This window comes from Cucurbita pepo, chromosome 4, assembly GCF_057944985.1.
Source record: "Cucurbita pepo subsp. pepo isolate OVF chromosome 4, ASM5794498v1, whole genome shotgun sequence".
NCBI lineage: Eukaryota > Viridiplantae > Streptophyta > Magnoliopsida > Cucurbitales > Cucurbitaceae > Cucurbita > Cucurbita pepo.
The window spans coordinates 7,980,219-8,107,831 of NC_141801.1; the positions used below are offsets into that span (position 1 = coordinate 7,980,219).

The following is a 127,613-nucleotide window of genomic DNA, read 5'->3' on the forward strand; positions in this document are numbered from 1 at the left end:
AAACTTGGAATTTTTAGATTAGAATTTTTCAATTTTTTTTTTATTATGTTGGTTAAATGGCTACCATATTTACAATATAATTAATTCAAATTACAAATAAATCCTCCCCTTATAGAAAATTAAAATTTTAAATGGCAAAAGACTTATTATACCCTCCCAACACAATTAGGCACAATTAATTTACCCTTTGTTGACAAAGTTAGGTTAATTTATTTATGAGACAAATATTGCAAGTTTTAGCTTTTATTAGGTTTTTGTTTGGATTTTTTTAGTTGAAATTGATGTGTACGTGGATTGAGTTGAGTCGGGTTAGGTTTAAACAACCGATTCCAATCGAACAGTCAAACCCAACTATAAAATTTTTAGATTGGGTTAAATTTTTGTTGAAATTAATGACTTTTGAATAGAGTAATTGTGGGTTAGGTTGGCTCGAGTAAGATTGAGATATTTTTTAAACCCACATCAATTGGGCGACCGAACCCACCATAAATTTTTTAGATTGGGTTGGTTCGAGTTGTTTATGAAATTTATTTAAATTTAGTGGTTAAACTTAAATTGGAATTTTAAGATTCGAACCTACCCTCCTTAAGTCAATAATATATACCTAAATGAATTAAGCGCGTGTATATATATATATATATATATATATTTATTTATTTATTAATTAGAACATTATATATTTGTTAAAATAAGAAGATAAGTATAACTAAAACCTAACAAAACATAGACACTACAAATATTTAAATTACCAGGGGTAAAAAATAATTTACCTCAGTAAAAACTAAAACAATTTCCATATTTTTAATAACAAATATCAATTAATTCTTTTTCGAAATAATGAATTTTCCAGTTTTGTTATTTCTTTTATTTTTGTATGCTTATAAATGGAAATTCCACTGTGGAAAAGAAAAAAAAACCATTATTTTTACTATTTGAAAAAAATAAATTGTAAATTCCAAGTTACCTTATCGGACATGTAATAAAAAAAAATAAATAAATAAATAAAAGAGAGAGAGAGAAAAAAAGAAAGACAAATGAGGTCGGAATGAAATTGAAATGAAGGGGAAATGCAAATTTGGATGAAAGGCAGATTCTTATTAAATACACGCGTCCGCGTTATGAAAATCGGCTTAGCAGGGGAGTGGTCGTCGTCATTAGAGAAAAATATAGAAAAATTTTAGAGAGAGAAATCGCCGGCGTGTTCTTGGGATTCCCGTCGGGGAATTAGTTTAAAGCTCTGCCGCTGTTTTTGACCGGAAATGCTTCTTCTTCTAGAAATGGTGGAGAATTAGAACTGAAGCCTTGCTGTTAGGTTGAACGTGGCTGGCTTTCGTAGACGCCATGGTTGAGTTTCTTACTACTGGCTAGGAGGTATTTCTTACAGCCACAAAATGTCCATTATTGTCAATGAAGAATCATTGCTTTAATTTTTAACGTTTTGTAGCTGTTTAAATTGTTTCAGTGATTGTTTAGGTTCAGTTTGTGAAATTTTCTTTGTTTTAATGTGTTGCAGATTGAATGGGCGATTGTTTGTGTTTATGATTGGAATTCAATTTGCGTAGTTTTTTGAAGTGGTGATTTAGGTTTTTTCTTACTCGAGCATTATCATTCGGAGTTACGTTCGTGTTTTAGGCGAAATGAGTGATACTGCAGATGCTCATACTGATAACGCACGAAATCTTCAATGTTCGTTTGGAACATCTTCCTCTGCTACTGTAAATCATCATTTCTCTATGGATCAACTTAAAATTTCTCAAATGAACTGCTCACAAGGCCGTCCACAGCATTTTAAGTCGAATTTTCTTGGAGATAATAATAGAAGAATCGGGATACCGCCTTCTCCCAACTCATCGCAGATCCCTCCAATTTCACCGTACTCTCAGATCCCGATGTCGCGTCCGATGAACCAGCAAAGTTATCATCCAGTTCCTACTCATTCCCGATCGTTATCTCAGCCTGCTTTTTTCTCTCTCGATTCTTTGCCTCCTTTAAGCCCGTCCCCGTTTCGTGATTCTCCATCTACATCGAATTCAGATCAGGTTTCTGCAGACACATCAATGGAGGACAGGGATGCCAGTTCACATTCTTTGTTGCCTCCCTCACCTTATATGAGGGCCAACTCTTCTAAGATGGGAGATGCTTTACCCCCTCGTAAGGCCCATAGGCGGTCTAATAGTGATATACCATTTGGATTTTCTTCTATGATTCAGTCATCTCCTCTTCTTCCTTTTAGTGGCTCAGGCGGATTGGAGCGATCAACAACTAGTAAAGAGAATGCCGGCGTGTTTAAGCCGGCGAGCCAGTTTGTTAAAAGAGAACTTAGTTTGGAGAAAAGCACTGATAACAATTTGGAAGGAATGGGTGAAAGGAAGTCCGAAGGGGACACTGTGGATGATTTGTTCTCTGCTTATATGAATTTGGATAATATTGATTTGTTCAATTCCACAGGGACCAATGACAAGAATGGTCATGAGAATCGAGAGGATTTGGATAGTAGAGGTAGCGGAACGAAGACGGGGGGTGACAGCAGTGACAATGAAGCAGAAAGTAGTGTAAATGAAAGTGGGGATAACAATCAAATGCCTGGCTTGTATTCCTCTGCTGAGAAGAGGGAAGGGGTCAAACGGACTGCAGGGGTAGATATTGCTCCAACTACCCGACATTACCGGAGTGTCTCCATGGATAGTTTTATGGACAAGTTGCAGTTTAGTGACGAGTCGCCCAAAATGCCTCCTACACCGCCTGGCGTTCGTCCAGGGCAACTTTCTTCAAACAACCTAGCTGATGGTAATTCAACTCCATTCAGCTTGGAGTTTGGTAATGGTGAGTTCAGTGGGGCTGAACTGAAGAAGATTATGGCAAATGACAAACTTGCTGAGATTGCATTAGCTGACCCCAAGCGTGCAAAGAGGTATATGTATAAATTATGTCATCAACTAGTTTACTGAAACAATTTAATCCATTAGTTATTAATCTTGAGGTACTGATTTACTTCAGGATCTTGGCGAACCGTCAATCTGCTGCTCGATCGAAAGAACGAAAGATGCGGTATATATCTGAGTTGGAGCACAAGGTTCAGACTCTTCAGACAGAAGCTACCACGCTGTCTGCTCAACTCACGCTTCTACAGGTAGAGGTTTTGAGTGATGAAAATTATTTTCTATTTCCATTTTCCTGTGCCTAAGTTTCGAGGTTTTACCGTGACTATTTTATATTCAGCGAGACTCTGTTGGACTTACAAACCAGAACAATGAGTTGAAGTTTCGTCTCCAGGCCATGGAACAGCAAGCACAACTACGGGATGGTATTGACACTTTTTCTCTTAATTTCTTTGCTTCCATGCCTAGTTGAAAGGTTTTACATCTCTGCTTCATTGCTTTCTGTATATATTTAGCATTTGTTAAATTAGTTCTCTGAAACCCTTCTTTTAGTCTTGTACTTTCACTATTGAACCATGCATCCGTCTTGCTGGCATGGCTGCAGTTTTCAAACATTATAATTATCCAATAATCGGGAAATGTTACTCATTGTTTTACCCACTATCGTAGAGCCCACTAACAAATATTGTCTGTTTTGGTCCGTTTCCACACCCTTATAAGAAATGTTTTATTTTCCTCTCCGACCAATATGGGATCTCACGATCCAATCCACTTGGGGGCCAGCATCCTCGCTGGCATACTGTTCGGTGTCTGGGTATGATACCATTTGTAACAGTCCAATCCCACCGCTAGCAAATATTGTCTGCTTTGACCCGTTATGTAACGCCGTCAGCCTCATGGTTTGAAAATCCGTATGCTAGGGAGAGGTTTCCACACCCTTAAATGTTTCGTTTTCTTTCCCAGTGGGAAGTCACGTGCTCCGACACTTTCCATGCAAGTTGATACAACTCCCGTAGCAATTTACCCTCGACCTTTTTAATGCCAAGGAAGGGGATAGAGTTTCTTCTCAGTACTTCCTCCCCCCTAATTTTGTGGGCATCTCTATCATTTATCTTCAAGTTGGAGCTCCCTCCTTACAATTGTAGAAAAGGATACTCGATGTGACTCCCGTAGATTCCATCGTAATAGAGATCTGGCTATGGTACCCGTCCCTTCCAAGTAGACGAACACGAAAGGGGCGGGAAGAAAACGTGCAACCATTAGAGAGCTCCTGAATTTTCAAATTGTAGTCTGCTACTCTTGGGGTTGATATGACTTTCCTAAAACTATTCTCATTCGGAATATTAGGAAGAACCAGAGGCGTTGCCAACTTGGTGATCCCTTAAACCTTTACCCTTCTTTGGTTATTCTTCAGAAACAGAACTTTCTTCTATTAATTTATAAAATCCACTCGGAGTTCTAAAGATGGTTGGGCTTCGCTGGATGATTTCTTATTCCTTAGAAGGAATCTTTCTCTGTCAGAGAAGAGCAAGTTTTTCTTTGTGGAATCTCTCTTTAGGCAAAATCAATACTCAAAGATGGACCCCAAAGAAAGCTACTCCCACGACTTTTATCTCTGCCCAACCAGTGCTACTTTGCTTAGCAGTCCCGGTAACTTAACAAGAACTACAATCCAATAGAACAAAACCAATGCCATAATTACAACAAAGCCTATTTTCCTTCATTTTGTCTAATTGAAAAACGTTTCCGAACTTGCTAACTGTCACAATCGTGCTCTAGCAGTAAAGGAAAGCAATAAAGTGATATAACACATAAGGGTTTTGGCATGCAACGGACATGCGGCCATGTGCAACACGCCTTGGACAAGCATGACCGTGACACTAAATACTAACCTCTTTCTTAGTACATTTTGTTCATCAATAAAATTGTTTCGTAAGGTATAAAAACGTCGGTGAGACGTTTCACAATCATGGAAAGCCTTGAAACAATGCTGTCACTCCTCCGTTAAGCATATAAATTATGGTTTAGAGCTGAGTTTCTGGAATTAATTTCTTATCAAATGTGACAGCTCTAAACGAAGCATTAACCGCGGAGGTTCAGCGATTGAAGCTCGCTACGACTGAGATAAACTCGCAATCTCATCCCTCAAACAGGGTAATGGCTCAACCTTCAATGAATCAACATGGACTCCAGCTTCAGCAGCAGCAGCAGCAGCAGCAGCAACAACAACAGCATCATGTGCAGCAGAATGGCAATGGAACCACAAAACCAGAGTCCAACCAATAATTTTTTTGTTTGGAAAATGGTTGATCTTCATCGTCTCTTTGATCATCTTTTTCATTTATAGAAAATATATTCATTAATTTAAGCTAGCTTATTATTTTGCATTTGTCAAATATCCACCCCAACAGCCTTTCTTCATTTTATGCTTTATTCTCAATTGTTTAGTGAGTTTAGGCAATCAAAAGGAGAATACTTGATGATAATTACTTTATTTATATATGATACTGGTTCAATTGTGAATTTGGTTGAATTGATTCGATGTCTATATAGTTTGTGTTTGAGTCTCGGTAAGTAGTTCAACTACTGGAGTGCAATCATGGTTGGACCTATTATTTCATAAAATTTTCCTTGGGCTCTAATTTCCAGTTCGAGAAAGTTTGAATGTGCAGTACTTAAAACACAGGACCCATGCAAGCACACATGGACCTACTAGGCGGGCTCATATTGTTAAGAGATCATCACTAAATCAATAAGGTCATACTCAATAATTCCGTTCTCTCCAACATTTTAAGAAAAAAATCTAGATATTTTAGAAAAAAAGATTTAGATATTAGAATAAAGATATCAAGTTATTTTAGAAATAAACAATTACATAATTTAAGAATAAACCTGGTGTAGATTGTCTGTCCTCGTGTATTGTAATCTCTTTTTTATTATTCTTATTAAAGAATGTGAGTGTTTCGCACAATAGAGTTGTGTTCAACATGTCTATGTACCTCCTGGGCCTGACTACAGGCTAACGCATGCTCGGGCAGTCATACGCCACAGAAGGAAAGAATCATGTAAAATATTATGATGTATGCATACATACTAATTATAATGGGGAAATATTCCAACTCTCGTGACATACAAATTGCTTGAGGTCCCATATTTTCAAATCATATTTTCATTCCTTTCATGACATAACGTTCCTATGAGACATGCATACGTACACTTATGGTTAACAGACATGACTTATTAATGTAGTGTGAACATGATATCATAATACATGCGACGTGATATATGGAAAGTCCAAGCATCATTAACATTCATATCATAACATATGATAATAAAATACGAAATGTACAGGGGCCCCAAGGTATGTGTCGTTCATACAGATAGAGATGTCCACGAGTGCATATAGGGAAACTTTTCACATCCCATCCCCGCCCCTTTTTTCATTCCCTATCCCCGTGAAATTGTCTATTTATTTTTACAAGAATTGGAGCAGAAATTACTAATGGAGAATGCACGGCAAATCATCCAACCAATCCTATCAGCGTACAACTGTAAAACGACTTAAACTAAAGAAGATAATCAACCAATCCCACTCTACTTTTGAACTGGGATTTTCCACCCCATATGATGGTTCGGGTTGAGTTTATTGGATTTTTTGGATATCGGTTTTTGAATACCCGGACCGACCGTTTACTTATTATTCCTTAGTTATTTTTAAAAAAATTACAATTTTATCAATAAAAAAAAAACAAATAAAAATGAAAGAAAATTTATAAAATTTCTAAGTTTGTGTAATATATAGATAAATCTTCCATTTATGGTGAATTACAACATTTTATAAGTTGTCGTTGACTTTTATTATTATTTGAGAGGGCATATTTGGTAAAAATGAAAACAAAAACATTATATATATGTCTAAATTTGATGGACCAATATTTATAATGAATATATTTATTTATTTATTTATCGACTTTGTTACTTACCAAACTTATGTCCCGAATTCATATTAAGATTTAAATTTTGGATTCGATGGCTTTGGCATCCTTACGAGGGTGTATACAAATTGAGTTGGAGAAATCTTTTAGACCGATCATAAATTTTAAGTTTGTTAGTTTTAAAATCGTGAGGCTGACGATGATACATAACAAACCAGACATCTACTAACGGTGGGCTTAAGCCGTTATAAATCGTATCAATGTCAGTCACCGGATGATGTATCAACGAGAACGCTAACCCCCAAAAGGGTGGATTGTGAGATTCCACATCGGTTGAAGACGAACAAAACATTCTTATAGAAACTAAGCATTCGTGTGGAAACCTCTATCTAAAAAACGTGTTTTAAAAACAATGAGGCTGAAGGCGATACGTAATAGGCTAAAGCAAACAATATCTGGTAGCGGTGAGATTTGGTTGTTATAATGAGGTTGGTGAACGTGAGTAACCTTAACAACCCAACCCAACCTTTGTTTTCGTGATTGATTGTTAGATTTAATGCGTAATTGATAAATGATAAAAAGTAAAAATAAATTGATAAATGTTACTAAATTTAGTGGTAAAATTTGACAATTTTTTTAAAATGAAAAGGTAAGAGTATGGAGTGTCACAACCGCACTCTTGATAGCAGTTGACTTGTGATTGTGCGGCACTCACTTTCCAACGACAAGTGAGCTAAGCAAATTCGTTCTTACGTCGCCTATGGCCAAGCGACGTATGTTTGAGCCTCTGGCCTCGGTTTAAGAAGAAGGTTTTAGAAAACGAGGCAGAGAGAGATTTTTGGAAGAGAAATTTTGAAAGAGACCGTTATATATGCAAGCAAGAGAGTAACAACAACGGCTCACAGTATATAACTATTGGTAGAGAGAAGTTGACAACTAGTCATATCTCCTATAGTACATTTTGAGGCATTTCATGTCGGGTAGACCTAAACATGATTTTTTCGAAACGTCATACTCCCTAGACATACAAAAGTAAAACACTATAATATGGAAAGATATGGAGGGGTTGACTTGTGCATGTGGCCATGGACAACACGACTTGGACGAGCATGACCGAGAGCATATTAGAATTTAATGCACTAATATTAGAGATTAATTGTTAAATTAATTCATGGGAAAATTTGGGGGCGATAAGAAATTCGGTCGGAATGAAATTGAAATGTAGGTTAAATTCAAATTCGTCCGAAATGCAAATTCTTATTAAATTCACGCGTACGTGTCATGAAAATCGGTGTCCCAGTAGTCGTTGTCGTCGTCCTCCTCCTCCTCTGTCAGAGAAAAACTGCCGAAGCGATTTTTAGAGAGAGAGGAATCGCCGGCGTCCTCGCGATTCCCGCCGGCGAATTTCTATATGAAGCTTGCTGTTCGTTCTGAGCGGAAATGTTTCTCTCAATGGCGGAGAATTAAGGTTTTTTTCTTTTAGACTCTGCCGTTTTGGAGACGGAGGTGGCTAACTTTCCGGCGAGGGCATTGTCGAGAATCTGGCCGGATTAGAGTGGTTACTGCCTTGGAGGTATTTCTAACAGATGCGGAATGACTATTTTTGTCAATGAAGATTCATTGCTTTACTTTTGAATGTCTGTAGCTCTTTCATGTTGTTTCAGTGATCGATTAGGTTTGTTCTGTGAGGTTTGACTTGTTTTAATCTATTACGGATTGTTTGTGTTTATGATCGGGATTTTGGAACTCAACCGGGGTATATCTGTGGTGGAGTTGCGTAGGTTTTTGAAGTGGTGATTTTCTTGGGCATTATCATTCACTGAGACGTCGTTGTTTGAGGCGAAATGGGTGATACTGGAGAGGCTAACACTGATAACATGCGAAATCTTCGATGTTCATATGGAGCATCTTCTTGTTCAACTGGAAATCTTCCTTTCTCGATGGATCAACTCAAAATTTCCCAAATGAACTGTTCACAAAGCCGTCCGCCGCACTTTCAGACGAATTTTCTTGGCGATGATAGTAGAAGAGTTGGCTTACCTCCTAGTCCCAACTCACCGCAGATCCCACCAATTTCACCGTATTCTCAGATCCCGATCGCGCGTCCGATGAACCAGCAACGTTATAACCTAGTGCCTACTCATTCCCGATCGTTGTCTCAGCCTTCCTTTTTCTCTTTCGATTCTTTGCCTCCTTTAAGCCCGTCTTCATTTCGTGAGTCCCCAACTACATCGAATTCAGATCAGGTTTCTGCAGACACATCAATGGAGGATAGGGATAACAGTTCAAATTCTTTGTTGCCTCCCTCACCTTATATGATAGCAAATTCTTCTAAGATGGGAGATTCTTTACCTCCTCGTAAAGCACATAGGCGGTCTAGTAGTGATATCCCATTTGGATTATCTTCAATGATTCAGCCATCTCCTCCTCCTCCTCTCCCATTCAGTAGCTCTAGTGGATTGGAGCGATCAACAAGTAGTAAAGGGAATGCTGGCATGTTAAAGCCGGCCAGCCAGTTTCTTAAAAGAGAACCTAGTTTGGAGAAAAGCGTTGACAACAATTTAGAAGGAAAGGGTGAGAAGAAATCCGATGGGGACAGTGTGGATGACTTATTTTCTGCTTACATGAATTTGGATAATATTGATTTGTTCCACTCTTCTGGGACCAACGGTAAGAATGTTCATGAAAATCAGGAGGATTTGGATAGCAGGGGTAGTGGAACAAAGACAAATGGGGGTGACAGCAGCGATAATGAAGCAGAAAGCAGTGTAAATGAAAGTGGGGATAACGCTCAAATGCCTGGATTGAATTCGTCCGGTGAGAAGAGGGAAGGGATCAAACGGACTGCGGGGGGAGATATTGCTCGAACTACCAGACATTACCGTAGTGTCTCCATGGATAGTTTTATGGACAAGTTGCAGTTTGGTGACGAGTCGCCGAAAATGCCTCCTACACCACCTGCTGTTCGTCCCGGACAACTTTCTTCAAACAACCTAGCTAACGGTAATTCAACTCCGTTCAGCTTGGAGCTTGTTAATAGTGAGTTCAGTGGGGCTGAACTGAAGAAAATTATGGCAAATGACAAACTTGCTGAGATTGCACTAGCCGACCCCAAGCGCGTAAAGAGGTATATGTATAAATTATGTCATCAACTAGTTTACTGAAACAATTTCATCCATTGATTGTTGATCTTGAGCGATGAATTTACTTCAGGATCTTGGCAAACCGTCAATCTGCTGCTCGATCAAAAGAACGAAAGATGCGGTATATATCTGAGTTGGAACACAAGGTTCAGACTCTTCAGACAGAAGCTACCACACTGTCTGCCCAGCTCACACTTCTACAGGTAGAAATCTTGAGTGTTAACAATTATTTTCTATTTCCATTTTCCTGCTGCTAAATTCTCTGTTTTCCTTAATTGCTCTGCATTCAGAGAGATTCAGTTGGACTTACAAACCAGAATAATGAACTGAAGTTTCGTCTCCAAGCCATGGAACAACAAGCACAACTACGGGATGGTATTGACACTTCTCTTTACTCTTTTCCGATTGTCCATGAGTTGATGCTGTTTGAAACTCTGTTAGCCATTTATTTCTTGAAAATGACCTTCTATATACTTATCCCATTGATTAGCTTAGTTCTTTGAAGAACCCACCTTGGAGCCTTCTATTTGAGGCTTTGAACCTGTGTTCTTTTCACTTCCTAGGCCTTAGTTATGAGATGGTATAATTGTAATGTCAATCCGAGTTCATACCACTCTCCAGTACATTGATCCCGAATGTTACCTGTTGTTTTACTATTTTCGTGCAGTTAAGAACTTATATTAAGAGGTGCTGGTAGGTAGTAATGGGCCCTAGGTGTTACAATCGCATTTTTCTTCGCAGCGGATTTGGTGATTGTGCAACACTCACTCTCAGCATTGAGTGAGTCAAGCCAACTTAGGATCGCATTGCCTACGGTTGGGCAACGTATGCTCAAGCCTTTGGCCTTGGAGAATGTTTTAGAAAACGGGGGCAGTGAGATTTTGAAAGAGAGTTTGAAAGCAAGATGGAGAGAAAGATTGAATATATGACTTCTAGCAAAAGGCCATATATAATGGCTTAAATAGAATATAACTTCCGGGGTAGAGAGAATTTGATAACTAGTCGCATCTCCCTATTGTACATTTTGAGGCGATTCAAGTTTGGTAGGCCTAGATGTGATTTCTCCGAACGGTCATATAAAATCTAGGTGGGAGGAGTTGACGACTAGTCGCATCTCCCTCCAGTACATTCTGAGGCATTTCATGTCTACTAGGTGTAGACATGATTTTGCAGAAACGTCATACACTTATAAAAGACAGGAAGGAAATTATACTTCATGAAAGCAGTAAAGGAAAACGATAAAGTGATCTAAGGCAAAGGTTTTGGCATATAACAGGTATGCAGCCATGAGCAACATGCCTTGGACAAACATGACCGTGACACTAAACATCCTAGAATTCACGGCTAACTCCTATGACACTAGCTTCCTTCATTGTACATTTTAACTTGACGCTGTTGTCAGCATCTTACTCCCCTTCTTTCTAGCTTGTAGACTGTCGACTCGAGTTTTAAAAGTTAGGACTCCAATTGTGGAATTCAGTTATGCTTCTGATGAAATATTCATCGTTCTTTATCGAATGTGACAGCTCTAAACGAAGCCTTAACCGCGGAGGTTCAGAGATTGAAACTCGCTACAACAGAGCTAAACGCACAGCCGCATCCCTCTAATGGAGTAATACGCCAACCTTCGAACAGTCACCATAGCAACCAGCTTCAGCTTCAGCAGCAGCACCATCACCAACAACAGCAAGAGATGCAGAAGCAGAATGGGAGTACAGCCACAAAACCAGAGTCCAACCAATAATAGTTCGTTGAAAGATGGATGAGGAGCTTCAGTGTCTTTTTGATCACCTTGTTCATCAGCATAACTGTAAGCTATCTCCTTCTTAAACAAGAAAATGAGTGTAAGCTAGCTCATTATTATTTTTCAAATGGTAGTCTTTTCAAAGTTATGTACATCACACACTTAACTTTATGCTCTTTTTTAAGTACTTGGTTGATTAATTACTGGCTCATGCTTCCTGATCTCACATTACAATCTTGTTTACTTTAGTGGGTTTGTTGAACACGACTCTCTACCATGGTATGATATTGTCCACTTTGAGTATAACTGATGTGGAACTTTCATCCATCCAACACCTCCCCTCGATTCCTTTTTTCTGTTGGAGTCTTTTGTTTCACATTTGAGAATTCTATTGACAGAGTTAAGTTTAGGGCATGACTCTGATATCATGTTAGATGAATTCGACTCTCCACAATGGTATGTTAGATGAATACGACTCTCCACAATGGTATGTTAGATGAATACGACTCTCCACAATGGTATGTTATTGTCCACTTTGAGCATAAGCTCTCATGGTTTTGCTTTGGACTTCTCCAAAAGGCTTCATACTAATGAAGAGAGTATTCCTTGGTTATAAACCCATGATCATTCCCTCAATTAACCGATGTGAGACTTTCATCCAACATAGTGAACGCGTTCTTATTTAGGGTGCACTCGGTTGGTGATTTGAAGACGAAAGTTTGGTTTGTGATATCATCAAGTTTTAAATGGTATTTAGTTGAAGTTTAACATTATCCATTATATGAAATATTTAAGATTATTAATGTAATCTTAAATAGTATATGGTTGATATACGAGAAGATTATATTCAGAAATAGCCCAGAGGGTTCCAATGAGACCACAAGTACTTTATCATGATAACACTATTGAAACGATTTATTTTATAATTGTTATAAATGATTTGATTCGAACCGTTTATGAGTACAGACATGTGAGTAGAAATATTTTATAATGAATTTGTATAAGACTATATCACGAAATTTAAATGATGTAATATTTAAGTTTAGAGATGTCCATTTAACTCGCGGGACCAGCTCCAAATGAGACGAGAAATCCCTTTTTAAATAGAGAATGAGGGAGGGAGAAGAGATTTTTCTTCATTTGCCAAACGTGATCCCCATGTCCAACCCACTCACTCCTTGAATATATACGTGTACTACGTCGTAATATAGAAATTTGAGTTTTTAAAAATTATGCTAATCGTTATATTGTAATTTTATTTACGAAAATATATTAAATTTATTAGGATATAAATTATAATTAAAATAAGAAAAAGATTGAAATAGAAGTTATTTATAATTAGTTTTTCTATTTTAAAATTAATAAAAATTTAATTGAGATAGATTTAATATTTAAATTTATAAATACATATGATCCATAATTAGTGTATTAATTTGTATTTATTATATTTCTACAAAAAGAGGGGGCCAGCCGATATTTGCCAAATTAATTAAAACACTACATTATACTACACCTCCACTTTTTTAATAATTTACCCACCCATTTCCATATTTTCCTGCTACCATTAAAATCTCCAACTCCTAAAATTCCATTTTTATCCTTTGCGCTCAAGGATAATCTTGTCATTCATCTTTATCTACAACATTTTTAAATATTTTTAAGATTAAATTAATAAAAATACCCTAATTTTGTATTTATTTTTTTAAAAAATAACTTAAAAAAATTGAACTAAAACCCATATTTATTTTTAAAAAAAAATAACTTTACAAAATTTGAATTAAAACCGTTTTTTAGAAGTTAAATTTTTTTTTACGGGTTAGTACTACGTCTAAAATATGATTATAAAATTTTAAAAGTAGCATTATCACCGTAAAAACAAAAGTTTAAAATTTTTTACTTGAATGAAAATCGTATATCGACGGCTTATATATTATCTCTAATTTATTAATATAAAAATATTTTAAAAGTTTTTATTTTTATTTTATTTTATTATTATTATTTATTTTATTTTTGAAGTTTTAAGGGTATTTTTGATAATTTTGTTATATTTTTGAGTTTTCACGTTACTTATGGGAGTGGGTCCCACCGGTCCGTGAAAAGCGGTCCAGACTAAAGCGCGTGGATTTAGGTTGCGACGTCGTTTTGCTCGTCTTCTTCCCTTCTCTAAAGTCTCTCTTCTGCTTCTTCTGAAAGGTAAGACAGAGATAGCAATGGAGATTCTGAAGGTTTGCTTCATTCTTCTCTCGACGGCGTCGTTTTTGTGGCTATCGGAATCAGTTTCTCTCACGTCGGATTACTACCAGAAATCATGCCCGGAATTCCGCCAGATTATCCAACAAACAGTCACCAACAAGCAGATCACAAGCCCTTCCACCGCCGCTGGAACTCTCCGACTCCTCCTCCACGACTGTCTCCCCAACGGCTGCGACGGCTCTGTCCTCATCACCTCCACTCCATTCAACAAAGCTGAGCGTGACGCCGACATCAACCTCTCTCTCCCTGGCGATGCCTTCGATGTTGTCGTTCGGGCTAAGACCGCACTTGAGCTTGCATGTCCCGACACTGTCTCCTGTGCTGACATTCTTGCGGTTGCCACTCGTGACCTCGTCACCATGGTCGGTGGACCTTACTACAACGTTCTTCTCGGTCGCCGAGATGGCCGTGTCTCGGAAGCTTCGACGATTCCTAATGCTCTGCCGCTGGCTACATCGCCGATGTCTGAGATCATTGATATTTTCACATCTCGCGGGTTTACTGTGCAGGAAATGGTAGCGTTGTCTGGTGCTCATACGATTGGCTTCTCGCATTGTAAGGAATTCAGCGCTCAGATCTATAATTATAGCAAGTCGCCTCCGTATGATAGTCAGTATAACCCTAGATTTGCGCAAGGGTTGCAGAAGGCTTGTTCTGGTTTCGAAAATAATCCTACATTATCCGTTTTCAACGACATTATGACTCCCAACAAGTTTGATAACTCTTACTTCCAGAATCTACCTAAGGGATTGGGGATCTTGAAGTCCGATCATGGATTGTATGACGATTGGAGGACAAGGCCGTTCGTGGAGGCGTATGCGGCGGATGAGAACAAATTCTTCAGTGATTTTGCTCGGGCGATGGAGAAGTTGAGTAATTATAAAGTTATAACAGGGAACCAAGGGGAGATTCGGCATCGATGCGATGCGATTAATTGAACTCGGAGGATTCTGTTAGTCATAATCCAATTTGGAGACAACTGCATCAGGTTGAATTCAAGATCATTTAGGTTTGGTTCTTTCTGATTATGAGCATATGAAAAATCCGTATACTTCCTTCATCAATTGTGATATTTGTGCCAATATATACATGGTTAATTGTTTGGTTTGGGTTCTGGGTTGTAATCTTTGTATTCTTCTAGTGCGATTTTATACTTGTGTTGTTGATGATCAGCTTCTGTATGATGTAGCCTTGTAGAAGAAGAGTGTAAGAGTTCACAGTTTACTTACTTCAAAAAGAATGTCATTCTCTTGCTTCTTTGTTTTCCAACTCTTGTCCTGTGATTTGAGACTTGATCATGGTGCTAGTTCATAACATTTGATTTGAGCTGATTGCATTGTTTGTGATACTTAATATTCAATCTTGGAAGCTCTCTGTTGGTTTCATTTCTCAGAAAGAAATAGAATCAAAGACCCTTTTTCTTCTTCTGTTCTTAATATTCTTGATAATGCTGAAGAATATGCTTGAATCAATCTATTCTACCTAACAGCCATTTGGGTTTATATTCACTTGGAAATTCAAACTTGATGATATGATCAAAACCCTTTTAGATTTGGGTACTGTTCTTGGCTGTGTTCTTAACTATTCCAGGCTTTCTTCAAGCTTTTGGAATGGCAATGCCCTCATGGAAGATGCTGCTACACAATGATTGAACAGGTAAGTGAGTTTTATCTATTGCATATGATCTTTTTGCCCAATTTTTGCTTGGAATCTTATCTTTTTTACACCTTTTATACTGCCTCAATTTTGGTGCAAGAAAGAACAGTTTAGAATTTTGAATTCTGGTAGAAAACTTTTGCTTGAAGCAAAAGGGGTTTCAGAATACTTGTTTAGCATATTGTTGAAATTCTTTTGATTACTTGTTAGACTTGTCTTCTGCTTGGTTGTCTCTTGGTGTTATCCTCTGGCTATAAAACCTGCTTCCAGCTCTGTTTCCATATGCATCATTTTGAGCTGGAATTCTCTGTCCTAGAAAATCATAGGTTTGGCAAGTTCATGGAGTCTCTAAATATATCATATATTTTTATTTTTTATTTGCCAGAAATGGTTTAAGGTCAAGAAGTATTGATTAGCCAGATGGGTTTTATATTAAAAATAGATATGGGGGTGGGTTTTTGTTTTTGTACCTCAGACTATTGGTAGAGACAATTCTTTTTTAATATTAAATTATAGGTAGATGACCCTCACGACTTGAACTCGGTTTTTTTAAGTTCTTTAGTATTTACATGTTCCTTATTGACTTGAACTCGACATCAGTTGGAGAGGAAAACGAAACATTTCTTATAAGGGTGTGTGGAAACCTTTCTTTAGTAGATGCGTTTTAAAACTGTGAGGTTGATGGTGATACGTAATAGACCAAAGTGAACAATATCTGCTCACGCTGTGACTGAGCTGTTACAATATGTATTATTATTTTCGTGTTTTGTTGTTTACTCACTAATTTTAAACTGAGTTTAACAGAAAAATCCACACAGTGAAAGGGAAAGTTTGGCTGAAAGGCAATGGTTTGACATTCTCCTCGGTTTTAAAATAATGTCAAACCAAGCTTTTAGGCTTACTTGTCCCCCATCAACATTTTGATTTGAATTGAATGAACTTTATGTCATTGTTGAGAATAAAAGATTTGTTTTTGTTTTTTTTTTTTTTTCTTTTCTATGAGTTTGATAATTAAAGATTTTCTTGGTGCTGACTTTTGAGTGATAATCATATTTAATGGGTGATTTATTTATATGAATTCTATGAAAAATCTTTGTTTTAAAAATAATTTTGATCATGATGGAGGTCCATATAGGAATAATCGATTCACTAATTTCAGGTTAATAAGGGTTTGTTTAGAACTACTTTCTAAGTGTCTTAATTTTTCTAAAATGTTCATTTTGGTATGATTTTTAAACTATATGAAAATGTAGATTCAAAGATTTGACTTGCTTAAACTGAAATTGAAAGAAGACAAACTGATGATACAAATCAGTGAGTTCAAATGTTATATATATATATATATATATATATATATATATATATATGTATATGTATATATATATGTATATGTATATATATATGTATATGTATATATACAAAGTGATGATACAAATCAGAGAGTTCTATATATATATTGTGATGTCCCGGGAGGAGAAGAAAGGAAAACAATCCACCATTTATAAGGGTGTGGAAACCTTCCCCTAGTAGACACGTTTTAAAACCTTGAAGAAAAACCCGAAAGGAAAAGTTCAAAGAAGACAATATCTACTAGCGGTAGATTTGAGACGTTACAAACAAATATAAATAAATATATTATGGTCTTTGATCATAAGATTTGATTTGATGAATTCAATGATTTAAATTTTTTTACAATGAGGTTATTTTTTCATTTCTTTACTAATTCCAATTAATGCTCTTGATGCACTTTCTAGCAGTGAGTTCAGGAAGCCCGAAAGATATGTCCTGAGCCATTTTCATAAGAGTGTCTCCAAACATTAGCATACCATATTTGACCTAACCTAATAGAGAAGCCTCAATTCATTGGGAGTGTCAAACACACAGCTAGCACCTCAACTATTATCACTAAACTGTCTAAATGACTCTACTACATCTAGTTGTTAAAGTAACTCATAGACCAAGAGACATAAGAAGCTTTACTATAAATTTGAACCCAAACTTACCAATAGGCATTAGGAAGTTAAACTATGACCAAGAGGAATCTAATCTAGCTGTCAAAGTAACTCGTAAGATATCAAATCTTAAGTAGGAAGTTTCAAAGAAGAGAGATCTCGATTCATGGAGAAATTTTGACGATGGTTTTCATATTTGGCTAATAGGTTTTGTTTACGCAGCCAAATTGGGTCAATCAGTACACCCCAAATATCCCTTGTCACAAGGAGATACAAGTTTGAATCATTGGCTCCATTTGTATGGTTGCAAATTAAAGAAAAAAAAAAATCTAAACCATACTTGATATGTGAACTTACTGATCCTCGGAGTATGAACTAACTCATTCTATGACTTCATATATTCAAACTTTTAAATCCTATCTAACAAAAATGTAGATTACTTGAATCCAATAATCATAATCCAAACACCAAGAAAGATGGGAAACAAGTTATTCATTTCAATCAAAGAAAGGAATCATGATCTGATAACCCTTCTCGTCCATCCATCAGAACGAATTGTGTAACTCAAATACGACCACTAAGACCGAGGTTAGATACATCTCCACAACTCTTCAATGAGTATAGAGTCATCCAATGCAGAACAAAAAAGTATGAAAGAAAATAGATCGTGACCATCTACCATGTATTATTCGCTTTCAAATTCAACCGGTTCCTAAGTTTTCACGCTGACCAGAATCAGCCCATACCTCAGTGATGAGCCTTGGCTTCTGCTTTCTTGTGAGATTTAGCCTTCGCCTGCAGTGATTAAGTAGGAATTGAAGTAAAAATTTAAGAACAGACAGGTGAATTTAGAATGACTTCAAAAGAGAGCCACAAATAACATGAAATTTTGAAATCATAATATGATTATAAGTTGAACTGAAATTGAATAGGAATGTCATGGACTATAGATCCTCTTCCCCTTAAAACTCAAGGTTACAGATGGACAAACCTAAGAAGCACGGAAATGGGACATGAATACCGACGTGATAGGACACAACAATACATCAGTTTCTAAGAGACTAGGACACGAACATGTTAGAGGTACGTTCTTTTATTATTATTATTTTAAGATATATGTAAAATTAACGTGAAATACTAAATATACTACACTAAATGGCATAAAAAACATATTCTAAATGGTGAACTTACTGTGAGAAAGAGAACTGACAGCTACCAACAAGTAGTCAATGGTGTTACTTGTTAGGGGTTCAAATTTCACGATTAAATCTTGGGCCTTTTTTTAAAATTCAAAATTTTCCAAGCCATGTTCGAAATTAACAAAAAAAAAAAAAAAAAAAAAAAAAGTCTTGTAAAATAGCATGTTGGACACATGTCCAAAGCATGTTTGAACGTATCCGTGTACAACATGTGTCTGACACGGACACTCGGTCTAAAACAAAGTATCTATGCTTCATAATAGGCGACCTATTGACTAATCCTGTTAGTAAATAAGACAACAGCAACAGATACAAAAGATGCTACACCAATTTTATCGAAAACAAAATCCATATAGAAACTTATAAGCCCTATATGAATAGAATATAAAATGGTAAATCATCAAACAATTAATTTCCGCTCCCTTTTCAAATGTGCACAAGTTATGACTTGTGACTAACAATCCCACAGTCAAGTTGAAGGTTATCTACATTTAAACTTTTAAGATAGCATATAACATGTTGGGTTCTATCAAACCTCAAGTTGAAATAAACTATAAATTGGATCTTCAGTTGAATAAAAATAAGAGAATAAATCATTGGTCGTCATTAAGTACATTAATGGAAATTAATAAATATAGTCCAAGACCACGCATAGTTTATTTCAAGCATTCTTACTAAGGTTCAAAAACCAAACTTGAAGTTTCAATTTCAAAAAATAGTTTCCTTCTAATATCATTTTCAATCCAACCCAACTGAACCATCAAGTTCAAAGAAATTCAACAGACCAATAAGAACAATTAATACTTTCATGGCATTAGACCAATCCATCTAGTTTAATAGGTTTATGAATTATGTTGTAAAATATAGATAGTTGCTTCAAGAAAAACGTTTAAAATTTAAATTTCAATATGATAAAATTAATGGTAACCTGTTGTGAAATAATCAGTAAACAACAAAACAAAAATATTGAAACAAAAAACACAACAATTACATCATGCATAATGTGATAGGAGAATAAATCCTAAATTCTAAGGCCCATTTTAATATATATATTTTTATTTTTATTTTTATTTTAAAATTGAGCTTGTTTTCCATCATTTCTCTACAATGAGTTTCATATTTCTTTAAAAAAAACATTTGAATATTTAGAAAAATTCTAAAAATAAAAACAAGTTATTGAAAACAGTTTTTTTTAGTTTCCATAACGTGGTCTGGTTTTTTTAGAGCATTTGTAAAAAGTAGATAACAAAACAAGGAAAAAAAAACCCAAAAGTAGTAATGTTGTGTATTCTTAGTTCTCAAAAACCAAAAACCAAAAACCAAATGGTTAACAATCGGGGCCTAAGAAATCAATATTCTAGTTTTTTTTTAAAAAAAAAAAAACTAAATTTCACTCCATGATGACTAAATCTTGAGATACAGACACTTGAATGGAAGTGGAGGATCCACAGAAACTTAGATGCTCTTTTCTTTTTTTCGGTACTCTCCTTAGATAGTAAGGCACAGACTTGGGGATAAAATACAAGAAAAATATCCAAACTCATCTTTATCATCTTCATAGTGACTTCTTCCTCACTAAGAGATTGAGACATTAAATCACCTTTTTACATCATGCGCTTTTGTTTCTACTTTATGGAACTTCTGCTTTCAAGGTATGAGTTTCTTCAACAAGAATAAGTGGTGCTTTTGGGCATCTTGAAGGAGGGGGAAGTATTCGACAAATTGTTGAAAAGATCTTATCAAACCTACTAGAGAAGGTTCTAGGGCAGTTTATTCTTTCTAGAAAGTATTCCTCTTTTGATATTCATGCCAACTAGATGGTTCTTTTTCTAACTCCCTTCACTTGATAGGAGATTTTTTCCTCCCTACACTTTCTTACTCTACTTTCCTAATTGAAAAAAGGCTAAATTATTCAAAATGCCCCTAAACTTAGAAGTTTGTTTCATTTAAAAAGTTTCGCTTCCATCCATCCTCACCTTTAACATTGATTTCGAAACTCCCTGAACAATTTTACCACTGAGATGGAATCGACATGACAGGCACTGTCAAACTGGCCTTTCGATATCCTGACAATTCACTTTTCAAGCTACATTACCGCTCATTTCTTAACTCACAAGCACATCAGTGATTATACCTAGTGGTTAGTACCACGTTTTCTGTGCAGTTTTTAAAAGTCAATTTCCAAAATTCGTTTCAAAGATAAAATTATTCAAGTGCATATGTGAATCAATTTAAAGGACAAAGGTAGAGGTGATACTTTTTCTTCGACCACTACAATAGAAGTGAACCTCTTAAAAGTACAAGGATGTACTTTAACCTAACCTCAAAGTTTAGAAGCATTTTGAACAACTTAGCCTTGAAAAAACATTAAGATTAAAAACGAACAAGTTTTTGACGTATGACTGCGTACTTTCCCAGAAATTAAGACCCAAATAATGCATATACACTAAAAATTTATTCTATATCTTGAATGCGACAATAATTTGCAGATAGCACTCGACACTCTTGGCAGGGAAGAGCAATCAGAAATGATAATATAGACCCTACAAACATTCAAACCAGAAAGGCAATCCGACTTCGATGAGCCTAAGTTTTGAAGCGGAAAAACAAACAATATGAAAAGAAGGAAACGGAATCAACAAACCTGAAGGTACTTGAGCTTGAGGCTTCCGTAGACAAGTCCAACAGAGAAAGCCGAAGCACGAGCAACCTGCCAAGGATCAAAACCGTTGAATTTATCATTTTTTCCATTATAAAATCTCAAATCACATTCCACATATAGCATTTCAAAATGCGAAATTCAACCTAATCTCTAGTCGAAAATTTTCAAGGAAACCGATCGGAAACAAAAACTGAACATACGTACCAAAGCGAGGGTGCTGGTTCCTGAATAAGGCCCAGGAGGAAGCGCCATGGAAAGGACTTTCCGAAGGTAAATGGAGAAGAAGAAGAAAGAGATGCGCTAGCAGTAGAACCAGAAGCCGATTTTGAGAATAGAGGAGCCCTAGGAATCAAAAGATTAAACAACTCTCCAATTCCCTCACTGACCGTCAAGGATTTAATCCACTGCGGCGTGGTACATGTGAAATCGCTTCTTTTAATAAAAAAAACATAAAATTGCACCAACTAGTCCTCAACTAAATATTTATTGCACTCATACCCTTAAATTAAAAATATTTATCAATCAATCCTTTTACATTTTGTAATTATTATAATCATGTTTATGAAATTTTAATTTGATCTCCTTATTGCGCAACTAAATTATTAAGAAAAAAAAAAAAAAAAAAAAAAAAAACTCAAAGCAAGGTAATGAGAGGTTATGTTCAAAGTGTACAATATCATATCATTGTGGAGAGTCGTGTTCATTTAACTTGTAAATGTAGACATGATTTTAGTACAATAACACTCTTTTGGGACATTTATTCTAATCTAATGAATAAGTCAAACATAAACGGATTCTTCTATATTTGGAATTTAAAAAGAGTTCCGAAATTAGGATAGGTATATCTCGATATATCCTACTAGTAAGTTCTATCATTGGCTTTCACTTGTCTTAGGGGTGCACTCTAGCACTGAGCTAGCCCATCGTGCAACGTCGATCTATCATTGGCTTTCACTGGTCTTAGGGGTGCACTTTAGCACTGAGCTAGCCCATCGTGCGGCTCTCACACTAAGGCCCGTACATAATTAAAGGAGCCATCCTACTGGTAAGTTTTATTATTGGCTTTCACTGGTCCTAGGGGTACACTTTAGCACTGAGCTAGCCCATGTGCGGTCCTCACACTAAGGTCCGTATATAATTAAAGGAGCCATTAAAAGGTGACCCACAGATGGGAGCACAAAAAAATGGTAAAATGTAAAAGCTTTTGTCAAAACTGGACGATCTCTCCCATTTGGTCCTATTGTTGACAAGAATCCAGAGTCAATGCTCAAACCGATTGGAAGGAAGAAAGAACAAAAAAGCCGTCAAGAACTTCACACATTTCAACAAAAAAGAGGGAATCGAAAGCGATCAAGAAATTCACATCCACAGCAAAACTAAAGGCCGGCGAGATCCAGCAATGGAGTTCGTCACCCTGTCCGTTGCCGGCGGGGGTTTCTGTCTGATCGGCGCATGGGAGGCACTCTCTCCTTTGAAGTCCATTTCCGATTCCGATTCAAATCCATCTTCCTCTCTCAACACTGCCCGACCTCCATCTCAATCTCCGCCGTCGACCGTCAAAATCGCTTCATCTTCATCATTTCCGTCGTTCATTTTCATCTTCGTTCTCTCATTGCTCGTCATCTTAAACTCCCTCGTTTCATTTTTCGATGCGATTAATTCGAGCGACCGAGTCGGTTCGACCCTCCAGTTACCAGTTCTAGCCGTTGCTTCTCTTTTCTTTCTCTATTCGATTCTCGGTATTTTGGTTAACATCAATGAATCGGTTCATCTTCCTTCAACAATTCTCAGTTTAATCGCGTTATTCGCTTTTGTGGAAGAGTTTTTGTTGTTCTACCTGCAAAGGAAAGACACCAGTGGAATCGAGAATCGGTACTTCGATCTCTTGCTTGTCCCTATTACAACTTGTGTTTTCGCTACAATTTTCGAATTGAACTCCCCCAAATTGAATTCCCCCAAAATTGTTCGTGGGGTTGGGTTGATTCTGCAGGGGACATGGTTTTTACAAATGGGGTTGTCTTTTTTCACCAATTTGATAACTGATGGGTGCTCTTTGCACCTAAAGAGCAGAGGAAATTACACTATAAAATGCAAGGGACACCCTGAATATCACAGAGCCAGAGCAATTGCTACACTTCAGTTCAATTGCCATCTTGCTCTTCTAGTGACATTGGTGGTTGGTGTATATTCAATCATCAATTACAGAAATGGAGGCACCGGAAATTTTTCACAGTACCGGCCGATCGGGGTGGAGATGCTGCCATTTGAGTTTCAGGGCCAGTTCACTTTGGATTCTGATGATGATCCAAGTGAAGAAAGCAATTTGGGGAAGAGGAAACAAGCAGTGGTCGATCTGGGCGTGAATGGTCATGATGTTCATCAATGAGGTAAATTCCATTGGACATTTTGGTTTATAATTGTTCGAGCATGATTAGTTTAGACTGCAAATGTTGTGATTAACTTGTATCAAATGGTTGAGATACCTCTCTGTGGTGCTGATTTAGTTTTTGTTTTATCATGATCAAGAAATAGAAACAAGTTTTGCTAATCTTGTGTTCATTTCTTTAGAACTAAATGCATACTGAAAGTCAAGCTTTGTGCCATTTCTTGTTCCATTCAATGCTTTAAAAGGCTTAGACTCGAGATTTTTCGCATCGAAGTTTATGTGCCCTTATGAGAATATGTTGAGTTTTGAAGTCTTTATGCCTCATGAAATGTTAGAGAATCATATTAATTTGTTGTTTGTTCTTATTGAATATCAAAGTTCATGTTTGTAATGTTAATAGTATGATCAATGATCGTTAGGTATAGTAATACCTGATTATATATTCTTATTTGGATTGAGGCTCATGCATCGTAGTCATACTATCTCGAAGATTATGTCTTGGATCGTGAGGAAAAAGAACGTCATGGTTGCTTTTAGCCTTTTATTTCGGATTGCTTTTGGGTTCATTTTGATAATTCGAGTGCTTTCTTTTAGTTCCGGAAACGGTGGATTATAGGACTCTTCTACCTGCAAAACGTAGGACTAGGAGATGAGAACATGGTTATTGGAATCCTCTATGTGAGATCCCACGTCAGTTGAAGAGGAGAACGAAGTATTGTTTTATAAGGGTGTGGAAACCTCTGCCTACCAGACACATTTTAAAACCTTGTGAGACACGTTTTAAAACCTTGTGGGAAAGTCTGGAAGGGAAAGCATAAAGAGGACAATATCTGCTAGCGGTAGGCTTGGTCTGTTCCAAATGGTATCAGAGCCAAGCATCGGGCGGTGGGCTAGCGAGGACGCTGGCCTCCAAGGGGGGTGGGGATTGTGACCACATTGGTTGGAGAGGAGAACGAAAGGGCAATATCTGCTAGCGGTGGACTTGGGCTGTTATAAATAGTGGTTAGCTATCTTATAAGTTCTCTGTAGTGATCGAAAGCTTCTTTCAACTGTTGAAATGCCTACCCCACATTAGTATCACAACTACCAGTTAAGTAGCAAGTTAACCAACCCGAGCATAACTCTGTTGGTTAAAACATTATACTCTTTATCAAAAGGTGAGCTAGGTTCGAAGTTCGAAACCGTGAACAGTGAACAGAAAAACTAGTTAGAACCTCACTCCACAATTCCATTCAAACTCATGAAGTTTGATTCAAATTCAATATTGTGTTTCTTCTTCACTGATCCTTTTTCTGCAACATTTACACCAAATCACATACAATACAAAGCTCAACCCACTGCAAAATGCTAACAACCAATAATACTTGTCCAACCTAGCTTTGCTCATGTCATCCGAAAACCAGTTCGGCCTCCCATCCGAACTTGTCAATAACTCCACGATTGATATCATTATCGCACTGCAAAAGCTCCCGACACCGAACACGCTGTTGTACAGCGCAAATGCTGTCGTTCTCATGCTCACGGGAACCTCTGAGTAGAAGAACTCTTGCATCCCTACCACTGTAAAGATGTCTGAAACTCCTAATATTATGTACTGAGGCAACAGCCAGAAGATACTAAGTGGCGCATACGATAATGACGATGTGGTTTTAGTCATCGTCAACCTCTTGGCTTCGACGAGGGCAGCGAGGATCATGGCAATGGTAGAGAGGAACATGCCAATGCCCATCCTCTGCATGACAGTGATGCCCTTTTCAGTGCGGGTGAAGAGGCGGGTTATCGGGATCAAAACGTTGTCGTACAACGGCATGAGGAGGATTATGGAGATGGTGATGGAGCTCTGGAGGGTGGCGGGCGGGATCTTGAAGTTGGCGCCGATGTTCCGCTCCATTGTCATGCCTTGCTTGGTGAAGAAGGTAGCTGGTTGTTGGAATATTACAGCGAACATTAGAAGCAATGTCCAAATTGGTAGCAGCCGCAAAATCAGCTTCACCTTGTCGGCCACACATAATCTTTCTTTTGGAATCATGTTGCTGTTTTCTTCCATGGATTTCATGGCTCCTGAGCTTTCATGGCAGAGTGGCTTGCTCTCTTGCAGCCTGCAAAATGTCATATAATCAGCTTCATATTCATCCTTTAGCTCACTCATCAAGTTCTTCCCGGGTTCATTTTCAAAGATTTTTTACACAAAATTAAGGACGGGTTAAACCGAAAGAAAAAATAGACAAAAATGTATAGGTAAGTTGAGGAGTTTTTTTTTTTGGTCGATCTACTCGCCCTTTTTGATCCCGGTCATCTTTTCTAATGCTATGTCAAATCATCACCTGTTGATTAGTCAACACGTATCACGTCAACAATTAAGAAACTGTTTGTGAGATCCAACATCGGTTGTGGAGGAGGGCGAAACATTCTTTATAAGGGTGTGGAAACCTTTCCTTAGAAGTGATGCGTTTTAAAAATCTTAAAGGAAAGCTCGAAAGGGAAATCTCAAAGAGAACAATATCTGTTAGCAGTGAGTTTGAACTGTTACAGTTGGTATCAGAGCTCTAGGTTATAGATTCTGTAGACTAGCCTAGGCTTGACATGTTCCAATGACTCACATCGATTGGGAAATGAGTGCCAGCGAGGACACTGGGTCCCGAAAAGGGTAGATTGTAAGATCTCACATCGGTTTGGGAGAAGAACGAAACATTCTTTATAAGAGTGTAGAAATCTCTCTCTAGAAGATGTGTTTTAAAAACCTTAAAGGGAAGCCCGATAGGAAAAACCCAAAGAAGACAATATCTACTAGCAGTATGCTCAGTTACACGGTTGCTAACGCCACAAAAACTAAGAGTTAAAAACTCATTTGATAATTTGCTCACAGTTTTTCAAACAAGTTTTTCACCTTCCTTACAAACACATTTGAATTTCACACGAGTTCTAAAAACGAAATCAAAATTTTAAAAAGATGGGCAATAAAATTTAAGAAAAATAACAAAGAGAGATATAGAGATGTTCTTACTCAAACTCAACATCATCACGAGGCTTGTTCTTAGACAAGGCAACAACATTTGTAGCACAAACGAGCCTAGAAGCTGAGGCTTTGACAAGCTCCACCACCATGATCACAAGCCCTCTCTTCACAACCCCATCCTCTTCCTCCTCTATCTTATACTGATAAATCTTAGTGCCACAAGCAAAAACCGCCACAGAACAAACCATGGCGCCCATGGGGATGGCGAACCCTATCACCCAACCAAATGTGTCTTGAATGTAGGACATGACCGTCACACCAAGGAGGCAGCCACTACACACTCCAAAGTACCACCATTGGAAGAACAAGCTCTTCTTCTTCTTCTTCTTCTTCGGCTTCTGCTCGGAGGAGGACGGTGTTTTGGCCGTGTCAGTCGGAAGTTCGACAACGTCGTGGTCGAGCTGGTCCGCGCCAAAGGCTTGGAGAGATGGGTTGTATCCGCCTTGGCCAAGCGAGATGAGGTAGAGAGACGAGAATAGGAAGGAGGAGGTTGTGTTTGCTGGTGACCATGATCGTGCTAATGCTGTTGATGTTAGAGCAACTAACCCCTGCATAAAATTTGATCCATCATATTATACGATAAATCTAATCACTTAAAAAAGTTACCCACCTCAACATTACCAATTAAGGGTTTAAATTATACAAAACATGTTACCCGATCAAGAAGGTTTATAGGTTCAAATCTCCACCCGACATAATATTAAACTCAAAACAATAATAATAATAATAAATCTTTATGGCCAAAATTAAAGGTGGGGGAAAAAGGCAAAGCACTTATTGTTATGAAAAGAGAGTTAATATCATTGGACAAAATTGGCTAAAGATTGCATCCCCTATTCTTAGCCATCACAATAATAACAAAAGCAGAACCTGATTATTATTTATTTATTTATTTATTTATTTATTATTATTATTATTTAATTTTAGAAGTTAAAACTAGAAGCAAAATTGTGGAAGGTCCCAATAAAGTTTTTATGTATCATATTTAACGTTTTATTTCTTAAAACTTAATTATTATTATTTTTTTTTAATTTTCAACCAAATTTAAAGAAAAATAGCGATTTTTGAAGTATATTGATCATTAAGTAATATCAATGGTAAAACTCGAACAAATCCGACCCATTTTGAATTTTAACCGCTCACCTTGTATTTAAAAATTTTAATTTCAGTCGAATTAGTTAACATATTAATAATTTCTCTTGAGAGAGCTAATGAGTCATCTTGAGTGTTCGAAAACTCGATGTCTCAATAAGGGTTATTATTAATGTTTTAATCCGACACAATTCAATCCACAAACACCCCTAAACCAACTCAACTCCCACATCGATGGGGAAGAAAGGTAAACCTCTCCCTAGCAGGCAGAGACAGTTTAAATAAGATAATATTAATTAGCAGTGAACTTAGCAATTTTTAAAAGGTAAGTGATGGTACCATGACGTAAAGAAAAGCAGAGGCTAAAATGGTGGAATAACGATCCCAATAAGAATCAGCGAGCGGCGCCACCAGCAGCGGCAGCATGGAAGTGAAGCCACACCAGGTGTTCACGGTCTTAGCCGCCGCCGAGTTCCCCATCTTCATCACCTCTGTTAGATACGTCACCATGTTCGACGCCACCCCTTTGAACACGAATCTCTCCATCCCCGACACCACTGCGCCGCCAACCACCGTCATAACCTCAATAACACTTCAAAATAAATAAATAACTTTTAAAATACCTATGAGAAGAATACACGCTCCACTCAGCCTTGGTCTCCGCCGCAGCCCTCCTCCTCCTCCTCCTCCTCCTCCTCCCGACATGGCGGCGCACAGCTTGAGCTCGAGCTCGGAAGTTGCAAGAGAATTGGCGGTGGAAAAAAACAGAGACAGAGATAGCAAAGAAGGCTACGAAAACACTCACAACTCCAACCTATAAATCCCCATCTTTTTTTACCCAAAAATAAATCCTTTTTTTTTTTTTTTAATGGTTAAAAACTTTATTAACTGTTTAAATTTCTTATTTATGTTTATAAATTTTAAAACATTTAAAAATTAATTTATTTAAAAAGATTAATTAATAACAAAATTTTATTTTTAAAAAGATATAATATAAATTTATTATTTAACAAAATATTTTTTATTCGAACGAAAAAAACAATATGCAAAAATAAATAAATAAATAAAAATGGAAATATTGTTCTAATAAGATAAAGATAAGATCATATCATTCTTTTTCTTTGTTTCATGCATATATATATATATACACGTCATATTCAAATTTCTTGACTTTGATTATTAGGATGCATCACCACGTGCCATGTCACCTGCCACGTGGACCCTTTGAGGTGGGTTGTTCCTTGCTTTGTCACCAACTCTTGATGAATCTACACTTCCAATGCCTATTTTGATCATTTATTAGTAGAAAGTTTAGGTACGAATTAATATGAATTAGAGAGAATTTTTTTTTATTAATTTAAGTGATTTTTTTTTTTTTTTTTTTATCTTAATTAGGTGATAATTTTTCCTACTAGGAATTAAGAATAATTTTATTCCAATGATTTGGAATTAATTTTAACCTAAATTAATAAAAATATTCTTAAGATGTTCTCTATAAAATATTTTTAAAATTTTTAAAATCTATAAAATAAAATAAAAATTACTCAATAGAAAATACTTTTAAACTTTTTATCAGTGTTTCAAAAATATTCTTCAATTTTTTTTAAAGTTTGATTAATATAGTTTTCTTAAAAAGTTAAAAATTACATTTATCGTTAGTATTATATTTAAAAGAAATATTTTCGAAGTTTTAAAATTAATATTAACGCTATTTACTTTTCAAATTTTTTTTATGATCAATAATATAGACGAAAATCGTAAAGTTTTATAGATTATTTTCAAACTTTTTAATATTATTCTTAAAAATATAATTCATAAATATTTTTTAAACGTGTACTACCCCTAAAAGTATTTTTAAATTTCTTTTTTAATAAGTTTAAAATGTGTTTTGTAGGTTATTTTAAAATAAAATACTTATATCAATAATAAAACTTTTTAAAACTCACAAATATTTTTAAACAAATGATTTTTTTTTAATTATAACAAAATATTTTAAATTACACATGTTAATATAGTCTTATTGAATATATTTTTTGTTATGGTATACAGTTGCTGAATGAAAATTAAGCGAATAGTCAGGTGAGTTCGAGATATTAAATGATTTTTTTTTTCTAATACACAAAAGTTTTAGCAAATGGGTATATGGGTTTGGGATATTGTTCTAAACAAACAAATTTTTTCACCACAATTACCATAAAACGCGTCGTTTCGGACCAAACCCTCCAATTTTTACCTAAAAAATGATGTTAAAAAAACGGATGGATTAGAAATGAAGATTACTTGTAATGTTTTTGGGCACACGAGAAACTCAGGCAGGCACACACATTGCACACATAAAAAACACAAGGCTTTTTTAATGCAAAAAACAATAGATTTAAAGAGAGAGGTGGTTTAATGAGATGGAATTCACTTTCATTTTTGTGATGGGTGCTTCCACCAATCAAACCTCTAATGGAAAATCTTTATGAGAAAAAGGATTAAAGATAAAAAAAAATTAATAATCCGACACGTGTATATTTTGTTCGTGGAAAAGTTTAGATTAAAAATTATCTAATAAGTCTATGAAATTTGAACTTTGAGTCTTAACACATCGATAATTAAAATAAAGTCTTTTTCATAATCGCACTGATAGTGTCAGCACTCACTTCCCAACGAGCCTATTTATTCTTGTTGTGTCGCCTACGAAGCAATAGTCCTAGTCTTAGGTCCTAACGAGCCTATTTATTCTTGTTGTGTCGCCTACGAAGCAATAGTCCTAGTCTTAGGTCCTACGAAGCAATAGTCCTAGTCTTAGGTCTCTAGAAAAGTTTTAGAAAATGGACGTTGGATACTTTTAATTAATTAATTTATTAATGAACACAGGTAAAAGTGAATGTAACCGTAATTGCAAGAAATATTATTAAAACATTGAAATTATAAATATAATTATAAAGCAACGAAAATGAAATTCGCCTAATCTTCTTGCAAGGAATTGTTCGGTTAATTTGGGACAAATAAAGAATTGAAACATATTAAACTATAAATTGGGGCAGGGCCGCGCGAACGCAGGCCCCCACTGACACAAATTATGACGTAGGCTCTGCTACTGTGAGCAGACCTTGTGCGGGCGCCCCTCCCCAATGTGCAATGGAGGTCACCGACCCAGGTTATGAGCCCTCTTGATCGCTCATGTACCCCGTCCAGGTAAGTAAACAAAACGAAACTCCTCCAATTCTATTTATACACGGTCCCAGCATCTCATCTTTCCATCCTCTTCGATGTGGGACAAAATTTGAAATAATTTGTTTTACACCCTTTTGGAAAGGTATTCAAGTAGGATGTTCGTGGGTTGAGTTATGCCTCGACATATTTTTTAAACTCAACTCAATTATTTGGATTATATACTCTTATTTAATTCAACCAATCTTATTAAATAATGAACTCAATCTAATTAATCATAAATTTTTTAGTTAAGTTGGTTCGAGTTATTTATATTGTTTATTCGAATTTTTTTTAAATGAAAGTGAAATGTTAGTCCGTAAAACATCTATTTATTTATTTATTTACACACGTTTAATTAAAATTTATATTCTAATTTATAATAAGAATAGTCTGAAATTATTTTAAAGAGTTTTTGAATAGATAATAAAAATTGTACAAGTAACTACAACTGTATTTTTAAAAATAACTATAAATTTGAGTTTGTTCGATTCAACACAGTCTAGTTTTAAGAAAAACATGAACCGACTCAATTTACAAAATTGTACTTGGTTCAACCTAAATAAGTTTATAACTCAACGCAAATAATATTAATATTAGACCGTTAACTTAAATAATATACTAAAGATAGTTATTAGTTGAACCTTTGTGTCTGGTTAAAATGCACTAATGACTTTATATAATACTAAATTATAAATAAAATAATTAAAATTATTATAAAAAATTAAACAATTAATTACGAGACTTTATAACATAAATCTTAATAATCTTCCCTTTACTCTAAATCTAGTGAGACATATATCTTAGAGTATAATCTAAACCGAACATGCTCTCTTATTTATTCTACAGAAGTGCAAACATGTCTCGTAATAACAGACATTCTAGAAGACCCTCAAACATTTAGCTAAATAATATTTTTATATAGATTAAAAAATTGATCCATTTTGGTCGCTACCACAATATTTTTATTTTTTTTATGATTTTATATACCTTGATGTTTTCTGATTTTCTTAATATTTTCACTATTATCGTAATAATAATAAAAAGGGGCTAAAATGGATGTTTTTTTAATTAATTTGAGTTAAGGAATAAAAATGGATTAATTAAATTAAAATTTTAGTTTTAATTAATATCTAATATATGTGAATATATTAAAGGTAAAAAGAGAAAATATATTTGATTTTAAGAGTTGAAATTAATATTTAAGTGAATAATTATATTAAATATTAATATATAATTATATTAAAATAAAAATATATATTCGATTGAAATTAATTTAATATATGTTATATAGTCAAAGGAGGAAAAAATCTTTTTAGCTTTGTTGATTTGACTTGACCTGACCGTTTGGAGAAACATTTTGGACACGGAAGAAAAGGTTAATACAACTACCGATTTGGACAATTTATAACATTTAAGGTTGGTTTTAAGATAAGTAACTGACATTGGCTCACCGGCTCTAATCTCAATTTTCTAAATGGATTAAATATCGTAGGTGAGACTAGATCGCGTGAACCTAAATTTTGAAACATCTAGCCAATGCAAACTTAGGAGCACCAAGTTGAGTCAACTATAAGTGAGCTTACTGTTAGAACTCGTGCAAGTTTGGTTGGATGAATTGATTGATGCACGAATAACACGTAACTTGTAACTTACCTATAGTTAGGTCTAGAGGTATGTATATGAGTCGTTGTATGTGTAGATAAATACTATACATCCAATCCTACCCGAAGGAAAAAAAGTAAAACTCGCTAAACTGTTATAAAATATCATGTGGTTGTATTTTTTCGGCCCTGAAGAGTGATTTAAATAAAATATTTATTAAAATACATTATATTTTATTATAGTTTAAATTAAAAATATATTTTACTTTTAAAATACATTATTTTAAATTTGGCTAAAAATGTCGGAGTCCTTAGAAATAATACAGTCTCCGGAGAAGAGCCTCCGTTTATGAGAAAGAAGACTTTTCTTCCAAGTTTCACCTCCGAATCGGCCGGCGTCATTATAGGGATCTGAAGATTGCTTGGAGGTCGGAATCCATGGCCGATCACCATCACGACCATCAGAGGCCTCACCGTCTCTCGATTCCGCCGCGCGACGGTGAAGTATCTACTGCGTCCTCTCGTCCTTCTTTCCCTCTCTTCCCCTATTCTTCTTTAACCCCTACGCCCACTCCCTCCAAGAGCCGCCTCTATCCGAAATCCTCCAGCAAAAGCTCAATTTCATTTCTGTTTTTGCTTCTCTTTTCGCTTCGATCACTCTATTCTCTCCTCCCATTCCTCCGCTCTTCCCCTTCTTTCTCTCTCTTCCCCTTTTCTTTCTTGGTTTCTCTCTTGTCCTTACTTCTTACTCTCTTTTTCTCTCTTTTTACCAGTTCTTCTTCCTCTTCCAACTTCCAATTTCAAAATTCCAAGCAGAATCGAGGAATTTTCTCTCTGTCTTCGATTTCGCACTCGCAGCTGAAAACTCTGGTTGCTAAGTCAATTCTGCTTGCCGTCGTCTTTCTTCTTCGATTTCAAGCGCTGTTGTACTGTGGAACAGCGGCGATGATTCTTGCTGAACTGACCGGGAACGTGGCGGCTCGATTCATGGTCGAAGGACGGAATCAGATTACTATGAATGATCGGTCTCGAAGTCGATCCTCTGAGGTTCGTGGATTTCTGTCCTTGTTTTTTGGCTTGTTTCTGTTGTCGATCAGTTGGGACCGAATTGATTGCTTCCCTTTTGCAATTTCGTTCATTGATAAATATGGATTTTCTGTTGTTCCAAGAGAGAATTGCATGACAATTTGGCCTATGTTGCTTCCATTTCTTTCTGGATTTTTGGGTTATTATGAGCGGATTTCGATGAAGTGGGGAACTATCAGGCAATTAGGTCAGAAACGAGTTAGATTGATTTCACTGTTCTTCACGACGGTTATCCTTTTTGTGCCTGCTGTAATTAGTATGTTCATGTTTGAAGCGGAGGGGAAGAGTGTTTCCTTTGGAAATCTGGCATGGCCTCTTGCAAACACTGTTGTTTTTGGGGTGCTTTTGAATGAAAATTATAGTGATGATAAACTAGTCAGTTCAAAAGATTTTAGGACTGAATTTCTAGTCACTTTTGTTTGTACTGTTATACTGGAATTGCTGTATTTTCCTGAGCTCTCCCTCTGGGGATTGTTGTTCTGTGGATTACTACTGTATGTGGCGGTACGAGATTTGGATCCTGTTTACCTGAACTATCTCGAGCTTGGGGTTGAGTCGTCTGCTTCGATTACGACAATGGTTATGAAACCTATTCATCACATTCTTAGCGAGCGGAAGTCTCGTAAAATTGCTCTTTTCCTCTTGATCAACACTGGCTATATGGTTGTTGAATTTGTTGCTGGTTTTATGAGCAATAGTCTTGGGCTGATATCAGATGCTTGCCATATGTTGTTTGATTGTGCTGCTTTGGCTATTGGACTGTATGCTTCGTATATTTCACGTTTGCCTGCGAACAATCGATTCAACTATGGTCGAGGGAGATTTGAGATTCTTTCTGGTTATGCTAATGCTGTTTTCCTGGTTTTGGTCGGGGCGCTCATTGTATTGGAGTCGTTCGAGCGAATTTTGGACCCACAGGAGATATCTACTAACAGCTTATTGACTGTTTCCATTGGAGGACTGGTTGTGAATATAGTAGGTTTGGTATTCTTTCATGAAGAGCATCATCATGCCCATGGTGGATTAGGATCATGCTCGCATTCACATTCTCATATGAACTCGCACTCGTGCGCAGACTCTCACCGTCATGACAAGCATGAACATGATAGCTGTAGGAAGCATGAGAATCAGATCTCTGTTACCGAGGAATGTCGTGAAAGTTCAGTTACTGTCCATCGTGAACACAGTCATGTCGAAGTTTGTAGTGAGAGTCACCTCAGTAACCATCATGATTGTCATCAAGATCACAACCATACGAACCATCATGATCTTGATCATGTTCATCACCACGAACATTCTCACCATCATTATGAACATGACCAACACAGCCATCTTTCTCAGGTCGAAACCAATATGCCGAAGATCGTTTCTCATGGTGTTTCAGAAAGTTCACATAGACAGCCTGCTGAGATGAAGGTGCATCAGAAGAAGCACCACCATCACCACATTGACCACAACATGGAAGGGATATTTTTACATGTATTGGCCGACACCATGGGAAGCGTCGGCGTCGTTATATCAACCCTTTTGATCGAATACAAGGGATGGGTAGTTGCCGATCCAGCTTGTTCCATATTTATTTCTATAATGATCATTGCTTCAGTTATTCCATTACTCAGAAACTCTGCTGAAATCTTGCTTCAACGAGTTCCTAGGGCGCACGAGCAGGATCTAAAAGAGGCTGTGAATGAAATTATGAAGATACAAGGAGTCCAATATGTTCAGAACCTGCACGTTTGGAGTTTCACTAACACCGACGTTGTGGGAACGCTCCAGCTTCATGTTTCAACCGAAACTGACAAGATTTCTACAAAGGCAAAGGTCGAACAGATACTGCATGATGCTGGAATCAATGACTTGACATTGCAACTGGAGTATGATCCGCAAGTATCTTGACAAGCTTCCTTTCGACATTGTTTTCGTCATCTCGTGTGATTATTGGACGATCTGGTTGCTCGTGATACTCATAATTACAATGCCAGCTGATGGACTTATACCGACACGGACAGAGTCGAGTAAATTATCCATCCCTCTTCTAGCTCTGAAAATGAATGTGAAGATCCTGAATTGGTTCATCTTGTCAAGCTCAAGGAGGAGATATAGTTCATGTTAGGCAGAACCAGAGAGTGATGGCTCTTTGTTGGATCCCTGTTCTACACTATTATACTGACTCAAATGGTAGATTGTATTTTGCAGGATGTACAGGAAGAACACGAAATACTCATAATTATCTTTCGGTCAATCGAGTCAACAAGAGCGTAGCTCAAAGGTTCGAATCTGCATACTTGTTAATCGGTTTAGGATCTCAAGTTAAATTTGTATTTTAAATGATAATCTTTTTAACTCTAAATTTCTTCAGAGTTTTGAAACTTGTTCCATATTATCTAGCCTCTAATAATTATGAAAATATTTGATTTTTTAATTAGATTTGATAAGAAATCATTATAAAGGGAAAGTAGATGTAGATCATCATCTAAACTCATTTTTTAATTCTCTTTTACAAATATAACATTTTTTTACTCATAATCTTCCACAACATTTTAAGAGTATTTACGTATTAAAGAGTTGACCAACTCTTCATACATTTATTACATCGTGCTAAATCAACCAAAGTCTATTGAATACGCTAAACTCAAATTAAAATATGCTACAATTTAATCAACAATTTCAACCCGGGAGACTAAAATATTTATTATGTTTAATATCTCACCCCATAATTATTGAACTAAAAAAATTAAGAAAAAAAATAAATATGATAATATCTCGACGATTTAATGTATTATACAACTGTCTTGAAGTTCAAAAGTTTAAATTTATATTATACATTGTCGAACAAATTTTTTTTTTTTTTTTGAGACTTCTGAGGCATAAAAGTTTTTATTTTTTTGAATAACTTAAAGTTTTAAGTTCAATTCTTAAATTTTAAAGCCATTTAAACTAAAAAAGAAAATAATAATAATACTTAAAAAATTAAGTTTCTAATAACCTTAGCTGGGATTTTGTCACCCAAAATACCTTTTAATCGTTCAATTTTGCAAGTTTCTAATAATATCTTTAAACTAAAATTTTTTTTAAAAAAGGTTAAAAAAATAGTTTTATTATTTTGGATGGAAAATGTTAATACTTTATCTCAGCTTAAACTTTTAAAATGGTTCAGAAAATATCATTTTATTTTAAAAATACCCTTAAATTTTAAAATACTTTCCAACATTTTTAGAAACTTCAAAAATACATTTTAATTTTAAAAAAATAAAAAAATTTATTACTATGAATACCCTATTTCAAAAGTAACTTTCAAAAATAACGTTAAAAATTTGGAGTAATCTATGAGGATAGTATAGTATTAGTGCTACTTTACATTTTCAGCAGTATTTTTTAAATATAATACCCTTTTAAAATAAAACTTTAAGAGGTTTTTGAAACACGGTTAAAAGTTGGTATTTTTTTAAAAGTAATATACAAAATTTAGAGTTAGAGGTAATTATATTATTTAACTTTTAAAATATTTAAGAAGTATTTGGATTCCAATAATTTTAAAAAATTTATGTTTAGATATATTAATAAAATCTTAAAAAAAAAAATAGTTAAAGAAAAAAAATAAATGAGTTAATTTTGATTTTTAATGATTAAAATGTAATATTAAAATTTGAATTTTTTAAATTAGGTTAGTAGAACATGGTGTTTATATTAATCTAATATGATTTTTTTTATTTATAAATTATTAATGAATATTATATTAAAAAATGAAAAATTTAAATTAACTATTTTTCTAAAACAATAATAAACATGAAAAAAAAAAAAAAATGGAGATCCCATCAAATTCTCGTATAATGAATGAAATAGATATTATCAATTACGTAACGTACGGCAGCGTTGCTTTGATTTCAGATCTGTTCTTCTACGAACTAAAATTTAAAAAAAGTGAAGAAGATTGGGATTTGGAACGTCACTTCACTTTTCTTCTTCCTTACTCAACCAAGATCAAATCCACCAATTCTGAGCGCTTTTTTCAATCGATTTGCAGTCAAATGCGGAGCTTCAATCGTTAACCTAAAACCTGCAGATTTGAAGCACAGGATCTAGGTTTTTTTTTTTTTTTTTTTTTTTTTTTTCTCTCTCTCTCACTATGGAGAGCTCGGAGAAGGTGGTTGCTGTTATCATGGTCGGCGGTCCAACTAAAGGTACGAACGGAATTTCGCTTTTCCGATTTGTTTTCTTGTGATTCGAAAAAGTTCTCTTCTGTTTGACTACTTGATTTTATTGTTTGTGTGTTTTTCTGCAGGTACTAGATTTCGGCCTCTTTCATTCAATACTCCGAAGCCTCTCTTCCCTCTGGCTGGTCAACCGATGGTTCATCATCCTATTTCTGCTTGCAAACGGGTTAGATTTTCGCCTGATTGAAAGTGAAACAGTTGTGGTGTTAGTTTTCTGCTGAATCTTGATTCTTGCTTAGTCCGGATGTGAACTTACATGATGAACATTGAATTGTGGAGTGTTTGTAGATACCGAATTTAGCTCAAATTTTTCTTATTGGATTTTATGAGGAGAGGGAATTTGCTCTTTACGTTTCTTCATTGTCCAATGAGTTGAGACTGCCAGTGAGGTGACTGCTGCTAATCCAATGAACTTGAGTTAGTTATCGCTCGTAATTGTATCGTTCTGAGGTGGTAGAGCTTGTTTGATTGTGTTTGGCCTTAGGTACTTGAAGGAGGATAAACCACATGGCTCGGCAGGAGGAATTTATTACTTCAGAGATATTATCTTGGAAGACAGCCCGGTTTGTAATCTTTGCTCTGTCTGTTACTCATGTCCTGTCCTGTCCTGTCCTGTTGTATGGAGTTGTATGGAGCTGTAGGACCGTCTTAGCGCTTCTCAGTCTGCGAGGAATGAACTTCTTTGTGTATAATTCTTAGCTAAAATACTAAGTTTGATCTTTAAGATCTTAGATTATGTAATTAGTTCATGTAATTTTTCTAAAATCTAACATGTAACTTTAAATTTTGTGTCTAACAAGTTCCTACTATTAGTTTATGATCGTGTGGTGATATGTCAAACATAATCTTTATAATGAGAATATGTTAGATACAAAGTTAGAACATTTAGGAAATCGTAGCCATCATGGGTTCGCCAAATGGTCATAAGGGCCTTAGAAAAAGAAGAGGGAATGAGTTGAGTTTATGGTGGCCTTCTATCTATGATTTAATATCCTACACAAATCAACTAAATATTTAGAAACTTATTAGAAAATTTCTAAATAACATAAACTAAATAGACACAACCAATTTCACGGTATAGACGCATTTGACCTCCCCTCTATGCTCTATGTTAATGATTATGATTCCTCTGGCATTATGACATTTTCTACTGCGATTTAAGTTCTCACGTGTTTGGTTATGTTTTGCAGTCTTACATTTTTCTATTAAATTGTGATGTTTGCTGCAATTTTCCGCTTCCAGACATGCTTGGTGAGTTTCATAACTTGTAATCTTTTGTAGGAACCGATTTTTTCTCCTCTGCTGTTTACTTGAATATTCATAGTAAAGTGGTGTTCTTATTTTCTACCCTACAGAGGCACATAAGAGATACGGTGGGATGGGAACTATATTAGTAAACAAGGTCGGTACATGATTTATGGCCTTCAAAAGAACATGTTATGAAGCTAAAAAGTAACACATGCTGTAACATTATATTTATTTTAGTGCAGTATGTTGGATTTATGCTCGTATTTGACTCCCCGTACAGGTTTCTGCCGAATCTGCTAATCAGTTTGGTGCACTGGTTGCTGATCCGGTCACGAATGAGCTGTTGCATTACACAGAGAAACCTGAGACTTTTGTACGACGTGCTGCGTTTTTTTTTTATTTTTTTAAAGTTTATCAAACCTAATCAGTTGTCCAAGTTCTTCAATACCTATGTTCTTAAAGACTGATTTTTCATTAATTGCAGGTGAGTGATTTAATAAACTGTGGTGTATATGTATTTACCTCGGAAATTTTTGGTGTCATTCAAGATGTCTCGATTCATCGGGAAGGCAGAGGTTGTAGCAGTGTAAACTGATGCCATACTTTTTTAACTTTATTTTAACTCTTGTATTTACAAAATTTTGCAGAATACATATAGTTTCCCCAATATTTTTTAGAATGCTAAATATCGAGTATCAATTATTTTTATTCATTGCAGCAAATCTACGACGTGTCTCCAGCTTTGAAGCTCTACAATCTGCGACAAGGTTAGCTACTCACCACATCGTCTGTTTTTGCCTACAAATTTTGAAAATCTCTCAATGTTATACAAAAATGTAATACCCAATATGCACATTGTTAGATGTTTTAAAAAAAATTGTTTGATTTGGGTGTCGATGATCAGTTTCATGTTTATAAACTCTTACTAGTTAGATTTTGAGTACATGAGTTAGCTTTTTAATTATAATTCTCTACGATAGTTTCTTAACAGATCTTGCTTTTGTAACCTTTTCTTTTCCATTATATTTCTTTCAACAGGAACCTGCCAACAGACTTTGTGAGATTAGATCAAGATATTTTATCCCCCCTTGCTGGAAAGAAACGCTTATATACATATGAGACCATGGAATTTTGGGAACAAATCAAGACTCCAGGGTAGAGCAACCACTTTGGCATTCATCGTCTCCCGACCTTTCGGGCCTTTTCTCTGTTGTAGTTATTTGTAACTTATTATATTATTCCAAGCCTTCTGAATCTTTATTAACATTGCAGGATGTCTTTGAAGTGTTCGGGCCTTTATCTTGCTCAGTTTCAATTAACCTCTCCCCATCTTTTGGCTGGTGGAAATGGTACCAGGACTGCTACTATTATTGGCGATGTCTACATACATCCATCAGCAAAAGTACATCCCACTGCAAAGGTAATTTCTTCTCAATCAATAAGCTTATCCATATATATATATATATATATATATATATATTTATTTTCATTTTACTTTGCTAGTTCAATATTAGTTCCAAAGTTCATTATTACACTTATCTTCTGTTTACTTGGTCTTCTCATCTCATCCTTATTCAGTTTTTCTTACAACTCTTGTTTCCGAAACCGGTGCGCTTCTCCAAAAAACCAAATTAGAGTGCCACCCTACAGAAGCAAGACATTTTAACTAAGGCGCACATGCCTTAGTGCATTTTGGCTGAATTTAAAGAAGTTGTAGAGAAATTAAAATTATCTTTTTAAAACCTTGTTTTCTCTAAAGAATCTTTCAAAAGACCTCTAATTCTTTTTTAAAAAAACTTTTTCATTAACTCTTGTATGTAATAAAAAAATCATCTCAATTTTTCTATTGTATGCCTTGGGAATTTTCTTTCGTTGCCTCAGCCTTAAGCCGCCGAGGACTACTTTAATTTAAACAACACTGCTTGTATCTAATAAATGAAATTTGATTTCTTATTGGTGTATTTTCACATCAATGCCTAGTAAGAAAATTATCATAATTATAACTAATTTATTGGCAATACTATTGCATTATAATTAACTTCGTACTTTCATGGAACTTCACACTCTATTTCTCAGTTCTTCTATTAAAGAAGTTATTTAACATGGCTGAATGTTGCCGCACTTTTACACTATTAAATGTTCGCAAGGAAGTTAAATATATATATCTTTTCTACATCTTTAGGTAACTATATTGTGGTGGCTACCATGAATAAGTCTTGTTTATAATGGTAGTTTCTCGGTCTTCTTTTGACCCACTCTGAACTGCCCTTCTGAACAGATTGGTCCCAATGTCTCTATTTCTGCTAATGTTCGCGTGGCTGCTGGTGTGAGGCTTATAAATTGCATCATCTTGGATGATGTTGAAATTATGGTAATGAAACAATTTAGCTATCATGGATAACAATAATACGACATTTCTTTCACATTAAAATTAGAAAATCATGCCATTCTCTTTGACAGGAAAATGCTGTTGTCATAAATTCTATTGTTGGATGGAAGTCATCAATCGGGAAATGGTCACGTGTCCAGGCAAGTACAGTAAACTTAATACTATCCTGTTCTTATGTTTTCAGTCTACTTTGCGTTCTTTAGATGGTTAATCTAAACATTAAACATTGAAAGTAGTGTCTTTGAGTCGATGAACAGTTCCTTTTCTCAGTAGCTTGTCTTCATTTATTTATTTTCCAGATCTTGTTGGCTTCATTTGGACCCTGCAACTTTTTAATCCATTTGGTGAATCTTTTTATGTTTCTTTTAGCCTCATTAAGAGGATCTGAACTTCATTTTCCTAAAAACTAGATCATTTATAAGAACATGACAAGAAAAATGATGTTCCTCTTTTCAAGGCTTCTTGATCAAAAGGTTAGAGGTTTGAATCCTTCCACTAAAAAGAAAAAACGAATTTAGTGCTTTTAAACTCGAAGGCTGAGTTGTGTACTGAACTTATTTGGTTCAGGCAAACGGGGACTACAATGATAAGCTTGGAATTACAATCCTCGGTACGTATCCTCGACTTGTTGTACTATTTTCTTACTAATTTTTCTCACTAAGAGCTCGGTTTATGGACGAAAAAAATCGGTATCCAACTGAGGCTTGTGGATTTGAAATCAAAGTGGGCAATATGGAAATTTTGGTGTGTTTTACAGGTGAAGCTGTGATTGTTGAAGACGAAGTTGTGGTTACAAACAGCATAGTCCTCCCAAATAAAACCCTCAACCTTAGCGTACTTGAGGAGATTATTTTATAACCCATTCACCGTTCTCTTCTCTTTCTCTGTACTAAAATTACAAACAATTTTTCCACTCCATGGGTCTGACTTCAGGCCACTGGTTCATTAGTTTCTTAACCTCCAGAATTTCAATTTGCCATATATATTGAGTTCTATCCTATATATTATTATTGCAACATGTTTTGATATCAATATCAGTGACTGCCAATTTCCCTCTTTTTTCATATGATTTTAAGCCTTCTCTCTTTCTCTCTCTCCCTATTTTTGTATGCAAGTAGTTTCTTTCCAGATCATTCTCCATACACCACCTCGACTTCATTTTTTATTTTAATCATGTCGTTGTTAAATATATACATATATATATATATAATTGGTCATTATACGTTGTTTGTATATATATATTCGTGGTCCCATGTACATTATATATATTCTAACGGTTTAAGCACGCTATTAATATATATTGTCATATTTGAACTCTTTTTTGAACTTTTCTTCAAAATTTCATAGTTAAAATAAAAAAAAAAAAAACTATCTAGAAACTTCTTAAAGTTCCTAATTATCTTTGTAAATAGATATTTAAAAGAGAATATATTAGTACTTAACATTTAACATTTTTTTTAAGTCAAAATAAATGCTGAGATTTGTTTGGGCTTCAAAGATCTCTATGTGTATAAGTAGGAAGTGTGTCTTATGAAGGGAGCAAGTTAGAAAAAGTGAGTGAAGTCAAAAAGTAGTAGTGTGAGAAAATATTCTCTCTATACTCTCTATCTTTGTACTTACTCAAACTCTCTCTTTCAAATATCGGGACACGAATTTTTTTTTTTTTTTTTTAATTCTAACGAAGAACCATTAAAGTTATAAGATGGCTTATCCATTCAGTTAGGCTCGAATACATAGATTTAGAGTAGATTTACGATGCAAATTTATGGTACCACAATACATAGATAATCCGAAAACAGATTCCAAGGCTGTCTTGAGGTGGTGGAGGGGAACTAAAAAGGTTAAAAACTTAATCCAATCCCCATGAACTATGTGGATTGAAATCAAAACCATGTGCGAAACTGACTCAAAACAATTAGATAATACACGTGTGTGTGTGTGAAACTAGTGGCATTTTTATCTCAATTCCATCTTCACCAAGTAAATCAGACCTGAAAAATAATTCTCTTTAGTTTTCCTCCGAAATTACAAGAAAAAATAAGAATCCATTGGGTCAAAGTTAAACAGTTGAATCAACTTCGACTTAATCCCATGGAGATTTTAGAAGAATCCAAAAATTGTAACTCACGAAACCATGTAGTAGTTCCGATCATTACTTTCAAACTAATCTGCTGCTATCTATTGCTAAACATCATCATCATCCAAATGTGCAGTTTTGAAAAGAGGGTAAACCAAAAATATGTAGTTCAATGATTCCAATCAACTTACCTTCCAGAGAATGAAACCAGACAGTTCAATAAGATCGAAGAAGAAACCGTCATCGTCACCCGTCTGCAGAAATAGTCTGGCAAGCCAAGCCCCTGATTCTGGTATGTTTTACATGGCATTAGATAAGATATCACAGCTTGATCGATGATCTCGGACTCGGGAATCTGTTCTTAATGGATGGATGCTCATTTGGAGGCGAGGCTATCAGCATTGTTAAAACTACAAAAACTGGCATTTCTGCGTTTGATTAACGTGGCGTCAGTTCCAACTTGTAAGCTCTTACTTCCATGGGAGGGATATGCAGCTGCCCTTCATGAGCATCATCCCCCCCAGGCTGTTGTTCATCATTATATCCAAGCATTTCTGTGTCTTCGTGCAGCAGATTTAATGAAGTTGGCCGTGCGTTCGATACCACAAGCCCCTTGAACGTGTTGAATATATTGAAAGGCTCATCAGCAAACCTTGTACAATTTGATCTGGCTGTCTTGCAGTATGATGAATCCCAGTGTCTCCTATGAAACATTAAGAGAAATGGTGGATCTTTCGGCGATTGCTGCGAGTATTTCAGAGGACGAGGAACCTTAAAGCTGACAATATGTAAGTCACATGGCAAAGGAGCTGCTAAAGGAGAGAAAGATCTTGGGGGTGGATGCACGGATGAAGACTGTGGTTTCTTGGAAATAAATGCGTGCAAGGGATAGTTCAAGCGAGCACCAATGCAGTGGGAAAGAAGAGAAGGGCTCAAAGGAGAGTAATTGGGAATAGGATTTACTATGGATGAAACATTAGACTCAACAAGGATATGGAAAACGACATTCATTGCACGATTATCTGTTATTCCTTGTCCTAAGCCACGTCCATCGTCCCTGAGCACACGACGGTCGAGCATTATCTCTAACCATCCATCTCCAAGGCTTGCCACACCTAGAGACTGCCTAGAATGGACAGAGAACCTTTGACCATTGGATCCTTGCATGAATGCTAGAGAAGGCATTGGATAATAGTTTCCCTGCAGCGGGATTTTATCGTACGACTCTCTTCGACTCATTTGAAAGCCATTCAAATCAGAATAAAATACCCTGTTGTTGTCAATATCTGTCTTGTATCTGACTATCAGCTCCCTGTCATCAAATTCCTTGCCAATTAGCTCTACATGATATTCCATCTCAACGAGGTGCTCCTGATTTATATTGCCCCCACTGTATAAACGGGTGCTATGAGAGATGGGGGATTTCTTCCATCCTGTTTTTGGATGAGAGTAAACTTCCTGCATCAGAGGACCCTCGATGATCACGGTCAATCCACCTGCTTCAATGATAGATTTAGCAGCACCAGTTGGTTTGAATAGGTAAGCCCCACTACCCCAGCTCGAGTACACTGCAATTTCTTCATTTACTACACTTCGTGAACCATCTTTACTTATCTTATGCAACAAACCATGCTTGATATCGAATACGAGTGAATGGTGCTGGTTCTGGATTTCAACCACGTCGCCTTCAGCCATAGAGCATACATAAGGAGTAGGGCAAGGCAATGAGGTAGAAGTTGAGGAGAATTTCAGTTTGGCTGGTTTTGGCTTTTCACAATCAAATAATCCATTTGCTATATAATATGTTTGCAATCCCAAGGCAGGAACTGAAATTTTCCAGTGGATTCGATGACTGCCAGTAAAAGGCTTAGCCTTATCATGTTGAAACTCGGGAGAAATCTGGCTTTGAAGACATGTCCAGTTCGAGTCCAATACAGTAATGTCTGTCCTGTTGACAATAATAATTGCAACCTCTTCCCTTGTCTGCTCTAGAGGATTAAAAAACACCACAGATTGATAAGTTCCTTCTTGAAGATTGATTGATTTATGTATAGGTTGGGAATCATATTTAGATCTCATCTGTTCCGGTTCAAACTGTGAAGGATTCTGATCGGATTTGTCGTGGCGAATTCCAAGTAGTACTTCCATTCCTTTAGACATGAAAATGTGCAGGTCTTGTAAAGAAGTATGCATCCGAACGCCATAATCGCGTACTACGTGATCTTTCGCAGTACCGGTGACACCATCATGATGCTGAAAAAGAGCCAAGTTTCTTCTTGCAGCTGTTAACTTGTAAGAAAATCCAATAGGCAACTTCTCACATTGAGATCTCTGGCAAGGACCAAGCAATAAAGCTAATATCATTTCTGCAGCACGAAGTGTTCGCTCGAGTACACGATCAACCGCCTTAAAGAAAGGCCTAGATACATAATAGCCACTCCAATAGTCCTGCTGTCTATCAGCATAAGTGAAGAAATCACCTGACAAAGAGGGAAAACCACCAACCAGACTGGAGCCAATTTCACCAGGAAGAGAATAATTTATTTTTTCAGACTCGTCACGAAGAGTTCGAAAGTAGTCTTCCAAGGTACCGAACTTTACCTCAGCATTTAAACTTGGATTGGAATTAATATAATCAAATAACAACTGATAGTTCTTAAACTGAACCTCGGCTTCAGCAGTGCTAACGTATCGAAAATCATCACCAAGAGGAATGAGAAGGGTATTTGTCCTAAATAGCACTGATTTCTTTCTATACTGATCAAGTAACATCATTGCCCTCTCTTGAACATTTTCCTTGTTGATCTCAACAGGATCTTGTCTCCAGGGACATAGTTCATAAAAAGAACCACGTGATCGGGCAAAATCAAATTGACAACAAATGGCCGGCTCTGGTCCACAAGTATGTGGAATATCGTAAGAATAAAAAGGCATCATGTGCACAAAAATGTCAGTAGTTTCTTCAGCATCCCAGCTCTGTCTCCAAGCGAATTCTAGATTTTTGTGCAGAGCAAGTTCCTTCTTCAGCTCATAATGGGTCCTCTGTATTAGCATGTTCTCAAAGCCCATGCGACGAAGAAGATATGCCATTGTGGGTGAATAACCAAATGGATCGATTGCCCAAGAGTTCTTCGGAACAACGCCAATGGTCTCATTCAACCACATATTCCCCTCTGCCATCTGGTTTCAATGAAGGTAATTTCAGTAAAAGTAATGGAAATAGCAAGCATACTAGTTGGAATATAAGCGCCCCTTTTTTATGATAAAAGAAGACAAAAGCTTGTTGTTCCTCAATGTAAATGCTACCTCAATTAGCAAGAATATGTGAACATTCAAAGATTCATAAGCTGTAAGATTTAAGAACTCTCACTCTCCCCACACCCCACAAAGAAAAAGATAAATTCCCATTCATTGACATTCTGTCCTCTTTCTGAGAAAAGTAACATCTACTTCTTGAATGAAAAAGATAATACGTCTTGATTAGAGGATTCTATGTTCTATCCTTGTCAGTTTGATTTACAGCAAGTAAACCAGAGTTTGGTGCTTAAAAATAAAGCATGACAACTTGAATATGGTGTTCACTACTTCGTAGATAAATCGTAATTCATCATGATAAAAAAAAAAACAGAGAATTATTTCATACATAATAGTATTCAAGATAAATTGCACATATAATGGTGATTATATTATATATAATAAACAAGTTATGTCGATTATGTCGATTAATCGCACAATTAGAACAGAATTCTGATTAGAAGTCAAATAATATAAGAACAATGTACAGTTGTATAATCTAAGAAGAAAATTTTACTTTACCTGCTCAATTATAGAAAAATAATGTGAATTGGCCTGCAAAGGAAAGGGATTGGCATGTCAATTTTCCAAACAATAAACCAGATGGTAATTTCTATATATATAAAATAGATTGTAACTTAGCAGATTCCTAATCTAAGAAGTTTATATAAGTATGGTAAAGCAGAAGATAAAAATGAATAATGGCGCACCAAAAAGCAGTAAAATCTTTCCAAGGAATGGCATGAAACATGTAGCACAAACCTGTTTAGATTATAACTTCTCTATTATAAAATGCAATCCAGAGGCGTTTAGTAATTATAAGCTTAATGAAAACTTAAACATCTAGAGCAACGTCTGAAGGCATTCAATTTAACTTCAATCCTACAACAAAAATTTCATCCTGATTGACTACTCCTTACACATTTGTGTTTTGGTGTTCAGATATTGATCCGCTTGCTCCGAGATGACCTAGCCCAATAGGAAAATCTCAATTCATTGGGCCTTTTGATACAATCAAATAGAAAGCCCCAAGGGCGCCATATTCTAGGAGCCCAAACTATGTGATTGAATAAATCCTCCTCTACTTGTTACAGGTCGAGGAGCCCTTCTCCTTCCCCTTCTTCAAACTCTGATTCGTATTGTTCATAGAGAAATCGCTGATCAACGATAGAACAAGATCCATTTTGTATCATATCTAAAGGATTCCTGTGTTCAGGCCGAAGAAAGAATGTCACTGGTTCATTATCAAATCGATTGCATTCTTTTTCTATTCGTGAGGATCCCAACAAAGCGTCTTCTACTTCTAATAGGCCATGAACTAGATCAGAATCATTGTCAACGAGCCATAAGAAGTGATCCCATTTTTTCATCGGGTCCGGATGTGAGATAAAAGAAGTATGTTCAGAAAAATGAATTTAAGGGAAATTTTACTAGAAAGTCCCTGTTACCAAAGAGTAAACAGAATTTTGCGGATCAATGTAATAAAAAGTATTGAATCCATGCAGCACTAGAATACTCACAATTGCTGGTCAACGGACCAAAAAACCTGAAACAAGCAAGTGAGCATATTACCTCATCGTTCATCACCCATCCACCTCCCACGATTTCTAGCTGCCCATTTTTAACTAAAGTAACAAACGATTCTCTTTTCTCGTCTGAAGCATCCCTCCACCATTTCTCCAGATAAGACATCTCTTCCCATATAAACTTCCGCCGAGAGTCCTATACATTAAAGAACAGGAAATGTTAAAACTCTCATTCAGCTGCCAATCAGTATATGCTTTTCTTATGAACTAAACAACAGGGTAACAATCACTTGAGTTAGGGATGCCTTCACCAATGAACTTTTCTTAAGTTGACATGTGTTATGTACAAAGGTGCTGTAATTTGATTTATGTCTATCTATTTTGTTAACATAAGAAACCATTTCTAAAAAGGCATAAGAAACAATTTCATTGATAGCATGAGAAGAGAATGCATGATTAGATAGCAATGGAACCAAAGAGTTACAACATGGATATCAACAGAAAGGTCTAAATTGTAGCATTCATTTTGGAATGTTCTTCATCCCTCACTTCTCGATCATTTTCTTTTTAATTTCTGCAGGGTTAAGTTTCAGGAAAGCAAGGTCATGAAAATCAATCCACCACTCAACCCAGAATTTGATCTTGATCCGAAACGACGCTACGGGATATAATATATTAAACGACTACACCAATACTAAGGATTCATAGGCTTAATTGCGGATCCAACACAACAACAAAAATGTTTACGTTGTTTCGTCTTAGATTTTTATTTCAATTTGAATTTTGTATATCTAGCAAAACGATATACAATAGTATCTTTGTATCGTATTCGGCCCAATCTTTTAATTACAAAGTACCTACTGCCAAATTATATAGAATTAAGCTCAACTTATTGCCACAAACTTCTTAGGCAGCAGGGTTATCTTCCTTCTTTCTTAATTGTGAAGATTTAAACCATCCCGATCATGGGAGACAAGCTACCAGTTGATCTAATGAAATACTCCCTCCATATTTGCATCTACCCATAAGAAAAATCTCCATGGCTCTCATCTATGTTCTTTGTTATCACATAAGGGTGGCCCTAAACAGAGGTTTCCTGGGAATGCACGAACCAGGATTTTACATCATCCTCTAGATATCATGATGTTTTCCCAAAATTACTAAGGCAGATCATAGTTTTCTAAAAAAAAATCAAACTAGAAACTTCAATTTTAAGGGTTATACTGTTGTCAATGGCGATTTTCCTTCAAAGAAAACGCCAAAATCCAAAAATTCAGTCAAAGAAAACGCCAAAAACTATCATTGCCACACTGATTCAATAGGGACCCTCAAGAAATAAGATTAAAGAAAAACAGAAGAATATGAAGAACTATTGACGAAGACGTTAAAACTTATAGATTCACCTGTGAAAGCGCTTCAACAATGGTGTCAAGAATATGACGAGTCTGCTTCTCGTAGTACTCGTCCACAGTTAGCAGCCAACCTGGATCGTTATGAGAATGAGGCACCACGAGAACCTTCAATTTCTCTGAATCCCACTCGTCTCCTTCGTAGGCCACTCTCCATCCTTGTTTCCAAGGACCGCCATCGACGTCAAGAAACTCAATCTGGTCGTACAATTCCTTGGTCGTAATATCCACATTAGAACTCAAAACCTCGCTGTTCCGATTCTCGATCACGATCGGCTTCCGCGGCCTATGCGATCTGTTAGCATGCGATTTGAAAGGAGACGCAATCGGCTTCGGAACGCCGTAACGGAGAAGAACAATGAAGAAAAAGAAGAACGAGATCAAAATGCCAATGGTGAAGAAATTAGCAAAAATGAAGTCACGAACAGCCAGCCTCCGGCGAAACTTCCGGTTGTGCTTCGATTTAGCATTGGGTGAAACAGCGGAAAACGGAAGAATCGAACTGCCCCAACCTCCACGACGGCCACCGCCGCCGGTGAACGATGAGAAAGGCATTCTAGCTAATTCCTTACAGTCACAAGAATCAGAAACTCAAGCTCCGGCTTCGATTTCATTCAACTGAACAAGCTGAAGAAATGGATCCGCATTGATTGAAATTCAGCAACGACCAACATTTCATCATGAAAAATCAACCGAGCCAACATCTCAACAGTCAAGATTCAATACAGGAGAATTTCGAAATCGTTCGATCTCCGATTTTCGGGTCCAAACAGTGAGCAAGTGGCTCTCCCAACAATTCTGAGACCGTAGAAAAATACAAATTCCTTTCAGAAATCTCAGCAAAAACTGTTCATGTGTTAAATGTTAACTAATTTTCGGGGGAATCTTGTAAGTGATTAAACAAACAATTATCCACTAAACAACAACATTAATTTAATCATTGTGACAATAATATCACCCATTTTTATTTTAAAACAAATCATTAATGGAAGCTTTATATTTTAAAACTGTTAATCTTCATTATGTTTGTAATTAATTATTATTATTATTATTATATTTTATTTAAATATCAATTTAACTAAATAATTTTTTTTTAATTTCTTAATTTTTTCTGATAAATATTGATTAATTTTCAATTATATAGGTAATTCTTTAACAAATCTTCGTTGGTTAATTTCTAAAAAAAATCAATTTCAAGACAAAATTTTAAAACCTTTTAAATATAGAAATAAAATAATATTACTTTCCAAATAATATAATTATCCATATTATTATTATTATTATTATATTTAAAAGTTAAAATAATAAAGAATATAAATGGAGGGAACAATGAAAAATGAGGACATGGATACATTCTTTTCTATTTTTATATTTAAATATCATAAAATATTGAATGTCATGTATTTTTTATTTTAATATTTTTAATATATATTATTATTCTAATAATGTATGAATTATAATAATATTTCTTTTTTAAAATATCAATTTGAATAGTTTAAATTAAATATATATTTTTTCATTTACGTTAAATTTCTTAAATGAACATTTAAAAAAAAATTAACTAAATTTACGATTTAGTTTTACTTCAACTATTTTTTATTTTTGTGTTTGTATATAAAGAATTTGAGTTAGTGAATGCATTCCCAAAAGAAAAAGAAAAGGCAAAGTAGAAGAGACAAGTGAACTAGAAAGGATGGGACTGATATCAAAGTTTATGACATTAATACCACTTGTTGTTATTGTTGGTGTCTAATGCTACCGCGAGTAGTCAACCCAATGCTACTGACGGTGTTTTCGATTTTACGAAATTCAGTGCCAAACCTAATGCTGATATTACTCAAGTACGTGTACATTTGTTTAAGTTGATAAACCAAATTTACATTTTGTATAAAATATTTTTCCCAAATGAAATGGTTTAAGTCAAAGACTTTAGCAGATACATGGAAGGAAGCATGTGCGTCGGCTACTCCAAGTAAAGTTTGATTCCAAAAGGAATTTATCAATTAGGTGAATCCGGGCTCAAAGGTCCATGTAAAAATCCTATTGAGCTTCGAGTTGAAAGAACATTACAACCTTTTTCTACCGACACGGAAGGAGATGGGTTGCTTGTTATGGAATATGTTGATCGTTGGGAAAAGAATGATTGCCACCTAAAGAAAATATGCAAAAAGCTTCCTATAGTAAATGCTCGTACTAATTTAATTACAAAAGAACTCATAATTTGAGTTAGTTCTAACCCGGGGTGTTTTTTGTTTGTTTAAAATGAGCAGAATATGAAGTTCAATGTTTTGGGCAGCAAGAATCTTACCTTCCATCACTGGACAATTACTGCACCAGACCATAGTCCCAACACCGATGAAATTCACTTGAGTAATTCAGAAGAAATTAGCATTATCAATACCGTAATCGCAACGAGAGATGATTGTATATCTGTAGGATATAGTAACAAACAAATAACTATTAGTGATGTTACTTGCAGACCGGGACATGACATTAGCATAGGCAGCTTGGGCAAGTAAGTGGTAGGAGTTAGAGTTAAGAAATACAAATTAATCAGTACTATAAATAGTGTCAGGATCAAAACATGGCCAAATTCTGCTGTGTCATTTCTAGCCTCAGACATGCATTTTGAAGATATTGAAATGGTTAATGTTACTAACCCTATCATCGTAGAATCAATGCAACCGAAAGGTATGTATTAATGTTTCTTATCTTTTAAACAAATATTAATTAATGTTTATTTTGAACATTCACGTTCCATCAACAATTAAGATTAGCAAAGTTAGTTTCAAGAAAGTCAGGGGAACATCTGTTACTCCGGTTACAATCAAGCTTGTTTGCAGTAAAAGTAATCCATGTGAGGATGTGGAAGTTGTTGATATTGACCTCACTTATAGTGGAACCGAAGGTCCAGTTGTGTCTGAGTGTGCAAATGTGAAACCGACCATTTCTAGAAAGCAAAATCCTCCCATCTGTGTTGAACCAGAGCCAATTGAGACCACTCCATCAACTGATCTCATAGACGAACTCGTTTGACAATAGAAACAGAATTGAGCGACATCTAATAGTTGTACCCAGTTCTTCTGACGAGTGTCGACGAAGTGACGTAAGTATTCTTCGAGCAAACGGTTGAACCGTTCTGTCTGTCCATCAATTTGGAGAAAAGTCAGGAAATGATTGATTAGTTGCAACTAAAACTTACATTACTTTGAAGGAGGAGGTCATGAGTTTAATATCATACCATTTGTGAGGCTCGTTATATAGAAAAATTACAAATTGAAAGTAATTAATTTTAAAATTTATATCTAATAAATAATTTAAAAACATCCCCTTAGATTTATGAATACACCATTAAAATTTCAAAAATTTATTATATAAAATATAAAATATAAAATATAAAATTTATAAAAAAATATTAGGGAAGAAGACTCAATTTATAATTTAATTCAAAATAAACTACTATTGGAATTAACTTAAAAGTTTGGAGGATAATTCAGCCTCCATTGATCATTGCCTACGTCAGATTATGTTGAACACAATTCCCTTTATTAAGACCGATCGAGAAAACTTTGAATTTGTTGGGATAATGAACTAATTAGAGTGGAGGGTATTTATTCTCGTTGTCAATTTATTCCTAAAATTTGTGAACGTTTTTTTTTTTTAAATACCAAAATCATTTTCCTAAATTTATTTCTAAAATTCTAAATCCTAAATATAATTAGTCATACAATGGTTGAGTTAACTCTATTGGGCTAGTGATGATATTTTAACAGTTTATTGGTAGAAAAGCTTCAATGAAGATCGACCCGAGAAGCTTCGACGATGTGGAGTAACAGAGATGAGATGCCCCATTATACTCTCTCCAGTCAAAACGATATTCGTTCTTCTTCTACGATTCCACGCTTTAGGTTTGGACTTGAACGATTTAATGCGAGACCCTTGAGACCCTTGAGACCCTTGAGAGAGCGAAGAATTATGTATCGATGTGTCAATTTGTGTTACGGTGTTAGATGATTTCGACTTATTCATACAATTTATTGGGGGACGGAACTAATGTTCATAATTATTGCTCTAGTTGTATTCTATGCTTGTTGTCCGAAATCAAGTCCATTTTATATACCGAAAATAAATTGAACATGGTGCCATAGGTGCAAGGTAGTTTCACTTCGATCTCTTTGCTTGAGTCTCTAAAATGGTAAATGTATTTAATCTACTACAAAAGTCATTCTCACCGATGCAAATCAAATAATATTTCTTAGGAGTAGAAGTTCATAATTTAATCGACTTGGATTATAAAAATTTCAAAAGTCTGTTTCATTGTTTTAAAAATAACCTTAAACTTTCAAAAGTTTAAAAATATAGTAAAAATTATTACCATAAATGAAAATTGTTTATCTATAATGTAAGTACCGGGATAAAATTGAGCAATCTCAAAAGGCTAAATTAAAAAAAATATATCCCTAAATTGTATACGTTATTTCAAAATATCTCTAAGTTTTCAAAATTTTCAATAATACTTTCAAAAAAATTAAAAAATTAAAAAAACTCTTGAATTTCTAGAAGTTTCAATAATATTACTTAATTTTTATAAAAAAAATTAAAAATGTTCTTAAATTTTTAAAAGTTTTATTATCCTTAAATTATTTTGAAAATTAAAAAATATTTACGTTTAGAAGTTTATAAATTTTCATTTTTTAATAACCTCTTTTTTTTTTTTTTTCTTTTAAGAAAATTTAAAAATAATTTTTATTATTTTTTAATTTAAACATTCTTTAAAAAATGTTTTTGAAAATTTAGGATTTTTATTAAAAATAACATTTTTATTAATTTAACACATTCAATGAAAAAAAAAAGGGTTGAAAAAGGAAAAGAAAAACCGTCCAATTGCTGACCGGTTGTCTTGTTTGCGTCAGTATCTGATATATTGCGAGGCCAGCCGCTTGCAACCAGAACACTCCACGAGGAAGCGGACCTCAACAAGCAGATCGGCGGCCGAACTCTGGTTCTGCCCCGGCGATTTGTTTTCTCGGAGCTCTACTATCCGACTATCTCTACGGTAATTCAAATCCCATGTTCTTCCGATTGATGCTGAATTTTGCTCTATGCTGTTTGATTTATCATCTGTTGCGAATTTCCAGATCTGCTTCTATTTTGATTTCCGCTGCTTGTAGAGCCTTTGAGCCTGTTCATTTCGTTAACACTTTAGCTTAAATCGAGTGATTCTGTCTCTATCCATGTCAACAATGTTCGATCTATGAATGAATCTGTGTTCTGAGCTAGCGCATGAGGCTTTTGTTATTGTTTGTGTGTAAATATGTCACGAACGCATGAGGCTTTTGCAACAAAGTGCTGGACATTTCATCTTTAGTATTTGCTTGCAAGCATCATTCATCATTCATCATTTGAGTTGTTTTCGCTAGATCTGCAATAGCCACTGTTAACAAGCGAACTTAAAAATGAAGAATGGGTAAAGAAGCGCCTCTTAATTGGTTGTTTTGGACTCTATGGATGTGATTATTGATTATGTTGGCTTTTCTTTTTTATTGATGGAACTTTCCTTCTAATTTATTTCCAGAAGTTGAATGGATTTTGCATAGTTTTTTTTATATAAATTCTTTTTCTATCATAGATAAATATATAAGGATACTTTCTAGAGGTTGGAGGAGAAGGGTAAAAGGAATTTATAGAGTGAAACGAAATCCTGTACAATGTCTTCACACAAGATTGAAACTGGCCACCAAGATATGGTTCATGATGTACAAATGGATTACTATGGAAAACGCATAGCAACAGCTTCCTCTGATTTTACCATTAAAATTATTAGTGTTAGCAAAAACTCTGATTCACAACTCTTAGCCTCATTGAGTGGTCATAAAGGCCCAGTTTGGCAAGTTGCTTGGGCACACCCAAAGTTTGGTTCATTGTTAGCTTCCAGCTCTTACGATGGTCAAGTGATAATATGGAAGGAAGGAAATCAAAATCAATGGGTGCAGGCTCATGTTTTCAATGCACATAAGTCTTCGGTGAACTCCATTGCCTGGGCACCCCATGAACTTGGCCTCTGCTTGGCCTGTGGATCATCTGATGGGAGTATATCAGTCTTTATTGCTAGATCTGATGGTGGCTGGGACAATAATCAAATTGAACAAGCCCACTCTGTCGGAGTAACCTCAGTTTCATGGGGCCCTACGACGGCTCCAGGTTCCTTAATTGGATCCAGTTCAGTGGACCCTGTTTGGAAGCTAGCTTCTGGGGGTTTCGATAGTACGGTGAAAGTGTGGACGCTAAAAGATGGAAGCTGGAGGAGGGACTCCTCCCCTGCCCTTCAGATGCACACTGATTGGGTAAGGGACGTGGCTTGGTCGCCAAACCTAGGCCTTCAAAAATCCACCATAGCAAGTGGTTCCCAGGATGGGACAGTGATTATTTGGTCTGTTGCAAAGGAAGGAGGGAAATGGGAAGGCATAGTGATGAATGATTTTAAGACTCCAATCTGGAAGGTTTCATGGTCATTGACCGGAGACTTATTGGCTGTTGCTGATGGGAATAACACTGTTACATTGTGGAAAGAAGCAGTCGATGGTAAATGGCAGCAAGTTACTAAAGTTGAGCCTTAGGTTATTCATTGTTAGTCTCTATCTTTTCATTATGTTATTCGTCTTGTCTGGAGCATGTTGTTCAATATTGTTAAACAATTTCCTGTATTTAGTTCACAGTCCTTGTACTATCATTGCGTGTTTACATAACTTCTTAATCAGATTTTGGTGTTGAGCATGAGTAATATTTTCTGATTTTATTAAATATTCTCTGGTTCTGGCTTTCCTTTTCATTGATCGACTGGTAGAATTCTATTCTGTTACCTATACCTTTAAAGGAATAATGAAAAGCAATCAAACTTCTGTTCAGAAAAGGTGGCCTAAGTTAAATCACCCCTAGTCCCAAAGCTTAAGTAGATAGGTTAGGTTCATGTAATATCTTTTGTAGATTCTTAGCACTCCAAAGACTTGGAAGTTAGCAGAAGCTTAAGCTTATAGGTTAAATTTATGTGTAGCTTGTAGATAAATTTGCAAGACATAATGAATTATTGCTTTTCATATGCGTCATGCTGACTCTATTTGAGTTCTACATTAAACTTAATATTGCTCTTATCTCCAGAAGGCCTTTGGGATTTTATGATTTCAAATTATACAATTATCTTCTTCATGATCTGGTCTCTCGTAGGGAAATCAATTGTGAGATCCCACATCGATTGGAGAGGGGAACGAGTGTCAGCGAGATCGCTGGGCACCGAAGGGGGGTGAATTGTGAGATCCCACGTCGGTTGGAGAGGGGAACGAAACATTTTTTATAAGGGTGTGGAAACCTCTCCCTAGCAATGTTTTAAAAACCTTGAGGGTAAGCTTGAAAATGACAATATCTCCTAGCGACTTAAGCTGTTACATCAATGAGGATATAAATACATCATCTTCTAAACTAGGTGAATTATACGCACCGCATGTTCTAAAGTTCCAATGAAAATGAAATCTTCAGCATTTTTCCTTCCAGGATTGAATATTAGGAGTTTTATACACCAAACATATGATCTTCTAGTTCTAACCTGTAGAGGCTAATATATATTCAAGTGCTTTTGGTGTTTGTGTGTGTAAGAAGTGTTGAAGTTTGGTTGATTATTTGATGGGAATGTACTCGTGGTATGTTCAGCTATTCTGGCTTCAAGTGGCTCAAATTTAGAATGAGAATACTTCGAAGAACAGAGAGGCTGGAATTTCATATACTCTTAACACACCAGAGAAGGATATGCTTCAAAATTTTGAATTGGCTTGATGCTTCACTTTTGTAAGATCCTGAATCACATGATTGCTCCTGTTGGTGCATGTATTGAGAAAAGCCGACTATTCTCACGAGGCAACCACCCGACCCTATTACTTTTAGTTGGTAGATAACTTGTAAGATATTAAATTCTTTGTAGGCGGCTGCCATGACTCAAACTTATTCTCTCTAAGCCCGCTACCCAACCTAGGGTGGCTACCTTATAATAAGACCATTCTTAGTATATTTTTTTTTTTTTTAGTTATGAATGTTAATGATGAAAATCCCATATTGGTATAAGGCCTTTTGGGAAGCTCAAAGCAAAGTCATAGGAGCTTATGCTCAAAGTGGACAATATCATACCACTGTTGGTAGACAATATCATACCACTGTTGGTAGACAATATCATACCACTGTGGAGAGTCATGAGAATTGGACTTTCTAGAATTATTCTCTCTTTCCTTTGTTTTTTTTCTTTTCTTAATTTCAATTGAATCAAATAATTTTTTCAATAAATTTTCTGAGTGGTTAACTTTTCATAGAAAATATCCATTAATTTTTAATTAAATAGTTAAATGTCATGGATATTGTATTTAAAGAGTTAATTTCCTACCCAAAAAAATAAAAAAATAAAACTCTATTTAAAAATATAATTCTTAAACCTCCCAATAGAAATAAAATAATATTTCATATTAAATTATTTAAATATTCATATATATAATTCAAACAAGCCACTAGTTTTAGAATTCTATTACTATTGACTAAGAGTTTTCATGTAATGTTTTTCTTTAAAGATTTTTTCTTCTCTTCGCCTTCGTGTAAGAGTTGAACGGAATATAAAAAGGATGGCGGTTTTTCTTGTCTACCGAGTTGTCTCTTCTTGTGAGCTCCCTAACGAACCATTTTAATTTGTACATGTTTGTATTTTCATGTTTATTCACGATGAAAACCTCGATTAAAAAGTTATGATTAGATTGATGGGTGAAATTCAAAAGAGACCTTTGTACCGTTTTATTTTTATTTTTTATTTTGTAAGGAAAATATTTATATTAAACTTAATTTTTTTTAGAGAAGAGAATAACCTGGAGAAACAAATTAATTCAATTTCTTGTGCTTCATTGAATGAATCAGTTTCGATATAAATAGTTAAATTATTTGTTACCTACACCTACAAAATTCAACTTACCATATTATTTGTTTGAGACTTCGTATGTGACCCACAAATTCAACTTACCATATTATTTGTCGTATTTTGCTGCTATCTATACCATATTATCTTTTCATGACTTGATTTTATCTCCGTACTTGATTTTATCTCCGTATTATTTGTTTGAGACTTCGTATGTGACCCACAAATTCAACTTACCATATTATTTGTCGTATTTTGCTGCTATCTATACCATATTATCTTTTCATGACTTGATTTTATCTCCGTACTTGATTTTATCTCCGTATTATGTGTTCTTGATTGGTTCTTTCAAAGGACTAGCCTCAAACAAGTTGCTTTTTTAAATCTTCATAAGAGAGGCTTGATTGTCAAGTTTCTTTCGACCGACTCGAAATCGACCCAAACTGGTTTGTACTTCAAATCTTTATAAGAGGGGCTTGATTGTTTGTAAATAGATAATTGACATATACTCTAAACGGATTCGAATTGACATATACTCTAAACGGATTCGAATCAAATTCAAGTTGTTAATTTATATGTACTCTAAGCCGACTCAAACTGAACTAAAGTTGATTGATATGTACCCAAATCAAACCAAACCAACCAACCATATGGATGTATTTGAGAAATTCATGCCCATTTTCTCCATTTTTTTACAGCTCATGAATAAATATTCCCACCAACCGTCCACCCTTATTTTTTCCTTCGTTTTTTTTTAAGAAGAAGAAAAAAAAAACTCGTATTGAATTCACGTATTTAAAAGGTTCCAAAAGCAACGCCCCGAGGTTGGAATAGAACGAGAGTTTGATTGATTGAAGCTTCTCGAGAGCAGCCAGTCCACAAAATCGAGCGAGGACCATTGAAGGGATCTTCCAAGCTTTTTGCTTTCCTTCCCATGGCGGCCTCTGCTCGATTCGTATTCCTATCTCGGGTCACTGATTTTTCTATCAAACCTCGCCTCTCTCCTCTACCGCCGCCCTTGCCTTCATTTTCCTATTCACATCTCGGCGTTCAACGGCGGCGTTTTACTGCCGCCACTGTGAGCTGCCTTATCTCCGGTGTTGATGGTGGCGGAGTTTCCGATGACTTTGTTTCGACGCGGAAGTTGAAATTCGACCGCGGATTTTCCGTAATCGCGAATATGCTTAAGCGGATTGAGCCGCTTGACACCTCCGATATCTCCAAGGGCGTTTCTGATGCTGCGAAGGATTCGATGAAGCAGACTATCTCTTCAATGTTTGGTTTGCTTCCGTCTGATCAGTTCGCTGTCACCGTTAGGGTTTGCAAAAGCTCTCTCCATAACCTCCTCTCTTCGTCAATTATCACCGGGTAATGAGTTAGATTCATTCTTTTCCGTTAATAGAAGTTTGATGATGTTGTTGATGTTTATGTTTTGTACTCAACGGGGCTTTTGGAATTGAGATGAGTTGCTCTGAATAGGTACACTCTGTGGAACGCGGAGTATCGGTTGTCTTTGATGAGGAATTTCGATATCTCGCCGGATAGATTGACGGGATTAGACAGGTCGAAACCACTGGATGTTTCTGACGATGAGGAGACACTGGTTGGCATTGATTCCGATATGGAAGATTGGGATACAACGAGGCCTCGTCTCTTAGCCGATTTACCCCCCGAGGCGTTGAAGTATATCCAGCAGTTGCAGTCGGAATTATCGAATCTCAAGGATGTAAGGATTTACTTGGTTGTTAACAATCTTCACTCTTGCTAATTTACAACAACTTATTTTTTTTATTGTCTGCCCATGACCTGAAGAACTGAATTTTTAAAATCATTTCTAATCTCTAAAGAAAATTCATTATCCTAAATTGGGGCAGAGCCTTTCATTTGTCTCATGATTTTATTTCTAAAAATAACAAATGAAGGGTTTCCTTTACTATTTTAAGATGCCAAGTCAGTTGCATACAACTCCTCATAGTTTGATGCTCTTAGCTATGTTATTTGGTGCCTGTATCATAATTCATACTTGTTGGACGAGGAGTTACCATATTATCTTATTTTAATTAGAAACAATTTCATTGATGGTATGAAATTACAAAAGGGACAAAGCCCCCACCCAAAGAATTACGTAAAACCTCTCCAATTTGAAAGAAAGTTATAACGATAGTGATGAAAGAGTCGAGAAGATTTACACAAGTGAAGAACCAGAATAACTATCTTGTCAAAAAAAAAAAAAAAAAAAAAAAAAAAACAACTATGAAATAAAAGGTCCTTATCTTGGAAGATTTGTTTTGGATTCCTCTCTCGCCAAACACTCCAGCTGAAAGCTCATATAAAGTTCATCCATCCAGAAGGAGTTACCATGTTAATATATTCCTATTTGTTATATTATTGAGGGTATGAGAAATTGAAGTATTATATATTTCTCTTCCCTTTCAGCTATTTGCCTAGTTTTACAACATTATGGGAGCATTTGCAGTTAGATTCAATAATTTAGTTTAGTTTCAGTGATTAGCTTGTATTTTGTAGAGTTCGTCGTCACCATCTCTATCTTGGTTGTTTACTGGGCTTGTAGCGTGATGTCATAAATTTGGTGAAAAATATATTCTGTTAGGCGATGTGATTCATCATAGATATAGACTCCAATTTAGTAAATGAAAACACCATCAGATTGACTATGAAGTTTAGTAGTACATGCATAGATTTTAGCTTTGTGGCCCGACGTAACCTGCTATCAGCTCATGTTCTTTAATTTTCATTCGAAGCGTTAAGGTGAAATAAACTAGTGTTTAATTGCTTATTTTCATGAAGTAAATTTCATTTATTTTCCTTTTAGTATACTTCATTCAGAATAGATTGGGAGGTTTCCCTTATATTTTGTTCTGAATGTGCCAGGAACTAAATGCTCGAAAGCAAGAAAATATGCAGATGGAACATGGAAGAGGAAATAGGAACAATTTATTAGAGTATCTGCGATCTTTGGATTCTAATATGGTAATTCATCTTTTAATGGCCATAATATGCGTTTATTTTCCAACTTGCAACTACGCCCGTGTGGTTGGTGCTCAAGCTGTTGAACTTCGTCGTTCTAGGAGCTCTCATTCTTACCTCCACGTTTGTTATTAGGTGACCGAACTCAGCAAACCATCTACGTCGGAGGTGGAGGAAATCATCCATGAGCTTGTTGGAAACATAGTGCAAAGGTTCTTCAAAGATGATGCTAGCTCTACTTTTTTTGAGGATTCGAGCGTGGCGGATTTGGAGGAACTTGCCAATGCTGGCAATGAGTTTTATGATACTGTAGGCACTTCTCGGGATTACCTAGCAAAGCTCTTATTTTGGTTAGTTGGCCTCATATTATCTTTCAGTTTATAATCCTTCTAGTTCTTGGAAAGCTTTACTTACCATAGTTAAACCTGAGTGATCTGATGCCTAAATTAAGAACTTCCAACCTCATTTGCTACTAGAAGTTCGTAATTAGACATTTAAACTTGTTTTAGGTTCTTCGAATCCTGAAACGAGCTATATGTCTGAGGATCTAACTTGTTGATGAAATTTACTGCTACAGGTGTATGTTATTGGGGCATCGCTTGAGAAGCTTGGAGAACAGACTGCAGTTAAGCTGTGTTGTTGGGTTGTTATAAGAGAAGGAAGTGTACATTCTCTCTGTACTCCCCCCCTATCTTTTATACTATATTATGTCCATAAATCTCTATAATTGTTCTTCAATGAAAGAACTTATTTAGTCTCTCTTATATTTATGATTAATAAAACATATTTTGACTAACAATGTCAATTAGCAAAACTTAAAATAGTCTCTGATGAGCCAGAGGAGCTGAGACTGAGTGAATCGGAGGCCTTGGATCATCACCTGGCCATTGAGGTAACCCCATCAACCCGTTCATTTCTAAGCCTGAGGTTGTGAAACTTTTGGGTATCTTAATTTCACAGAAAATATTTCATATTATTGTAAGTTCAGTATGTTACAACCTCAAACAACTATGAAAGTTTAGTTTCAAACTAAAACACATTCCACACATCATAACAGACTCACAGACTCCGTCTAGGTAGGATGTCGGAAGTCTCCAGCTTGTGCATACCGTCGTCTTGATCACACTGCATCTTGTCTATTTGAAAAGAAAAATAATTTTAACGAGTAATGAATTTACTCGATAAGTATCTAACCTGTACTTAACAAGTTGCATATCATATCTTTCCTAAGCTTTTAATTAACCTTAGTTTGGATTAGGTCCTTCATCTAATTATTCTCTCGATGCTAATGACTTTATATTAGGCATTGCTATCAGTATCAATTTATCTTAACAATCCTTTACCTATTAAGTCTATTTCTGCTTATAGCGAACTTCATATTCAGCATTAAGACTCACTATCGATCATATATAATTTGTCTATTAGATTAGATACTCTAACGGCGTGAAATAGTACTAAACCCAACCGTTAGGAATACTCATTCCGAACTTTAAGAATACTCATATTCCCAACTTTCAGAGGTCCCAACTTAACAACCAACACATCAGAGGTTCCATGAATGTTGTACACTAATGGGCATGAATTGGATTTCATACCCAGTTACTAGAGTTACTTTCTTGAACCCCTAATGATTTCTGCATCAAGCTATACAAAATAATTGATATTTCCAAAATTTCAAAAATACAAATTGAAGTCTATTATTTAACTTGATAAAAAACTAAAATTTTAAAATATATAAAAGTCGCAAAAAAAAATTATATATAAAAATAAAATAGGAATTATATTTTAAAAGCGAAAATTTTTAAGGATCTGTAAAATTAATATATTTAATACTTACAGAAAAATGAAGACAGAAAATAAAAATTAAACAATATATACTTTAGGGCATCGAAGTTGGGATCAGATTGGAAATATTAGGAGTGCCCAATTGTCGTAACCAGGCTTTGGGGCGGACACCCGTATCGCATTCATTTGCGATAGCCAACCACTCATCATATCCCGTTAACTGCCTGAAGGATCATGGCTTCCAATATCCTGCCTCCGCCTTTTTATAGTAACCTCTCAGCACCCAATGGGTAGTTTTTCCGATGTGGGAACTTTCAACACATTCTTAATACCGCCCAAACCCTGGCCTCCCTCTTTGGGGTGAGAATGTTCACACACTTGTAATAATATTGATATCGTTAAAACCCAAAATTTTGAATGGACTCTACACCAATGAACCCTTTCTCTTAAACCCCTCCAATAAAGAAGTTTTAACATCCAAGTTTAATTGCAATAATTTTGTCAATTTTAGGTTAAAAAATTACAATACGAACAAAACAATGCATTGATTTAATGTTTAATACGAAATTGAGATGATTCAGGGTCAATATGGCCACTATTCAGGGTTATCCCTAGTAAATTGTTTGGAAAGATATCCAAAAATTCGTTCCCTATTAGTACTGTATCCAAGATCTTCTCTTCCCCTTCTGTGTCTACTTCACTGGTTAATGTGACCCAATCTCCTCATTACATTAGTTACTTGTCTTTCATTATTGAGACTACTTTAGGGACAACTCTAGTGCATGTATCCTTAAATATAAAGTTGGATTCGGACGACGGTGAGAATACTACCTCCCTTTTTGTAACAATCTATGTTGGTGTGGTTCTCAGCTAACCAATGCATCTCTAGTATTATGTCAAACTCCATCATACTAACAACTATCAGGTCTATATCCAAAGTCTATCCCGCTACTGTTACTTGCCCACCTTTTACTTTATTCTTATCAATTAAGTCTACCTCAGCTCTGCTAGGGTACTAATAGTCAATACATGCAATAAGGGTAATAGTTCGAACCTTGTTTGGTTAACAAATGATATAGATATAAACGAATGCGTAGAACCTGAATCAAATAAAGTTAAAGCATAGTGTCCACCTGTCACCACTGTGTCGGATTTTTCGACTTCCCTATTGGTGGATGCATATACTCTTGTCTAGGAGCGAGTTTGCATATGTCTTTCAGCTCCACCTGGGGCCCTTGGTGGGTTAACTGGGTTTTCCGTTTCCCTTATGCAATTCATAGCAATGTGGCCCTCTTGGCCACACCAGAAACACGATCTAGTTCCAACCATATACCTACCCCCATGTTGTGTCCACATTTGTTGCACTATGGTCTTCCTCTTCCTCTGGCCCATTCTTGATCCCGGTGATGTTTATCCACCTATCGTGGTATGCACGTTTGTGGTAGTCGATTTGAATCCTTTTATTTATACCATTGTTTTCGTTTGTTAGTAATAGCTGACTCTCGACGTTCCTCATACCTAGGTTCCTCCATAGCCCTTAACTGCTCTTAAGGCGACCTCATAAATGATAGGGTCTATGGCTTCTAGTATATGACGAATTTTTGCATCCAATCCCAGGATGAATCTCTCAGCCATCTTCAATTTTGTGTCCGCCAGTGTCGGTGCAAACCGTTTTAACCTCATCAATTCTCTTGCATAAGTCTAAATAGAAGGTCCACCCTCTTTCAGATAGGTAAACTCGTGTTGCCTTCGAAGTCAGACTGTCTTTTGGTAGTATTCTCTCAAAAATACTTCTTTAAATTGGGACTATGGTATCACATTTCCATTTGGGTTGAGAACCTCTCGATTATCCACATCATTTTTCAACATAAACGACGTACATGACATTTTCTTATCATCCAGATAGCATATGACACCTACTAATCATGAATGTCTATTACAACTTAAGTCGTGCTATTCACATGTATTTATTGTAATTAAGCTTCTCATCAAATGCTGGACATATTTAGCATTAATAACAAATAGGAGTTTTGCTATTACCTATATCACTAATTCATTTCCTCATGATAATCCCTCCTAATATGATAATTATATCACTAACTCCTCCAATTTATACCTATATTTAATAATTTTCTAGCGTTAATATGAGCCACTATTGATAGAACAAGTCAAAAAGAGTCGAACAAGATAGAACCAATGTAGAATACGCGCCCTCACACGCATGCGCAAGCCCTTGTCTCCTCTCGACTACTCGCAATTCCACGTGAGCATTAGGTCCACACGTCTCACATGTTTTCAACCTTGCATCTCCTTCCACAATTTCTAGAACTTTGATTTTAATTTATGTTGTGTTCTTTGCGCGATAACTTGAGCTACGATCGAATTTCATGTTGATTCCATATATACTATTTCTAGAACTTTTTGACTTCACAATAGGAGTGACCAGGCGGTGGGCTCCTGAATCTTGAGCCACGTGGCATTCTAACCTAGTTACTACTCTTTGTCGTCTTCTAGTTACTACTTGTAAGGCCCACGTTTTGGGCCCATGACCCAATAACAAAATCAGGCTTATGAAAAAAAAAATAATAATAATAATAGATAAATAAAAATAAAATAAATAAGCTTAGGGAAACTATTAACGAGCTGCCACCTCCTCCTTCTCTTTTCTTTTTTTTTTTCACTTTCTTCCCGCCAGCCACTACCAGCCAGCGGCCACCCTTCCTTCTCCTTTTTTTTTTTTTTTTTTTTTCTCTTCACTTTTCCTCCCTCAGCCACTGCCACCCAACGGTCCGATCTCGCAGCCGAGTGTTCCCACACCACTCCGCGCCTCCTCCCAGATCAGAAAACATCCGCCCAGCACCCCGTCGCCGCCGCGAGGATCAGATTTGTTGGGGCGATCAGATTTGTTGGGCAATCGGATTGTTTGTGTAATCGATCGTTTGTGTAATCGATTGGTTGTGTAATCGATTGGTTGTGTAATCGGATTGTTGGGGCGATCAGATTTGTTGGGCAATCGGATTGTTTGTGTATCGATTGTTTGTGTAATTGAATGGTTGTGTAATCGAATGGTTGTGTAATCGGATTGTCGAGTGTAGGTGTCAACTGCCATCATAACGTGCTTGTAGGCAGCGATGAGTAAGGGGTTAGTGGTAATAGTTACATGCTGTGTGTTTCGGGTAACTAGCCATCAATAGTCACCTTTGGGGTGATTCTAGAAAAGACTATCCAGTAACGGTTACACGTTGTGTGTTTCGGGTAACCCGTCGTTGATAGACAATTGGAGGAAATAAGGAGGTGAAGTTCTCGTGGTAATGGTTACACGCTGTGTGTTTCGGGTACCCAACTAGGAATAACGACTTTAAGGATCGAGGTTGTGGTGGCAATAATCACCTGTTGCGTGTTTTGGTTGATCGCCTTATGATGATTCACATGTTGACCGGTGTTCCTTACTGAGTATTTTTATACTCACCCTGTTTTTCTTTTAAAATGATTTTTCAGGCGAAGTGACGAGTAGGATGCCAAAGTCAGTCACGGGGCGATTCAAGGATTTTTATGTTTTTCTTTGTAGTTTCATTGTTTTTTTTTTCCTTATTTTAAAGGGGTACCCCGCACATGATTTTAATAAAATTCTGCATGATTTTTATCCCTTCCCAAATAAATCTCTTTATCTTTCGTAACGGCCCTGACCGCTGCCGTCAGGATAAGTTGGGTCGTTACACTACTCCTTGTCATCTTCTACCACCTGTCCCTTATCTTGTCAATGTCGAAAGGTCAAAGAAGTTGGTGACTTGATGATAATAGATTATAATACAATTGATTTTTTTTTAAAAGAAAAATTAAGACACAAAGAACGGTCGATGCACTAAATTGATGGCAACAAAATGCATCGACAAAGACGGGTTTTTCCAACGCATCTTATTGGCATCGATAAAGGTAGTTTCTACTAACGCTTTTAAGTCTATTGTGTTGACAAAGGGTCTCTCGATGAGGTTTTACGACTTCCTGTCCCAAAATGTTCTTTACTTTTTAGTTTTTTTTGTCTCGAAAAAATCTTGAATTCTTGTAGAAAATGTCAATCAAGCCGCAAGTAGTTTCGATATTTGTCAAATTTTTTGAAAGGAAAAGGCCCCTCAATCTCACATGAGCATAAACGAGCGACCTAACCGAATGAATTAGGGTTTGGTTCATTAAGAACCGGTTCTTTATGTCATTTTCATACTTAAAATAAACCAAATCGATTAGAATTTAGTTTTAATTAATAATATTTATTTATTTATTTATTTTGGACGTAATATTTAGTTAAATTGAATTAAACTATGAAGAACAGTTCGGAAGATGAAGAAGAAAGAGAGTAAGAAGACCAATCAGGAAACAATCCGCAAAAGCAATAAGAAACAAACCGAAACTGAAACTCACCGATGCAGAGAAAAGAAAATCGCGGATGATCGCAGTTTCAATCCAATCAGGATTCAAACGAATGTCTCCATGCTTCTTCTGGAGAAGAAAATCCGATGACTTCGCGAGAAGAAGAAAACACGCAGACAAATTTCCATTTCCTAAATATGGAAACGCAATCCTGCGAGAAAATTGGATCTCCAATGGAAGAAGAAAAAAGGCGAAGCACAAACATATGCGACCATTTCAAACCGTTTTCTGTTATATCTCTTCGGAATCGAAACCGAGAATCGCTTCCTAGAAACAGAGGTTTTGATTTGCAGGAACTGGAAACCAGAATGATCTAATTCGAGAACAAAACGGCGCAGGTTTGAAGCGCGATCGAATTGTGGCATCTATGTTCTCCATTGCCACAAAATGTTCGATTGTGGTGGATACAAGTCGCAGTACATAGGTGGTCACAAGGAGAAATTCGTGAGGTATGTTGTCGAATTTCGATTTCTGCTTAATTTCTTCATCCATTCGAGATAGTTAACATTCCATGGAGCTCGCAGGTTGGATGAGTTGGATTCAAATTTGTCAGCATCCTCTGAATCAAGCAAGATGAAGAAATGCCGATTCAACCTAGAAAGCCTCCCACTGCCATTCATTAGCCGATCGAATCCTCGAAACGCGTCGCAATCGTTCCGTAGGGGAGTACAAATGAGCTCTGACGGAATTCTAACCCTAGGCCGCTCGCTCCACTCTAGCGTGTCCAAAGTCATTTTCCCTGAGGACCTGAAAGTGTCAGAGCAGAAAATCTTCGATCCGCAGGACAAATCACTTCTCTTCTGGAACAAGCTATTCGTCCTGTGCTGTATCCTCGCCGTCTCCATCGATCCTCTGTTCTTCTACCTCCCTGTGTTCAACCACGCCTCTTACTGCCTCGGAATGGACACTCAGCTTGCCGTCACGACCACCACCGCCCGTACGGCCGTCGACCTGTTCTACTTGATTCGGATGGCATTCCAGTTCCGGACGGCTTACATTGCGCCATCGTCAAGGGTGTTTGGCCGCGGCGAACTTGTGATCGATCCGGCAGAGATCGCCAAGCGGTATCTTCAGCGCTATTTCATTGCCGATTTCCTCGCTGTTCTTCCTTTTCCTCAGGTTTGTGTTTCACAATTTTTGTTCTGGCTTAGAACTATAATCATTAAAAACAAAATAAAGATTAATTTACCAAACTAGTTTCATAATGTTGATTATAAGGATTTTCATAATTTTTTAGAATCAATTGACTAATCTACCAGACAAGAACAATGCATAAACTTCAAACCAAAATACTAGAAATTCGAACCGTTTGATTTGTGTTGATCACAGGTTGTGGTGTGGAGATTTCTTCACAGGTCAAAAGGTTCAGAGGTGTTGGCAACAAAACAAGCATTGTTAAACATAGTGTTTCTTCAGTACATTCCCAGATTTGTTAGGTTTATACCTTTGAACATAGAACTTAAGAAGACCGCTGGTGTTTTTGCTGAAAGCGCCTGGGCTGGTGCCGCTTACTATCTCCTCTTGTACATGCTCGCCAGTCATGTAAGCCTCCTCTCTCTTTCTAATCTCAATACTTTTCATAATACTTTTTATAGAATTTATTAGGAGCAACATTACTATATTAACATGTTTTAGCTATTCTAAATTAAAGATAGTACATTATTTTAACTATTAAATGTTTCCGTGTCCGTTGCAATGTACGTAAGCTATACCTTTATATTTTACCATAGCATCCAGTATAGCTATTCAAAAACGTTACAAAAAGTCTTAGATTTTTAATAATGGTCGTTGTTAGTGTTAGGAATCACAGATCTTTATAATGGTATGATATTGTCCATTTTGAGAATAAGCTCTCATGGTTTTACTTGAGCTTCCCCAAACGGTCTCATACCAATGGAAATGTATTCTACAATCCTCAACAAGCCTCCTCTCGAACAAAGTACACTGTAGAACTTTCCTTGAGGCCTATGGAGCCCTCAAACAGTCTCCTCTTAATCGAGGCTCGACTCCTTTGGAGTCCTTGAACAAAATACATCCTTTGTTCGACACTTTAGTCACTTTGACTACACCTTCGAGACTCACAACTTCTTTAGTTTACATTTAAGTATTCTATTGACATGACTAAATTAAGGGCATAACTCTGATATCCTGTTAGGAATCACAGATTTCTACAATAGTATGATATTAACTTACGAAAAATATTATAAAAGGTCTATAATAGCGTTTTTTGAAAGCTATCGTATAAGATTATTTGTTGGAGTGAGCCGTTAGAAGTTGAGAATTAGTTAGAATATTAGATTTGAAGGAGGGTTTAATTGAGAATTTTGAATACATTAAAGATAGCGGGAGCGTTCTGGTACTTGCTGGCAGTGGAGAGGAACGATGCATGTTGGAGACAAGCGTGCAGAAGCAGTGGGAAGTGCAACATAAACTTTCTGTACTGCGGAAACAAGCACATGCCTGGGTATAAGGAGTGGAAAGTTATTAGTGTTGGTATTCTCAGAAGGAAATGCACAGCCATTGGAGATAATTTGCCATTCAACTATGGCATTTACACGCAGGCTATTGCATCTGGCATTGTTCAGTCCAGGACTTTCTTCTCCAAGTTCTGCTACTGCTTGTGGTGGGGCTTGCAAAATTTGAGGTCCCCTTTCTTCCTTATTCCCTTCACTTTTTTTTTTTCTCATTTCTTTCATAATGCAATCATTTTATGTTAAGTTTTTAATAAAAAACAATAATATTAAATAAAGAATGAAGAATGAGAAATCTACATGTGGTGATGACTTATTCCCCGAAAGGGATTTCTCGACATTGATCCCGATTCCTCATAATGGGGAATGGAGTAGGCACAAGGAGAAAAAATTAAGAGTGCATCACTGACTTTGTTTCATTACGTCGGTTTAAAACTGGTTAAGTAACATAATTTTTGTTTTGATTCGGTAAATATGGTAGCAAATTCACATATGGAATCTAGGTTCATCATTTTAATCCTCAAATTATACAAACCTTAAGCACTTAAAATGCAAAATCTCCCAACTATGTTAAAATTGTTGAAAGTTTCATGTGTGTTTGACCATTGAATAGTTGACTGTTCAACAGTACGCTTGGCCAGGGACTGCTCACCAGTACCTATCCAGGGGAGGTTATCTTTTCCATACTAATTGCAATTTCTGGGCTCATCCTTTTTGCACTCTTGATTGGAAACATGCAAGTAAGACTTTTACATCCCTTACCTTTCTTTTTCAGGCTCAAAACCCCTGCTTACAAGGTTTCAATCATGAACTAAAATGTATTTTAGGGTGATTATAAGTACTTTTCTAATATTTCATGTTGTTTGATTTCTTGTGATTATAAATACGAGATACACTTTTCATGTATATACTTCGTAAAATGGTGTGCTAGATGATTATATATCATTTTTGCACTATGTTTAAAAAAAAAAAGTGTGTATAGCTCAAAATTAGCTATAATTTTCACTGTTAGAGGTAAACAAAGTCACATAGAATGTCCAAAATGGTTATTGATTTTGTCTTTCAACAGACGTACCTTCAATCTCTAACCGTTCGCCTTGAGGAGATGCGCATCAAAAGGCGAGACTCGGAGCAGTGGATGCACCATCGGTTGCTTCCCCCGGACTTGAGAGAAAAAGTTAGGCGCTATGATCAATACAAATGGCTTGAAACTAGAGGAGTGGATGAAGAGAGCTTGGTTCAAAGTCTTCCAAAGGACCTTAGGAGAGACATTAAACGCCATCTCTGTCTCAATTTGGTTAGAAGGGTATGTAATTCTTCTTTCTAAATTTGGTTTGAAGAGAAGAGACATTAAAATTTGAATGTGTGTGGACACTGCACATAGGTCCCTTTGTTTGCGAACATGGACGAACGACTTCTAGACGCAATATGCGAGAGGCTAAAGCCAACACTATACACACAGAACACATACATAGTCAGAGAAGGCGACCCAGTTGACGAAATGCTGTTCATAATCCGTGGCCGCCTCGAGAGCGTCACCACCGACGGCGGTCGGAGTGGCTTCTTCAACCGTGGCGTTTTGAAAGAAGGCGACTTCTGCGGTGAGGAGCTGCTGACATGGGCTCTGGACCCCAAGTCCGGCGCCAATCTCCCATCCTCCACTCGCACTGTTCATGCCCTTACCGAGGTTGAAGCCTTCGCCTTGGAGGCGGAAGAGCTCAAGTTCGTGGCCAGTCAGTTCCGACGTCTGCACAGTCGGCAAGTCCAACACACGTTCAGATTCTACTCGCAGCAGTGGCGCACATGGGCGTCTTGTTTTATACAAGCGGCGTGGCGTCGGTATTTGAAGAGGAAGATAGCTGAGCTGCGGCGGAAGGAGGAGGAAGAGGAGGATGCAGCGGCGGCTGCGGCGGCGTATGCGTCGACGAGGCTTGGGGCGACGATTTTGGCGTCGAGATTTGCAGCGAATGCGCTTAGAGGGCATCGGATGAGGAATTTGAGTGGGAGGACATTGATTAACTTGCAGAAGCCTGCAGAGCCTGATTTTTCTGTGTATAAAGGAGAGTAAAGTAAACAAACAACAGATTTCAGAAATTATTGTTGTCCACTGTCAGAATCTGAACCCAATTTTTAACCAATGAGATAAAAACTCTTTGTTCTTCATGGTTTTATTAGAAATATATAGATTTTCAAATTTACAGTGGCTCGGTTATATAGAGCCATACAACAATGATGACCTTTAATTCTTTAATTTGTTTTTCCCAATTGCTATATAACATATTTTTTTCAATATTTTTTTTAGTTTCTTTTTATAAAATGATCACTTTAGACAAATTTCGATCCAAAAAACGTCAAACAAATCAAGCAAAATTTTCCAAAACATGGTCTCGATGATAGAAGGCGTTGGACAAATACGTGCAACTTTGTGGTTGTGATGTTTTACGTTATGTCGAGATAAATGTTTTCTCCCGACACATAATACATTAGCATAACTTTAAGATATTTCGACACTTTGCAATCCGTTACGATAAATGCTCGGAAGTTAATGCATAATACATAAGTACAACTTCATTTTTTATATATATATAGTCCATAAATTTAGATTATAACAATTTAATCCTAAATTTTCAATTTTGTTATAATTTAGTCCTCATTATTTTAATTTAATTATATTTTAGTTCATAATAATGAGATTATACAATATATTAATTTTGATGAAATTATAAATTAAGTTGCTAGAAATTTATGAAATTTATGTATAGGGACTAAAATGTAATTTGATCAAAAATGATTTTTAATTTATTTTTAATACTAAAATCAAGGTTTATTTATAAAAAAAACCATTTTAAGTACTAATATTGATGTGTATTTTTTTTTTTAAGAAAAAAACATATATATATTTAGAATATTTGAATTAGTTATCTTTAGTGGACTCGTGTTCTTGGTTAGTTTTCTTTACGTAACAAAGCGGTGATTTTGAGGTGCAGACGGTTTTCTCTTCCATTTTGATTCAGTTCCATTTTGTTTCTCCATTTTCTTCTCTGTGTTTCTTAGATACTGTTGATATCGATTTTCTCAAGGTTCCATACACAGCAGGAAAAATGAGTAAAGAGCGAGCCAAGAAACCAACCTTCTTGACGCTAACTGAGAATCAAAAGCTTTTTCTCTCGCTAATTAACGAATACGCGGCCGAAAAAATGCAAGGAGGTATTTCTATGTAACACTTAATGTTTATTCCCTAGAAAATGTTCTGATCGAAGTGCTAGCACTTCTTTTACTGTATTCCGATCAGATTTGTTTCAGAAAGGTAATCGTCTGGTTCAATTTTCGCGATTGTGGCAGAGTTTATGTGGATATGGAGGTTTTTCTATGCAAGAACAGTGTTAAGAAGTACAATGCTAGCGTTTTTTTTTTTTTTTTTTTTTTGTACTGTATTTGCTCAGAGTTGTTTCGGAAAGGTAATTGTCTGATTGAGTATTGGCTATTCTTGCAGAATTTTGGTTGTTAAGGAGGCATTTATATACAAGAACAATGTTCTATCCCTTGAAAATGTTCTAATCAAAATGCAAGCAATTATAGAAATTATTGCTCTATTCGATCGTCTGATTTAGTATTCGCAATTAGAGCAGAATGTATTTTGATAAGAACTGTATACCAGAATTTCTCATGAAGTTTGATGAATCTAAGATGCAATGTCTTAATTCCTTCGTTTTATTACGAAGTTTTAAGGAATCTTTTTCTTATTTTTATCATCAAGTAGAGAAAAGCGTCGTTGTTTTGAGGAAGAGAATGGAAGAACTTCGATCTGAGCTTGAAGCGGCCAATGCTGAACTTGAAAACGTCAAGCAAACCAAAGAAACCACTGAACAGGAGCTTAAAGGCTGTGAAGTCGATTTGTCTCTGAATGAAACTTCAATTAAGACTCTCGAGGTTTTATTTTCTATTTCTCTTACATTTCACTCTACAGTTACGTCACCATTAATTGATCTTTTCCTTCTTAAATCTAATTTATCGACTCCAGACGAGGATTTCTGTGCTACAAGGTGAAATTGCATCTGTTGGGTCTGAGTTAGACTCTCTTAAGGTGCTAAGATGATACTTGGAGTTCTGTATTTGTCAATTATGCCTTACATTTCTATTCTCACATGCTCTTTATTCGCTTAAAAAATATACTGGGATCTGGAATACGGCCGTTCGATCATAAAAGTGTGAAGGAGGAGCCGCAAGGTTGAAAATCGTCTCTCTTTTATGATTTACAGTATATTAGAATAGTATGAAATTCATCTATTTTACAGAAGTATATAATTCAATGGCTTAAGAACACAGTAAAGTGATGAGATCTTATTGTCCATGCAGGAACCAGTTTCTCGATCACATGTCAGAGCTTGATGAAAAAATCAGGTCCGTCTTCTGTATTTTAATGCAAGCAACTTGCACTATGCATGCCTGTACATATGCTTCCCTTTCCCGTACCATTTTCACTTATCAATGTTCAAAATGACCTTGGGCTTGATAATTTTCAACTAGGACCTGTTTGGAAACTGCTCTCAATATAGTTCTGTTGTTATTATTAAAGTTGTTAAATTCTGAAAGCTAAATGTAGCACATTCTACTTCTAAATTCGTTTCTTCTTCATTTTTTATTTTCTTTCATTGCTTAATCTCTGTAGCTGTCGAGTCCGATACTCTTAACCTTAAAGGCACTATTATCATCACTATTGACCCAGTATTTGGGTAAGATAATGTTCAAGTGCCTGTCGTTATAATGCTTCTTTCTGTAATAAAGCTGTTACTCGTTACAAGTTATTATTTCTGTTTTTAAGAATACGTTTTATCTCAAAGGGCCAAATAAATGTCTATTGGTAAGCTTTCGCCTCCCATATTGAAAGCTCTAGCATGACAAATTTCTTACAGCAATGGACATAGATTTTGTCTCTTGTAAATATTAGAACAATTTGTTCTTAAATATGTAAACGGTGCGCAATTAGTAATATTGTAAGGCTATATTCCATTAACTTTCTTAATGAAACACAGGAAATTTCAATATCAACTGGACATAAAGAAAACTGGTATAGTTCCTGATGGAGACGCTACAGGTGAGTCAATGGTTTCTGTTCCAGCGTTGTGATAATCTTCCCTTTTTTGCATTTTGTTATAGTCAATTCCATCTTGTTTTAATTGCTGAAAATGACACCTGATGATGTCGTGATTGTGAGCAACTTCTCGATCCATATTCTTTGTTTGTTTCAAATTACATTCTACCTCGAATATATTTCAAATACGAGGCTTCTGTTTATGCAAAATTGAATGCCTTGGACTCCTTGCAGAAGAATCCCATGAACTGGCGGGAGATGATACGAAAACTTCTGAGTCTGTTGAGGACAGGCTTATCAAAGTAATAACTCAAATCACCAATGAAGACGATGCCTACCTATTAGAAGAACAAATGAAAAATCAGGTAAAAAAACAGTGCTTCCAAATATTAGGAAGAAACCCACCTACTTTTATATCCCGTGTACTATGCTTTAAATTTTGTTGTCAACAAATGGCTATCAATCAAAATCAAGAAAAGAAAATGGAAGTTGTAAATCAATAGGAAAAATGACATTTTCAACAGGTTTCAATACATCCTGCCTTAATTTAAATTCATCTTGTCTCTCTTTCATTCAGTGAAACTATATTCTTAAATGATAATATGGAATAATTGAGCTTGCAGAATCGGCAAATGTCGATTAATCTAGAGAAAAGGAAGGCTGCGATGGCGATGATGCAGAAAGGAACAGCAAAATTGGGAGATTTGACTAGATATCCTTTACAAATAAACTACTACACTCTCGACTTAACTGATTATTTTAATTTATGAAAAATTCCCTACTAACATTCGTAGTGCTAAATCTCTTCTGTTATACTGATTTCGGAAAGACTTGATCTGGAATCTTCCAGTATACCAAGCAATGCTTTTGAGTCAAAGTCAATGGATTGATAATACTGTCTTTAACTCTGAATATATCTATAAACAATCTTTTCGCCAACTTTGGACACTTCCCGGTGATTTTGTTTCTTTGACCATCAATTAGCTCACTTCTGGATCGGAAGGGTCATATAATCGTCTCAGCGAGACATTGCTGAATAGTTGTATATGCCCTCAATGTTTCCATGACAATTCGGAGGCCTGGGACAACATTCCTCAGGTAAATGAGGCCATTTGAACTTTTATAAGAAGCAAAAAATGTTTTGTAGTGTAGCATCTTAGATATGCCTTACGTGCATCTGCTGATTTCTGCTTATTGGCATGATAAATAGTGTAGTTGTCGATTTTGCATATTAGCATGATAAATAAAACCGACAGGTAAACTTCAGAGAAAACTTATTAGATCCTCGCCATTCTAATTTCTCAGTATGTCAAAATATTTTGCATCGCTTTCTTTTGTTCTTGGCTAAGTTTCTCTACTTTTATATTCACAAACTCAATGGAAACCCAGATGAACGGTGTAGAATTTTTTTAATAAAAGAATTGAACTGAACTTGAAAGATACCAAGGCAATTCAAGTCACTTCTTCATTTCTACATACCCAGCCTTCATTTGTCCCATGGATTTTGCACTCATAGTGATGATTCTTCTCTATCCTTTACCATCAATGCTGCCAAGGTAGATTTTGCTTCTACAGTAGTTTCCCCCTTCACCTGCATCACCAAGGTTAGTTTTGAAGATCAGAACTACAAACCTCAGTTTCTAATCTGAAAACTGAAATTGATTCTACCATTCAAGATCTGTTTGATAATGGTTTTATTTCTAGCATTCTGTTTTAATTTATAAATTAAAGCAAAAAACCAAGGGAAAAAAAAAAGTGGCCTTGTCGGACAACTATTTTTACTAGTTCTCTAGGGTGTAAGGCATTGAAATATTTGCTGATGAGAATTTACCATCTGTTTGGAAAGCGGTATGGAGGGAAGAAACTTGCTGAGGGCAATAACTCTTGGATTTGTAGATTCCAGCAGCTCAATCTGTGCTAAAAATTGGGCAGAGACTGGCCTGTGATCAGAAAACTTACTCTCACTTCTGAAATAGGAGATTTGCCTCACTCCTTTTCCATACCATAGAATTCTGTCACACCTGCATAGTTGCATAAATTTAGTCACTTTTCATTCTTTAACCTCTCTCTCTCTTGCTGCTTTTCGTTCCATTTCTTACAAATTAATCCAAAACTCTAGGACTTCATCAAGATTCTAGAGAGAGAGAGAGAGAGCTTAAAGAACGCATTGGACATGAAGGCCTCTCTCTCTCTCTCTCTCTCTTAGAAATTAGTCCAAACATGGACCGATCCCCCCTCCACTTTAGGACCCTCTAATCTATGATTTCATTTCATCCAGGTTATAGAAAGAGAGAGAGAGAGAGAGAGAGAGAGAGAGAGAAAGAGATTGATTACTTGCATTTTTTTTAAGCTCTCACTCTGTTTGTTTCCAATATCTAGGAAATTAATTGAAAACTGAAAGACTTCATGGACCCTCTAACTATAGGAACCTGTACCCTAGAACTTGATAAGGTTCTAGAGAGAGAGAGAGAGAGAGAGAGAGAGAGAGAGAACGAAACAGAGTAAATTGTGTTAGGATGAAATAGTGTTATACCATGCTGGAGTTCTTTGCTTCTCTCCTGTTCTTCTTAGAGGACCACCTGAATAGCGATTGCAATTAGATGAAGAATACTTGTAAGTAGGTGCAAACTCTATGTTTCCTTCTCTCCAGCCCTGAAACACTCCACCAGCTTCTTGTTCTTTCCGTAGCTGATCAAACCCTTGCAATGCTTTCCAGTCTTGCTTCTTTATCAGTTGCCTCGCAAAATTGTCCTCTAAATACAGCCTATAGTTCAGATCCCCAAACCAAAATATTTGACTGTTCCACAGCACACACATCCAAATTTGCGTTAATTTTACCACTTCACATCATAACACTATTCCTCCCCATATGCCATCCAAATATTTGACCTTTTGTATGCTAGCTATCCTTTTAAAAGTTAATGCTTTCTATAAAATTTATCCTACAAAATTAATCAACAATATCGGAATTTAATCCCTCTATACCAACACTGTGTATCATTGGCCTTATTCAATTAATAGCGACGACAAAAAAAATTAAAAACACCCACTTACTCATGTCCTAAGATGGTGAGAGGAGGATTTGGATTTGGATACCCATCATCTTTAGGCGTTCTGGCAAAAAAAGTCCGCCGGAATATCTCCGACACCTGGTGGTTCCTCCGCCGCTCGTCCCCCCTTTTCTCTCCGGAAGCCAAATGTGCCGCCACAAAGCAAAAACTTGTCCCTTCAATTGACATACTCACTGAAACTGACCCTTTATTACCCAAATAACCCATTATTCCACAGGCCACTGAACAAACTTTGACATTCGAAATGTAATATTTCCTCAGCAAATCTCTCCTTATCCATACGCTTGTAAACACTCCCACCATCTTCTTGCTTGCTAACAAAACATATCTGCTCCCGCCGAAAAGCTGGTTCGCCGGAATTCTCGCTGGGAATTTGATCGGCGTTTGATCTCCGGCGAAACTTATCGGTTTTTTGGGGTTTCTTGTGTAGTCCTCGTCGCCGGTGACTGTGTTCATCATCATTGGCGTCAGCCATGGACATCCGTATTTGTCGTTTAGAATTTTTCCGATCAGTAAATTCCAGTTCGTTGCTTTGGATTTGTCCTCTGCTCCGACCACTGTCCTTGTTTTCAATGGTACAATCTCTTGAAATCTTCCCTCCAAAAACAAAGGAAAACAAAGCAATTGAAATTTAGAGCCCAAACTGTTGAAAAGGAGTTCTGTTTTTTCTGGATCTATAAACATACCCGAGAACGTATATATCTGCTGCATCTTTGAGGTTGAGCCAATCGTCTAAATCGACGGCTAAGCTTCCGACCGGTGATCTTCCGGCTACATTCCAAGTACCCACAAAGATTCTGATTCATTTGAGGAAAATTATTCAGAATCAAGAAAAAAAAAAACGATCACAGAGAAACTATGACTCAAATTCTTTATTTCCTTGGCCACCTTAATTCATTGGTTAATTTGCATGAACCCATATCGACCGACTGAGAGAGGACATCCTTCAGAAAGGTTTCACTTTCATAATCATCTCCATCTGTAACAAACCCTCAGTAAGCCTCAAAATGGACATTAACTGAATTAAATCAATAAATATTTACAAAATGAACCTGAAATTTCATTGTTAGGACAACATGGGTCAGCTCTCTGGTGTTTTGCAGGAGTGAACCAGTACTTGCGGAACCTACTGGATTTGGACTCATGGCTCTCCCTCTCCATTACTTTGAAGAAGAAGAAAAAGAACAAAAAGAAGAAAATTGATGGTATTGTTTAAATTCGTATGAGCTGGTATCCCAAACATTAATACTCTGATCCATACTGCCTAATTCTCAAAGCTTTTTGGTAACAATAATTTATTTCCCTTTTTCTCTTGACTTTGACCACTTCTTCTTCTTCTAAACTTCAATGGTGAGCAATAATTCTTCACAAACCTTCATACTTACCACCCAATTCTTTCCAGTAGAGAGAGAAATTAGAAAGATAGACTTGAAAAAGGAGAACCCAATTGGGGTTCAACAAAGAAACTGCAGGCGGCAACTCCTAGAGAGAGAGAGAGAGAGAGAGAGAGAGAAGTCAAAGGTGGATAGGAGAGAGAAATTCGTCTGATTTTTTTATTTGGGTGAAGTCTTTGTAGAGAGCAGTATATTTGATGGGGTGTAGTTGAGGAGGGGAAGACAGCGAGTAGTGAAAGGAACCTTAAAGAGACATAAACCTCACAATGTGTTATGATGCAATATTAGAAGAAGAAGAATTTTGATTAAATTGGCAGCTGTTCTGTTTGGTAGTGGGAGTCATGTCTGTCTTGTGAATTATTTTCTCTTTTTAATAACGTGACAATTTTTATTTTTGTGTACTGCTTATCATGTGTACCAATGTCAATCACTCTTCTTTCTTCTTTTATTGATTCCCTTTTGATTCCCTTTTTCTTTCATCTCTCTAATCGCAACGTCTTTTTGCTTCTCACAGTAATGCTCGCACATCTCTCTTGGAAGATTCCATCTCACTCTGGGTTTTCCTTACGAGCATTTCAATCCCGAGTTTATGTAGTTAGCGAAGTTGAAAACTAGAAAATTTTGAGTTTTGTGTAGTGTTAGGCCTCATTTTTTCGGGGCAAAAAATGTTGCAAATTTGTGTTACAATTGGCACGTATTTTAGAAATTAGTTTATAGAATCTATAAGATAAAAGATTTCGGAATAGTATGCTTAAACTAAATATCTCCAACTTTTGTAGTCATAGTGTGATTTGAGGTATGTCAGTGGGTAGTTTATGTTTGATTACCTAACATATATTTGTTTATAGATTTGTGATTTAGTTTAGATAACATAATGTTGATTATATAATAGGTAGTTATGTTTGAATATATGTATCTCTATAATCACATAATAGTTATGTTTGAATATGTGGATCTCTATAATCACATAATATGTAATTATGTTTGAATATGTGGATCTCTGTAATCATAATTAGTGGAATTTATTTATCAAATTCCTTAAGGATATGTATATGTCAATTTTAATAGTCTGAATCAAATGATCCCTAGAGGATGAGAGCAAGAATAAATAAATAAATAAATAAATATATCTATATATATATAGAGGAAATTACCACGAACTTTTAAACACTATTTATGTAACGGTATAAATAATTTTAAACACTATTACCTCGAGCTCGACTTCTCTCACTAAATTTCTTCTATAGTTTCCCTAAATTCTCCTTTCCAGGAAAGTTGATTTCACCATAATAAAATTTATATTATAAAGTGCATAAAAATAACCAAACAAACATCAAAATTACAATAAATAAATCATAAAAGTTCATTACATTCATTTACTTTATCATTATTGTTCATTATTGTTTAGTTACCTAACCGTTCAAACTTAAAGAAGAAAAAAAAGTAGACATACTTTATTGCCGATACTCCACTTTAATCAATTAATTTTTACTAACTATAAATGTCATTATCTCAAGTCACACACTTTCAAAAATGAGTTATATATAATTTTTACTTTCTATTCAATTTTTATTTTATTTATATATTCAATTTACTGTCATATTCTTTGTTTGATAATCTATTAAATGCATGTGCAGACTTTTTTAAAAAAAATTATAATTCTGTGAACAAAAACCTAGCAAATAATAATAATAATAATAATAATATTAATCCAAATATGGACGCTAATTTGACTTTTAATTTATAATATTTAGAGTAAAAGATCTGAATTCTTAGTCTTAATCAATAACACGGGTCATTAATTACTATTAAAAAGTTGTGCTCGTTTTAGCTAAACACAAATTTGATTAAGTTCGAAAATTTAAAACAAATATTGACCCTATTGGAGATGGATGAATTTGGTGAAGTAGGTCCTTAAATAATCACCCACTATTGTTTCTCTATTATGATATGTGTTAGAAAAAGTTATGATTCTTCCCCTAAAGGTGAACCTAATTTTATGCTAAAATAGAGTATCTATTATATACCTAACATAATTTGTAAAAATATTCATTTGAAATCATTAACGGTGTTATGGATTTACATGTTTGTATAAGAATCTTAAAATAAAGCAAGAGAAGTATTCAAAACAAACTAAAAATAAACTAAAGGAAGATAGTAAGAAGAACAATACCCTACACTAACATAAGATCTACAAAATAAATGCAATTATCCTACGTATGTTCCATGGTTTTTAATGCGACGTCGCCGTCAACGTGCAGGGGTGCCTCGTCTTTATCTAAAATATAAGAGCAACACAAGGCTTGAGGTTGTGTTAGGCAATGAAACCACATGCAGCATGAATGAGATTATCATTTAAAACTGTATTCTCTTAGGCGGCTTTCGTCATTGGATGTGTATTTACTATTCTACCCATGACCCACACGTACGAATATGGACCCACCAAGCGGTTCACACACTCCCTAAACCTCTTGCTGATCTAGCTAGCGTCTCTGGTGTTGTTGCCAGACACCTAAAAGGAATAACAACCATTGTAGCATCATGATAAACATGATGATCATTTTCCTTTGCATAACGTACGTGTTGGTATTTATTATAAGGGAAAGTATTCCGATGCACTTAAACATACATTCATGCACGAAGTCTCAACATTTTTCATTGTAAATAAATCAAGCAAGATAACCTTTTTTCAATTTCATTTCATTCCTAACATAACCTTTAAAACATGTCTCAGGGTTGTAGGTCATAAATCTCCCTCTCTCAAAACATTTCATTGCATGTCATACATGTTATGGTCCAACATAATCATGTCACAGTATATCATGACATTTCATAGCATATCATAATTCATCGAAGCATAATACGTCATCCATTTGTATTTTAATGTTACTGGTCATATCTTATAACAAACCATATCATATCATTGAAACATATCGTATAATAAAACATAACAAACATATCAAATATACAACACGACAGGGTCATTGGGCACATGTCATCATAGAGAAGACAACTCTTCCAATCATGTCGATAGTTGAGCCAATTACTTGGTTGGTCTAGGCCGAAGTTAGTACAACCCCTTACAATTTAATTCTATTTAAGGAGTCAATAGATAAATTATAATTCTACTATAGTAATTGTGTTATCTAATATGTTATCATAAAATAATTTAAACTAGTTAAAATTATTTAACATAAAATAATTTAAACTAATTAAACCTAGTTCGCATAAAATAATTTAAATTTGGAGGTCTCGACTTCAATAAAAAAATCTATTTTTTTCGTATGGGATAATTTATACACGGATCTTTTTTCAAACGTATTATGCATATGTTTTGTAATCTATAATTTATTGAATATATATATAAATTTTTATAATTATTGAAACATGAAAGACCAAATTTATTATATATAGATGGGGTGTTTATAATGACTAGATGATCCGACCAATTCAGACCGCTCCAATTCAACTTAAATTCTTTTCTTGAAAATTCTGTTTGAATTGCCATGTGACATTTTTGTGGTCGGGTAAATCTGACCAACCCTAAAGTTACAATCCAACCAAATCCGAATTTTAAAAAGATTAAGAATTTTTAACGGTTGTAACTAATGTTAGTAATATGTTGTGATTTATAAATGTTTGATATTTAAAATTTTATGAGGTTTTTAGTTATTATTATAACATATATTTTGGATGAGTAAGATTTTTTTTTAAATAATAATATATAATAATAATAATAATAATCCAAAAACTTAACTTAATCCAACTCAAAAATAGAGAGTTTGGATGGTAAACTTTATAAGAGTTTGTTCGAGTTAAAAATTTTGAATTTATAAAAAAAAAAAAAAAAAAAATCAACCCAACGTACACCGCAATTGACACGTGCTCGCTCTTAAAATAAACTTAAAAAATGTTAAATACATAAATTGAAAGGGACTAATATTCATATATATATATATTATATATATATATATGGAAGAGGGGTTGTTTGGTTGGGGAAGTATTATCCGTACATTTGTAAAGTAATGTATGGTTTGGTTTCATAATCACCAAAGAGATGTCTACTTCTTCTATTTATTTCTTTCATACTCATTTCATTTAAACCATACATAAAACCCATATTTTAAATTGTTTTATGTTCTTAAAAATAAATATTAATTCTTTCTCCCTCTTGGGGGTAAATTTGTAATTTTGCCTTGTAACATATACTATCGACTAAGAATAAGAGCGATGATTTTAATATAAAAAGTTAATACGAAAAAAAACGGGCTTGGATTGAAACCCTAATATTAGTGATGATTATGTTAGTGTAACGACCCAGATCTACTATATTATCCTCTTTGAACTTTCTCTCTCGAGTTTTTGCGAAAGACTTTAAAATGCGTCTATTAGAGAGAGGTTTACACACATTTATAAAGAGTATTTTGTTCTCCTTCCCAACTAATGTGAAACATTAGAAAATTGGTGATTGTGAAGCATTTTAATCGAAAAATTAATTGGATTGGAATATGAAAGGTGGATATAAGTTGAATGTGTACTCTACATCCAACTCACTCCTCCACTCATCCATCGAACCCTACCAATGCACTATGACCAATCAACCAACCAACGACTAAACAATTTTCACATCCTATAAATTAAAATATTATTATAAATAAATAACGTTATACAATATATTCATCTTTATTTATTTCTAACCTATAATAGAATAACAGAATGTCATGAGATTAAATGAACTAACTATTGGAGCGTCTACAGGTTACAAGTGCGTGTAACCTACACCTCATGCATGTTACATTTCATATGACCATGGATTACTTCTCTAGCATGTAAGATACGAATGCGTACATCATGATACTTTATTCACATTCCTCTCTTTTTCACTAGTTTTTGACTGAGTGAGCGTATGCTAGTCCATAGTTAGGCCAAAAGATGTTAGCAAGCCTGCCTAGAGAGTTCATAAACAATTCAAAAAAGAAAGAGTACTTGTATATAGATCAAATAAAAGTTGTGAATGTCATTTACATGAGTCCGTGTAAGAAAGAAAGAACTCCAACCTCAAATTTGTGTATAAATAAGGAGGCATGTGAGCATTTGTTTATGAGGGAGGAGAGCAGGCTTTGCAACTAAGCCTACAATATCCAAGATCTTCCTTAGAACCCAAGGAAGAACCCACCATATAACCAGGGTTCTTTTCACATTCACCTGCTTTGGCCCATGCACTACAGTGCTCATTCTCATCCACACAATCTGGATTCCTCCAAATCTCATCTACTGGTAGCATGTGAATCCATTTTGTTGCAGACCACTTCTCCCCCTCTATCACTGGGCAGCTCCCGTGATAGCTCGTCGGGTCTGTCGTCACGTTTGGATGGAGACTGAAGAATAGTAGAGCGTCACCCTTCTTTGGCTTAACTGCAGCCATAAACAAATAAACACTCTCTTTGGAAGACAAAATGTGATGCGACGAGCAAAAGAAAGATGAAGATGACGAGAAGTTAAGCAAACGACTTTTTTTTGTGAGATTCCAGATCGGTTGGGGAGCAGAACGAAACATTCTTTATAAGAGTGTGGAAACTCAAAGAGGGCAATATCTACTTGTTTCTTAGCTGGCGTTTTGTTTCAAACTAAAAGTTTACCAATAAACAGATCTCCAAGTCATTGCCCGTTTTTAACAGAAAAGAAACTAGAATTGAATTCCATGATATAGAGAACATGTGAGATCCCACGTCGATTAGAAAGGAGAACAAGTGACAGCGAGGACGCTGGGCTACAAAGGGGGTGGACTGTAAGATCCACCAAATCCAGGGATTTTGCCCTACGGTTTGAGAGAGGAAGGGACATTATTTATAAAGGGGTGGAAATCTATCCCTAACAAACACATTTTAAAAACCTTGAGAGAAAGTCTGAAAGGATAAACTCAAAGAGGACAATATTTGCTAGCAGTGGGCTTGGGCTGTCCTAACATGGTATCAAAATCATGCTTTTAACTTAGCCGTGATAAAAAAATTTGAAGAAAAAAACTCAATACCTCCATAACCGGTCGTAGAGCAATCGGACAAATCCTTGTTCTCCTCCTCGAATACTTTAGCCTGTCAAAGAGAGATTATAAATTGCAACACTTCATAAACAAGTTCCAAACTTCAACTCGAAACGAATTACGAAAAGTCCGAACGAGAGCAGTTAGTGTTCGAAGAAAGTAATACCGGAGAATCGGGAAAGACAGTTTCTCCACCCCTTTCAACATTGGACAAATACATCAAGACTGTGGCTATCCGATGACCACCAGCAGCTACATTGACTGGATCTTGAAAAAAATCAAAATGTGGTACATATTGCTGACCATTTTCATACCTTAGTATTTGTATAGGCTCCCCATTATCTGATCCGAAAGAGCAATTTCGAGATTTTACGAGCCTCATTCTGTAAATAAATAAACGATACAACATCAAAAGATCTATAAGTCGTTTACCGACGGGAAGGAACGTCCACACAGCAATCTTGGCCTCAATGCCAGCAACTATGTCATCCTGGGGAGGGGAAGGGGACTCAATGTTAGCAACTATGCCACAGTTGTAGTATTATATCTGTGTCAAGGCCGTCCTTGTTCTTCTTTAATGCATAAATTTGAACAATCTGTTCTTACTGATAGTTTTTATAGTAGACCACATCAAACTTAGGCCAATCTAGATGAACACTAAATCAAATTTTCATGAATTTTATGAAGCCCATTTGAGAAAAGTATTGGAAAAGGGAATCTAAACTGCAGAAACTGGCAGATGTTTTGTTAATACTGGAGTCAAATACCTGAGCCTTGTAAAGAAACATGCCGGTACTCGTCCGGTCAGTACTCGAACGACTTGCACCCGTAATGTCATCGACCACCAATGATTGCTCTAAGTAATCCTTCGCCTACAAAAAGTATATGACAGTTATTGTATCAGCCCAAGTCCACTACTAGTAAATATTGTCCTCTTTGGGCTTCCCCTTGAGGTTTTTAAAATGCTTTCGCTCACTCTTATTAGAAATGCTTCGTTCTCCTCCCCAACCGATGTGGGATCTCACAATCCATCCCTCTTTAGGGCCCAACATCCTCGCCTGTACTCGTTCTCCTCTCCAATCGATGTCGTTTCCCTCTCTGGTCGATGTGGGCGTAACATCCTTGCTGGCACATTACCCGGTGTCTGGCTTTAATACCATTTGTAACAGCTCAAGTCCATCGCTAGCAAATATTGTCCTCTTTAGGCTTTCCCTCAAGATTTTTAAAATGTGTCTGTTGGAGAGAGGTTTCTGCACTCTTATAAAGAATGTTTTGTTCTACTCCCCAACCGATGTGGGATATTACAATCCATACCCTTCAGGGGCCAGCGTCCTTGCTGGCACTCGTTCTCCTCTCCAATCGATGTTGTTCCCCTCTCCAATCGATATAGGATCTCACAATCCACACCCCTTCGGGGCCCAACGTCCTTGCTAGCACATTGCTCGGTGTCTGGCTCTAACACCATTTGTAACAGCCCAAGCCAACCGCTAGCAAATATTGTCCTCTTTGGGCTTTCCCTTTCAAACTTCCCCTCAAGGTTTTTAAAACACGTTTGCTAGGGAGAAGTTTTTACACTCTTATATAAATAATGTTCTGTTCTCTGCCCCAACCGACATGGGATCTCACAATCCATCCCCTTCAGAGCCCAGCATCCTCGCTGACACTCATTCTCCTCTCCAATCGATGTCATTCCCCTCTCAGTCGATGTAGGATCTCACAATCCACCCCCTTCGGAGCCCAACATCCTCACTGGCACACTACCCGGTGTCTGGCTCTGATACCATTTGTAACAGCCCAACCCCACCACTAGCAGATATTGTCATCTTTGAGCTAGCTCTCTTTCAGGCTTTCCCTCAAGGTTTTTAAAACGTGTCTACTTAAGAGAAGTTTCTACACTCTTATAAAAGACTAGGGAGAGGTTTCTAAACTCTTGTAAAGAATGTTTCATTCTCCTCCGCAACAATCGATGTGAGATTTCACAATTATACACAATTAAGTCCGAGGATCAATTTTTCTCAGCCTCCAAACAGGAAAAGGAAAATGAACAAAGAGAAATTCACCATACCAAATCGATAAGATGCTGGCACTCCTCTGCAGACAAAAATCCCTTGTATAAAAAAGCCCTGTATATGTTCATCTAATTGAGCAAAAAAGAAAGAAATGGAAACAAATAGCCGAAAATGTGCAAGATTCTAGACTTCATCAGGAAAATTCATAGAAAAAATTAAGAACATTACGGACCTAGGTTGCGATGAAAGCTGAACGACGCGAGTGGGATCGATTTTAATGGAGGAACCGTCCATTTTCATCCTAATAACAGAATCTTCCCTGTGAAAATCATATCAATTAGGTCAAAATTTCAAATATCGGATGAACGGAGATAAACAAAAACAGAGAAATCAATGAAGTATTATTACGTTTTCGTGTCGTCCAAGAGTAATTTCGGCAATCGATTGGCGGAGCGAGCAAATAGAGGGAATGAACAGAGGAAACAAAGAGAAAATGCAAGAAAAAATCGAGAATCCATGGCGAAACTCGAGCTCTGAAACTCAGAAATTAAAGAGAAAAAAAGCGAATTATATAAACGAATAAATGGAAAAGAACGAGAAATCAAATCAAAGAACGAAAATGGATGACTGAGAAAGCGATCGCTTCGAATTTTCTGGTTCATACTCATTTAAGAGGAGAATTAATGGGCAGCCCAGAAGAGGATCTGCTCCGAAACCGCTGCTTACAACCATGGAAATTGAAGTTTCTTCCAGCGGGAAATTGTTTTGCATTGAAGGACTCAGTTCCTTTTTGATGGAAGATGACAAATAAATGCCTATTTTTAAAACTCCCATAAACAAATCCCATCCATTTTTATAATTTTCCTTATAATGCTTTTTTTATATATATATATATATATATATATAATTATTATTATTATTTCTCAAAAAAAAATTAAAAAATTAAAAAATAATAACTCAAAAGTACTAATAATTTTTTTTTGGACCCATCTGAAATTTCGAGTTAGTTAGACAGGTGACATTAACAACTCCAATCAAGTTTAGAACACGACCCTTTATTTTCGAGTTTTTTTTTGTTATTATTATTATTTAAAAATCTTACTTATTTAGTTATATATTAACTTAATAACTAAAATCACTGTATAATTCAAATATTAAATTTTTATAAATCACAATGCATCATCAATATCAGTTACAAACGTTAAAAAATTCTTAATTTTTTTTTTTTTTAAAATAGGGTAGAGTTGAGCTCGCTTGTAACCCTATTTTTGAGTTAGTCGGGGATGTTGATATGCAAAGTAAATTTTATGATTTTAAAAAATTCAACCCCAACTCAAATCGAAAAAAAAAAAAAAAAAAAAACTAACCCAATTCAATGTTTATGTTTGGGTTTTATAGTTCAGATTGATCAAGTTATTGGATCATATGAATATCCCGAAAAAAAATAAACTATTTAAACCGTTGTTATGCATTATGATAAAACCAATGTGATTAATGAGTTTTAATGGTACGTGTATCATTAAGTTCCTTCATTAAACTTCTAAATAAATCTTAATCATTATAAATGTGCAATTGAGAATTAATATTTAAACAGAATGATCTTGCCATTTATAGTCAATTCCTCGCTAAATTTATTAATTGAGAATTAATATTTAAACAGAATGATAATATATATTTACGTTCTTCATTGGGAATGAAAATTTCGAATAAGTCACCTAACATAGAATTATTTCGAGCAAAACACAACCACCGAGAAGAAAAATGCACATTGGTAATATAAATAGTGACTTTTACTCGGGTATCACCAATTCAGCTATGGTCTCACTTTATTTATTTATCCCTCTTTTACTCGGGTATCACCAATTCTCATAAACCTTCGTTCTATGTTCAAGTCAATTACAAATAAAATATACTTATTTTTAAGAAACAAGAAGCACGAGAGAATATCACTAAAAAAGAACAACTTTGTAAGTGTTCTTAGGGTTGAGGGTTGTTCGGAGAGAGTTCCACGTAGGCTAATTAAGAAAATGATCGGGAGTTTATTACTAAAGAATACATTAAAGCTTTTTGAGAGAAATCAGAAGTAACGTCACGGGAGTTTATGCTCAAAATGAACAATAATTATATTATTATGGAAGATCGTGTGGTTCCCAACATTCAGGTTAGAATTAAACGGTTGCTTAAAGCTAGGCCAACACAAATCTTGAAGTAGAATTCAAGCACCTTCAATGCACTCCCACATCCTATAAATAAACTCTTTTCATTACTCAATCCCTTATCTTTCACCCAATCTCTTCGAATGGAGTTCCCAAATCGCTTGCCTCTTTTCTTCATCTTCTTCCTCTCTTCCATTTTCCTTTCCTTTGGTAATGCGTTAATAACAACTCTCTTATGTATGAGTTGCTAACGTCTTACATTCGAGCTCTTTATATATCTGTTGTATTTATGAGTTATTATATGTAACGATTTATGCTCACAGCTAGTAGATATTGTCTGCTTTAACCCGTTAAGTATCGTCGTCAGCCTTACAGTTTTAAAACATGTCTGTTAGGGAGAGGTTTCCACACCTTTATAAGAAATGCTTTGTTTCCATCTCTAACTGATGTGGGATCCAATAGTGGACAATATTTGCTAGCGATGGGCTTGAGCTGTTACAAATGGTATCAAAACTATACATGGGATCGGTTAGAAAGGGAAACGATATCTACTAGTAGTGGGATTGAGCTGTTACATTATATGTATGCATATTGATGTAAAAAGTCTTGGACTCGAGTTCTTTGTATATTTGTTGTATTTGAGTTGTTATATGCATGAATATCGACGTAGGAGGTCTTAGGCTCGAGTTCTCAATAAATTTGTTGTATTTATGAGTTATTATATGCATGCATATCGACAAAGCAGGTCATAGGCTCGAATTCTTTATAAGTTGTTAGAATGTAATTTTTGAAATATATATTAAAATTAAGTCGTAAATTTTAACTTAATATTTGATTTTTATGTATTATTTTATTATTATTATTTTTTTAGTTTAAACATGGATTTAAAATGTATTTTTTAAAATTTAAATTTACAGGGCAGGGCAGTGCGCACACGGTTGCGTTTTACTTTCGCAACAAATGCCCATTCACCATATGGCCAGCGACGGCACCGAACGCCGGCCAGCCCATACTCGCCGACGGGGGGTTCACTCTCCTCTCCGGCCAAACACAGCGCGTAGTGGCGCCAGCATCCTGGACCGGCCGATTCTGGGGAAGAACCGGCTGCAACTTCGGCCCAAAGTCAAACAATCAACAACCCGCTTGCGAAACCGGCGACTGTGGGGGCCAACTCGCCTGCAAGGGGCTAATCGGAACACCACCAGCGACACTCGTCGAAGTTGCCCTCCAAGAAGACAAATCAAAGCCCAGTTTCTACGACATAAGCCTTGTTGACGGATTTAACCTCCCGATTTCAGTTAATTCGAAACAGCCCATTTCCCCCAAATGCGCCATTGGAAGCTGCGAGAAGAATCTTAACGAAATTTGCCCCGATGAATTGAAGGTTTTGAATGGGAACCGTCAAGTCGTGGCTTGTAGAAGCGCTTGTTTGGCCTTTGGATTAGACCCGTTCTGCTGCAGAAATGAGTACGGATCGCCGGAGACTTGTAAGCCGAGTCTGTATTCGAGGATGTTTAAGGAGGCTTGCCCGTCGTACTACAGCTTTGCCTTTGATTCGCCACCGCCGTTGGCCAGTTGCTCGGCTAAGGAATTTGTTGTCACGTTCTGTCCGGCGGGTTGGGGCGGCGGCGATGCGGCGGCGAGACAAGAGTAGTGGGTTCAGTGATGACGGTGGATCGGCTTGGTTTGGCTTAGCTATGTTGTGAAGTTTGTATGAATAATAATTTTTTTTTTTTTTTTTTTTTTTAAATCGTGTTGGGCTCGGCAATGTACTATTGGGCCGACGGCCCACCCTTTAATAGCTCAAAATTTCCGCCATTCTGTTTAGGGTTTCTTATACAATGGGCGAAACTAGACCTATATAAATATGCGCCGAAAGGGCTCTGCTCTCATCCGTTCATAATCTTTCCTGTTACTATCTCTTTAAGCATTTGCTCTATATTGTTTTTCTCTGTTTATATGTTATTCCGGATCAAGTGATGAGAAAAATAACTGCAACAATATGAATGGAAGCAATTCCATGTTCATGATTCGTGGTATTTACGTCTGATGTTCTTTCTTTTCTTTGTTTGATTGTTCATTTTAATCTGGAGATTTGATGAATGTTTGGTATTCGTTTGTGTTTTTGAATTACGTGTGACTGTTTTGAAATACTTATTTGACTCTGATCTTCATTTTTCGATCTGTTTTGCTTTCTACTTCATATTTGTCTTTGTGTAGCGGTTGCTCTGTGATTACATGCCTTCTCAGGCAGTATACGCTATTCTGAAACTCAATAATGTGGATAGATCTATTGAATGAAAATGAGAGCTTCAGCTTCTATATGTTTTTTTCGTAAGCTATTTAGTGATTTTTTCACATTCTCTGCGGTGATGAATTATGAATAAAATTCACATGTCAGACTTCAGAGATTTTTCTTTCCTTGGAAAGGAAGTCGATGAGAATGAATATTCATATTCTGAGCATAAGCTAGTGATTAATCGTTATAGTTTCTCTGTAATTTCGTTGTCTTAAAAGTAGAATTCTCCATTGGAATGGCTAATTTTTTCATGTGCCTATTGCAATGGAGGACATTTTTAAAAATGTTTTAGGTTTTGTACCGAAAACATATTGGATATGCATGCAAAGATTTTGAAAACATATTGGATATTGAAAGGTGCTTATTGAATAATCTTTAGGGAAAAGGTGGATAAGCCATGGAACTGAAATTGTATAGTTGAGCCTTGCATACTTGCATCATTCTCACACAAGCACGACCAACAATGCAAATCTGTGATGAACTCATACCTAATATTTAATACAGCGCATTTTGTACGAGTATACAAATTATATCTAAAGTGTATTGATTTTTTAAACTGTACATCTATCTAAATATTAGGTATGAGTGGGATTTTCGAGAGCCTCGGTTTTAGAAAACTAGGGCAGAGAGGGATTGAGAGAAGGTTTTAGAAAACTAGGGCAGAGAGGGATTGAGAGAAGGTTTTAGAAAACTAGGGCAGAGAGGGATTGAGAGAAGGTTTTAGAAAACTAGGGCAGAGAGGGATTGAGAGAAGGTTTTAGAAAACTAGGGCAGAGAGGGATTGAGAGAAGGTTTTAGAAAACTAGGGCAGAGAGGGATTGAGAGAAGGTTTTAGAAAACTAGGGCAGAGAGGGATTGAGAGAAGGTTTTAGAAAACTAGGGCAGAGAGGGATTGAGAGATTTTCGAGAGACAATTCGTTCTTGCGTTGCCTACGGCCAAGCGATGTATGCTCGAGCCTCTGGCCTCGGTTTTGCGGAAAGCCTCTTTCTTTTTCTTTCTTTCCTGTCTCCTGGTAATAGGAATTGTGGGTAATTAGCAATATATATTACACAGAAAACCTATAATTCGCCACACCAAAAAGTGCGATGGGTAGCCACTCCAAAAAGAGGATCCTGCACACCGGAATGGAGGTTGTGTCATCCCGATTGTACATGCGTCTAGAGGCTTGATTCTGTGCGTTAGACAACTGATAGGTCGGGGCTCATAGGGTGCATTTACAGCAAGTTATGAGTATATCTCTCGAGGGTAAAGATAGTTATCTAAATACCAGTTGTGGATAGTATTCAATTTATCTCATCCTGTTGAGTAGTCATCTCATCCTGTTGAGTAGTCCTCTAGCAGGTTGTAATGTGTGATCCTGTCTCCTTCAGCATTTGATCAGAGTAGTAGGGCATTGTATAAAGATGCCTGTGATCCTACTACCTTATCTGAAGTCCGGCGTAAATAGAGGTCACCACAGGTCTATCTTTCCATGTTTCACTGGTCTATCTTTCAGTGTTTCGTCTATCGTGGGATTCTTCCATTAGTTTGATATAACTAATGCGCCTTTACCCGAGACTGGATCGTTTCTATATTGAATGATACTAGAGCCCGAGCCCAATTATTTGTATTTTTTATGTTTTTTGAGTAAATTTAGTCGTCTCTCATTTTCAGCTAGTTGAGTGGTGTTTAAGGGATTAAGAGAATTATTGAGTGTTTCAACTAGTTTGTGTAAGTGTGTGATGAGGTATTTGAGTAGTATTTTTTGCTTTGTTGGTGGTGGTTTTCAAGGCCTATGTGTTGAGAAAGTAGTACTTTTGAATATTTGAGTATTGTGTGTTTTGAAAGAAAGTCGTACTCTAAAGGGTAACATTTTTAGTGGAGTACTTTTTGTTCGAGAGTCTTCGAGAGAGAGACGTTCGAGAGTCTTCGAGAGAGAGACGTTCGAGAGTCTTCGAGAGAGAGACGTTCGAGAGTCTTCGAGAGAGAGACGTTCGAGAGTCTTCGAGAGAGAGACGTTCGAGAGTCTTCGAGAGAGAGACGTTCGAGAGTCTTCGAGAGAGAGACGTTCGAGAGTCTTCGAGAGAGAGACGTTCGAGAGTCTTCGAGAGAGAGACGTTCGAGAGAGAGACGTTCGAGAGTCTTCGAAAGAGACGTTAAATAAGCAAGCAAGAGAGAAATAACAACGACTTAGAGTATATAACCTAACCTTACCTTAATTTTGAATTCCATTGTGGGAAGAAAATAAGTTATCATTGTGGGAAGAAAATAAGTTATGATGCAATGGAATTGTTAAACCATCATGCTTGACTAAGAAAAACCATGATGCTCGACTACCTTAATTTTGGCTTACTCATTTGCTTTGTTTTTTTGTTTTTGTTTTTGTTTTTTTTCAAAATTAAGTGCAATTCAAATCCTATTAAAAAAATTTATATTTAAAAATTATTTATTTATTTTAATTTTCATGGCGGCTAACCTCCACTACATTAAAGAAATCGAAAGCATGAACCCACGCGATCTTGTTTGACTGTAAGAGATTTTGCACGCTGCAAATTCACCCTTTTTTTTTTTTAATATATATTTTCTTTTCTTTTTCCTTCTAAATTAAATATAATTTAACTTTTTTTTTTCTTTTAGAGTCAAAATCATATAAATCAAAGACAAAAAGCTACGTGGCTAAATTAACTTTTATTGATTTTTTTTTTTAATTTAAAAAGAAGAGAAAAGGAATTTTGATATGAATCAAACCAAACAAATTATTTTTAAAATTTTTCTTCTAAAACATTAATTAATTAATTAATTATTTCTAATTATCTCATAAATTCTTAAAATTTCAATTCTTAAATAGTTCTAAAATAAATAAATTTTTATGATACCCGAGAATTTAAAATCTGTGCTTTATTTGGAACGATTCTATATTTTAATGGTCACATGTAAATTTTTCAGAAAGACTGTTTTGAAAGAACCCGAGAATATATGAAAGTTTATTCGATAATTATTTTATATAAAAAGTTGATCTTTTCTAGTGTAAAGTGGGTACATTTTTTTATAGTAGAATTAAATAATAAATAATAAGTTGGTAAACGACTTGTCGACTAAGTTTGTTTTAATTCCACGGTGTGAATAGAAAACAAGCATGCGACATGACGTTTTGGAGAGCTGGCTTCCAATTCCATGAGATTATAATTGATGGCGGCTGGCTAATACATTTACAAAAGGCCATTTTAGCGAAAAATAATTAGATATGATAACTATTTTCTCACATGTTACTAACTTATTATTTTACTTTTTTTTTTTATATACGAATAAAATATAATAAAGTATTCACGTAATTTTATTGTTGGGGTCGAAAAATGCAATCACATGGATATGATAGAACCTATCATTTTAAAAACATCATGCATGGCCTTGGGCTCTAATTTCTAGTCCAAGCAACACATGGTCCACGCACACATAGACCCATTATGCAGACTCGTATACGTACTCTTGGGCTTAGCTCATCAAGCTAGCATTCTCTCAGGCTACCGGACACAAAAATGTCTCCATAGCTTAACTCATGGAATAAACGATGCAAGTCAAGCCTCCATTCATTCATAACATAACGAACCTATGTGATATGAATTAAAACATCTCGATCATACATTCTTAATGTCTCATTAAGAAGAAACGCACTATACTATATGGGAGATTGATGGACTTCATTTATTCTTATATGGTTACAAGTTTATGATGAATAATTGAAAACTAGATTGTGATTTGAATCTCTGGCCTCTATTTACTTGGAGTGATTTGAATCGATCTTGATTTGATATATTCGATCATAATTCAAATCTTACCTTCTCTTAAGGTGATTCCTTACATTTGCTTCTTTGAGATTCAAATCACTCTACAAACAAACCGTCAAATGCTCATTTTAATACATTCTCCAAGTCTTCTTTACAAAGATAACATACATGACTTCATAAAGCCTCAAAATGAAACTAAGATGACGAGTTGAGATGCAACATTGCATTAAGAGACCTTGACACCGAGTAGAGGCAAGATCTAGACAAATGACTTTGCCTAATGTAGAGGCGAGTCGGTTAAGTCGCAGATGATTGAACATGCACGCACGGGCATCATGTGTGGTCAAACAAGTTTGGATTATGCATATGTTGGATTTCTCTTAAGACTTGTCATGAGCGTGTCAAAATCATGATGCTATACAGTTAGAAACATGCGACAGTAACATAAAGGCACCTATAGTCTAGCTCGAGACAATGGTTAATATCCCACCCCACCATTGTAATACTTAAAACAAATGAATATAAAAGAATGTTAAAAGTTCAAAATTTTTATTGTTGAGAATTTAGTATGACAAAACCTTGTTACGAGTAGAATTAAATTATAAGAACAAACCCAAATCGCAAAGAATATCGGAGATCAAATAAAGTAAGAGGGCCAAACACGAGAGAAGACAAACTAACATACAAAAAATTCAGACCACCAAGAAAAAGAAAAGAAGCGGGTTTAGGCTAAGCCCAAACTCATCTAGTCGACCTCGACAACCCTACAATCGGCCTCTTAAGGAGAACACACCTAGCGTGCCCACTAGTTCACGATTCTAAAGCAGTTAAATCCAAACTTTTTTAACCTAATTTGAAAAACATGCATACGAAACCCTAAAATGATCATATAAATACCATTGTCGAGAACAAGAAGACAAGTTCTTCATTTCCCAAACTCTTACTATAATGAACCTATGTGACAAACACCACATGAGTTTGTAGATTTATCTTGTTTTACAAATCGTGTTCTTTCCACTCAATAAATTTTACCGACTACTATCATGTGAATGTTAAATACATTACTTCACTTCGTCAGTCAATATTTTGACAACAATAAACCTATTAAATACAAAATTTAAAATTGAGAAAGAAAAAAAAAAAAAAAAAAAAACATTGGTGGGTCCTTTCCTTAAAATATTCAAAAACATGTTCTTTTGTCCGATTTTCCACTCCCTTGTTTTACATGGTGGGCCAAGCTTACACCATTTATGTCCTCTTGCTCCTATTCTTAAAGAAAGACTTGAATTGTCTCCAACTTGACCACCACCGCCACTTCTTTAAAAACCCACCACTCTCCGGCCAAACTTTGCTACCAAAACATGACTCCGATGGGCATGGGCGAGCTATGGACTCAAGTTGGGTCTCTAATGGCGACCACCATGTTCATTTGGGCAATTGTTAATCAATATTTCCCCCACCAATTTCAATCCCATATCAAAAGATATCTCCACAAACTCATCGCTTTTCTTTACCCTTACATAACAATCACTTTCCCTGAGTTCACCGGCGAGCATCTCCGCCGTAGTGAAGCTTTCACCGCCATTCAAAACTACCTCCAATCCAAGACCTCAATTCACGCCAAGCGCCTAAAGGCCGAAGTAGTCAAAGATAGCAAATCATTGGTATTAACAATGGATGACAACGAAGAGGTTCTTGATGAATATAAAGGCGTCAAAATTTGGTGGACTTCCACTAAAAACATCCCTAAAACTCAATCATTTTCGATTTACCCTAATTCCGACGAGCGACGATTCTATAAGCTTACATTCCATCGCCGACACCGTGATATCATTCTCGAGTCGTTTATTAACCATATCATGGAAGAAGGGAAGGCGGTCGAGGTTAAAAACCGACAACGGAAGCTTTACATGAATAACTCCGAGACGAATTGGTGGCATAGAAGCAATTGGAGACATGTTCCGTTGGAACACCCTTCAAGTTTTAAAACTTTGGCTATGGATCCCAAGATGAAGCAAGAGATTGTTAATGAATTAATCAAGTTCAAGAATGGTAAAGAGTATTATGAGAAGGTGGGGAAGGCTTGGAAACGTGGGTTTCTTCTCTATGGTCCTCCCGGCACCGGTAAGTCCTCGATGATCGCCGCCATGGCGAATTTCATGGAATATGATGTCTATGATCTTGAATTGACATGTGTTAAGGACAATTCCGAGCTGAAAAAGTTGTTGATTGATATCTCAAGCAAATCAATTATAGTGATTGAAGATATTGATTGCTCTCTTGATCTTACGAGGCAAAGGGAAAAGGAGGAGAAGAAGGAAAAACAGGCAATTAAGAAGGGTGATGAAGAAGAGAAGAAAGGGAGTAAGGTGACACTTTCAGGGTTGTTGAATTTCATTGATGGGATTTGGTCATCTTGTGGAGGAGAGAGGTTGATTATCTTCACCACAAATCATAAGGAAAAGCTTGATGAAGCTTTGATTAGGAGAGGAAGAATGGATAAACATATTGAGATGTCATATTGTGGATTTGAAGGATTCAAAGTTCTTGCTATGAATTATTTGGACGTTGAATGGCATGATTGTTATGACAAAATTGAGCAATTGTTGGAGGAGATTGAGGTGACGCCGGCGGATGTGGCGGAGAATTTGACGCCTAAGTTTGAAGGTGAAGAAATAAATGATTGTTTCAAGAGATTGATTGATGTTCTTGAGAAGAAGAAACAAGAATCATGTGAAAATGACATGAAAAACAATGGAATTAAGAGCAATGGAGTTGTAGCTGAAGATGGAAAAGAGAATGGTGACATGTAAATTGAAGAAGTGGGTGTAAAAACTTGTGTGTATTTGTAAAAATTTGAAGATATGATCACTTTGTATGGGCTAAATGCTTGTTTGTGTATTAGTTGAAATGTAAGATAATTTGTGTATTAGTTGATATGTAAGATAATTTGTGTATTAGTTCATCATACTCTCAAAACCATTGATGATATGGTATTGGGAAGAATAAAGTGGGTATGTTTTATGAAGCATAAACACAAAGGGTTAAAGATCTACTCCACTTACAAGGGTTAAAGTTGTTTGCTTAGTCAATCTAAACAAGTTTAAAAGAATGTATAGAGAGATTAAGAAGGTGAAGTGTAAACAAAGAAATAATGTAAAAGAATAGGGAAGAGATGCAATCTTTGAAGTTCCAATAAGGATAGAGGAGAAACAAGATGAAAACAATAGTTGGATTCTCCCCCTCTCTCTTTTCTTAGCTACAATGAAGAATCAATCCATTTTTTGAATCAAATATGTGAATAGAAAGATGAGTGCTACATGTTAGATAAAAGGTTGTGGTTTTACTTATTTAGGTTATTCACATTTTGAATTACGTAGAATGGAAGAGTGTATTTTTAGCTAGCCATTTAGCCATGTACAAGATTTGTTGGCCACTTCGGCCAATTTTAGAATGTATTTTGTTTTAAATAGTTAAATTAAATGAGAAACATAAGCATCATGTTTTTTCAGCAAAGTCAAATCCCAAGCTTTTGTTCTTCGAAGCAGAGGTGGCCGAACTGCATGCCATCAGCGCAGATGAACCAAACTCCTTCGCCGAAGCAGAAAGAAACTCATGCTGGCTGAAGGCAATGCAGGAAGAGATGACGTCCATCATTGAAAACAAGACGTAGAGTTTGGAGGACATGTCATCAGGACACTGAGCCATAGGGGCTCAAATGGGTGTTTAAACTAAAGCGTAATGAAAAGAGAGAAGTTGTGAAGCACAAGACACGTCTGGTGGCGAAGGGCTACATTCAGAAGCAAGGAGTGGACTTCGAAGAGGTATTCACGTCGGTGGCAAGGTTGGAATCCGTCTGCCTGTTGCTGGCGATTGCGGCACATTGCTCTTGGGAGGTCCACCACATGGACGTGAAGTCTGCTTTCCTCAATGGAGAGCTGAAGGAGACCGTCTACGTCTGACAACCACCTGGCTTCCTGGACAACGACAACTCCGGCAAGATACTGCACTTGCACAAGGCACTCTACGGGCTTCGGCAAGCACCACGAGACTGGAATGCGAAGCTCGACAGTACCCTGCTATCGATGAAGTTCAAGCAATGTGCCTCTAAGCATGGCATGTAACATACATGGCCACGACGAGCAGCGACTAATCGTGGGAGTGTACGTCGACGATCTCATAATCACTGGAGGCGACATGGAAGTTCTTGGAAGATTCAAGAAGGAGATGTCAAAGAACTTCAAGATGAGCGATCTCGGTGTGCTCAACTACTACCTCGACATCGAAGTGCAACAGAGTACTGACGACATCACCATCTGTCAAGGTGCGTACACAAAGAAGCTGCTGGACACAGCTGGACTAGCGGACAGTAACCCTACAAGGACGCCAATGGAGGCCTGGCTCCAACTAAGGAAGGTTGGCACTACGACGGCAGTCGACGCCACCAATTACCGTAGCATTGTCGGGAGCCTGTGCTATTTGGTAAACATACGCCTTGACCTCGCTTATTCCGTTGGATACGTGAGTAGGTTTATGGAAGCACCTAGGGAGGAGCATCTTGTGGCTGTCAAGTGCATCCTGCGCTATGTGGCTGGAACTAGAGGCTGGAGTGTGAGATACTGTGCAGGGAGAGGAAAGGAGAAGCTTGAGCTGGTCGGCTACATGATAGTGACATGACCGGTGACGTTGATGATCGTAAGAGCACCAACAGGATGATTTACTTCCTCTCAGACGGCGCGATTTGCTGGCAATCAACTAAACAAAAAGTAGTTCCTTTGTTTTCTTGCGAAGCAGAGTACATAGTCGCTTCGACGGCAGCCACACAGGGGGTCTAGCTTGACTGATGGAAGAACTCATCGGAAGAGAAGGCGATCCACCAATGCTTTACGTGGTCAACAAAGCTACGATCTCCCTGATCAAAAATCCAGTTTTGCACGACTGGAGTAAGCACATAAAAATCAGGTTCCATTACATCCAGGAGTGTGTAGATCGGAGGTTTATCAAGATTGACTTCATCCGAACAGAGGAACAACTTGGAGACATTTTCACCAAGTCTCTGACGCGGGTAAAATTTGAGGAACTTTGCTCAAAGATCGTAGTTCAAATAATAAGGTAGATATACTAGATTAGATTGTTAGATAAAAGGTTGTGGTTTTACATTTAGGTTATCACGATTTCCTTAAACTTAATTAGTTGAATTTTGTTTTTAGGCTATCTGAATTAACGCTGTAAGTAGAATGAAAGAGCATACTTTTAGCTGGCCATGGAGGGGCAAGATTGGTTGGCCACTTCCGCCAATTTTAGAATCTAATTTGTTTTAAATAGTCAAATTAAATGAGAAACATAAGCACCGTGTTTTTCAGCAAAGTCAAATCTCAAGCTTTCGTTCTTTCTGTTATTTTCTTGTGCTTTCTGTTTTTTTTTTCTTCCAACAAATTTTCTTCGGCTATTTCTCCTTCGTCAAACAATTTCCTCTCATGAAGATTTGCTCAGTCGAAAGACATCAATACAGTTTGCTTCTTCTGAGATTACCAAGAGATCAGATTTCCGTTGAGATAGAATGCATTCCTGCAGTGCTTTTTCTATTGTCGATGTCTCCAGCTAGATCACTATCGGTAAAATTGACAAGTTCATCAAGTCCTCGACATTTTTTATACTCGTCCATAGCTTGTGGTTCCCTTCACAAAGTGGAGAATATGCTTTGATCGTTTGATGATGTATCATTATAAGCTTCTCCATGTACCTACTCACCATTCTAACAACATATGAAAGATATGGACAAGTGTGAGTTAAGTACCTTAGACTTCCAATGACGTGCCTATACTTGGTGGGATTCACCAAGCTTCCTTCAATGACTTTCCCGAGCTGGAACTTTGCTTTCATGGGGTACTTGGTCGAGTTGCTTGTCATCTTAAATTGCTGCAGCACCTTTTTAGCATAGGTTGGCTACTTTTTTAGCATGATGTAGTCTTTCTTCTGGTCCACCTCAATACCTAGGTAATATGCAAGTAATCCGAGGTCAATCATCTCAAATTCTTTCACTATCTACTGTTTGAACTCTTTAAGGCCTTCTAGACTTGTACCAGTGACTTGGTGAACTCCATTGTTTCTTGTATACATTGCTTGTTCTTGCGAGTACTTGATGAACTTTAGACTCTTCAAGCTCTTGTCCAGGTGTATGTTCCATGCCCTTGGTGCTTATCGTAAATAGTAAAGGGCCTTCGACCTTTTGTACATTTTCTGCTCTTCGATTTTGATGACGAAATATTCAGGTTGGATAACGTGTACTTCTTGGAGGTCACCATTTAGGAGCGCTGGTTTGACATCCATGTGATGGGCCTCCTACCGTGTTGATCTGCAATGGCAAAACTCAACCTTAAAATGTCTAGTCTAGCCACCGACAAGAAGACCTTCTCAAAATCAACTCCTTTTCGCCTCATGTGTCACTTTGCCACAATTCTTGCATTATGTTTGATGACATTCTCTTCACTATTCTTTTTCAACTTAAATACCTAATTCAAATTGACGGGCTTGTGACCAGGCGTTAAGTTAATGAGTGCCCACGTCTTATTTTTCTCAATTGCTTCAAGCTCTTTTTGCATGACCTCCAGCCATGACGTCTCAATTGTTGCCTCATGATAAGTTGTCGTCTTCTCAGGGATGAGAAACACTGGCTCGTCGGGATCCATTTTTTCTTTTAAGTCTATTTTCATAAATTTTAGAGACAGAACAAAATTTCTTTGGTCCACCATCTGTTGTGGATCCTCCTGTGCTCTCGATTGAGCTCTCTTGTTCTTTTCGGTGTTACCAATGATGACATGTATGAATTTGCTGGTGTTGACGTCGGTGCACTTTCTAGGTCTGTTGCATCTCCCTCTTCTTTTAGAGTAGTGAACTCTGCAACAGTCTGCTTGTTATCACCGACGCTGACTATCCCACTTTTCTCTTCTTCGAATACATCTCTACTTACATAATTTTTCTCATGTTGCAGATCAATAGCTTATGTGTCGTAGTCCTATCCGCTATGCCAAAGTACACCATCCTTTGCTTTTGTCATCAAGCCTTTTGATATATGGCTTTGCAGCTTTAACATGTGTTGTACAACCGAAGACTCTTAGATGCTGGAAATGAGGTGGCTTACTGAACCATGCTTCGTAGGGGGTGACTTTATTGATAAACAATTTAGAAGATAAACCACATGTCGTATTGCCTTGCTCCAGAAGATCATTGGGACTTCATTCTCTTCAGTAAGCTTCTTGTAGTGTTCATTATGGTGTGGTTTCTTTGCTCGACCACACTATTTTGTTGTGGAGTGTACGTTGCGGTGAGTTGACACATGATAACTTCCTCTTTGCTAAACTTTGAGAAGTTCTGAGATAACTTGTCACCTTCGTCGGTACGCAATGTTTTTAGCTTTTGATTAGACTCGTTTTCAACGAGTTTTTTGAACTTCTTAAACGAATATAATCCCTCTCTTTTTTCTTTGAGCATGTACACTCACATCCAATGGATATAATCGTCAACAAATAAGAAAAAATACTTGTTACTAGCAATCGACGATGAAGTGATCAGACCACATAAATCTTCATGAATCAGTTGCAGTAGTCATTTAGCACAGAAACTGGTTTAAGCGGAGAACAACAATCTTTCTTGTTTGATTACTAGACAACTTTCACATAGCTGGTTCGGTTGTATCATTTTGGGTAGCCCCATAGCCGTCTTTTTTTCTCCCATCATTTTGAGTGTCTGAAAGTTCACATGCTCAAGTCTTGAATGTCATAGTCAAGTTATGTCTGCGAGTACCGTCAATGAATAGGTGGGTTGGCTTGTCGCCAATAGTATTTTATACCAGCAATCATGTGACCGTTTTACCTTCATTAACAAAACTCCATTTCTATCGAACATCTTGAGGAATGAGCCAACTAACTCCGCTCTACTTCCTTCTTCCGTCATCTTACCAAGGCTGATAATTACTCTTTAAACTTAGGTTATAATATACCTCGGTCAAGACATTAGTTGTCATTCTTGCACTAGAACAAGGTGGATTCTTTGCCTTGGATTGGTACAATTGATCCCTTGCCAAACTTCACATTTCCAAACTTCACATTTTCAATGAGCTTTTCATCAAGCTTCTTAAACTTCGCTTTATCTTTGGTCATGTGGTTGCTTGCTTCATTGTATAGTAGCCACATGTTCATCTCCGCTCGATCTTCTCCATTTGCGAGAAGGCTCTCCATAACCTTCTCTTCGTTGAGCATTAATAGGTTGGGTATCTTCTCGACAAACATCAACAAACCAATTTGAAAGTTGAGATGTCTATATTAGAACTCTTGTCGTTTAGACAAACTCGCCCAGCTAGATTATGAGCCAATTTATTAGTGGATCGGATTTAATCGTTGCTTATTACCCTGTGTGGATAACTAAACGTCCCTCTGTTCCATGCCATAACCCAGAATCAAATCTGTAACAGCTCACAATCCACCTCCTTTCGGTGTCCAGCTTTCTTACTAACACTCATTCCTCTCTCCAATCAATGTGGAATCTCACAATCCACCCTTCTTTGGGTCCCAACATTCTCGCGCCAGATGTCTCCTCCTTTCAAAGCCCAGCGTCCGGGTGTCCACCCCCCTTTGGAGCTCAATGTTCTCGTTGGCACGCGGCCTGATGTCTGGCTTTGATATCATTTGTAATAGCTCAACCTCATCGCAAGCAAATATTGTCCTTTTTTAGCTTTTCCTATCGGACTTCTTTTGAAAAATTTTAAAACGCGTCTGCTAGAGAGTGATTTTCACACCGTCATAAAAAATGTTTTGCTCTCCTCTCCAACCGATATGGGATCTCACAAAATCATTCTTAAGATCCACGTTTGTTTCCCGGATAGTCAAGTTATTCCAATCTACCCATATCGCCCAACGGCCAATAAATTAATTTATTCCCCCACGTTTGTCCTTGTAAACTTGAATCACAGCTATGCTCTCTTGCAATTGAAAATGGTATTGTCTAGAATATTTGTCAACCCAAAGAAGCCTCATACTTGAAACACGATATCCCCAATATCATTGTCTTTGCTGGGACACCATCACTACCAAACCTTTGTCAAACGTCGCTGTGCATCAAAAACTAGGAAACCCATCTCTCTAGCTAAGCTATCTCACAACTATTTCCCTTGTACCAATCATTGCCACCTCAAACTCCTTATAAACTCCTCATTCCCATCTATATTTAAATTCTTCGTCGATGACACGTGAAAATGATATAACCATTTTTTCTTATAGTCTAATCTCTAAGCTCTCGAGAACTTCAAACTTTCTAAACGGGTTCCTTTCATCTAGCTATTGACTATCATGAAGATTTACGCTCTGATTCATTTTTAGTCTTTATCACAATTTGATCTCTCCTTAATTCCGGTCACATACCAAATTTTCATTAAAAATTTTCAAACATCTACCAAAATGGTCATTATGGTAAAAGGTAGGGATCAAATCAGAAATTTTGAAAATACACGAAGTGGATGAAACAAAAGTTAAAAATATAAGAATATATTTTTAAAAGTATAAAGATAAAAATAGAGGAAAATGGTCTATAACCTATGGTATCAAACTTAGAAGACTAATACAAAAAATTTTAAAGCTGAGAAGCTAATGAGAAACTGAGTACAAAAGCTTAAAAGAAACAAAACAAAACTATATTCGGCCTTACAAAGATTCTGACACAGTTTTGCACTAAAAGTTTTAGTCACCCATTTATATGACCTTTCCACCAATGACTCCATGATTTGAATTTTACCATCTGGGATGAATTTTACCTTTATTTGCACTGTCTAGCTTCAAAATTCTCTTCTGATAACAGCGAGTTGATCAGGGTTTCGAGTCGTTTTGCTCCCGGACCAGGTTTCAATACATTGATACTGCCGGTGATCGAGCATGGATCGGTCCCGTTTTCATGGCTTCCAATGCACCAACCACCAGAAACGACCATATTGGGGCGTTTGTTTAGGAGTTGTTTGTCGATTGCATCGAGCACGGGGTCTTCTCCAACGAACTTTCTGGCGAATGGAGCATTGCTATCTATCATCTTTTGCAAGTCATTGAGATTGAGATGGTGAGGATGTTGTTTGGGAGGATTGTCCCATGATATGAAATGGAGGTCACTGTTCACTGTTGTGTTTTGGAACTGTTGAGCGTTGCAAATGACAGTGTGGAAGTATCCTTCCGGAGAGGATATGAAGTTTGCATAATACATTAGGACAACCCGAGGTAGGTTTTCCCACCCCCATATGCAGTAGTCGATAAAAGGCCGAGAAAGCGCCATCCAAGCCGAACCTGAGATACGACACACGAGCTCAGCAAAAGAATACCATACCCTTCAAACACACATAATTCAAATATATATCCTTTGAGTTGTTTTCTTTTCATTCGATACTATACGCTCGGGTTCTATCTTTCTAAAGCTACTCTTCGTGCACGAAACAACTTCATATTCTCAAGATTACCTACACGAACGTTTCCCAGTATTTTACCACCCTAACTTATAAGCACCAAAGAACATGAGAAATTGTTTCCACCAAGTGATTCAACTTAGTAACTTATTGATCAAATCATCCAAAAACTTATGCCATTTTCTTGTTCTTCAGCTCTGTTTATTACGAAACGAAGGTAGTATGAACGATTTAGTCGTATAATTGATACCAAGATCACCGGTTATGATTATCCAAGAACCCAGAAAGCAACAGAAACTAATAAAGATCATGTAACAATACGAGCTGAATGATATAAGATATGTTGCTCGGAGACTCAGAAGGCGATTAGCTCAGAACAAATCAATATCAAAACTACATGGATAAGACAATAGACAGGATCACAATAAAACTAAAGCCTTAGTAGTTTTAAGTTTGTGTTTCTATGATACTATAACATTCCAAGTCCACCGCTAGCAGATGTTGTTCATTTTGGTTCGTTGCGTATCGTCGTTAACCTTGCGGTTTTTAAAACGCGTCTACTAAGGAGAGGTTTTCACACCCTTATAAGGAATATTTCGGTCGCCTCTCCAGTTGATGTGGGATCTCACAATCCATCCCCTTTGGGGCCCAACAACATCCTCGCTGGCACACTGTCCAGTGTCTAGCTTTGATACAATTTCTAACAGCCCAAGTCCACCGTTAGCAGATATTATCCGCTTTGGCCCGTTACATATAGTCGTCAGCCTCATGGTTTTTAAAACACGTTTACTAAGGAGAAGTTTCCACACCCTTATAAAGAATGTTTCGGTCCTCTATCAAAACGACGTGGGATCTCACAATCCACCCCCTTTGGGCACACCATCCAGTGTTTGGCTCTGATACCATTTGTAACAACCCAAGTCCACCGCTAGCAGATATTATCTGCTTTGGCCCGTTACGTATAGCCGTCGGTCTCACAGTTTTTAAAACGCATCTACTAAGGAGAGGTTTCCACACCCTTATAAAGAATGTTTCGGTCCCCGCTCCAACCGACATGGGATCTCATAATCCACCCCCTTTGGGGACCAACGTCCCCGATGGCACACCATCCATTGTCTAGCTCTGATACCATTTGACAATCCACCCCCTTTGAGGACCCAACGTCCTCGCTAGCACACCATCCATTGTCTAGCTCTAATACCATTTATAACAACTCAAGTCCACCATTAGAAAATATTGTCTGTTTTGTCCCATTGGCATACCGCCGTTAACCTCACAGTGTTTAGAACACGTCTACTAAAGAGAGGTTTCTACAACCTTATAAGGAATGTTTCGTTCCCCTCTCCAACCGATGTAAGATCTCACAAATACAAATACAGATATCAAAAGACAAAACAACTTCATTCATGTGTTATTTATATGAACAGATTAAAAGAAGACAACCTAAGCAATGCTCTACCACCTCAACAATGGTTATTCAAACATGTAATCCCCAAATTTTTGTTCTAAGAAACAGAAAAGTTGTCTTAAATCATGTCCTGAAATGGATTTAAGGACACTTACCTGTAAAGAGTTTGAAGGCTGTAGGCACACTTCTTCGCTGTGTAATCCAAAACACATCAGCCTTCTTCGACATATACAACCCCGGATCAATGATCACTGGTTTAGCCCTCTGACTCCTACAGATATCAACGCCCAATTTCAGCAAGAACCCACCAAAAACCAGCCAAAACAATCAACAAAAACGAACAAAAACCAAGAACAAACAGGTCTCACTTACTCTTTCCATCCAATATTACTAGTATGATCAATGAAATTGAGATCACGACGCAATTGAGAAAAAGTATGCAGCAGATCTAGAACAGAACAAAGAAAATAAATCCAAAATCCATCGATCAAATTCATCAATTCATAAGCAAAACGTCAAGAAAAAGCAGATTCAACTCAAAAAATCAACCCACCATCTTGAGTAACAAGAGGATAATCCGAAGCGCTGAGGTTAATAAACCAATCCCAATCGCCGCCTTCTCGGAGTAAAATCGCTGCCGCGTGTAATGTATTAGCCACCATAGTTGGCCCTCGATAGGTAACAAGATTAGCCTTAGCAATAACCTGCACATTCCCAAATTTCTGAAAAATCGGATGGGTCTGCACGTAACTTTGCAGATCCAACCGCTCCTCCGGCGGCGATTCGAGGTCCAAATGCAAAACATACCGATTAATCGGATGATACAAAGCTTCAAGCGTCCGTTTCAACATATTCCCCTCTCTAATTGAACCCGAAATTAGGTACGCAAATCGCGGCGGCGGAGGGAGCGATGAAATCGGAACCGGATGAAGCTTCGATTCAACGAAGAACGAACCCGAAACAGCCACCGATTTGTAAAACGGAAACAGAGGGGTTCCACCAGGAGAAGTCACCATAGAAAGAAACAGAAGAAACAGAGAAACCATCGAACCGATTGCTAATGGGAAGATCCATCGCCGCTCCATATTCGGTGGGTTTCTCAAATGCATATAATAAGTTCTTAATTTCTTCATTTCGCCTTCAAAATCGAATCACCCACAAAGAAATTGACGAAAACATGGAGGGTTTTGTGCAGAAACGGAAAAATCGAGTTGAATTTGGAGTTGGGTGTTTCTTGATCCGTACTGTAACAGGATTAGAATCAACAGAATTTGGGTTTATAACAAAAATGGAGGGATTTGGAGTGTACAGTTGAGAAACGAACTAGAACCCATTTTAAAACGATAACAACAAAAAAGAAAAAAAAAAAAAAAAAAAAAGGTTTCTATTTCTAATTTCCTTCCTTTCCCTTTCAGGCAGCCATGGCTGTCTCACTCCTCTTTCTCTCTCTAACTGGTTGATTTCATCCATGGGGGAATATCATTATATAGCTATGAAGTAAAATTGCACCTAATTTCTCTCTTTTATGTTACTTTCTATTTAAAATCTCCGTTTCTGATCCATCTTAATGCTTCTTTGACTTATCCTCATCTCTCCACCATTAATTAACCTATTTTTTTCTTTAACGTTATATTTTCTAAAAGCAATTAGTTTTTTTAATTAAAAAATGGTGTATATCAATCAAATTTATACTTAAAAACAATTAAATATATTAATAAAATTTTTGAAACTTTTTTGAAATATTTTCGTTTTTTTTTTTTTTTAACTTTTTATAAAATTTAAGCGTATTTTAAAGACTTTTTTGAAAATGTAAGGTAATAGTTAAGACATAAAATTTCATTTAGATTTGAATTCTTATTAGGTTATCTCGATTAAATGGTTAAGACATATATTCTCATTCACGTTTGAGTATGGCTTCTAAATTTAAAATATATATATATATATAAAGCATCTGTGCTTTTCTTTTAGCCAATGACTAAGTTTCTTTACAATTCTACGTAGTTTAAGTTGCATGTAGAATCATTCAAGCTTGACATGATCAATCTTTCTTGTGGAGTGATTCGAATCTCAAGCAAGTATTCTTGCCTTGAGATATTTGATCAACAAGAATCATTCAAGCTAGACATGATCGATCTTGCTTGTGGAGTGATTCGAATCTCAAACAATGTTCTTGTCTTGAGATATTCGATCAACAAAGTAATCCGAATCTTATTCCCCTTGTAGTTGATTCCTTATCTTATCATTTGGTATCAGAGCTTCAAGCTCAAGATCGGATATATGTTTCCTTTGCGTTTCTTTTCAATTTGTTTTTTATCTTTTTAGTTTATATATATATATATATATATATATATATATATATATATAAAATAAAAAGAGACTAAGCCATTTGAATTTGAATATTCGTATAGAAAAAAGAAAATAAATATATCGAATTTTTTTATTGATAAAATATATAGATTATATCTAATCCCTGAATTAAAATATATGAAATGAATCGTTGAATGAGAAATAAAATTGGAATTAAAGGTATATTCTCATTGATATTCATATGTTACTATACAAGGTAGGAATTAATACTTACCGATAAAGAAAATATAAATTAATTAAATATTGAGAATAAAATAAAATATACTATGAATCAAATCATAAAAGAAAGAATATTAAGATATAATATCTAAGAATCTAGAAAATTAGCGATAAAAATCGGAGACTTAAAACACATTTTAAATTAAAAATATATGTATTAATTATGCAATTCCATAAAATCATACGTAATATATTAATTTATATAACAAATTTAGACAAATTAAAAGGCTGGACCAAATTTAGACAAATTGGATTGTGGCATCACAAGGTGTTTTTAAAGTCTCGTGATTTTTCGTACCAAAAAAATAAATTATTAGAGATGACTAATTTATTCGTGAATCCTTGAGATATCTATTTTATCTACAGAAATTTTTCGTTTAGACGAAGAATGAGAGAGGGAGCGGGAAACATTTTTTTTCATTAGATAAATGGAGCTATACACGAGATTATATTCTCCATCTTTGCTTAACTGGCTCTCTCACATCATATAAATATTTTGAACACATTTAAAAAATATTATATATAGTTATATTTTTTAAGCCATATTAAAAAAAAAAATTAATTGTTAACAGTAATATTAAATTTTAAAATTGATAGAACATATAAATAAATAAATAAATAAATAAATATATTTTGTTTTTGGAATATATTGATTTATTAAAAATTACAAAAACTTTAAAATAACTCTTTTTCAAAAAAATAATAATAAATAAGAAAAAATTTCATGTTAGAAATTTGCCCTACTGAGAATCCTCCTCTCGAAAAGATAAATGGATTTTTTTGCAATGATTGGGAATGAAATAGGTGGCAGGATCGAGATAAGGAAGGCTTTCCCATCTCCACCGCCATGTGGACATCCTTACAAATTGTCATATATGGTATGGATGTATGCTCTAAAGCTTTGTAATTAATTATTTATTTTTATGATTTTATTTATAATTTTACATTATTCATGATATGAAAAATTTATAGTTATTAGTATAATCTTAAACAATATTCGATCACGTACAGAAATATCATGTTCAAGTAACAACTTAAAGAATCTATTGTAAAACTAATATCATTATTGATACAATCAACTTCATAATTGTTAGAAATGATTCGATCCAAATTATTTATGTGAAATGGAGGTGTTAGATACCATCAATGATACTTAAGGTATAAGATATAATTACAAGAATAAAACAAATTTGACTATGATTGTTATATCTATGGACACAACGTCTCTTGTAGTACATAAGAGATCAACCATAGATCTACACGGAAGCAAACCATAGTTTATGAATGATAAATGATTAATTAAAAAGTTCAATTAATTAATTTTTCTATCGCCGGACTTGAATCAATTTTATGTTGGATGACCTCGTAGAAATTTTTCTATGAAGATGGTATTCATTCTTAAGAACGAGTAAGTAGCATGATCATATGATACTAGAATGCAGGGGTCATTAGGTGTCAAATTCGGATTCCAAATCTTTGATAGGTTGTTATGTAATAGCCCACAACAAATAAAAGTAATTATAAAATAGTAGTTAAAATAATAATAATAAATAAATAAATAAACAAAAAAAAACCACATTTCCCCACTTCTCTGCACTAGCATCTCATCCCTTCCCACAATTATCTCTCCTCAACCCATCTTACTCCACAAAGTAACAGTTTCTGTAAAAAGAAAAAGAAAAACAATAATAGTCAGATTTACTTGAAAAAAAAAAAAATGAGAATTCTAGTTGAGATTCCCAGAAGATTTGCGTGAAGATAGATCAATAAGGTATATATTAAATCTTCATTTTCTTTTATCCTATTTTTTTTTATCCTATTTTGTAGAAATCACACCAAACTATAGTTAGATCTTGATTGAATTATTACAATGGTCTAGGTTTGAGTTAGAAACTAAATGTCAAATTATTATTTATACGATTCTAGTAAAAGTCAGATTAGTAATATTAGATTAAATTTTTCTCGGTAGCCAAATAAATAGATTAAAGATAGAATGACCTATCATTATTTATACGATTATAGTAAATTAAGTCAGATTAGTAATATTAGATTAAATTTTGATCGGTAGCCAAATGAATAGATTAAAGATAGAATTACCCAGAAAACTTCTAAACAGGAAATTGAGATAAGGAAAGATTTGGAAACAGAGATTCACTGGAAATTTGGAATACATGAGAACAGACTGAAAAGGTAACAGATGAAAAGAAGGAGATTAGGGAATTAAAAACCACACACTAAATATAGAGGGAAAGGTAAATACAGAGGGTAAATACAGAGTAGTAAAACTCAAAATAACTTGAAATAGTTGTATCTCTCTTATACAACAATAACCATGAAAAATAAGATTTCTAACAAAAATATAATTATAGCTATATAATATTTAAAGACTTTTAACGATGGACCAATGTAAATTAGAGAAATAATGTTGTAGAGTTCAAACCTGAAACTAATGTCATGGGCTCATATAGGTTGACTTGGATTTCAAAGGACGGAATCGAAATTTCATTAAAGATATATTCGTGACAATGACTTAAGCTAGCCAGGTAAGTGACCTTACTATTGGCATGGTTATATTTGATGTTGACACGTGCCCTGTGATTCTGCATGTGTCATATATATTGATATGTGTGAATTTTATATGGATCGATATGCTTCCTATATGTTATGTATATGTTATAATATGTGAATTGTATGATAATAATTATGATACGATGTATTCAAGGATATGTTGAGATAGGTACAAGAATGATGCACAAAACGAAATGTAACGATAGATGTAAAATACGTTCATGAAACGTTAAGGTTAGGTTACATACTTGAGTGATATGGATAAGAGAGATTGATGGAAGAATACGGTTAGGCTACGGGTAGAAAGAGATAGGTTTGTGATAGATTGATAGAATGATAGCGTTAGTATTGATAGAACTATAGCGTTAGGTTAAGTTCTTGTGATGAGATGACTAAGGTACGTTCACGTAATGATATGTGTGTAATAGGTATAAGAACGTTAATGCTATGATAAGTTAGAGAACAATATAACTATGAAGTGTTTATGTTATGACTCGTTTATGACATGATACATTGCGATGCAATATGTTATGGTATGATGTGTATATGATGAAATGTTATGTTAAAAGCATAGAACATTATGTTAGGTCTCTTAAATTGTGAGTATACAGCATGAATTGTATGACATGAAATACGGTAAACTGCCTGGAATCATAACCCCGATAGGAATATGTATGAAACGTAAATTGAAAATGAGAATGACATGAAGCATGGAACGTGACAGGGGGGGTTAGGTTCATTAATGATAAATGTAGAAGTAGCGGGACCTCATGCATTATGTGTGTGTTCATGCATCTGGGGGGATACCCCTATCCCATCACGAGGGTACGAACGTGTACATCCAATGGCAGGACAACGATCGTTATGCTTTGCATAGCGCTGCCGTGACGGTTACTAGTTCTAACAGGTTCTGGCATGAGGGGATCTTAGAGTATGCCCACCGGATAAAGAAAGTGTCCCAGAGGTGTGCGAACTAGCTGGTGAGCCCATACTCGCACGTATGGGCTGTGTGTAGAGTATATGGTACACGTCCAAAGTTTACCCGTTAAGACAACACTATAGGGAAAACGAAACGAAAGATAGGTCTCATTATTTCATTGCATGTGATTGTTGCATTTAACCCAATAGTGGGGTCACTCACTGAGTATTTCTTTAAATACTCAAGTCATGTGCTACCACATTCTTCAGGTTAAGGCAAGACATTCCTGTACGGCTGACGACAGCATCGCAACTCGAGACCATGGTACATGCATAGGGTAGTGGTATTTATTTTCTTAGTCTTAGGCCTAGAATAGGATGTTTTTAAACTCTTATTCATTTTATTTAGTCTTTTGTTATATTGTTTTAAAGATGTTTTCGAAACACATAAGTCCATGGTTGTGTTTTAAGATAAAGGTTATGTTTTATGGAATTTAAATGAAGTCTTCTGCATTTAATGTTTATGATATGTATACAGTAGCGACTTTAAATTAAGTAAAAAATTTCGAGTCGTTACACGTTACAACGTAGAAGTTGAAAATCTTTTACCTCATATATTTGTCGATTTCAAGAATTCTCGATCTCATTTTTGTGGATTTGGATGTAAGGTAAAAGTTTAGGTTGAAAATCAAAATATTGCGAGAGGTTGGAGGAGTGATTTAGAGGTTTGCTTTGTTTTGAAGTCAACCAATTACTTAAAGCGGAGAAGTTTCAATGATATTATTATTGGAAACTTAACGGAAGAAAAAGTAACGAAAATGAAACCCTATTCATAATTACTCTTTTTCATATTCTTCATTTAATTAATACAAAATTCTCCAAAAAAAAAAAAAATAATAATAATAATAAATAAATAAATAAAATAAATCGTAAAACTCCGAATCATTTATTCAAATTTTTATTTTGGTAAACATCTCTTTATTTATTTATTTTCAAACATTTAATTATAATTTATAACTCAATTTTAATATATATTTTAAAATTTTATTCAATTTTAATTATATATATATTATAATTGTATTATAACTCAAAAATATATATTTTGAAATTTGATTTACCCATCATTCGGAATGCAAAAAAATTTTATTTATTTTAACAACTCAAATTATATAAATTAGGATGAGTTGAGTTTATCAGAATTGGGAGTGTTTCGGTAATAATTTGAAATAAAATTGAAATATTGTTTTATGATGAATAATTTAATGGTGGTGTGTATAAAATAATAAATAGACCCATATATACAGACAAACTCGTCCTTTAATGTTAGTAATGGCTAACAAGCAAGCTTGACCGGTTTTACTCTCACTAATATCATATATACTCATAAGAAATAGATTTAGTTTAAGAATAAATTAATACATTCTAATTTTGTAGTGCCTACGAAAATATCTCTAAACTTTTTAAAAAAAAATTAATAATACCTTTAAACATAAAATATATATATATATATATATACTCTTATCGTTAATTTTAAATAGAAACTGTTAATATCTCGTCTTAAAATACCTTTAAATTTCAAAAGTTTTTCAAAAGTACCTTTGAGTTTTCAAAAATTTCACTAATACGCTTAATTTTCATTTTAATTTAAAAACGTTAAAAAATAATTTATAATATGTAGATAGACGGTTTTCATTCATATATTGACTATAAAAACTTTTTTAAATGTTTTTTTTTTATAATAGTTAAGAGAATCAATACCACTTTCAATAATTCATGTGTATTCTTTAAACATAGTACTACCAGTAAATGTATTTTTGAACTTTTTAAAAAGTTTAATAAACTTTTTTTTAGTTCAAGAGTACTTTTGAAATACCGTCAAAAGTTCAAGAGTATTTATGAAACAAAGAATTAATGGTTTCCAAAAAAAAAATTAATGAAAAACATATTTTCGAGATTTTTTGTTTGTTGTTGAAAATTTAGAGATATTATTTGAAAATTTTGAAAGTTTATGGATAATTTTTAGACATGTATAAAATTTAGGGACATTTTTAATTAAGTTAGCCTTAATTTAATCCGCCTATAATATCAATATGATAACATTAATTGGCCTAAGTTAGGTGTAAGGTCGACAAACTTTAGCGAGAATTTGTTTTTGACATTTACACCAAATGACTATTCAAAGCGTTTTAAGTTAGCATAGTCATGATGCAACCTACCTTCCGCTACTATATTATTAAATTTTATTTTTCTCTAAATTATTTAAAAATTAGGTCGACTGATACGGATAGAAAACTAGAGAACTCTAGAAGAGAATAGATACATTAATTTTTTTTTGGTGTATAATAATAACTGGGGTACGGATTCAAACATTATGACCTCTAAATCAATTATATAAGTATTAATTGATTAAATTAGGTAAAAAAAAAAAATCTTATAAATACTCTCGCGGTTAGTTTCTGATGGAAATGGTTAATATTTTATTTCAAAAATATTCTTGAACTTTTATTAAGATTTAAAAAAAATCTTTAAATTTTAATAAACTTAATTAAGAACTTTTATTAAGATTTAAAAAATATCTTTAAATTTTAATAAACTTAATTAATATCCTTCCTTACCGATTCTTTTAAAAGTTTATAAGTATTTTTAAAATATTGTATTGACGGTAAGAGTTTAAACTTTTTTTAAACTTTTAAAAAATGTTTTTTTAAAAAAAAAAATTTAAAAGACATTAATAAAACTTTTGAAAATTAGCGGATACTCATGTTAGATATTTTTGAAATAAAGTATTAACAGTTTTTTTTTTTTTTTTTTTTTTTTTTTTTTTTTTTTTTTTTTTTACAATTGGCAAAATTCAAAAGTATTTTTATTAATTTCACCTAGTTTTAATTATCACATTAAACTTTTTTTTTTTTTTTTTATAATTAGAAAATGAAGATCAAATATGGTATCTACGTTAGCATACGGTATACTTCAATGGGTAAAGTAATATTATTTCTTCTTAAAAGTCATAAGTTCAAATCTTTCACCGAGATCGATAAAAATCTTCCAATAATTGCATAAAATATGAGTTAGGGTTGAATATTATAAGTTGAGTTGATACCATCTTACTAATTGCACATTTATTTTAATTTAAACTCTTTAATTTTAAATTAATGTTTTAGAGTTTTTAGTTTATTAAAGAACCATATAAATATATATAAATTGTGATATCCGATATTGGTTGGGGAGCATAACGAAACACTCTTTAAGGGTGTGGAAACCTTTCCCTAGCAAACACAATTTAAAGCCTTGGGGGGAAGCTCGAAAGGGAAAGCTCAAAGAAGGAGGCCTTTCCCCGAAGGGGTGGTAGACACGAGGCGGTGTGCCAGTAAGGACGCTGGGCCCTGAAGAGGGTGGATTTTGTAGGGATCCCACATCAATTTGAGAAAGGAATGGGTACCAGCGAGAATGTTGGACCCTGAAGGGGAGTGAATTATGATATTTAGTAGGGGTCTCACGTCAATTAGAGAAAGGAATGAGTGTCAGCTAGGACGATGGGCCTTGAAGGGGTGGATTTTGATATTCCACATTGGTTGGGGGGGAAAACTTTGGTACGGCTCCGAATCCCACATCAATTGGAGAAAGGAATGAGTGCCAACTAGGACGCTGGGCTTTGGAGGGGGGTGGATCGTGATATTCCACATTGATTGAAAAGGAGAACGAACACCCTTTATAAGAGTGTAGAAACCTTTCCCTAACACGAAAAGGAAAGCCTTATTTTACAAAAATAATGTCAAGTTTTAGATCTAGTAGACCACATAGTCAAGTTAGTTTAAATTATGATGATGTGTTAGCATCAATCAACCGTTTCCATGAAGGTGTCAAAAATCCAATGACTTGAAAAATCATATCAACCCAATCCGGAAGAAAAAGTAGAAAAAAGACAATATCTACTAGCAGTGGGCTTGAGCCATTACACATGATTGGCCTCGTACCAGTGCATTTAGTTCATGTGATCTTGTCTTAGCACGATCAGATTCTTTTTGTCTTATTTCACCTTATTTGGCCTTTGATTTTTCTTACAACTTAGATTTATTCTTAGGGTCGAATTTGATCTGTAACAACTAATAACCTTTCGAATGATAATGGATGAATTTACTAAATAAAAACCAAATTTAATAAATATAATTGAACAAATATAGTACAGCTTAGCTCTAAACATGTATTGCATAAACATTTAAGAAATACAAATTTCAACCATTCACCTAACATTAGCATTGAATGCAATTTGAGTTGGCACTATGGGGTAAACCTCTAATTAATTTGAATTTTGTAGTTTTAGTAATAATTTAGATTTTAGAGATAATAAAGGAGGTATTATTAAAGGATAATGCACATCTATTTCAATTTAAAACACGTATGGTTGATAATGATACGTAATGGACTAAAGCCTACAACATCTGTTAGCTTTGGACTTTTGTAACGGTATCAAAGCTAGACACTGATTGATGTGTCAGTGAGAACGTTGGGCCCCAAAGGTGAGTGGATTGTAAAATCTCACATCAGTTTGAGAGAGAACAAAACGTTTCTTACAAACGCGTATAAACATCTCCTTAGTAGACATGGTATAAAACTGTGAGGGTGACAGTGATATGTAACGGGTTAAGGCCAAAACAATCAATATTTACTAGCGGTAGACTCGAGCTGTTACAAATGGCATATCTATTTCAATTTAATTTTTTTATGATTTTAAATCTCTATTTTAGATCACGGACGTCTATGACTTGCATTAGATCGAGTTGAGATATTTTTTTAAACTCAATTCAATTGTTCGAGTACCTAAACAACTCTTGTTAAATAATAAATCTAACTTAGCTCAACCATAAATTTTTAGGTCGGGTTACTCAAGTAAATTGTGTTTATCAAATATTTATTTATTTTCAAATATTTCATTAAAATTCACCACTCAATATATATGATAAATAAAAATAAAATAAATATATGTATATATAATGGCATCAAAATTGTATTTTTTTAAATAAATTCATATGGATTAACTCAATTTAGTTTTAAAAATCTAACCCATTTAATTATTCACCATAACTCGAGATTAAATGTAAGTTGAGTTGTTATTATACGACATTTCAATTTGATCTTCAATTATCGATATTTAAATTGCAAAATATGATTTATAAATATATTGGGTTCCATTAGTTTATTAATCACTATTACGAGCAGGAATCGAACCTACACCTCTGAAATCTAAAGGATGGCATAGCAAACTTCTTTTATTCAGATCACGACTTTTGGTAACTCAGTTCCTCCCAAGAATTACATTCGGGGCAGCATTATACTAACCTCCAAAGAGACCGTCTTTTTCTCAAAAATAGGAGTACAGTTGTAAGAAACATGTTACATCCTAACCATAATTTTTACAAAAATGATCAAATCATTAAAAATTTGAAAGGGTATAGGCTAAATTGTTGCATACTACATTTTAATTGGGTACTATATTGTTTAATTTTAGATAATTAATTATTTTAACCATTTTACATTATTAAAATAATTTTAATTATTTTTCATTCATTTTTTTTTAATTTTAGGTTTTAAAAAAATCTTAATAATAATTATTCTGAAATAATATGTATTAAATTTTAAAATTTTGAATTAGTTTAGTCATTAATATTAATAATTATTCTGAAATAAATAATTTTAAAAAAATTAATATAAAATTTAATTATAAATAATTAGTACGGTCATCTCTCAAAAACTTGAAAGAAAAGCTCCTTTAAAACCATTAAATACAATCATAAAAGTTTAACAAACCAACATAAAAGGACACAAAACACGTCAGCCAATAAAAAAAAATTAAATTATTATTTAAAATTTATCCAAATTGGACTTTCGAAACAAAATTTAAAATATATTTATAATTAATTTTGGAGAAAAACATTAATACAACACGTTCCAGTAATATTCTTTTAACAATATTTAAAAACTTCGAAAATATCTTAAATTTTTTAAAAAATAATATTAAAACACCGTTACTATTAGTATATGAATAGAACGGTTAGTACTATGGTTCAAAAAATGCCATGAATTTTAAAAGTACTATTAAAAAAATATGGTGATGATCTATGAAATGTAGATAGATAGTTTTGTATAAACTTTTTTTTAACTTTTTTATATAAAAGTTAGGTGTTAAGGCTAATTTTAAAATTTCATGTGTATTTTTTTTTTTAAAGTAGTTAAAAGGGTATTCTTTAAAATATAAAAGTTCAAAAGTATTGATATTTAGTACTTAATTATAGTTTACCATATATATAATATTTGACTTTTATTATATGCAATTGTCTTCCTTATCATATAGATATATTTCCATTTATTGTTCTTTCCATATCCACTAGGGGTGTCATGGTCCTGGTTGGAGGATTTTTTTTGACCCAACCCAAAAGTTCGGGTTGGTTGGATTGGTAACCCAACCCAACCCAAAAATTTTCACAACCCAACCCAACCCAACCCTCTATTTTCGGGTTGGGTTGTCAAATTTTTTTTTAAGTTTTATTTATCCACAATCTATAATTAATTCAGATACAATCTTAAATAAAATATTTTAAAAGTTCTCAAACAAACACAAATCAATCTATAATTATTGACAAAAAAAAAAAAAAAAATCAATAAAAAATAACGAGCGAAAATTGTAACAAATTAACATAGTTCAATATTGTTATAAAACTAAAGACAACTAAATACCGACATTTTTTAGAATTGGTTAAAGTAACAAAAATACAATGATAGATCATGAAAGGAATAAGTTAGTTATAGTTTATTCTAAAAGTAACAAAAAATACAACGGTAGATCATGAAAGGAATAAGTTAGAGTAACAAAAATACAACGGTAGATCATGAAACGAATAAGTTAGTTATAGTTTATTCTAAAAGTAACAAAAATACAACGGTAGATCATGAAACGAATAAGTTAGTTATAGTTTATTCTAATGTGTTTTAAAAAGAGTATGAAATATTAAGGTATTTTAAAAATATATATATAATATATATATATAAATAAAATTAAACAAAGAAATTAAATAATAAAATAATATAAACAAAACAAAGAAATTAAAAATAGCAAAACCGAAAACATACATTTAGCTGGCGTCGAACCTCAGTACCACTCTGACAAACCCATTAATATCAAAGAATCTTCATAATAATTCTATATATTTTATTTTTCTCGGGTCAACCCGAGCGTTTTGCCCATGAACCCGAAACCGAACCGATTCAGTTCGGGTTCAGAAAAATGAACCCAACCCAACTCAACCCTTATAGTTCGGGTTGGGTTGGTCCGAGTTGTCGGGTTGCCGGGTTGAATGTACACCCCTAATATCTACAACTTTCACACAATTTACGTGGTTTTAATAAATATTCTCAAATAGTACTAACAGTTTATATTTAAAATTAACGTTTTGCATCTTACCAATTGAAGTTATCAATATACTCATTAACATTATACTTGTCAAAATTCACAAATTTTAGGGAGAAAAAAAATAGTTGCAATGTCTATTTTTAACGAAAACTTTATCATATACATGTTTTATGTTTATTATTAAACGCATATAAAATTATTTTCTTATATAAAACGTATCTGAATTGAATTTGTTAAGAAGTATATTATTAATAGATAGAGACACCATTCTCGAAATTTCTTTGGGAACATGTAATTTTTTCGTATACTTTGACACTAGCTATAGTACATGTACATTGAATACATTAAAAATCTTCGATATTTCAAGGTAGCTCTTGCCATTTAATCGATGTTAAAAGTAGGCACTACACGACATTTAATAGATGGTAGAATGATATTAGATGAAGTAAAAAAAGAAGAGGTAAAAAAATCAATGGGTAATAATCAAAGGTAAAAAAATTGAATGGATCGAACATTGAGTTAGGTTAAAAATTCAACTCCATCGAATTCAACTCAATGATCTAAACATCCCTAAGTAAACCCTAAGTAATCATGATAACTCGACAATAGGTCGAAGTTGAGTTGGCACTATCTGAAAAATTGGCCTTTGATACTAAATTATTATCTTAGACGTCTGGATTTCATCTTCAATTCTAAATTATTACTTTAAATATTTTTTGGAATTTATGCTCTTTTAAATCTCGAAATTAATTATTTAATTTTTAATAATAATTTTGATTATCTTATTTGTGATTTAATATTATCCGTGGTATGAAAATTTCAAGGTTATTAATGTAATCTTGAACCGTATACCGTTGACATACATGAGAATGATGTTAGTAATAATCTAAAGGTTCTATAGTATATGGATAAGGTGAGTGACCCGTCTTAGTAACACTATTGGTATGATCCACTTTGTAATTGTTACACATGATTGGATCCAAATCATTCATGTGTAGACATTTGAGTGGGAATATTGTATATAATGAATTTGTATAAGACTGGACCACGAAATATTTAATCTCTCTTTATAAATCCGTTAATTGAGAAAATTAATATTTCACGTGATGATCATATGCCTATGTGAGTTATGAACTCTTGCCTATGAGCTCTTGCTAATTCAATGTCTACTATTTTGGGAACTTGACCAAATAAGGTGTTGAAAACATAATATGACGAGATGAAATTTACTTAGATGAGTTGTTTTTTAAGTGCTAATTCAAGACTAGAACAATAGGGTCCCACCCTACCACCCTCTTATTAGCTCGAGAGGGACCTTGTTTATGATTAAATCACAAACAAATTGTTCATTAAGATGTAATTATTGGGGTAAAACATACTTTTAACCGAGTTGTAATTATGAACACCTCATGAACGATAAAATTGCTTGTAATAACTATATCATTAGACACAACTAAATTACCATTAGGAATGTCTCCATACATGGTTATCCGGGTTGACAAAGAAATTAGAGATGAACGAGGAAGATTATTAATAATTAATGAAAAACGTTCAAATGAAGGGCAACAAGTGTTGTTTGTTCATCTCTCGATCGAGGCTTTTTCAAGGAAAATTAAAATAAAAAATGATCAAACCCTTCATTGATAAGGATCTAATTAAAACTCTTTTAGATATGCTAACCTTTAGATCACAAATGTTTAAAGTACGTATACTCTCAAAGGTCTATTTTAACCTTGGGAGAGAAATATTGGACCAAAAGCCTAAGAGTCCGCTTCGGCCTATGCTTCGGCCGGGGTGAGTCAACATTAGCCAAGCTTCTATCAAAGTTGATCCCGTCTCACTCCAATTGTTAAAAAAGAAAAAAAAAAAAACTATGGTAAATCTAAGCCGAGTCATCCTATAAAAACCTTATAAGCTTGGCGAGGCAGTTTGGAATAAATGATCCAAATAGTGTAGCAAACGCTTGGCGTGAGCAACCAAGCCTGCGCTCTAATAGGCTACTATCATAGTCTGGTAAACGACTTGATCAATCTCAGCCGCAAAGCTTCTTAGCGTCTGAAACAGCATTGCAACTCTCTCCATACCAAAAATATACTCACTCCTCATTCTCGAAAAATATACTCGACATAGTCGAATAGATAACGGTATTAGGCACAACATCCACAGCCCGAGCCTCTCTAAAAAGCCTAGCTTTTACAAACACATTTATCATAGAATATAAGATACAATATTATCGGGGAGAGATCTCTTCAATCTCGAAAATATAGAAATAACTATAATTTATAAATAAGTATATCTATCAATAGTATGAGTAACACTATAACATGTTAGAATAGAGTGACTTCTGTTTTCAAATGGCACGCGAGTGATATCCATCTTGCCACGTGAAAGTTAAAAAAAAAAAAAAAAAAAGTCACAATTTTGAGAAGGTTGTCAATAGTTTTGAAAAATTTATAAATTTATTATTATTATTATTATTATTATTATTATTATTATTATGGTCAATTGCTTATTAGGATCTAGGGCTAATAAAAAGGATTTTAAAAAAATATACATATATATTTTAGAACTATAAATTTATATATATTGACTCTAATAACATTTGATGAACACTTTGCGGAAACTTTCCCCTAATAAACGTGTTTTAAAGCCTTGAGGGGAAGCCTGAAAGGGAAAGCCCAAAGAGATATCTACTAGCGGTGGATCTGGGTCGTTACAAATGGTATCAAAGCCAGACACCGGACAATGTGTCAACCTTTTCGCTATTCTCCGAAGGGGGGTAGACACGAGGCGGTGAGCCAGTAAGGACGCTGGGTCCCAAAGGGGGTGAATTTGGGGGCGGTCCCACATCGATTGAAGGAAGGAAAGAGTGCTAGCGAGGACGCTAGGTCCCGAAGGGGGGTGGATTGTGCTGTCCCACATTAGTTGAGGAGGAGAACAAATCACCATTTATAAGGCTGTGGAAACCTTCCCCTAGTAGACGTGTTTTAAACCCTTGAGGGGAAGCCCAAAGAGGACAATATCTACTAGCGGTGGATCTAGGTCGTTACAATTGATATGCCTATATAAATACTTGTCTAGCATTGTTTTGAGGTGTGAAGTCATTGTCGTCATTGTCATTTTGTATTTGCCTGAGACAATTGGGAGTAACTTTGTAAAAGAGATTTTGTAGTGTGAGAGTGTGAGAGATATACTTGTAAACACTATGGTTATAGTGATTGGCTTCCACCCATGAATGTAGGAGAATTTCTTCTCTCTGAATCACTCATCTTTGTGTCTCTTTATTTAATTTTTTGTTTGTGAGTGTGTAAGCGTGATCGATCTTGCTTCCGCTTCCACTACAAGTGGATATCAGAGCAATAGAGGTTGTAGCATTACGACACAAATAGTATTAGAGCATTGAAGATTGTGGCATTACAGCACAACACAAATTACAAATTTGGTATCATAGTCATTTTTGGTTTATTTGACTATTGAATGAAAAGTGAGGCCCGGGTCCATTGGATATTGAGTGAATACATCTTTTGGGTACTAAAGAGAAACACAAGATGGAGTGTTTTTTTTTTAACTAGCTTATTTAGCTTATTTTTCTTCTTCGCACTGTTCATACCAATTTTTAGTGATGAGAAATGTGATTGGTGGAGCATCATAGTGAAGAGCGTGCTTAGATCGTAGGAGCTATGAGACCTGGTAGAATAAGAGTTCGTTGATATATTAGAACCCAGAGCAGAAGAAAAAACACTTCAAGAGAACGAGACTGTTAGGCTTATGGAGCCTCATACTTATTTATAGCTTGGTCAACGTTTATATCCGGTAGAGCTATACTTAGTAAAGCTATACTTAGTAAAGCTATATATAGTAAAGCTATATATGGTAAAGCTATATCCGGTAAAGCTATATATGGTAAATAGCTATATATATTAGATGGCTAAATCTGGTAAAGCTATATATAGTAAACTATACCATATATATATATATATCTGGTCCGGTAGAGCTTTGAAAATGTACTTTTCTATTCTCTGTACTCTATTGTTGTACATACCTGAAGTCATCAATACAAAATCCTTTTAGCCAGAGTTCTCCTTGCAACTTTTCTCTATCCTTTTTTTCTTTGTGTTCATCTAGATCGAGCGTGTGCGTTGTTGTGCGATCCTAACAACTGGTATCGATTCTAACAGAGACAACCTCCAACCAAGGGCAAAATGTCCGTTCAACAAGTACAGGTCGTGGAGAGGAGAATTTTGCAACAACCATGGTTGTGGTAACAAGAGTATAAGGAGAAATGATGGACAAAGGCGGTTGATTGACCAAAGTAACATGACACTCAATATTTCCATTGGAGAGGATATGGACATATAAACTGATGAATTTTGTTAGATTCATCAACTTTAGCATCACCAAGCATCAACTCTTTTCTTGAAGAATCTTCGCCAAGAAAATATAAATCTTAAGTTAGACATATATGTATTTTATCAATTTTCTCTTATTGTTTCAGACCCTATAAGTTACGAAGGACATTATGGCTTTAGGGTTGACCCCGGTAACAAAGAAGGAATCCATAAAAACTTGGGATCTGACGCCATGATAAATTACTACCCTCATGATTAGACCATGTCCCTGAGATTTGATAAAAAGAAAGGTGCATTCACGGTTAATACGTTGTAATTGGATAAGTTATTAGGAATATGACGGAACGAAAGACCAAAGAAAGAAAGAAGAATACACCAAAATGCAGGTGTTGCACCAAACGCTGGTGGTTCTTTCTTGTTTTAAGTGAATGCAATGAAAAGACCGGGAAATAACGAATAATTAAACAATTCATATATTGACATTTCGTGTATCTAAACAAGAAGAGGGATAGAAAACGACGGTAGAATAGATGCACTGATTGAGAAGAAAAAAACATGGGAGATGTTGATGTTCAAGTAAAATTTGCATTAAATGGAAGCATATAAGTATAAATCTCTTCTGGTGGCAAAATAGAAGAAGCTTTCTCTCCAATAGTTCATTTTGAAACTATAAGAACTGTTCTAAGATTGGCGGCAGACGTCTTTGAAGGTTCATTATGGGGCAATAAAATGAGTCTTGCATTATGTTAGCTGGAATTAAACACTAGACAAATGCTTTACATTGGCATATAAATCCTCGCCAATTTGATGTCTAAGGTTGCCATAGCATGTACTATAGCGGGAGGCATGATATTGGCTCTCCACCACCTATGGGCCTCAAGACCTAAGTGAGCTATCTCATGGCACATGAGTGTGTGGTGTGGGCAAACATTCCAAGGCGAATATCCTATGTATTTTCTTTGTGAATAGATTTTAAAGACAGTGTCGATGACATGGATGTGTCAAAATTATGCTCCTACCATTGAATCGAAGGTTAAGTTATAGGGTGGAGCTCCAACATGCTATGCGATTCGTGCCTCAATAATGTTCAAATGGGTGGATGTTGGGAGGTCACAACTATAAATTTGACCCACATGCCCGTTCTCAGTAAATTTGACTTAAGTGAGGTATTTGGTTGTTATGTCCCAATAAGGTTTAGGGTTTAATAAGTGCTCAAATCATTCGATAAGCTTTGGTTGATAGTGTTAAAACTGTCTTGACCCAATGAAGGCTCCGAACTCCTCCCAGTGAAGCTTCTAATTGATTTAGAAGCGTGTTAGTCATGTTGTTGAGAATCTCGATGATGAAATAAGATGTGAGTCTTAGGATTTGGTCTAGAGTAGAAGCAAGTCGTTAAAGTTGCAATTGAAGTATAGAAAAAATTTAAATATTGATCCAAATCAGTCGATTTAAGTCAAACCATGGTTCAGGTCACTACTTCGATTGGTTCGATAATTTTCTTCCCCTCTCAAAAATGGTTAATTTTGTATTTATTTTATGTCAAAAT

General features: G+C 35.4%; 17 protein-coding genes, 5 non-coding genes and 1 pseudogene across 30 annotated transcripts; 15 read left to right on the forward strand and 8 right to left on the reverse strand.

Moving 5' to 3' along the window:
• Positions 1–1,116: 1,116 nt before the first annotated feature.
• LOC111793556 (bZIP transcription factor 29) lies at positions 1,117–5,412 on the forward strand. Its single transcript, XM_023675488.2, has 5 exons — positions 1,117–1,371; positions 1,514–2,911; positions 2,998–3,130; positions 3,220–3,304; positions 4,948–5,412. Exons 2-5 carry the CDS (start codon positions 1,638–1,640, stop codon positions 5,163–5,165), a joined length of 1,710 nt encoding a protein of 569 aa, XP_023531256.1. The 5' UTR covers positions 1,117–1,371; positions 1,514–1,637; the 3' UTR covers positions 5,166–5,412.
• A 2,686-nt stretch (positions 5,413–8,098) lies between these two features.
• Positions 8,099–11,904, forward strand: LOC111793151 (bZIP transcription factor 29). Of its 3 annotated transcripts, none has more exons than XM_023674902.2 (5): positions 8,099–8,387; positions 8,460–9,941; positions 10,028–10,160; positions 10,248–10,332; positions 11,484–11,904. In XM_023674902.2, exons 2-5 carry the CDS (start codon positions 8,659–8,661, stop codon positions 11,699–11,701), a joined length of 1,719 nt encoding a protein of 572 aa, XP_023530670.1. In that variant the 5' UTR covers positions 8,099–8,387; positions 8,460–8,658; the 3' UTR covers positions 11,702–11,904. The 3 variants fall into 3 exon arrangements, with proteins under 3 accessions (XP_023530670.1, XP_023530669.1, XP_086979515.1); XM_023674901.2 differs by having other exon boundaries at positions 8,596–9,941; XM_087123389.1 differs by having other exon boundaries at positions 8,099–9,941.
• Positions 11,905–13,853: 1,949 nt separating this feature from the next.
• On the forward strand, positions 13,854–15,223 carry LOC111793153 (peroxidase 63-like). Its single transcript, XM_023674903.2, has one exon. It carries the CDS (start codon positions 13,912–13,914, stop codon positions 14,890–14,892), a length of 981 nt encoding a protein of 326 aa, XP_023530671.1. The 5' UTR covers positions 13,854–13,911; the 3' UTR covers positions 14,893–15,223.
• Positions 15,224–18,037: 2,814 nt separating this feature from the next.
• LOC111793527 (uncharacterized) lies at positions 18,038–21,786 on the reverse strand. The gene is made up of 3 exons (XM_087122953.1): positions 21,628–21,786; positions 21,406–21,471; positions 18,038–18,357 (listed from the first exon to the last, which is right to left on the reverse strand). The coding sequence occupies exons 1-3, from the start codon at positions 21,673–21,675 to the stop codon at positions 18,310–18,312; spliced, it is 162 nt and encodes a 53-aa protein (XP_086979079.1). The 5' UTR covers positions 21,676–21,786; the 3' UTR covers positions 18,038–18,309.
• Positions 21,787–22,600: 814 nt separating this feature from the next.
• Positions 22,601–24,026, forward strand: LOC111793525 (uncharacterized). The gene has a single exon (XM_023675450.2). The coding sequence runs from the start codon at positions 22,823–22,825 to the stop codon at positions 23,807–23,809; it is 987 nt and encodes a 328-aa protein (XP_023531218.1). The 5' UTR covers positions 22,601–22,822; the 3' UTR covers positions 23,810–24,026.
• A 987-nt stretch (positions 24,027–25,013) lies between these two features.
• Positions 25,014–28,703, reverse strand: LOC111793524 (protein NRT1/ PTR FAMILY 5.8). Its single transcript, XM_023675449.2, has 4 exons — positions 28,541–28,703; positions 28,257–28,474; positions 26,814–27,373; positions 25,014–25,908 (listed from the first exon to the last, which is right to left on the reverse strand). Exons 1-4 carry the CDS (start codon positions 28,620–28,622, stop codon positions 25,068–25,070), a joined length of 1,701 nt encoding a protein of 566 aa, XP_023531217.1. The 5' UTR covers positions 28,623–28,703; the 3' UTR covers positions 25,014–25,067.
• Positions 28,704–30,944: 2,241 nt separating this feature from the next.
• On the reverse strand, positions 30,945–31,108 carry LOC111794141 (U1 spliceosomal RNA). The gene has a single exon (XR_002815034.1). It is a non-coding gene; the product is annotated as a U1 spliceosomal RNA (small nuclear RNA).
• Positions 31,109–33,026: 1,918 nt separating this feature from the next.
• LOC111793170 (uncharacterized) lies at positions 33,027–36,083 on the forward strand. Of its 2 annotated transcripts, XM_023674942.2 has the most exons (2): positions 33,066–33,218; positions 33,493–36,083. In XM_023674942.2, exon 2 carries the CDS (start codon positions 33,665–33,667, stop codon positions 35,699–35,701), a length of 2,037 nt encoding a protein of 678 aa, XP_023530710.1. In that variant the 5' UTR covers positions 33,066–33,218; positions 33,493–33,664; the 3' UTR covers positions 35,702–36,083. The 2 variants fall into 2 exon arrangements, with proteins under 2 accessions (XP_023530709.1, XP_023530710.1); XM_023674941.2 differs by having other exon boundaries at positions 33,027–36,083.
• Positions 36,084–37,667: 1,584 nt separating this feature from the next.
• Positions 37,668–42,720, forward strand: LOC111793171 (uncharacterized). 2 transcript variants are annotated; one of them, XM_023674943.2, is made up of 16 exons: positions 37,668–37,986; positions 38,088–38,185; positions 38,308–38,408; positions 38,504–38,582; positions 39,210–39,270; positions 39,375–39,421; positions 39,548–39,640; positions 39,752–39,842; positions 39,986–40,034; positions 40,306–40,422; positions 40,540–40,687; positions 41,546–41,638; positions 41,728–41,796; positions 42,067–42,129; positions 42,224–42,266; positions 42,414–42,720. In XM_023674943.2, the coding sequence occupies exons 1-16, from the start codon at positions 37,932–37,934 to the stop codon at positions 42,512–42,514; spliced, it is 1,308 nt and encodes a 435-aa protein (XP_023530711.1). In that variant the 5' UTR covers positions 37,668–37,931; the 3' UTR covers positions 42,515–42,720. The 2 variants fall into 2 exon arrangements, with proteins under 2 accessions (XP_023530711.1, XP_023530712.1); XM_023674944.2 differs by lacking the exon at positions 42,067–42,129 and having other exon boundaries at positions 37,670–37,986.
• A 685-nt stretch (positions 42,721–43,405) lies between these two features.
• LOC111792352 (alpha-mannosidase 2-like) lies at positions 43,406–50,873 on the reverse strand. The gene is made up of 4 exons (XM_023673755.2): positions 49,957–50,873; positions 48,600–48,749; positions 47,550–47,582; positions 43,406–46,913 (listed from the first exon to the last, which is right to left on the reverse strand). Exons 1-4 carry the CDS (start codon positions 50,515–50,517, stop codon positions 44,172–44,174), a joined length of 3,486 nt encoding a protein of 1,161 aa, XP_023529523.1. The 5' UTR covers positions 50,518–50,873; the 3' UTR covers positions 43,406–44,171.
• A 3,977-nt stretch (positions 50,874–54,850) lies between these two features.
• Positions 54,851–56,763, forward strand: LOC111793606 (protein transport protein SEC13 homolog B). Its single transcript, XM_023675564.2, has 2 exons — positions 54,851–55,018; positions 55,592–56,763. Exon 2 carries the CDS (start codon positions 55,671–55,673, stop codon positions 56,577–56,579), a length of 909 nt encoding a protein of 302 aa, XP_023531332.2. The 5' UTR covers positions 54,851–55,018; positions 55,592–55,670; the 3' UTR covers positions 56,580–56,763.
• A 2,946-nt stretch (positions 56,764–59,709) lies between these two features.
• Positions 59,710–62,652, forward strand: LOC111794025 (uncharacterized). Its single transcript, XM_023676130.2, has 5 exons — positions 59,710–60,268; positions 60,380–60,626; positions 61,793–61,891; positions 62,024–62,238; positions 62,466–62,652. The coding sequence occupies exons 1-5, from the start codon at positions 59,835–59,837 to the stop codon at positions 62,539–62,541; spliced, it is 1,071 nt and encodes a 356-aa protein (XP_023531898.2). The 5' UTR covers positions 59,710–59,834; the 3' UTR covers positions 62,542–62,652.
• A 1,131-nt stretch (positions 62,653–63,783) lies between these two features.
• On the reverse strand, positions 63,784–63,888 carry LOC111794168 (small nucleolar RNA Z279/snoR105/snoR108). The gene has a single exon (XR_002815059.2). It is a non-coding gene; the product is annotated as a small nucleolar RNA Z279/snoR105/snoR108 (small nucleolar RNA).
• A 4,113-nt stretch (positions 63,889–68,001) lies between these two features.
• LOC111793748 (putative cyclic nucleotide-gated ion channel 8) lies at positions 68,002–72,861 on the forward strand. The gene is made up of 7 exons (XM_023675777.2): positions 68,002–68,547; positions 68,623–69,217; positions 69,428–69,640; positions 70,438–70,742; positions 71,198–71,309; positions 71,639–71,875; positions 71,954–72,861. Exons 1-7 carry the CDS (start codon positions 68,486–68,488, stop codon positions 72,635–72,637), a joined length of 2,208 nt encoding a protein of 735 aa, XP_023531545.1. The 5' UTR covers positions 68,002–68,485; the 3' UTR covers positions 72,638–72,861.
• A 726-nt stretch (positions 72,862–73,587) lies between these two features.
• On the forward strand, positions 73,588–80,946 carry LOC111794033 (uncharacterized). 3 transcript variants are annotated; one of them, XM_023676142.2, is made up of 11 exons: positions 73,588–73,776; positions 74,330–74,499; positions 74,591–74,653; positions 74,777–74,796; positions 74,926–74,970; positions 75,603–75,664; positions 75,896–76,026; positions 76,285–76,373; positions 76,651–76,759; positions 79,836–79,937; positions 80,641–80,675. In XM_023676142.2, the coding sequence occupies exons 1-10, from the start codon at positions 73,671–73,673 to the stop codon at positions 79,839–79,841; spliced, it is 801 nt and encodes a 266-aa protein (XP_023531910.1). In that variant the 5' UTR covers positions 73,588–73,670; the 3' UTR covers positions 79,842–79,937; positions 80,641–80,675. The 3 variants fall into 3 exon arrangements, with proteins under 3 accessions (XP_023531910.1, XP_023531912.1, XP_086979691.1); XM_023676144.2 differs by lacking the exon at positions 79,836–79,937 and having other exon boundaries at positions 80,641–80,946; XM_087123565.1 differs by lacking the exons at positions 73,588–73,776; positions 80,641–80,675 and adding an exon at positions 73,787–73,876.
• Positions 75,860–79,919, reverse strand: LOC111794032 (type I inositol polyphosphate 5-phosphatase 8). 3 transcript variants are annotated; one of them, XM_087123563.1, is made up of 8 exons: positions 79,785–79,919; positions 79,621–79,711; positions 79,419–79,529; positions 78,716–79,324; positions 78,195–78,458; positions 77,493–77,682; positions 77,141–77,252; positions 75,860–75,999 (listed from the first exon to the last, which is right to left on the reverse strand). In XM_087123563.1, exons 1-7 carry the CDS (start codon positions 79,891–79,893, stop codon positions 77,172–77,174), a joined length of 1,455 nt encoding a protein of 484 aa, XP_086979689.1. In that variant the 5' UTR covers positions 79,894–79,919; the 3' UTR covers positions 75,860–75,999; positions 77,141–77,171. The 3 variants fall into 3 exon arrangements, with proteins under 3 accessions (XP_086979689.1, XP_023531907.2, XP_023531906.2); XM_023676139.2 differs by lacking the exon at positions 75,860–75,999 and adding an exon at positions 76,334–76,740; XM_023676138.2 differs by lacking the exon at positions 75,860–75,999 and having other exon boundaries at positions 76,924–77,252.
• A 4,147-nt stretch (positions 80,947–85,093) lies between the features above and the next one.
• Positions 85,094–88,993, reverse strand: LOC111793175 (putative prolyl 4-hydroxylase 7). Its single transcript, XM_023674947.2, has 9 exons — positions 88,840–88,993; positions 88,584–88,708; positions 88,408–88,494; positions 88,232–88,289; positions 86,934–87,038; positions 86,599–86,656; positions 86,333–86,508; positions 86,158–86,218; positions 85,094–85,541 (listed from the first exon to the last, which is right to left on the reverse strand). The coding sequence occupies exons 2-9, from the start codon at positions 88,691–88,693 to the stop codon at positions 85,225–85,227; spliced, it is 972 nt and encodes a 323-aa protein (XP_023530715.2). The 5' UTR covers positions 88,694–88,708; positions 88,840–88,993; the 3' UTR covers positions 85,094–85,224.
• A 1,462-nt stretch (positions 88,994–90,455) lies between these two features.
• LOC111793176 (Pathogenesis-related thaumatin superfamily protein) lies at positions 90,456–92,799 on the forward strand. Its single transcript, XM_023674950.2, has 2 exons — positions 90,456–90,541; positions 91,249–92,799. The coding sequence occupies exons 1-2, from the start codon at positions 90,475–90,477 to the stop codon at positions 91,983–91,985; spliced, it is 804 nt and encodes a 267-aa protein (XP_023530718.2). The 5' UTR covers positions 90,456–90,474; the 3' UTR covers positions 91,986–92,799.
• Positions 92,301–92,386, forward strand: LOC111794161 (small nucleolar RNA Z199). Its single transcript, XR_002815052.1, has one exon. It is a non-coding gene; the product is annotated as a small nucleolar RNA Z199 (small nucleolar RNA).
• LOC111794165 (small nucleolar RNA U54) lies at positions 92,556–92,643 on the forward strand. Its single transcript, XR_002815056.2, has one exon. It is a non-coding gene; the product is annotated as a small nucleolar RNA U54 (small nucleolar RNA).
• On the forward strand, positions 92,693–92,800 carry LOC111794166 (small nucleolar RNA R64/Z200 family). Its single transcript, XR_002815057.1, has one exon. It is a non-coding gene; the product is annotated as a small nucleolar RNA R64/Z200 family (small nucleolar RNA).
• A 4,912-nt stretch (positions 92,801–97,712) lies between these two features.
• On the forward strand, positions 97,713–99,436 carry LOC111792693 (AAA-ATPase ASD, mitochondrial pseudogene; annotated as a pseudogene).
• Positions 99,437–106,037: 6,601 nt separating this feature from the next.
• LOC111793174 (beta-glucuronosyltransferase GlcAT14B) lies at positions 106,038–109,707 on the reverse strand. The gene is made up of 4 exons (XM_023674946.2): positions 108,795–109,707; positions 108,614–108,689; positions 108,397–108,512; positions 106,038–106,717 (listed from the first exon to the last, which is right to left on the reverse strand). The coding sequence occupies exons 1-4, from the start codon at positions 109,372–109,374 to the stop codon at positions 106,203–106,205; spliced, it is 1,287 nt and encodes a 428-aa protein (XP_023530714.1). The 5' UTR covers positions 109,375–109,707; the 3' UTR covers positions 106,038–106,202.
• Positions 109,708–127,613: the final 17,906 nt, after the last annotated feature.

Bases quoted from the DNA above. Each gene is read 5' to 3' on its own strand.
- LOC111793556 (XM_023675488.2), top strand. From the start codon at position 1,638: ATGAGTGATACTGCAGATGCTCATACTGATAACGCACGAAATCTTCAA. The intron at 2,912-2,997 runs GTATATGTATAA...GATTTACTTCAG, and splicing joins GACCCCAAGCGTGCAAAGAG to GATCTTGGCGAACCGTCAAT. The intron at 3,131-3,219 runs GTAGAGGTTTTG...TTTTATATTCAG, and splicing joins CTCAACTCACGCTTCTACAG to CGAGACTCTGTTGGACTTAC.
- LOC111793151 (XM_087123389.1), top strand. From the start codon at position 8,659: ATGGGTGATACTGGAGAGGCTAACACTGATAACATGCGAAATCTTCGA. The intron at 10,161-10,247 runs GTAGAAATCTTG...CTCTGCATTCAG, and splicing joins CCCAGCTCACACTTCTACAG to AGAGATTCAGTTGGACTTAC. The intron at 10,333-11,483 runs GTATTGACACTT...CGAATGTGACAG, and splicing joins ACAAGCACAACTACGGGATG to CTCTAAACGAAGCCTTAACC.
- LOC111793153 (XM_023674903.2), top strand. From the start codon at position 13,912: ATGGAGATTCTGAAGGTTTGCTTCATTCTTCTCTCGACGGCGTCGTTT.
- LOC111793527 (XM_087122953.1), bottom strand. From the start codon at position 21,675: ATGGCGCTTCCTCCTGGGCCTTATTCAGGAACCAGCACCCTCGCTTTG. The intron at 21,472-21,627 runs GTACGTATGTTC...GATCCTTGGCAG, and splicing joins GAACCAGCACCCTCGCTTTG to GTTGCTCGTGCTTCGGCTTT. The intron at 18,358-21,405 runs GTTTGTTGATTC...TAATCACTGCAG, and splicing joins TCAAGCTCAAGTACCTTCAG to GCGAAGGCTAAATCTCACAA.
- LOC111793525 (XM_023675450.2), top strand. From the start codon at position 22,823: ATGGAGTTCGTCACCCTGTCCGTTGCCGGCGGGGGTTTCTGTCTGATC.
- LOC111793524 (XM_023675449.2), bottom strand. From the start codon at position 28,622: ATGTCGGGAGGAGGAGGAGGAGGAGGAGGAGGAGGGCTGCGGCGGAGA. The intron at 28,475-28,540 runs GTATTTTAAAAG...TTGGCGGCGCAG, and splicing joins AGCGTGTATTCTTCTCATAG to TGGTGTCGGGGATGGAGAGA. The intron at 25,909-26,813 runs GTAAGAACATCT...GACATTTTGCAG, and splicing joins CGTGATGATGTTGAGTTTGA to GCTGCAAGAGAGCAAGCCAC.
- LOC111793170 (XM_023674941.2), top strand. From the start codon at position 33,158: ATGGCCGATCACCATCACGACCATCAGAGGCCTCACCGTCTCTCGATT.
- LOC111793171 (XM_023674943.2), top strand. From the start codon at position 37,932: ATGGAGAGCTCGGAGAAGGTGGTTGCTGTTATCATGGTCGGCGGTCCA. The intron at 39,422-39,547 runs GTCGGTACATGA...CTCCCCGTACAG, and splicing joins GAACTATATTAGTAAACAAG to GTTTCTGCCGAATCTGCTAA. The intron at 42,130-42,223 runs GTTAGAGGTTTG...TATTTGGTTCAG, and splicing joins CAAGGCTTCTTGATCAAAAG to GCAAACGGGGACTACAATGA.
- LOC111792352 (XM_023673755.2), bottom strand. From the start codon at position 50,517: ATGCCTTTCTCATCGTTCACCGGCGGCGGTGGCCGTCGTGGAGGTTGG. The intron at 47,583-48,599 runs GTAATATGCTCA...TTTCCTTTGCAG, and splicing joins GATGGGTGATGAACGATGAG to GCCAATTCACATTATTTTTC. The intron at 46,914-47,549 runs GTAAAGTAAAAT...CATTGAAACCAG, and splicing joins ATTTTTCTATAATTGAGCAG to ATGGCAGAGGGGAATATGTG.
- LOC111793606 (XM_023675564.2), top strand. From the start codon at position 55,671: ATGTCTTCACACAAGATTGAAACTGGCCACCAAGATATGGTTCATGAT.
- LOC111794025 (XM_023676130.2), top strand. From the start codon at position 59,835: ATGGCGGCCTCTGCTCGATTCGTATTCCTATCTCGGGTCACTGATTTT. The intron at 60,627-61,792 runs GTAAGGATTTAC...TGAATGTGCCAG, and splicing joins AATTATCGAATCTCAAGGAT to GAACTAAATGCTCGAAAGCA. The intron at 61,892-62,023 runs GTAATTCATCTT...GTTTGTTATTAG, and splicing joins GATCTTTGGATTCTAATATG to GTGACCGAACTCAGCAAACC.
- LOC111793748 (XM_023675777.2), top strand. From the start codon at position 68,486: ATGTTCGATTGTGGTGGATACAAGTCGCAGTACATAGGTGGTCACAAG. The intron at 68,548-68,622 runs GTATGTTGTCGA...TGGAGCTCGCAG, and splicing joins CACAAGGAGAAATTCGTGAG to GTTGGATGAGTTGGATTCAA. The intron at 69,641-70,437 runs GTAAGCCTCCTC...AATACATTAAAG, and splicing joins TGTACATGCTCGCCAGTCAT to ATAGCGGGAGCGTTCTGGTA.
- LOC111794033 (XM_023676142.2), top strand. From the start codon at position 73,671: ATGAGTAAAGAGCGAGCCAAGAAACCAACCTTCTTGACGCTAACTGAG. The intron at 73,777-74,329 runs GTATTTCTATGT...ATCATCAAGTAG, and splicing joins GGCCGAAAAAATGCAAGGAG to AGAAAAGCGTCGTTGTTTTG. The intron at 74,500-74,590 runs GTTTTATTTTCT...TATCGACTCCAG, and splicing joins CTTCAATTAAGACTCTCGAG to ACGAGGATTTCTGTGCTACA.
- LOC111794032 (XM_087123563.1), bottom strand. From the start codon at position 79,893: ATGGAGAGGGAGAGCCATGAGTCCAAATCCAGTAGGTTCCGCAAGTAC. The intron at 79,530-79,620 runs GTGGCCAAGGAA...CAAATGAATCAG, and splicing joins AAATTAACCAATGAATTAAG to AATCTTTGTGGGTACTTGGA. The intron at 78,459-78,715 runs GTAAGTGGGTGT...GCTGTGGAACAG, and splicing joins CTCACCATCTTAGGACATGA to TCAAATATTTTGGTTTGGGG.
- LOC111793175 (XM_023674947.2), bottom strand. From the start codon at position 88,693: ATGGATTCTCGATTTTTTCTTGCATTTTCTCTTTGTTTCCTCTGTTCA. The intron at 88,290-88,407 runs GTCCGTAATGTT...GAACATATACAG, and splicing joins CAGCTTTCATCGCAACCTAG to GGCTTTTTTATACAAGGGAT. The intron at 86,509-86,598 runs GTAAACGACTTA...CTTTCGGATCAG, and splicing joins GTGGACGTTCCTTCCCGTCG to ATAATGGGGAGCCTATACAA.
- LOC111793176 (XM_023674950.2), top strand. From the start codon at position 90,475: ATGGAGTTCCCAAATCGCTTGCCTCTTTTCTTCATCTTCTTCCTCTCT. The intron at 90,542-91,248 runs GTAATGCGTTAA...TTAAATTTACAG, and splicing joins TTCCATTTTCCTTTCCTTTG to GGCAGGGCAGTGCGCACACG.
- LOC111793174 (XM_023674946.2), bottom strand. From the start codon at position 109,374: ATGAAGAAATTAAGAACTTATTATATGCATTTGAGAAACCCACCGAAT. The intron at 108,690-108,794 runs GTGGGTTGATTT...GTTCTGTTCTAG, and splicing joins TCCTCTTGTTACTCAAGATG to ATCTGCTGCATACTTTTTCT. The intron at 106,718-108,396 runs GTAAGTGTCCTT...GTCGTATCTCAG, and splicing joins AGCCTTCAAACTCTTTACAG to GTTCGGCTTGGATGGCGCTT.